The 121,896-nt window shown below is 38.8% G+C and overlaps 6 protein-coding genes across 9 annotated transcripts; 2 read left to right on the top strand and 4 right to left on the bottom strand.

Moving 5' to 3' along the window:
- Nucleotides 1-566: 566 nt before the first annotated feature.
- NCAPG (non-SMC condensin I complex subunit G) lies at nucleotides 567-25,472 on the bottom strand. Its single transcript, XM_066185517.1, has 21 exons — nucleotides 25,334-25,472; nucleotides 24,524-24,733; nucleotides 23,434-23,662; nucleotides 22,018-22,163; nucleotides 21,017-21,101; nucleotides 17,666-17,858; nucleotides 16,013-16,162; nucleotides 13,725-13,865; nucleotides 12,603-12,726; nucleotides 11,904-11,993; nucleotides 11,589-11,768; nucleotides 11,001-11,111; nucleotides 10,337-10,456; nucleotides 8,595-8,831; nucleotides 8,087-8,268; nucleotides 5,244-5,418; nucleotides 4,656-4,817; nucleotides 3,630-3,801; nucleotides 2,478-2,564; nucleotides 1,973-2,048; nucleotides 567-1,153 (listed from the first exon to the last, which is right to left on the bottom strand). The coding sequence occupies exons 1-21, from the start codon at nucleotides 25,442-25,444 to the stop codon at nucleotides 1,027-1,029; spliced, it is 3,108 nt and encodes a 1,035-aa protein (XP_066041614.1). The 5' UTR covers nucleotides 25,445-25,472; the 3' UTR covers nucleotides 567-1,026.
- A 7,372-nt stretch (nucleotides 25,473-32,844) lies between these two features.
- On the top strand, nucleotides 32,845-70,037 carry FAM184B (family with sequence similarity 184 member B). 3 transcript variants are annotated; one of them, XM_066185511.1, is made up of 12 exons: nucleotides 32,845-32,998; nucleotides 46,601-47,359; nucleotides 53,908-54,018; nucleotides 58,375-58,587; nucleotides 59,804-59,957; nucleotides 61,090-61,202; nucleotides 61,621-61,805; nucleotides 64,980-65,126; nucleotides 66,550-66,667; nucleotides 66,852-66,956; nucleotides 67,622-67,821; nucleotides 69,317-70,037. In XM_066185511.1, the coding sequence occupies exons 1-12, from the start codon at nucleotides 32,864-32,866 to the stop codon at nucleotides 69,405-69,407; spliced, it is 2,331 nt and encodes a 776-aa protein (XP_066041608.1). In that variant the 5' UTR covers nucleotides 32,845-32,863; the 3' UTR covers nucleotides 69,408-70,037. The 3 variants fall into 3 exon arrangements, with proteins under 3 accessions (XP_066041608.1, XP_066041610.1, XP_066041609.1); XM_066185513.1 differs by lacking the exon at nucleotides 64,980-65,126; XM_066185512.1 differs by lacking the exon at nucleotides 67,622-67,821.
- A 1,286-nt stretch (nucleotides 70,038-71,323) lies between these two features.
- On the bottom strand, nucleotides 71,324-73,551 carry MED28 (mediator complex subunit 28). Its single transcript, XM_066185516.1, has 4 exons — nucleotides 73,376-73,551; nucleotides 73,224-73,290; nucleotides 72,274-72,386; nucleotides 71,324-71,828 (listed from the first exon to the last, which is right to left on the bottom strand). The coding sequence occupies exons 1-4, from the start codon at nucleotides 73,544-73,546 to the stop codon at nucleotides 71,631-71,633; spliced, it is 549 nt and encodes a 182-aa protein (XP_066041613.1). The 5' UTR covers nucleotides 73,547-73,551; the 3' UTR covers nucleotides 71,324-71,630.
- A 573-nt stretch (nucleotides 73,552-74,124) lies between these two features.
- LAP3 (leucine aminopeptidase 3) lies at nucleotides 74,125-89,149 on the bottom strand. 2 transcript variants are annotated; one of them, XM_066185515.1, is made up of 13 exons: nucleotides 89,003-89,149; nucleotides 88,423-88,538; nucleotides 88,031-88,085; nucleotides 86,176-86,281; nucleotides 84,940-85,099; nucleotides 82,160-82,321; nucleotides 81,010-81,168; nucleotides 80,136-80,260; nucleotides 78,706-78,794; nucleotides 77,477-77,579; nucleotides 75,974-76,053; nucleotides 75,222-75,334; nucleotides 74,125-75,115 (listed from the first exon to the last, which is right to left on the bottom strand). In XM_066185515.1, exons 1-13 carry the CDS (start codon nucleotides 89,123-89,125, stop codon nucleotides 74,917-74,919), a joined length of 1,590 nt encoding a protein of 529 aa, XP_066041612.1. In that variant the 5' UTR covers nucleotides 89,126-89,149; the 3' UTR covers nucleotides 74,125-74,916. The 2 variants fall into 2 exon arrangements, with proteins under 2 accessions (XP_066041612.1, XP_066041611.1); XM_066185514.1 differs by lacking the exons at nucleotides 88,423-88,538; nucleotides 89,003-89,149 and adding an exon at nucleotides 87,146-87,244 and having other exon boundaries at nucleotides 74,127-75,115.
- A 4,685-nt stretch (nucleotides 89,150-93,834) lies between these two features.
- Nucleotides 93,835-100,671, bottom strand: CLRN2 (clarin 2). The gene is made up of 3 exons (XM_066185510.1): nucleotides 99,759-100,671; nucleotides 95,777-95,956; nucleotides 93,835-95,367 (listed from the first exon to the last, which is right to left on the bottom strand). The coding sequence occupies exons 1-3, from the start codon at nucleotides 100,009-100,011 to the stop codon at nucleotides 95,102-95,104; spliced, it is 699 nt and encodes a 232-aa protein (XP_066041607.1). The 5' UTR covers nucleotides 100,012-100,671; the 3' UTR covers nucleotides 93,835-95,101.
- A 283-nt stretch (nucleotides 100,672-100,954) lies between these two features.
- On the top strand, nucleotides 100,955-110,303 carry QDPR (quinoid dihydropteridine reductase). The gene is made up of 7 exons (XM_066185509.1): nucleotides 100,955-101,098; nucleotides 101,217-101,309; nucleotides 102,893-102,989; nucleotides 103,773-103,913; nucleotides 106,284-106,392; nucleotides 107,741-107,824; nucleotides 109,435-110,303. The coding sequence occupies exons 1-7, from the start codon at nucleotides 101,015-101,017 to the stop codon at nucleotides 109,541-109,543; spliced, it is 717 nt and encodes a 238-aa protein (XP_066041606.1). The 5' UTR covers nucleotides 100,955-101,014; the 3' UTR covers nucleotides 109,544-110,303.
- The last annotated feature ends 11,593 nt before the right edge of the window (nucleotides 110,304-121,896 follow it).

Genomic DNA, 121,896 nt, shown 5'->3' with positions numbered 1-121,896 from the left:
AATTACCCAAGTTCATTTATAGCACATTTACCAATCTAAAATGCAAATTCCTTAGAAAAGTGCATTCGGCATCCATAGTTGAGAAGTGCATGTGGAGGAATGGGAATGAGTTTGTTCAGCTGCCCTGAAATGCCCCCACTGTGACACAGACACGACTGCCCTGCTGTTTCTGACTGGAGGGAACCTGCTTAGCCACCAGCGACTCCTGTGTGATCACATCTTCGTCTGCTGTCCTCTGAAACTCCTCACCAATCCTACGTGTTTGGAACTTCAGAGCTACAAAGAAATACCTATGGGATACTTTAAAAAGACACAACACGGACCTTAGAGGACTTCAGTTCTTGCCCCTTCTGTACTTAACTACTCCTTTCCTTACCAGATCTTATTTTGTACCACAAATATTTTTATGCTGTTCTAAAAGCACATAACTGATTCTATATAACAAGGTCAGCATCAGTTTACTTCCAGTATGGTTTGTAAAATCAGATACTCAGTTTTACCACTTTGACATGCCTGCAGGAAGCAGAACTGCCAGTTAAGAGCAACTCCATTTGACATGAACAGGAACAGTAAACACACACATCTGCTGACCAGGTTTTACTGTTACAAAACCTTTTAACAATGAAGAAAGCGGGTGCCATAAAAGTAGGTACATTCAAAATTGCTGCCATCCCAAGCAACCATTCTCTGCTCCTGTTAAATAGCAAAACAGCTTTAACTATGGAATACTTATTACCGACAGCAATTTTTATTTGCAGGTAAGATGCATTCTAACCTATATAAGTAAAAGAAAAAAATCCAAGTTTTGTTCCGGTAAAGTTTTAATCCATTTTTATTACATGAAGGAGGGACTTTGTATCAGGAAATACACAAAATACAAGCATCTATTAAAAAAACTAATATAGAAATGCAGGATTATAAGTTATTCATTTAAAAGGAGTAAAAATGACCAGCAAGAAAAAAATTCTTATTTTCAAGTCTGATGTTAACTACCGGTGTTGACAAAGGCACGTCCTCCTTTTGTCTTCACTCATCTGTTTCCTCACTCAACAGTCTTGAAAGATTCATTCGGGTTTTCTCCAATGCCAAAGTTTTTGCTCTTCTTTGAGGCCTTGAACTCGATACTGGGGCTGGTTCTGGAATTCCATCACAACTGAAACGTAGATTATTTAACAATTAGGTAAAAAAGACTAAGAAAACTGAAGGAGCTTTTATAGGAACAAACTTGAAACATGGTCTTATAAAGCAAAAACACTTCTTAACAATTATAAACTTTTTGGTTATTTGAGAATATACTGGTGTTTTCCAAGTGATAGATATAGCAGTATCCGTAAAGATAACCAACTGATAAGCAGTTGCAAAATAAGCAAAATTCCCCCAAAATTAGATGGAAATCAAAGCATACACACTAAACAGGCAAATGCCAGAGACTGACCCTGGTCACAATAAAGTCTACAATAAATGGATTACTTGCTTAAGAAAGAGTTGAGCACAGCTGAATACTACAACTATAATGTTGTTTTAATGCTTATATCCTGCAAGATCATAAGGGATGAAATCCATTGTCTATATTCACTTCTTAGTCACTTCTAGATGCTTGTAAACTACGTGTTGGACAACAAGCAACAAAATTGTGAAGGGGGAAAAAAGAATTTAAGTTTAAAAAATTGATACTTCCTCAGAACAGATTAAAAAAGGCAGAAAAAACTAATTGAAAGAAGAGCAATAATATTAACCGAAAATCTGACTTTTTCCAGCTAGAATATACTCAACACATAAAAGGTATGTTTATATATTACAGGCTCCTTGGCAGAACCTGTCGCTGTTTCAAAAGCACCAAAATTTCAAAGAATTTTTTTTTCCTTAAATATTTATCAGTGTTTTAGGAACAAAGGATATCAAAGCATACAGGTTTGGGAAAGGAAAACATTTGAATTAAATTTCCTTAAATGGTGGGGAGACAAGGATTTACCTTTCAAGACCATGTTTTACACTTGCGCCAGTTTTTCTTCTGCTCACAGACCTCACTTCTGCTGCTTTCCGTTGTCCTAAGTATAAACAAAAATCTTTTTTCGTATCTTGATACCACTTATTTTCTTAAACTAGTTTTGTATCTTTCTTCAATGTTTGATATTGCATTGAAACATAGAAATATGCAGTCAGCATTGATAGAATGTGGTCATAAAGAGCCAACAACAAAAACCCCACAGTTTTCGACTTCTCCCAGAAACATGTGTGTGTTACTCTCAGTAACTGTGGCTGGGTTATCTGCAATCCTCAGTCCTGTCTTCCTTTTTAAAATCTATGTTATTGGGAGAGGCTAACAGCACAAAAATTTCCACAGAACAAACTACTTCAATCTTTTAACAAATACAATTGTAAAAACTACATCAGAGTGTGAATGGCTTTCCCATCTATACGTTCACAAAAAGTTAGTATGAAATTATTAAAAATAACTAATATTGTAGCCACTGTACCTTTGGCAGTTTTGCTTCTTGTAGATCTTAATTTTGCAGTTTCTTTAAATTCACTAACTGGAGTATTAAAAGCATCTTTATTATTTTCTGTTAAACAGAATAACACATGCAGAAGTCGTAAATTAAAAGCTGATTATCTTAAATACCAGGATTTTAAATTTTGGCTGTTACATTAAAAAGCCACACAATTGAACCTGACTTTTTCTTTAAACCAGAAACTAGCTAATAAGGCTAACAGGAAGTTTAAAATGTCACTCCACTGGAGCTGTAACTCCACCCCAGCAAAGGTCAATCATACAGAAACTATTCCTGACAACTGTTTAGCCCCTTCCACTCTGTTGGAAGCGGAGCAAGCAGGACAGAAGATCAGTTTGTCTGAACAGGGAACTCCTTCTGGAGCTCAAGAGGAAAAAGGAACTGCAAGACCTCTGTCAAGGTCAGGCTTTGCAGGAAGACAGAGCTGTGGTTCATACATGTGGGGAGAAGGAACAAAAGGCCAAAGTTCAATTACAGTTGAACCTGGTCAGTGTTTTTTGAGATGGAAAAGAAGGGCTTTTGAAAGTACAGTGAAAGCAAAAAAAAGATCCAAACAAAACACTGGACTAACACTTGCTGAAGATGGTCAGTCACCTGACTAACAGGACTAGAGAAAAAGCAGAGCCATTCAGTGCTTTATTTGCTTGATTCTTTAACATTACTGATGGACCTCAGGCTGCCCAGTCCCCTGAATCAGATGACCACGAGCATGGGAACAGTGACTTTCCATTTGAGGACAGTGATATTGTAAGGGACTAACAGCTGAATGTCTGTGAGCTGAGCATGAGCCAGCAGTGGCACCCTGGCTTGTACCAGAGACTTCATGGCCAGCAGGAGCAGGGCCGTGACCATTGCCCTGTGCTCAGCATTGATGAGGTGACACCTCAGATCCCATGGTCACTTTTGGGCCCCTCACTGCAGGAGAGACATTGAGGGGCTGGGGTGCATCTGGAGAAGGGCAATGAAGCTGGGGAAGGTTGCAGAGCACAAGTGATATGGGGAGTAGCTGAAGAAGCTAGGGTTGTCTCCCAAGTCCTACTACTTCTTATTTCCATAACATCTAATCAATCCATTGAACTGTAAACTTGCTACTGTACTACAGCCCTCCTGAATTACCTTCTTCATTGTGAATGGTATTTTCAGACAATGTGATGTCACTTTCCTGTGGCCTTTCAGACACAACTGTTTCCTCAGTTCTTCCAGAGCGGTTTTTACCCACATTAGGATCCTTGCTCAATTTCATTTGGATCCTCTCAATAGCTCTTTGACATGGTTTATCTTCCACTTTCTGGAGAACAGACATTTAATGTTAAATGTCACTGAGATTTACAACTATTTCTTTATCTATTATATTGGCCTACTAATGGGATTTGTTGAAATTACTGCACAAAGAATACAGTGTGTGAGATGAAAGTGACCAGCCAAGCTGAAAGGAGAATCACTTTCAATACTAGGCACTAAAATCCCAAATTTTTTTTCCTAGTTTTTTTAAAGAAAACCTCAAAAAAATTAAAGCAACTGGATTCAGAGTACAGCCACCTCTGGATGATATGCCCATAGTGGATTCAGCATTCTCATCAACATTTCTATATGAAATTCTATATGAACATTTCTATATGAACACATCGTGTTCATGTGCCACACTTCCAAATTTCAATTTTTCTCCACATTAATAAAAGCACCAGAGTAAAACTCTTGTAATCCCTTCCCACTTCATCTTAAATCAAGCATCCTTTTCATGTTGCCTAATGATCTCCCCATTATACCGTAAGTTTAGGTGTAAAATTTCAGCTGTTAATAATTAACTAAAGATAAGCTGCAAAATTGCAAGACTTAATGCTGAATTTTATTTTAACTTAAAAAAAAAAAAAAAAACTACATCACAGTTACCAAAAGAACTTACTGTACTGCAGTGTATCAAGTTGGGCACACTGTCTCAAGCTGGTTAGCCTGTCTATGGTTTATGCAGTGATAACAGCTCAGAATATTGTAAATTATTCAAAAATTCATTTTCAAAACTGATTAGAAGAGAAATTCCAGTCATATTGTCATAGTAAACAAAAGGCCCTTCATTTTTAAGCATGTCAGAATATTAGACTAGTAATGATTTAAAAAGTAAGAACCATGCTATTTATGTACTACCTCTTGAATCTCACTGAGCAACACCAGAAGATTCTCTGTAGAAGAACTACTGAGTTCCAGTGAATTTAAAGCTTTTGCATAAACACGGACATCTGGTGCAGTTGGGTCCGCCAGGATTTCATTGCAAATTTTCATGGCTAAAGTATCATGCACTGTTAACTCCTGCAAAGGAAAGAAATTAGCTATCAGTAATATTGCTGGAAACTGTTTACAAGAGACAGCAGTGAGAACAATCTGATTTAAACAGCTGGCTAATTTTACACAGCAAACATTTTCCTAAAATGCACTATTTTCAGTACATTCACCAACTGATTTTTATAAATATCTTCCACAATATAAACATTAAGTGATGTGAAAGTTTCTACTAGCATTTTTTAATTGTAAGAGGGAGGGGAAATTCGGGAGGGGAGGAAAAGGGGGAGGAAAGTGGCAAGCTAAAAGACTTCACTGCCTGAACAGGCGCTCATTTAATCCAAGTGCTGACACTGGGAATCCCAGAGAGGCCCAGACAGGCAGCAGGAAGCAAAGGGGGAGTAGTTCTTAATCTGAGAAAAGCACTATTATCCTACAGTTTAACACACATTGTACCTGATAGTCCTGAGACTTCTTGGACTGACTTTTCAGTCCACTTGGTCTGGTGAGGTCCACTAACAGTTCAGAAACATTACTGATATCTATTTCAGCCAAGGGTGATGTTGCAGGAGCATTTAACAGTGTTTGCAGAGTTGGAAGATAAGCTTCTTCAAAGCACTCCTGGTTGGACCTGTTTCAGTAAAGTCAAATATTAGCAGCATAATATGACAAAATTAAGTTTTCCCTTCCACGATTAAAGTTCACTGACCTGGTACATCAATCAAAGCAAAGTGGAAGCGGCCAACTTGGCTGCAACAGCCAGCAAGATCAAAATATCAAAACTCTTTCCTAATACCATTTGAAATTTTGGCACATGGTATTTCAAGCAAGTTGTAAGTAACACTTCCTTCCTCTGAAGAATTTGAATATTCATCCTTACTACTGAAAAGCCAACTGATATATACAGACATGTTCTATTTTGAAGGACAAAAGGAAACATTTCCATAAATATATTTCTCTAACTCATTTTCATAGATTAATCTTGTTTTCTGCTCATTTCTCCTTTCTGTTAGCATTTTTCTTTGGGGGTACTTCTCATTGCATAAGAAAGCAAGGAAAGCTGGCAAAAAAAGTATGCAGTGGTTAACAGGATTTTTGGAAGAAATACTTGTGATTTTTTTTCTCGGAAGAGTTCATAACACCTGCCAAGCAAGCCTAAAAATCATGTTTCACTTGGTTCTGCAGCAAGTTGTCTAAAAGTGTGCTTCCACAAGACTTGTCAAAACAATTTAACAAGTAAGATGTCAAAAAGTACAAGGTACAGTTGAAGTGAAGCCTTTACTCTTGCTGACATTTCTATTAACTTCCTATTTGAATCCAAATACCTACAGGAAAAAACTAAGAAAGCAAGTAATTTTTAAAAATGCAGATTATTTGCTGCTGAATTATGGAGCCAAACCAGCTGACGAAAAAGACTTTTGAGCACTACAATTGGCTATAAAAGAACCAAAGCAAGAACTCGCTTTCAGCAGCTTTAAGGCTTTATATTGGCTCAACCATTACTGAAGTATCATTCAAATTATTCTCTGTTAAAAAAAAAAACCACCTCTAATAACACACAGGCACAAGGCAGAAGCTTCTCTTATGCTGCCTGAGAGTTTAATAGCCTAGAGAAGACATTCCATGAATAAGACCTGTTCACTGATTACAGGACCTCGTCCCTATTCTAGCATCTCACACCACCCTTCTGACATGACAGACAATTTAAAAAGTCAGGATCAACTTTTTTTCCTCAGAGTTCAAATATTTCATTTCAAAAAGTAAGCCTCTTGGTTATGTCTGTGACCAGATGGAAAGATTAACCAGAGCAGCACCCAGAAAACAAATGGAATTTTAAAATTCAGTGAGAGATCAGTATCAAATCTAGGCATGAGCCAAATCTCATTTATTACCCAAATTCTCCTTTACTGAATGGCAACTTTGCAGCCAAGTTCTGAATTACACACAGTGTTTGATAATCCACTTCTAATAATACAGTATCCATCACTGAAGAAAGTAAATTACAAAATACCATTTCTGATCCAGGATGCAGATATTGTTTTCAGACAGAAAATAAATGAGATTTCCTAACTAAACAGAGATTCTCAATCAATGAGCCAGACAACATAGGATTTTTTTCTCCACAAATTTTTCTGATTTTTGCTTAACACATACACCATGTTATCTTTTTCAAGAAAAAGAACATCTATGAGATGCCACAAGAAATTGTCTGATTTGCAAATGACTTGGAAATACATGGGACTACTCAGGTAGGCAATCACTCGAACTCATAAGAAAGAGAATGAAATTCACAGCATCAGATGATGACATTCACAAGTAAAAGATTATCAATATTAAAAGCTTAAATTCATTACTCATTATCAGAGATACTGGAAACATATGAAATCAATTTTTATGTTACTTCCCTAAGAATTTAAGTAGGAAAAACTCCATTCTGAAAGAAACTGGGTAATTTTCTTTGGCTTTTTTCTGACAACAGCAAAAAACCATTGCTTAGGGGTTTTTTGCCTCTTCAAGACAATTCCCCCTTTCTACTACTCCTCTTAATGTGGCAACGTATAGGCCACAAAAATTTAATTCAATCTGGTTTGAAAAACAGAAAAGGTAACATAATACACTTATATTAAAACTTAACTATAAAAAAAGCATATAAATACTTAGCTTGCTCTAACTCGATAAAACCACTAGCAGCTGCTGAAAAGCTTTCAGCACCAGGTAAGAGGAGATGAGAATTGCTATTTAAGCTCCTACTCCCTTACAGAAGTTCTCTACCTCTTTTGTCCACCACCAAAATAAACAGGAGATCTGAATATGCTGTGAATTTAAATTGGAGTATTTCTTGGTTCAAGAACAAAACAAAAACAAATCCCAAACCACAACCCAGCATCCTGCTGCTTTGATAACTGCTGGGCACTGATTATCTTCTTTTGATGCATTCCTGCTAGGTACTTTTTACTGACACTTCAAAGCCTACCTGTAGTGCTCAACAGCATAAATAAGTAAAGCACATCTTTTAAAATTAATTTTATTCAATATCTTTAAGAACAGTTTCAATTGTAGGCTTTGGAAAAAAAAAAAAATGGAAAGCCACAGGGGTAACAGGGAATTAATGGAAATTCTTCAGAATGGTCACAGGTTGAGATTACATATTTTCAAAAGCAATAGGCATAGGAGGATGAATTAGATGTCTAAATCTAATTTGCATTTGTGCAATTTCCACTGGTACAAGACCAAAAAATGGTTTCTAAGGCTGCTAGATCAATGCATACTGTCACATAAGGAATCACAAAGAGCATTACCTATGTCGATAAGCAAATAAAGGGAAGAAAACTCCCAGGCAGTGTCGGAGCCGAGTGTCCTCCTCAGTGACGGGATTGTACCACAGCAGAACAAGACGAGAGAGGAGCTTGGCACTGATCAGCCTTCCAGAGAACATCAGCTTGGCAATGCCTTCTGCAGCTTTTGTCCTAAGCTCTGAATACTGAAGAAAAATCTCATCATATACACAATACACCAACCACAATGCTTTTCACTAATACTTTACTGTAATAGGATATAGGCTACCTTACCAATCACTTCTCTACATTCACATATTTCCACCTGCACAGAATGCAAAGCACCTCGAGAGAAACATCAGCCTGTACCAGTGACAAACCTGGAGTCGTTTTCTAGGACAGGTATTTTAATGTTAGACCATTAATTTCCATCCACATCACCTAATATTCCCAGGCAACCTGATGGGATGATGAGCCATTTACAAAAATAATTTTAGAACAAAACTAAGGCAAATGCCATAATATTCCTTACCTCACTGTCTAAGAAACCAGAAAGAAGCTTCAGAAGGCTGTGAACTGTGGCAGTCTCCTCTTCCTCCTCCATTGTTTCACTTTTGTCATCATCGTTTTCATTTCTAATGTCTGCACTTTCACTTTGAGAGTCATTGCCTCTTCTGGTTTTAAAAGGCTCAATTCCAAACAGTGTTAGTTGATCAAAGATTGCATTTAAAGCACTGAGCTTTATCTTTATGTTATCTATTTGTAGAACCTAGGTGTAATAAGGAAAATAAATATGTCATCTTCTTGGTAGATCACCAATCTTGAAATTAAGCATAGTAAGATTTTTCCTTTAATAAGATTGATTATTTTGGGATACGTTTAATAATACTTGAACCAATTTTCAAACTTTAGGAAGGTGTGATACAAATTTAAACCTGAATTTATAATACCATCTGGGAAATAATTTATCAGGTCATCTACGCAATTTGCACTACATAAAATCAAATTAATTTCACTCATGGAGTGAGCATCCTTGTGTGAAATTAATTTTATTGTTCAACCCGTAAACAGACACTGGACAAACAAAGTCTCTTTGCCTGTAATAGCTCCAGAGTGTTAGGTATTACAGAAATATAACTAAATAAAAGTACAACTTAATTAAAATCAACAGGATGTAAAAAGACAACAGGGACCAAGGGAGTAATAACCGTCAAAGTTACATAGGTCACTATATGTATTATAGTTCAAATTACATGCAAGTAAAACCATGCATCATGGCTTAGCCCAGAGATTCTACATCTGTTCAGCCCGACACCCTGCTTCTGACAGCAGCCTACATACAGATTGTGGGGTTTAGTACCTGCAGAAACATTACTTAACTCAAAAATTCGAGTTACTGAAGTAACTGAAATCCTCTCCAAACTTTTTTTTTTTAATGTGACATACTCAAAGGCAAAATAAAAACAACAGTAAATGTTACTTTTTTAGGAACCCAAAGTTCTCCTACTATGACTGGCAACTCTGCTATCTCGTCTGAGCCAAGCACATCAGCTCAACTCCTGCTGTCATTTCTCCAGTGTCTGCCTGAAGACACTCTTATAAAGCACAATGGCCACCCACACTACCCTCAAAGCCAGGGTCAAAAGCCAAGGTTAACAAGTGTCATATCTGGTATAATTAGCTTGGTATCAGAACATTCACCACAAGGATGGGAATTATGGAGCATCCAGCGTGCTCCATATCCATAGATGTTTGGCCATGTTATTGATTGTTAGTTTGAATATTGCTTTATCCTCTAGCCAACAACTTTTCCTTAATCCTTAATACAAACATATTAATTATTCCAACTTTAAATCAGACACCCAATATCACAGGCAAGTATGCAACAGAAATGTGAAAACCATCAGACACATTTTTAATTTGGTTTCCCAAGGAAGGCTTAGAGAATCCACCAGCTTCTCTTTTCTGTATTAAGTAACAAATACATGACAGATTTGGAAGAGAAAGTGAGACCTTAAAGATTAGGAATTCCTAGAAAATTTTAAGACAACAGGTGACCTTACAAAGGAAAAACATGCTACTACCAAGATAAACTGAATCTTATTAGATATGAGAAAAACCTACTTGAAACCACACCCTCCAGATCTTCAGAAAATCAGGAATTACTGGTTCTCAAAGAACATTACTATGTATGATAGCTTGTTATAGATACAAGACTAGATTTATTTACTAAGTCATAAAGAACATAATTTCATTTCTCATCAGATATTTTACCTGTAACAGCAATGGAAGCTGTTGTTGGGCAAATTCTTTGTTCTGAAGGGTACAGCAACCCAAACATAGAACTGCCATATTTCTCACAGCTGGGTGGACATTAGTTATACCTGGAAGTATCTGAAAACAGTGATATTAAACTTTATAGACAAAATACATAAATTGAAAATAGAACTCACTACTTGAAGATGCTTACCCTGAAATGAAAAATAATTTATTGTGATACAGGATTGGAAAATGGCAACTACCAAATACTCTGTTTATCTAGGTATGAACAGAAGCAGATTGAATATGTTGTTTGAAATTAGCAACATAATAATGGCAAAAGCCACATGAATGTTTTGTTTTGTGTTTGTTTTTAATAAATATTTGTTTTCAAACAAAACAGAGCTGATCACTCTGGGAAATGAAAAAACCAACACACAACAACAAGCCTACACATTTCTTCATGAAAGAAGTTAACATTCTTGCAGAGAAACAATACCCAGTTCCAAGTTGCAAAATACAGATGCCACTTTGATGTACTTGAGATAGTTTTGAGAAGGCAATTATAAAAATCCACACAAAAGAAAAAACAGACTAGATACAATATGAACAATGCAATGGCATCATTAATATTTTTGCATTTACTAAGGAGTTCAACTTATTTTGTATCCCTACATACCAGAGATTGAATGATTTCATGAATGGTTGGACTGATTCCTTTAGAAAGTGACATGATCTTCAGAACCTCATGGCACATGATCAGACACTTCAACAAGGTTTCAGGATCATTCTTCAAGTTGGTCAGGGAAAAGAGAAAAACATTATCAATATAAAAAGTGGCTATGATAAGAAGAATGGGGCCATTAATAATAATTAGTCCCTACTCAAATAAACATTCCTTGTCCACCACAAATTTGTTGTGCAAGTCTATAAGCTATGGTCAAAATAAATTCCTTTTTATGTTTTCAGTTGGTTCAGAGTAAGAAGAGTAAGAACAAGGCCCTTTTAGAATTCTTTAGTTATTTAAAGACAAAAGAAGAGTTCAACTGCAATTCGTTTTTTCTAGAGCATACCATCAGCTTCTATACAATTTGGTTTTTTGCTAGAGCATACTATCAGCTTCTATACTTGCACAAGAATACTAGTACTATACGTTTGGTTTCAATTTTAAAAATATATTTGAGACAAATCAGAGCTATGCTTTTTTTAAACAAAGAATAAATTGTAAAACATAACCAGCACTTAAGAATACAAGAAGGGAAGAGACCTTTTCCACACGTATTTCTTTAATTTCAGCTTGCTCTGCTGCTTTTATCAGATCATTTTTTGTGTGTTCCAATTCAGTTATTTTCTCTTTTAATACTGATGCTTTATTAAAATCCTGAAGAGTAATGCATTCTTCCAAAGCTTGTTTAGCTTCAAAAAGTTTCACTTTTATTTCAGCCACCTGAAATACAAAGTAAAAAGAAAATTAACATAACTTCCGTGGTATTAGCCACTAACCAATATTAACCTACCATATAAAACTCTGGATGGTTAAGCTTAAATTTTTTTTTTTTCTTATTAACTAAAATCTGCTCACCTTAAGCTCCCGTTTCCTTATTTCAGCAGCATCAAGAGGCTGGTCAACTGCAACAGTTGGCTCACGAACTTCAGATATAATTTCTGCAATCTATTGTTACAAACAGTACATTAGTGCCATCAACTGCAGTACAGATATATACTAAGCATTTAACTTTTCCAAATTTAAAATATTATCCTTCTGAAAAAGTATTTCATAGCTGTGCAGCTTCTCTTAGCAGCTCGTTCCCTGTAAATAACCCTCAATTTGACAACACATAGTATGACCATGAGCACATTTCAGTCCCATTTCTCCCATTCAGCTGGGTAAGCAAGGAACAAGACCTTTAGCACCTATCTGAGCTAACAGGAGGGAAGAGAAATATAGAACCTGGAAATCGACATCATCCTCACTTTGAATGTTTTCACCAAAACACTTTACAATAAACAAGATAAAGTATTCTGAACAGGTTACTGAAGTGTAACACTTTCCTAGTTTGAGGACTGCATTTACACCACCAGTCACATCTCTAAACACAAAGATCTCTAGAAAACCACAGAATCAGCTATGCTAGAAACCAAAATAATAACAAACAAAATCCCTCTCAAAAAAACCCAAAGGGGAAGGAGACAATATTTAAATACTGATATTTCTTTTACAATGCTTCATAAAGGCAAGGGGAAGACAGAGACTAAAAAACAAGCTTTTACAATTACTTACAATTTGAATCCTTCTGTCCTCATCCTTAACAATACTGAGCAATCTTTCAACAAGCAGAGGTATAAGTGCTGCTGAAGTTGAAGGTAAAATGAGAATCTTTTGTAAAATAACTAGCAGATGCTTTCTGGATTAGAGAAAAAAACAAACAAACAATGTTTGCTTATTTAAGAAAACGGAAGACATAAGAGTCACTATCCTACCAACTTGGAGATAGTGTGAAAACTTTGTAACACAGTATGAGAGAAACTTTTCTCCACAGCAACATTAACTGCCTAATGTATCTTCTTACTTACGCAATGTTTGTCTTCTACAGATTTTAATTGTTTTCTCTTGATTAGAAAACGCTGAATTTTTAAATCAGATGTCCCTACTGTCCAAAGAAAAGTCACAGCAGCAGAAAACAGTCAGTATCAATACTGCAGAATGCTTTCATGGAAATTATCTGACTGAAAACTAAAAAAAAAAATTAAAAAATTACAACTTAAACCCTCCTGCCAGTCTGGCACACATTTACACATTCCAGGGAGAGTTTGAAATTACTGCTGTGTTTATACTATCGTAACTGCAAGTTTTCACAAAATGCCTGAGATGGTAGGATTTTCCTAATTCTTAAGTTCTTCTTACTTCACACCAAAAGGCTATTCAAATTATAAGAATGATTCAGTTAAAACAGTCCAATTTAGCCTGGCATCTAAGATATTTGTAGCCTTTTAGGCCTTAGCAAACTATAGCTTAAAAACACAAGAAACAAACAGGCTACTTGCTACAAGCCATCTGTTGTGAGGCAATCAGTTTTTCTCCCTTTATTTTTTACATACTATGCTCCAAATAAGCAGTTTTGTAATTTCATAATCTCAATAATACTTCATGAAAACAACTGAATTTGTTTCCCCTAACAATGTTGAATCTGCATTAGAACTTACTTTTCCATAAAATTAAGCAGACAATATTTGGCACAATTTTGGGACCAATTCCATGAAGGAGACTGTGTTCTATTCCAGCTAACATTAGAACTGTATTTTTGTCTCTTTGATCAGGCTCTTTTCCAAGCAGAGGTTCTATGCCTGTCCTCAGGCATGAGTCTCTTAAGCTTAGTAACACAAATTTGATATTTAAGTTTACCTTCCTCCCTCTTCCATGGTATCCATGCAGCCCATGATTAGAATCAGTTGCTGGCCTATAAATTCTTTTGTCATCAGTTTTTCAAAACAATTGAAGTCTTCTTTTTGTTCTTCACTAAGAATTGGCATATTTTGAAGATAACTGAATCCAAACAGAACAGATATAATTAGATTCATACTCACTGTTGGACAGTAATAAATAAGTAAATAAATAAATACACTCCTAACAAATCCAAATATCCACTCCTGCCCCACCCCCAATAAAAAATCCCACCACTTTTTTGTCCTGTATAAACAAGGGGTTATGTTAGGTACAAACCTTAAAAATAATGATTGTGTTCTTTTCATAGATTATTTTTCAGGAAGTTATTTATACCAAATAATGTACAGTTTCAAAATAATGCACTTGATTTAAAAAGGTCTCTTTTGTGAATATAATACAATAAGAAACGTAAAATGTGAAATAATGCTACATGTGATTTCAGTTCTGTAAAAATGCATAAAGGTAACATCTTAGGAATAAATGCATAAATGTACCATTTTTCTTACTATTTTCTGCATGTTTACGTACAACGTATTTTTTACAAGTTCAGAATTGTTATATTGCCTACAAGTCAACATACAAGAAAATCATGCAAGTGTAATGGTGACTTCTTAATCTGATTCAATCTGTCATCACAGAATAATAACCTGTTATCAGATACATTCAGCCATACAGCATGGAAAGTGTAATCAGTTCCTTCCATATCTTAATTTTTCTAGACTCAATTGGGTTTTTATCAAATTTTTTTCTATCAGTCAAAGTTATGATTGTTCAGAAAATCTGGAGTGAAACATCACATACAAAATTCAATACCACAATGTAATTCAAATATTGATATAAGCTGTGAAAAAGATGCTTTTTTTCTACCCCAGCTTCGTAGATACTTTTCAGTAACAGCTTGTTATTTTTGCCAAATTTTTACAACTTCTTCTAATCTAGGACAAAATAAAATGTTGCATGTAACTACTATTTAAGAACATCTGAAAATGCAGCTCACAATCCTGCTTTTTTCTGAAGTACCAGTGATTTGTATGTTCTTGCTCCTCCTAACCAACACTCTCACAGTGCATTGCACAATTGCACACCAGAGGACTGAGAACTGCAATTCTTACCAGAAGCAACAGCTCAACAATGAAGAGTTTAACAGCTGATATCACAAAGAATTACTAGCAAACCTGATTAATTTTAGCCTCACCCTCAAGAGCAACATAACTGAAAGCACTCTGAGTAAGATTGGATGCAAAGAGAACAAATGTTCTTTTGAAAAACAGATTTTTTGGAAAAGAAATGTTTCATGAATTGTTAAATGAATAATGAATGAATAAATGTATACCCACCAGACCAGATATACATTTTAAAACTAAGGATGCACAGATGCTCCATTTATTACATGTTTATGAAACATGTTAAAACATTCCACACTGAAAAGTAGCAATGACTTCTGCAATTACTACCAGTACACTACACTCAGCAAAGTGAGAAAAGGATATGCATATTTTTAATTGGAAACATCCACCAATACAATGCATTTTTCAGCAGATCTGATTTATTATCATTCCAGGAAGATTCACTCTGTTTTACAGGTATAACACCTCTGTTAAGATTTCCCAGAATTATCCATGCTAAGAAGCAAATTCTGTTCAAAATTTATGTTAAGACTAAAGAATCCCATGAAGACAAAAAAAAAAAAAAAAACAACAAAAAACAAACAAACAAACAAACAAAAACCAAACAAAAAAAACCAAACCACCACCACCCCAATAACCAAAACACACAAACAAACACCTCACCAATAAATAAATAAATAAATAAATAAGTTAACATTCTTTGCTTGGGTGAAAACATTGCCTTAACATTCATTTCCACCCTTCCTGTGCCCTCCAGTTAAATAACTCTGCTGTAACTGTAACTGGCTCATTTTGCAGCTCTGTGACTGCCTTCAAACAGAAATTTTTAGGAAGCAGGCAAAAGAGAAGGGAAGTTTCAATTCAAAAGTGCTTCTCTTACAGACAGCAGCAAAATTTTACTTTATTTTCACAGAGGACAACGATGGAAGAAGTGTTGGTTCCTGCAAGCTGTAAAAAATCTCTCAAAAATCTTTTCAAAAAAAGTCAATAAAAGCTAAAATCACTGTTCAAGCACAATTTTGGGTTTGGAGGATACCTGAACGCTTAAATGAAAGAAATATTTTTAATTTAAGAAAAAAATTCTACTTTAGTGGTATGAGATTTTTAAATGCAATGTACCTCAATAAATAATCTGCATATACAGCTGGTTCTGGCAACACCTGTTCTAGCACAACTTCACCTTCTTCACCTTTTGATTTCAGATATTCACAAAGACATCTCCAATATAACACATTCTCAGGTGTTAAATCCTCCACTGGAATCAGCTTTCTAAACAAAAATAAACAATGCAATATGAAGAGACAAATAAAAGAGTCTAAAATAATAAATACACGGAAGTATTAGAAAATAAGAAATAAATATTAGTTGCTAAAATGCAAATAAAACCCTGTCAAAGGTATTCCCCACAGAAGTAGTTACAGATTGAGCAAAATAACTTCCTTTCTCAAGGACACAGAGCTCCACAAGCCATTCTCAGTATTTTAACTCAAGGCCGTTCACATCAATTTGCAGAAACATCCTGCCCAACCCTTCAGAGCTTCTAGAGCAACCACCCAGGTACTTTATGAAACATTGCTATCACTGCACCAGTCTGGAAAACTGAACACTATTAATCCACAGAAATGCAAAACTGCATGAAACATTTTTCAGCTTCTATGAATTGTTCCTTCCATTCTTAATACAAGATCTTGCCACAGCAGTGGAGTAGCAATCACAGTATGTCAAATACAAAATCTACTACAACTTCTTCTCAGCAGCTCTGTAGGCTCATCATCCATCTGCCATGATAGATGATCATCCATCATGAGACCTCTTCCCCCAGTCCTTTTTAGATTCATAGTCTTTTTCATGCCAACCATGGCAATTAATCTTTGTTTTCAGAAGCAGAGCATTTAGTTGTTCATTGATTCTACCTCAAAACAGAAAAGACAGTATCACTGTAGTGATACCTTTTACTCCCTTGAATCCCATTTTACTTGTAAATTATCAACAATTTTGGTTTTGCTTTATATTGCTCACATACAAACCAAACAAAAACCCAGCCAAAACCACCTGAGAAAACATATAGATGAAAACTGACCATGTGACAGCTTCTCATTAAACTGACAAATCTTTACTGAAATGGAAAATTAACAAACAGGAATCCCAGACTTCAAAAATCTAGCCATTTATCAGTCTGATACTCCATTCATTCAAGCGGTACTCAGAAACTTCACACAAAAAACAACCCTAAGTGTTTTCCATAAATTGAATTAATGTAAGCTTCATTATAAACTGATAATTTGACTTATGTTTCAAAATGTCATTAGTCTAACAGATCTGCAACTTAGAAAATCCACAGACAGCCCAGTGTTTCAGAATGGAAGCTTCATTTTGCTCAGGATCAAAGTCAGACCAATCAGAATGGAATGATCTTGAACTGTGGTAGGAGTCTAATCTCAGATGATAAAATTAAATGACAAATTGGCACTGATTTAAAAGTAATAGCAAAATCTTCCTCTGTGTTATGGGAGGAAATGCACAATATCAGATCAAGTGCCTTGCATTCTGGTTAGCAGCATGACAGATGTTTTGAAATCAGCAGATGCTACATGCATTTCACTCCAAAGCTACAGATGTGGGCCTGGCTGGCTTGAAAAAGCATCAATATAGTGAAACAACTTTCGTACAGCCTCTGGAAATGTGCCAGTATCTTAAGAGGTTAAAAGGAATTTACTTCTATATTCTCATACAAAATACTCATCCTTTGGAAATGAAGAATGCTCTGCATACCTGCTATCAAGGTTTTTACAGTTCTGAACAATGTCATGAAGTGGAGATAATGAAAATATAGCATTTAGTACTGGGATGGCCACTTCTGGGCAGTTCTCTACATCCAGTCTATGAAGCAATTCTAAAACATCCCCTTCAGTGAATTGTAACCAGGCTTGAAGTAGCTTCTTCTTCATTACCTCCTTAACAGCATCTAATAATACAGGAATTCAAACAGTTTAAAACGAAGTTTGAAAAACACCAAATTTTAAACATACTTCCATAAATCATTTTTCCTTAGAAGTCTTTTTGCAAAGAAAGTTACACAGTTAAAATTAAGATTGCTTTAAATAAAGAAAAACCCAGTTGAGCAAGAACTACCCTAGGGCACACCCTTTCTTTGAGGCAATGTAGTTTTTCCCCTTGCAGGAAATTAAAAAAAAAATTTGTCAAAAAAAAAAATTACATCTAAAGACAGCAGCCTAACCCAAAAAACCTACAAACCACAAACTCCTGTAGAACAAAGAAATATTCAAAATCAGAATCACAGAACAGGTAAGACTGGGTGGAACCACAGTAGGCCATCTGGTCCAGCTTCCTCACACAAGCAGGGCCATCCCACAGCACATGGCACAGGATAGCATCCAGACACTTCTTGAATATCTCCAGTGAGGGAGACTCCACAACCTCTCTGGGAAAGTGTTCCAGTGTTTGGTCAGCTGCACTGTACAGAAATTCTTCCTCATATTCAGGCAGAACATTCTGTGCATCAGTCTCTGCCCACTGCCTCTTTTCCTATTGCCTGGCAGCACTGAGCAGAGCCTGGCTCCATCCTCCTGGCACCTTCCCTTCAGACACTGACAGGCATTGATGAGCTCCCCTCCCAGTTTTCTCTTCTCCAGGCTGAATAGGCCCAGCTCCCTCAGCCTGTCTTTGTAACAGATGCTCCAGTCCCAAATATTCTGGGTAAGCATTGTTATGTACTTGCTCTGTTCCAGGAATCAGCCACTTTCAGAGGCAGGACACTACATGTGAACTGACATACAGAATTCTCATGCTTTTTCAATTATGTGAATGATTATGAAGTTCACATATGATACTTTAACTCCCTACTCACCACTGCCCCAAGAAACAATTCCTGGATCAACAGAATACCATTTAATCAATGAAAAAAAGTATTTATGGGAACATCCAGAATGTATACATCCTTAATGCATTCACCCAGACTAAAGCAGGGAAGTTGAAAGGCTAGGAGTCTGCTGGAGGTAAAAACATAATTACTAGGGAGCAAAACAATTATGTTCTTAGACTTTTCCAGAAAATAACATCCAGTATAAGGGAAACAAAGTCTACACACACAGACAATGTTCGTCTTTCCTCTTATATGTAACTCATGATACTAAAAACATAGTTAAGAGTTCAAAAAGAACTGTAAAAAGGCCTTGAAAAAAACTAAATTACAGTCCTAAGAATAAAAACATCTCCAAGAAGGTGAAAAGCATAAACCAGTAGAATATAGTAGAATGAGAGCTGAGCTCACCCTGAAAAGCAGAACTAAGAAGAATGTGGATTATGTATTCTAGACTTTATCTAAGCCCTTGTTCTGAAGCCAATATGGAAAAGCATTCAAAATTTCAATGTAGATACCTTGAATAAGGAGGTTCCTTGCTTGTTAGCTCAGGAGTTACCCAGCTAAGCAAATTATATATATATATATATTCGGGGTTACAAGATTTGCAATATAGAATAGCCAATTTGGAATACAAACCTATCTTACCTGGCAAAGAACATATGATATCAGTCAAACTACATACCCTGGCAGATGTAAACTGTAACAACTGGGCTGTAAAATCATCCTAAGGAAGAGACAGACACTAATAAAGTATCTGTCCTGGATCACAAAAGAATGCACTTCTTTATGTTGAACGCATCAATGTCACTGAAAAACAGGCCACATAGAAAGGCTGTATTCTAAGGGAATACAAAAAAAATACTTGTTCCTGACAAGGGAAGGATCACATGAAAAATTAGGGAAAGTGGTTTCCTCCCCAACTTGGAAAGATTACTAAGAGAAATGCATTTACCCTAAGTATCTCACTATTATGTCTCAATAATCCTCAAGCATTACTGGGGGACAGTGGCAGCCAGCAGACAAGCAGCAATTTGTTAGATAAAACAGCAAACTAGTGTAGCAGTACAAAACAGTAATTGAGAACACAAGTTTTTCAGTGCTGGACTTCAGAAACAGAATATGACAAACTTCTGTAGGCTGCTACAGACCAATTCAGGATAGTGGGGCAAAGTGACTAAAACTTCTTATACAGAAGGAGGTCATCTTTTTAAGTGTAGTTCTATACAGCATAAAAAAGGACTTAGCTGATTGTCTCCTTTCCTGTCAAGAACACAATACGATGCCCAGCTAGCCAAAAAGAATAGTAGATCAGTAACACATGCATGCATAACACCTTAAAGAGCTCTAGTTCAAAATGAACACAGAAATTTATTCTTGTTTTCTAAGTGAATATCCACATTGATCATAATTCTCACAATTCCCAAGCAGCACATCACTCAGTAAGGGAAATTCTCAGAGTAAAATTCAGCTTATTGCAGGCTTTTCAAACAAAGTAGGGAGATTACACATCAGCACTCAGTAAAACTGGTAGCTTCTATTATGAAATTCATGCATGTTATTGCTGCTCTGGGGGGCTCTACATAGGCAGGCCAGAATTGCCTTGCTCAGATGCAGGTCATGTTTCCATCTTTGGGCAACACCACCACATACAGTTATGGGTACATTCTGAATGGCTCTTCCTATAGAGTGATGCAGTACAAAAGACTAAAAAGAATAAAGCTGCCCCGTGGTGAACTGCATAAGGGTCAAAGATTCATCAAATCAAATTCAAGCTAAACAAAAAAAAAACCATCTGAGAAGATTTCTCTCTGAAAGCACATAGGAAATATTTTCAAAGTGATATTAAAGTCCACATTTAAATTCTTAAATGCTTTTATTAGTTACAAACATATCTGTAATGAAACATTTCCAAATACACCAAATTAATTACATTTTTCTGCTTTCATGTTTAATTACATTCTTTTTTATAAATTTTAATAGCATTTGGTCCTATTTTAAAGCTAATTGGCTTTCAGATTTTTTGGAAGTGCAATTCTTTTGTGGTTTGCTCACTATAAGGGGCCTGGAAAAACAAAGCAGCAAGCAGATTTCATGTGTCTAAACACTCCCTGGTACCTATTACTCCCTCTGAGCTCCTTATTATTGCCATCACAGCTTTTGCATACATCAGCCCAACATATCAGAAAGTATTCCCTCTTAAACATTAGTATTAAGATGTTAAGAAACCTATGAGCTCTTACCAGATCTGTCATTAAGTCCTTGTTGCAGCAATTTAACTCTCTGTGCTATTGTCAGAGCTCTCATGTGAACTTTTTCTGCCAAAACCTTAAAAATAATCAAGACATTAAAATACATTTCCACATATGATAACAAACGAACCCATTACCTACCTATGGTTTTAAACTATGAGTTTTAGCTATACACAGAAATCCTAAATCAATAGAAACTGTAATACCAACAGCAATGTACCAACACATTAACAAGCAGATAGATCCTCATCATAGAAGAAAATGTGAAGTAAAATAAACAATAAAGTTAACACATGGCATAGAAGCTCATCAGCTCTGCCTGTATGCAGCACCTGGACATGAAAACTATCCTCTCTTTTTAAAGTGTCCAGGGTAATGAATATCTGCAATAAATTACAGAAGTTAGTACTTTTCTTAAAAAGCCTACTAATACAGAGATTCCATTGAAAAAAACCAATCTAACCTAAGATTTAAAAAGCAGAAGACTGTTCTGTGTGAAAAAATTGAACACTTTGTTTCAAGATCTCATCTAAGATGTCTGCACAAGAAACAGACGTGTTAAATACTCACCTCTGCATGTAAACACGGTTAATGGTTGATACTTCTCAAAACTGCAATACCAAAACCATGCAAGTTTTTACTACTGTTGTGGTCCTAACATCTACTATGTAATAACAGAGAAGTAAATTTACTTCAATAACATCACAAAATGCAGAAATAAAAAACAACAGACTGCATGCATAATCTATACCGTTACTACCTGATCTTCAACAGACAAATTCTACCACACAAGTGATTTCTATCAAGCAAGTTCTCCAGTCAAGTTCACCAGTTTTAACTAGAAAACTTGTATTAAACCACTCTCTCTCCAAATTTTGGTCAATGAAAATAAATTATTTAACTGTTCTTAATGTTACGTGAAATACAATATAAGATTTAAAGCCGTTTTCCTATGTCAGCCTTCTAAACAAATGGCAAGTGGTCCAATTTACCTCATATGCCAGTTTCCTGACAGGCTCCTTCACATCCATAGTGCGGCCCACAATTATTGCCAAAGTCCTCTCTGAGGGAGCGATACATGACAGCACAGCACGTCTCACGTCTGAGTTGGAATCATTTTCAAGCAAAGTGCTGTAAACTGAAAATAAAATAGTCATAATAAAGCTTTCATACAAGTTGGAAACATAGGAAAACAGAAAATACTTTAAAAAACATTCAGCAGCTGCTACCAAAACCCATCTCTTGCCCCTGCAGAGCTGATAATTTAGGAAACAGTTCAGGGTCACAACGCCAAGATTTTATGGTAACTACATGCTGAGATATGATGTCCAAAGAAATAATGTTCACAATCATAAGCAAGATCTTTAGTTAATAACTCCAAAGATTGCTACTCTAGATCCCACCTATAAATAACCACTTTGTCATTTACTAATGGAAAAAAACCCCATTTCCAAATATTGGCTCTTTAAGACCTCTATTCACTATCTGTACCTCCTCTACATTATCTTTGAAGTGGAGCCTCAAATCTTCCTACAAATGCAAAACTGCAATCTCCATTAAGCCTACCAAAACTCTTACAGTAAATCCCTCACACTTTTTTATTATATTCTTGAACCTCATTCAAAATTCAAAGTAACTATAAAATTAGTTTAATTAGAGTATACATGAATTTATCTTGTTCTGTGAAAAAATGACCTACTATGAATTTTATGTGCTCCTAAATAAGTAACCTATAAGCAATACTCAGAAAATATAATTTCAAAGAAGCTACCTCAAGAATAGAAAACCCCAACTAATTCTTCCCAAAAGGCAATATGTAAAGATTCATCAGGGCACAATTTACACACTAGCTGTGCTGGTACAAACCAACACTTTGTCTACCTCGAGGCAAAGGAGGTAGAAGCTTAGTCAAGAGTCATACAATACACAAAGAAACCCACAAACATTACCAAGATACCTCTGTTGCAGAGATACTGATCTCTTCTAGAAAAGTGATCACAATTTGAGACAACAATAGTTTTTCTCTATCATCTCTACTCTTCTAAGAGTTTTGTACTAATTCAATTAATAGTATCAAAGGGTCCTTAGAGGGCAAGAACTGAACAAACACGTATGATACCTCCACTAGTTTACAACACATTTTCACAAGGCCACTGCCACATTCAGTGCACAGAGCAGCCTGAGCCCAGCATGATTGTCTAGCAGTTCTGTCTTTTTCCCTTGAACAAATAACACTTGCATCTCCTCTAGCAGAGAGCTCCACAGTTTATGAATTATTACAAGAATACTCTCTAACATCCATTTACTCAATGCTAAAAAAAACCCAAAACCCCAAGCTTTAAAATGCTTTAATGTAATGTAAATTAAGCAATGTTCTTAGCCAAATGAGAAAGACCAATACCACTTACTATTAACAACAGGGCAGTTTTCATCCTTAGGATCTTGAAGTCTTGACAGGGCCAAGACAGCTTGAATTCTCACACTCGGAAATTTATCTTTAAGTCTGATCAGCATAGCTTCATTTATTTTATCAAATAAATCATCATCAATCTCAGCATTCTCTGGCATATTTCCTAAAATCTTATTAACAAGCTGACAGCTTCGAAACCGAACGGCATGGCTGCTGGCATCGTGAGACTTAGGGAATGAAAAAAAGGTATTTTTATCATCACACTTCTCTCATTGCCAGCATGAGGCTATTAATATGCACATCTAAGGGGTTAATATTCTACAGAATAAATGAAATATGCACTTCTATGTTTCAAAAGCTTTTCCAATTTAATTTTTAAGATTAAAAAGCCACAGAACCGAAAAGCAATCACAGCCCGTTGCCTGGATCAGAGACTCTAGAAAATGGGCAGTGCCTACACAAAGGAAGCAGCATGCTGACTACTGCCTGCAGTGCATCAGCCAACTTACTGCTCTGCCTCCAGAAAACATTAGAAGAAAAAAAAGACATTAGCAATTATCATTAGGTATCTTAGGCCTGACCCATAATCTTTCCACGGCAAATCAATAGCTTAGGAAAATGTAATTCCATTTGTGTGTTCAGGTTATTGGAACTGTTTATCTTTCTATGTAACACTTGGAGTAAGCAGAAAGGAATAATACATATGCCAACCACAGTTGTATAGAAGATCTTTTAATATTTTTGTCATCAAAGGAAGAGTATAAATTAATTTCCACCACACTTCCACGCTTATAAATATACCTACGGCAAAGCCTACAGTGACATATCTGACAGCCATATAGGAGAACTTTCACTTTTTCTCAAAGGCCCAAATTTTGAAATCCAGCTGTCGGATTATTGTGTGGGATGTAGTGGATCTTTCTGTGTTGGGGGAATGTGGATGGTGTCACTTGTCAAGCACTACCACTGTTTTGCTTTCACTTTTAAGTTCTAATTTGTAAGTACTGTCAAGAACCAGCAAGTTTTGCCCTCTGCAAAAAGTTTCCATTTTCTATGTTAGACATTTAAGAATAAATGTTAAACTGTACCTCGAGCAGAAATTTAAACACATAATTCAGAAGTAAATTGTCTTCTTCTCCCTCCTCACTACCATCTTCTTTCTCAATCTGATAGAATGAAGTAACAAATCTAGCCGCAAAATTGATCACTTGTTCCACTGCTGGTTCCCGTCTGTAGATTATCATAGCGTACTTGAGGAAGTGAATGAATTTTTCATTAAAGCCTTCTTTATCATCCAACTGGGAAAAAAAAAAAATTCAAACCTAAGATAACAAAAGATAACTATCCGGTTCATCTTCCAAAGCTGTACCACTGAAAAATAAAGTCGGCTTTAAATTGACAGCTTCCAATTGAATTTAAATTTTTAAAGGGCTAGAGCCAGCAGTCGGGGCACACCCGCTGTGTGCCCTCCTCAGGGAGTATTTTGCTACAACTCCACAGCAGGCACATTACGACCGCGGGGTCCCACCCGGCTGACAGATTTCAGGAGGACAATCAAACACCCTGTCCATTATATCCTGTGTCACACCGACATCTCGGGTATGTATGTGTCTAACACCTTCCCGCGGCATCACCGACGCCTCCGGGCAGCGCTCCCAGCCGTTCTCGCAGGAGACAACTGCGCAGACTAGTTCAGCGGCATGGGTTTGCGGCATTAGAGTGGGGTTTTTGGGGAGGGCTGGGGGTTCTTTTTGTTTAAGTCGCGGGCTCTCCTTAGGCACACTGGTGTTCGTTTTAGAGAAACGCTGCGGAGGCGGCCCCTGCCCCCGGGAGACCAGCGCAGCAGCCGCTGGGGCCCTAAGCTCCCCCCGCGCCTGGCTGCCCGAGAGCAGCCGTACCTGAGCATAAGTGCTCTTCAGAGCCACCACGAGCTTCGCGTGGTTCTGGTGAGGTTTCTGGGCCAGCTGAAAGGCTTCCTGGACCTGCAACAGCTTCTTCTTGGCTCCCATGGCCGAGGAGCGGCTGCGGGACCGACCCCTCACCGCCCGGCGCGCGCGCCAGCAACGGCCACAGCGCCCGCGCGCGCAGCTTCAAACTGAGCGCGGGAGCCGCTCCCGATCTCGCGAGAAACCCGGGCGGGCGCGCGCTCGTGCCCGCGCGCTGGAGGCGGGGCCGGGGCCGGGCCGGGGCGGGCGATGGCGGGTGGCCAATGGCGGCCGTTGGCCGAGAACGCGCGCGGAGCGTCGCCATTTTTACACAATCATAGAATGAATCGGGGTGGGGAAGAGTTCTGGCACGTTCCAATCCAAGCTGTGACTGAATACCGCCATGTCCACCAGACCATGGCATTCCGTGCCACTTCCAGTCATTTCTTGAACGCTTTCAGGGATGGTGACTTCCCCATCTCTCTAGACAGTCCACTTACCCTTTCTGTGAAGACTCACTCTGTCTAATCATCCTTTCTGTGAAGAAATTCTTCCTAATGTCCAACCTTACGGTGGCGCATTTTAAGACTATCTTCCCTGGTCCTACACCTGGTTGCCTGTGAGCAGATGCCGACTCCCGTCTGGCTATAGCCTCCTTTCAGGTCCCCCTGAACCTCCTCCAGGCTTTACGACCCCAACTCCCTCAGCGGCTCCTCATGGGATTTGTGCTCCAAACCCTTCATGGCGAGCTGGGAGGGAAAGGGATGGGCTGGGGCCGTGCGGGGCTGCGATTGCCCTGCGCCTGTTCCACGGCGGGAGCGGCTGCTCCTCGGTCCATGCCCGCTGTCCGCCCTGCTGCGGCTGAGGGGAGGCGGCGCGGGCGAGGGCTTCCAGAATTGTGTGGCCAGAATAGTTAAATGCGCCTGACAAACCCGCTCTCCCCAAGTCCTCTCCGGACATGAGCACCAGGGTAAGTAAGTACAGACGGGTTTCGTGAACCGAAGGAAGTGCGGCAGCAACCTGAGAAAGCTCAGCCGCTGTCTAAATAATAAAAGCTCGTTGAAACTCCTGCTCGTCTGTATCCGCTGCGAGGGGGCTGACAAGGCGGACAGTGCGGATGCAATGCCCATTTGTGCTCCTTCCAGACTGAATCCCTCATTAGTGGACATTTCCGCCAACTTTTCAAGAGTTTGTTGTGAACCTAATGCTTTCCCAGAACTCCTTTTACTTGAGAAAAGTAATAAACCCCATTATCTCAGTATCTCATTTAAACAGGAAAGATAACAAAGCTGAAGCCCCAGGGCTGCGTTACTGTTACGGAACGTACGGTGAACATTTCATGACACGGTTAACGAGAAACAAGGGCGGGGATGAACTGAGGGAAAACATTCTGAGCATTTATCAATTACAGAGTTATAAACAGCTTTCAAAGATGTGAACACAAGCCGTAGATAGAAGGAACTCAAGGTCTTTGATGTCCATATGTGTTTGGCCTTTAAGAAAAAAAAGAGTCTGATGGACCTCAAGGGATGACAGCTATTTAGCAAGGACAGGTGACAGAGCATCCAATGACAACAGGTCAAATAGGCAGGACCTACCTTGAAGAAGGGTAATTTTGTCTAAGAAAAAAAAAGAAAAACACTAGAGGTCAGTCTTGTTCTAGATCTGAATCTTCCTAGTGTTTTATTTAAGAAGCAGATTTTAATCAACCAAATAATTGGAATTATTTTCTCCTTACGGTGGTGTCAAGGATTATGGTGTATAGATATGAGCTGTATTTGAAGAATGGAGGGCAGCAGCTGGAGACAAAGTATTTTCTTCTATAGATAAAAATAAATTCGAAAATAATTTAAATATGTGGCAGAGGGCTTTTTCCCCCTGACATATTATACTACCATGCATTTGTGTATATTTAAAAAAGATAACTCTATTTTAAAGGTGAGTTTTATATTTTTTATTAACTTCTAAAATGTATGGATCAGGCCTAATCACCTTCTGCTCTGAGAGAGTAGGAAATTGATTCTATATGCAAAATACCATAATCAACTAAAAATCCTCAAGGAGTTGAACTTTTTTGAAGGTTAAATTTTGTGGGGAAATACAATGTGTAACAATCTTTCTACTTAATGTATTTTTACTGGACAATTGCCTTTGTATAGATTTTTTTTTCTGCAATAGAACTGTGGACAAGAAGATGCAAACAGGAAGATGAGCAGATAATCCTTTGCGATTCTTGTGGCATTAAAAACAAAGGACATTTATTTTAAGTGAAATCATAACGCAAACTGACTGCTTTTTGATTCACATGTTTAGCATCCCAGTTGTGCCTAACTGCATCTCAGGTCTGCAGAAGACGACCTTCCCTGGAGAATACCTTATAGTCCCTTACCATGGATTTCATCTGGGATGTGAGATTTATTTCTTCCAGACTGCTTTAAATATTTCTGCTAGGCTTTGTGTTTACAGGTAGAAATAGAAAATTCTCAGTATGACTGTATTTCATGTGTAGGTAAATAACATGCTGAAGGAGGACTGCAAATGCCGGCCATGTTTCTGTGATACCAGATACCTTGTTCAACTGACAGAATTGTTGCTATCATAGTTTTTACAGCTTATTTTTCAGGGCCTTGACTGCACTAATCAGTTTTAATGAGCCCTGACCTGCCTCATCTGAGGTCTGCTGCCACAGCTTTTGCCTGTGGGCCCAGGAATCCATTCCAGCTCTGCCCTGCCTGTTCAGTTCCTTGCTGAGCTCAATCTTGGAGCTCAGTGAGGACCAGCTGCTTCCTGAGGGATGGACATAATGACTGACTGGGAGAGCAAGGATGTAATGAAGGCCCAGAGGTTATAGCCAGTGGGATTTCACTGTTCTATCTGGAAAAGCATGATGAAACTCTGAACCTTGGATGATGCTCTGGGCCCTGAAGGGTAATGCACTCTATTAATTTCAGCTTTTTTTCTTGTCCTGTGAAGTAGTGACCTTATCTGCCATGATCTACTTCTGACTCGCTGTTCTAGATCCTTTCTCTTTCCTTTGTTGGTCCTGTTATGTGAGCAAATACAGTGCCACAGGCTAAGGCAAACTTACTGCATGCCAGTTACTTTGTGGTAATATTAGATGTAGGTCATTGGATAAAAAAATGGAAGTAGCAAAAAATGGAAGTTGATGCTATCCTGTTAGGTGTTCAAGGACTTTTATATCTGATGTGACTGGTTGGTTCCAATTTCCATCTTCAATACATGAACATAGAAATGTTTCATCCATAATCAAGCCATCATTATGCAATAGAGTCTGAGCTTATGTTCACCACATTCCTCCAAAACTTGTATATATGTAAGTCAGCTATAAAATTGTATATACATATTTGAACAGCTACTGTTTTCAGTCAATGAGGAAATCATTAGCCCTTCCGCTGTTTTTGGAATCCTGTCTGTTTTACGAGGTGGGAAGAAATTAAAAATAGAAAGTAGTTATATATAATATTTTTATATGTAATTATGTATAATATGGGTAATTGCCCAAGATGTGTCAGTGGCAACACTTTATATTTGTCACTTTTCTTGCACTCAATCCCAAAGCAAGTTTTATTAGAAATGGAATAGTGAATTAGGTGAGCAGCATAACTTTTATGAGTCTTCTAACTGTTATTTTTATTATTTCCCCTTTTTTTTTTCCCTTGTCAAAAAAAGAGAAAATGGTTCCCAGATTCTCTGTTCTGGGGCCAAAAAGCTACTTTAGGACCAAAGTGAATGTAAGTGGAGATCAAAAATGAGGGTAGTCATTTAGGAATTAAAATAGAATCTCACTTAGGGGTGTATCTTCCTTTATTGACACACTAACTTGAGAAGTTTTAAGTCAGTTTTAGTAGTACAGCTTTTTCATTTGAAACAGAATCACAGGAAAGTTTGGGTTGGCAGGGACCTTGAAGATCATCTAATTCCTACTGCCACCCCAGTGCCACCACGGGCAGGGATGCCACCCACAAGTTCAGGCTGCCCAGGGCCCCATGCCATCAGTTCTGACATAACGTGACATTTAATGACTAACTGTTGTTCTACCATTTTCAAAGGCAAACTTTGTCAGACTGCAAAACAGCAGTAGAATGTAATCCAGGGAACCAGTTTAACATTGCTGTTGTATATTAAAAAAAAATTTTAAAAACCCAACAAAACCTCACTGAGCACTGGTTTTTAGACAAAGAGTGAAAGAATTAGGCAGTATTAATTGTGTTTTAGGAAAACTGTTTGCAGTATGTTAAAAAAAGGTGCAAATTTATGTCTTAAACATTTGCAATGGGAATATATTTTTTATGTCTTGGAATTTGAGGGTATGGCTCTTTTAATAGTAACTAGTAGCTAGTAAGGAGAATGCAGAAGTTATATAGTCTGCATGTTCAACAAGCAGGAGGTATCAAAAATGGAAGGCTTATAGTCTTTTGCTCATGTTTTGTTTGTTTGTTTTGGGGTTTTTGTTTGGTTTTGGTTTTGGGGTTTTTGTTTTTTGTTTTGTTTTGTTTTTTACTGTAAAGGAAATTAGTTAATATCTGAACAGCAAAGCTACAAACCTGTGTACAGTTAATCAAAGGCTTATAAAAACTGTAGTAACATGACCACCTTCTCTCACAATTTACCAAAAACTAATGCAGCAATAATAATTCAAGTAGAAGTGTATGCATTTTCTGGTTAGATTTTTGCTTTTTATTTTAAACTTTTGCCATCTACTGCTCCAAGTTCAGACACATTCTGTAATCTACTTGTGTTCCACATGATTCTCACAAAACCTGTATTTCTATAGTACACATTTAGATTATGCTTTGTGACATCCTTGTTTTGACATATTTATAGGTGATTCCTAGATCAGTTACAAGAAAAAAAATAAAAAAGCTAAATGCTCATTGAAACATTCTGGCATTATCTGCTGAAATTCTGTTATTGAAACTAAGTTGGGTTTTTTTGAGTAATGAAACTAATGAACTTGAGTAATCTGCAAATTTATGTTCTGTTGTTGCATTTTCTGGTGCATGAGATCTGATTGAAACTTTTCCAGGGTTTGAAGAATTGCCTGAAAAGTCTTGTCTGGACTGACAACACTTCACCAGTGAAAAATTATGTTCTGCTAAAACATCATCTTGTACCAAAGTCTCAAGTTCTTTCCCTCTAATGCCCCAAAATTCATAAGCAGCCTTCTTGAAGATATCTCAGTAGTTTATTCCTCTTCCAATGTATCTGAAGATCTGTGCTTCTCTGCTCTGCTATGCCCATAAAGGTGTCTCAAGTCTCTATCCACCCCTGCATCCAGATCCAGTATTTAATAGAACAACCATAAATGTTACTGTCCACCTGTGTGATAACACAGATTACTTCTTGTAAGTACTTGTAAAAGCTTTTGCAATTTTCTTTTATTTGTTTTCTATTTTCATTTAGTTTGTTCTGTTTTTTTTCTGAGGGAACAATGTGTTTGGACTTTGCTCCAGCCCTTGTTCTTCTCTTGATTGTCCTAGCAAGCTTGTCAATTTAATCAAAATCTTACATATAATTAAATTCCTAGGCTTTTTCTCAAATTGATGACCAGATAGAGAAGGTATTATAAAATATTAACTGATGTAAACTTATGTGTGAGTACGTGTCTTAGCAGATATCAGACAATTAGCAGTGGCATATCCCTATGCCCTAGTTACAGAAAAAGTTCCAGCAGCATCCTGGACACTACTGCCAGTGAATAAAGAAACTGTACTTTGTCCTTCTTTTGTGCGGGGATCTGTTTCTTGCCTTTTCTTATTAATATTCTTTCTGGGCTAAACATCATTTCCCTGCTTAGCATCTCTCAGCAACTGTGATAATTTTCATTTATACATTGCATTTCTCATTGCATTCTTCATTTCCTCTCATTCCTGGAGTGAAGATTCTTTCTGCCTCTGGAGATTTAGTCTCTCCTTCTCTCCTGGCAATCACAGGTTTGGTTTCTCTGTCCCAAGGTCTTATCTTCTTACATCTTTAAAGTGTTCCTTTTCCCCAGTGCCTTGTAGGTATTCTTCTGCTCTGGTCTTGCCCATTTAGTAGTGTTATTCTTAACAGTTCTTCGTCTCTCTTTGCCCTCACCAAGATTTTTCTGTTTTCCTTCTGCCTTACCATTAACTGACTCCAGATAATCCTTCTCCTCCTCGATTCTGATAGTCCTCGGAAGCTCTTTTTTTAAACCCACCACTAGCAAAGTGGAAGCTTCTCACCCAAGAAGGATGGCAAGTACTGCCAGGAGATCAGACTGGAAAGCTGCCCGCCTTTCCAGGTAGGGGCAGCAGGGAAGAAGCAGCCGCATGACCCCTCTGGCTGGCTGCGAGTCAGCGGGGCCTGAGGTGGAGCCCTCGGCAGTTCCATGGGGTCTCTTGTGCTGGCTGCAGCGACACATCAAAGGGGTGTTGGGCAGTTCTTGGCTTCCCTTATCTGTTCTTTCTCCCTCTTCCTCTTTTCTACCTCTCTTACTTCACCCTACTTGGTCTTCTCCTACTTCTCTTACTTCTCTCCTAGACTTGTTTAAACGTGTTCACCAACAGTTTTCTTCTTGCATAATGCTTCACTGAAGCGTTCTCTTAAAAAATCCCTATTAGCCATTAAGCTATCTTAATAGCTTGCCTTTTTTGTGTGTGTGTATTTTTCTGCCTTTTCTGTCCCTTATTTTACATGTCCAAGCCTGATCTCTTTGAAACAGTGCGCTCATTAAAAAAAGAAAAAACAACAACAACAACAACAACAACAACAACAACAACCACAAAAAACCCCCAAAAAACAAACCTCTAATACTGTCAGTTTTCTTCAGGCACCTTTCCAGTGTATTTAGTGTAACTGAAGGGAACAGAGTCTCCTTGGATAAAGCAGGCACACTGGATCCTGGACACAGCTCCTTGACTCAGCTGTGCTCTTGGGCCCCTTGGCTCCCGTTCTGCTTTCAACACAGCAGAAAAAACTGAACAAAGGTTTTCTTCATCATAAATGGGCCCATCCTGGTTTAGAGAGGATTGCCAAAATAACAGAGCTTATGAAAGGTGCCAACCCTCTCATCTCAGATGACCTCTGTAGTCTTTTGACACTTAGGAAGGCAGCATGATTTAATCTTCAGGCAATCTCCACTACAACCGATCCCCGGCAATGCCTGTGCTATCGCCTCTAGGCTGGCTCAGCGTCTCCAGCGGGGAATTTGTAGCACCCAGCCGCTGGCGTCTTCTCCTGGCGGAAGCTCAACCATTTGAAGAGAAGGGGAGGGAAAAAAAATCCCAATCAGGACGTTTGCACATGCTATTCTCTGCTTGCTCGCCGGGGTGTTTTGCTGAAGGACTGGGACATCTGCAGAGAAGGGGGAGCGGCGGCGGCTGGAGCGTGCCCTGTTCGGGGCTGAAGTTCCTCCAGCGCCGGGGGCTGTGAGTGCGCGCAGCCGGGGGGGCGAGCAGCGGGGCCGGGATCGCGCTACCCCGAGCGTACGCAGACAGACGTGATTAAAATTCAAGCCTGATGGCCTCTGGCATAAACAACATTCATCAGCCCGGGAGTTGCAATGGATCTAAAGCCGCTCGCAGCAGCTCGGCAGAGGAATGCAATCGGGAAATGCACATGAAAATGTGCAAGAAGATTGCCCAGCTCACTAAGGTAAGTCTCGCTGTTGCAGTCTTTCCAAGGAGGTGAGGCTGCCCTGGCCGGGGGTGTCAGGGAATTCTCCTCTGATGCGCCTGTCTGAGAGGAGGGAAGGGAAACGGGTCCTCTCTTTTTAGGCTGTTGCCGAGAACATCGGTGTGCACAAACTTCCCTCCATACAGTTCCCCCGCGGGGGCTGCAGCACATCCTTAGGGGTTGCTTTTATGGCAGGCGATGGACGCCTTGCACGGAACTGCTCTAATTACCGTGCGACCATAACGAGAAGAGCTCCAGCTCCACGGAGACGCGGCGTTTGTTTGCGAGGCATTGACAGTATCCTCTTTTCTTCTAGAATTACGAAGACTGCATGTAATTTGCGTTTTATAGTTCTCAAGTAATACTGTTACAAAGCTGCAACCAGCGCGTGGTACTACAGTACACTAGTACTCTGACTCGCAGCTAATTGTTCCTGATGTGGATAAGAAGAGCTACTTTAAATACCGTTTCTAAAAGGAGTTGGAAAAGAGACAGGACTAAATTACGTGGTGTATTGTACTTAAAACTTTTAGTCAAAACCGAACTACTCGTTATTTTCCACGCCATACTAAGAAATAAGAGATAATATGTAGGAAATGGCAGTTATCTATAAACCTTTCTTATGCTGCATCTTTGTCAGTGAGAAAAACCTGTTTATTATCCTTGTTTACTAGTCCAGCTTTCACATGTTCTGTAACCTCACTGCAATTGATAGAGACTTATTAGCAATGAAAAAACATTAAAAAACAGGTCAAAGAATAAGAAGTCATTTAGCTGTTCAAGTTAGAATGGCTTACTAGTTACAATGCCAACATTCTCATGTCATGATAACTGTGCGTGATAATGTACATCACGTGCATCAATATATAAACAAGAGCTATCTCTAATTACATATACTTCCTATACTATACCAATACTTACTTTACAGGTTCTTTGATTAAATGTTTGTTTAATAGTATTGGTGCACAATAAGATCCTTACTTTTTGCCCATCCGTTGCATAGTTTTATTGCAGTAGTTTTTTCAGATATTTTTTGCTGTGTGGGTTGATTTCTTTAGTTTTGGTAGAATTTCCCCTCTAGATGCTTTTCAGTTATCTGAAATAAGGATGATTTATACCTGAAGCTCAAAAAAGTACTTCTGAAAAGCAACTAATTCTGTTTTGGAATATAGCTTTTAAGAAGCAATTTTCTCTGCAATAACACCACACTTAAAGCGAATTCATGGCACAACTAGAATTTAAATCACATACTTTCCCTTCTGAATTCTGTGGGGACTAATGCAGTACCAACAGCAAGCATGTAAGAAGCAAAATCTGATACCAGATCAGCTGAAAAATGGCTATATGGGAAATTCGTTATAATAATTTTTGGCATAAGAATTTTGAGAGCTCCCTTTTAAAGCACGGTTTCCTTTGTTTTATTACAGTCAGAATGATTATAATAAAATCCCTCCTAAGTTTAAATGGCCCATAGTACTTTCCTTTTTGTTTCTAACCCTGTATGCAGTGCTGCTGTGTGTTGTTGCACAGCTGCAACTTCCTGTCTCAGTGACTTCAGGCTTTCATTGATAAGGAGATAATGATCTCATTATTCATCCACTCGGTGTTGTGCCAGGTGAGATGAAGACTAAATATGTCAATCAGGTATAAGATACAGATCTTGACTACCATTCTCTTTGTTACATAGTCATTTGGGGCCTCCTCCTACTCTCAAAGGCAAAGAAGTGTGTAAAGGTATCAACAGAAACTGGATGAGGTGATGAATTTCTATCCTTGCATGTAGCGTTGATTATGTCTTACGGTGGTGGTTAGAGGAATACAGGGCTCCAGGGAATCCCAGCGTGTAATTTGGACAGAGAGTCTGAGAGCTGCTCCCATTCTACTGCTATTTCTGTTTTTGAAAAGGTAAAATCTAGAAAGTTTTCATACCTTTGGTCATGCATTTTTTCTGTTCTGCACATTTTTGGCTGTAGCTGCGAAAAATACAAACCTTTAGCAATGTTTTGTTTGTTTTGGGCCACAGACTACTAGTTTTTTGTAACTCACTTCTCCTGAAATGGGTGTATTTGTGTTGTATTCGATTGTAGCAGAATGCATGACTTTGTAGTAGTTATTAAGTAATACCAATAATGGGTTCATCTGACTCTCTATTGGGAATCTGGGAGCCTTGTTGTAAGAAGCACATTTTAAATCGCAGTATTACTGGTCAAGTAGATTGTTACTAAAAAAAAAAGAATCAAGTAGTCTGACAAGAGTTTTCTGTACATATGTTGGATACTGTGAGTTGTAACAGAGGAAGAGAGTGCTGATGCAAGGGAAAGTTAATTGCTGGTAAAACGCACTTACAAACCCTTTTTTCCCTTTAGGGGAGAGAAATGTCAAAGGGAGGCAAGTGTGTTCCTCCTCCAGAAGCAGCAGCATAGGCAGATGTTCCTTAATGACTCTGTGTGGAGCAGTTCAAAATGTTACACATTCTGACTGCCTATCACCAGCAGTCACTTGGAGGTTTAGCCCCTCAGCTCAGTCAGCAAGGTAGAAAATATGACCATTACTTAATAAGCTTCAGTGGGAAATCAGCCAGAAAAGCAAAACCCTCTTTCCTCCATTGTTTAAGGGAGGTATGGCTGACTTCTGCAAAAAATATATATACTCATATTTAGTTCTGTTAGCTTCACTCTTGTGGGTGGAAATTTACTGAAGAATTAGCAAGTGACCTGGCACATGTGTGAAGGCACAGACTTTTTACACCACTTCAGTGCCTTGTAGCAGTGCTGTATATTAGATCTTTTAACCTTTCCTGCTTTATTTGCCATAAAGCTATCAGCCATTTATTGGTTTTAGACATGAAATATGATCAAATTTTAATGGTTTATTCTGGAAGCACCTAACAGCTGGGTAACTCTAACAGAGCACTCCTGTGGTCTACTCATATTCCTGTTGAAAAATGTTGCTTTTTTCACATAGTTTAATTTTATTGACCTTGTTTGCTGTGATGTGTTAACAGTACTCAGTAACCAATGCTTACAGTGGTTCAGTTGTTGTGCAGTTAGTTATTATGCTACCAGAGCTCTCCTTTGTGCTTGAAGCTTTTTGATCTCAGCTCTCTAGAGATGTATTCAATATTCTCCAAAAATGAAGCAAAATAGAATAGAATAAAAGCTAGGATCATGCTTTCAGAGCTGCAGTATTTTTTTCTTTGGGCAAAGAATATTAAAAAAAAAAAATTATTTCCATGTAGGCAAACAGAGAGAATCTATTTATAAAATAGCTTAAATTACGTGCTAAGAAGACCAACAAAATCAGCCATCCATATCCCCAAGTACTTTCTGATGTGTTTTTCATGGTTTTTGTGTACAATTTGCTACCAGGATTTCAAAACTAGCATTATTTTTGCTTATGAGCTGACAAGAATGTGCAGGCTGAGATTTCTTAACTTGTCATTACTATTTTTTTCTTTACAGAAAGTTCCTCCCTCAAAAGGAAGTCCTGGATTATGAAATGTATGTGCAATGTCAAAAATTGTGTTGATTAGCTAGTCAAAAGCAGTATTCAAGCCATACTTCTATTAGGAAAAAGTCTAGTATCTTATTTGGATAGCTAGGAATTATAATTTAAATTAATTCAAGGGATAAGAATGACATGTATGTATGGAATAACTTCCTTACTATACAAATTTGGCAATTTATTATACTAATTCTTTGGCAATAATTATATCAAGTTTGCAGAAAATCTGATGGTCTTAGTAACTGACAAGACTATAATGGAGAGTATGTAATAAATTCAAGTCTCTTTATCAATGAATCCTAGTTAATGTTTTGCAAATTATTAATATGCAAAATACAGGCAATAAAATATCTAATGATCCCTTAATTGCACAAAAGAAAATTGCAAGCTTATAGCTTTTTCATGTTCTGTCTTTTTTTATGGTAATATTTAAAAGTACCTTTTTCAGTGACACAATAATAGTACTCCTAATATTTCCTTTAACCAGTATGTACATGCCAGTGTTTTACAATTGTGAAAATTGTACCCGAATTAGAAGTCAGTGCCAAGTCAGTTGAAGACATTCTCATGTAAATATTTCAAGCTATGTATTTTAGGCTTTTGGACACTCCAGCATTGAATATTGTACATAAAATACTTTTTTTTCCCGTAAGGTATCATGTTCCTCTCCCCCAGCAGTCACGTCCTCCTTAGTTAAAATATTTTCTGTGTTTTATTAAAACAGCTGTAACACTGAGGTAGAACTCCCTCTGTTGCCACCTCTACAGTCGTATCTTAAACAATTAAGTGTCTCACTGTTTTTCTTGCCTGTACACAACCAGACTGTCTTTAGTGTGGTTCTGAAAACTACTTAACCTGTGTTTTTGAGTAGGAACAGATAGGTATGTGTGTTTGGGGTTTTTTGGGGGTTTTTTTGGCTTGTGCTTAAAGCTGGCAGGAAGTCTGTGAATGTAGTTAGTGCAGTACCAAGTCTGAGTTAATTTATCTAACCCCCCCAGTGGGACACAATAACTCAAACTTCGCTGTGCTGGTTCAAACTTGGCATTTTACTTAATGTATATTCATTTGTCTTCCAAAGCTGGGAGGTAGCTGAACACACACAACTCTATTACTGAGGAAATATTACCTTTATTTTGTAAAGAAATTACAAACTGACTGTCTGCTTTCAAATAGGAATTTTTTTGGTTTTTTTTTCTTAATTTAATGACTTGGGTGAAATTCTTCTGAAGGAAGATTATGTGTTTTTAATGTGGTTGTCATTCAGAACTTTGTCTGACTTGGATTTTAGGCACTTTAACAGTTTTAACTTAGAACAGGTTACTACCAGAGAAATCTGTTTTAATTCTCTTTGGAAGTTACAGCATCTGGCTGTGACTATGCATTGACTGGTTGTAACTACATAACCCTCTTAGAGGGTTATAGAAGAGCTACTTTTAAGTAAATATGAGCCTGCAGTTGATTATTTTACTTTTTTCATTCAGCAAGAGAGAACTGCTAGAATTTGATAACAAGGCTGTTTGGAGCTATAGCTAGTACTTTTACGTGTTTTACAATGTTGAAATGTTTTAACTAAAATACTGATATGCCTTAGTATTTCATAAAAATAATGAATTTTCTGTGGAATGCAGGACATTGCTGTGCAACTCGGTGCATTGCCACTACACCCTTTGCAGACTGCTTCCATTTTTTTTCTGATGATAAATGGTGGTTAAACTTTCTTGGTTTTGTGATCATTGATGCAATCCCAGAAGGTGTCCAGCATATATATTTAATATCTTCCTGAAATGGGAATGTGAGTAGTGGCTGTACTCAATCTAGCTCCATTTTACTGTTACAAATGTTTGTGTAAAAAATGTCCTGGGTACATAAGTAATTGTGTAGTATTATGGTGTATATTATTGTGTAGCCCTTAAGCTTCATAACACTATGTTGACTTGGGGTCCAATGACACTGCTTTGAAAATAAGGAGAGAAACTGAAAGAAAAATATCTTTTAAAAAACTCTGTGCTGTGGTCTGTCTGGGACAGTGGCCTGATTCTGGTGGTTCCCAGAGAGTTACAGGAGTATGACATGCATCTGGTGTTCTTCTCCAAAGTTTTGGTGCCTTCATTGATCTGTGAGATTTTCCAGAGATTGGCAGAGTACCTTAATACTTCCTTGCCCCAACTGGAGTTTTTTTCAACACATTTTGCAATCACTTCTTGAATCCCTGTGATCTTTTAGTTGAATTTGCTTACAGCAGCAAGAACTTAAAGTTTGGTGCCTGTTGTAGCAGAAACTGGTATTATAAGCTCATAGATACCTGAGGGTTCTGATGGGTTTTTTTCTTAATTAGCAAAATATCTAGAATGGATAAAGAAATCTTTTAAATTTAAAAAAAATCCTCTCTGAGAATGCAAACTACAAGAGGGTAAGAATCTGATCCAATCTGTATAATACTTTAGTTTGGATTAGGAAGAAACAGGACTCATTTTATCTGTGCTTCTCACAGATTTATATCAAGGGCAAAACTTGCAATAAATATTGTGTTTTAAATAAATTATAATACCTGTCTCTACAAAACCATGTATTTGTTTGGGAAAAATCTCTTCCACCTCAAGCTGTAATTAAATCAACAGCTCTACAATTTATATTTGCAAGACTTCAAAATTCTACTATATTTAAAATAAATGCTTGGAAAGGTGGGAATCAAGTGAGAGCTTACTTGGCAAGTCTCTTTGGGTACTGTATTTATTGTAAAATTGGACAATGTTGCTTTATTGTAATCTGCAAATCAGAAGGTATTTTGGTAGCATGAAATTTTAGGTAAATATCTAGAATCATTAAAAAAAACCCAACCAAACAAAACTTTTGAAAGGACTGAACATATGTCTGCAATTTAGACTCTTTAAAGTTCCTTAAAAGTCTGGGATGTAATGAAATGTTTCACAAAATAGTGTGTTATTGTGGCAAATGAATTCTGTCACCACTGTATTTAGATCTGGTTGATGAAATGCATTAGGTCACATTTTGGAAGCATAATTGAGATCAAACTTGTATGAGTTTTAGATAGGCTTATATCCTAGGACAGGTATGTATTGATATGTAACAATAACCAGAGCTAAATTATCAGTGAATTTCAAGCAAATAAGGTCTTTTTTCTTCTCCTTCTATTGGCACAGAGTTGGTGACTTTGCTTATGTACTAAAAATTCACCTGGTCTACAGTGACAATAATGGACAGAGGACATACATTTGTCAGACAAATCCTCTACTTCTTGCACATTATGCATCTGACAGAGCTTCCTAAGATAAAGCTGAACTCGTCCAAGACTGTAGTAGCCTAAGATTTATGGGGATATTTGAGATCTTAAGGAGTTAAGTATTTCACCAAGACAGGAATTGCAAAATATGAAGAGAAAGAACTCTGAAATCAAACAAATTGACCTTTCTGCCGATTTGCCTGTATATGTGTGTGTGTTAATTGACATTGATTTTTCAGTGTCTAAGCATAATCTCTCATTTAGTTCTGTGGTTTTTAATAGACAGACATTTGACCTAATTCAGCTTTTACTGAAAAATAATGTCATCCTCTGACAACATCTGAATACAGCTTAACCTGTTAAATACACTCAAGATGAATTTGAATCACCTCAGGGATAACAAAGTAGTAGAATGTATTTCATGTAAATGTCACGCTGACTGATTTTATTTATTCTAGCTCCTAATTGCACACAGAATCTAAAAAAAGGGTGTGTTCCCTATTTAAGTTTTGAAAAATTATTTCAAATCTATGTGGGAAAGAGTTTTGAAATATAAGATACAACATGAGCCAGGAACTGTAAGAAAGATTTACAGCATCATAATGTAGGGAGGCAGGTACTACAAAGATCTAGGCTAGATCTTGCATTGTTTCACATAGTAAGTAATGACCTGGCGGTAAAAAGAAAAAACATTAGAATTAATAGATAATGCTAATTCAAAGGGAGACATAAACATCTAAACATAATGGAAGGAAATAAGGAATATAGATGGAAGACAAACTGCATCCAGTTACTGAACACCCGATGCCTGTTTTTGGTTTGTAAGTTGGTGGTAAAACAGCATGAAGTTGGTGTATAGAAATGGAGTCAGTATGAAGTGAGATGTCAGTGCAAGATGGAGAGAAACCCTAGAGAGCAGACAAATTATCAGTTTCAGCCTCTGAGAATGGAAACTTTTTTCCCTTTGCATAGGACTTTCTCAGTTCTGTAGAAAAGGGAGAGGCTGGAAATGAGGTATGCAGAAATGATATAAACCCATGAAGCAGTCAGTTTCACTTGTGTCACCTGATTTAGACACCTGTATTGGGAAGGGAAATACTGTCCTTTGGAGTCACCTGTCTTTCTGCTTTGGCTCACCTGGATTAGATGTGTGGTGATGCAATGGACAAATGTTGGGTGAGATGAATCCCATCTCATGTGCAGGAAACATCTTCCTGAGAATGTAATGCGTAGGGTTTCTCTAGACATTTCCTTGCAGTAATTTGCCAGTGGCCATCTCAGACCTCCTTATGTGGTAGCTGTGTTTCAGAACAATCAGTTTCTCTCAGAATTTCCATGTCAGATCTGAAGAAGTTTTTAATGTTTCCTTAACTGTTCAGGAAGACCTACTTGCCATGCTGGGGAGGCACTGCTTACAATCAGTCATAGCAGATGGATTTGTGACCAGTGTAAAAAAAAAGGGATTAAAGTTGAGTAGATTTTATTGAACAGTTCCAGAAGAAATTTCGGTAATAAACTGCCTGGTGTTCTCCCAGAGCAGAGGAGTCTCTTTCTAGAATTAACTTCTGTAATTCTGCAATATATTTTTGCTTTTCTGAAATTGTTGGGATGTAGTATTGGTGTCCAATATGTTGTTCATATACAGATAGCACAAAAAGTGGTTAGACATAGACAAATTCAGTAATTCTGGAGATGTTTTTGGGGTTCATACAATGCAGATTAGACTTGTGACGCTTACTGCAGTCAAGGCACTTCCTGGACTCCCAATTAACTTTGTGGTTCTACAGCATATTTTTTCTTTGCTGAAATTATTGGTGCCTTTTTTAAGCCTGCTCTGCCTGTGGAAATATTCTTGCAATATAGCTTTACCTTCCTAATTCTTAAATTGCCTGGCATTTATTCTTGTAACTTATCAGAAACTGTAAAATACAAATGAGGGACAGCTGGATGTCTCTTTAGTAAAATTTAGGCCAGAGCTCATTTTATGTTAGAGGACACTTGAGAGATTGGGTGCAATATATAAACCACTAAACTACCATTTTCTGTGTTCAGTATTACACTACACCAACTAGAAAAATAAAAAGGTAAAAAATGGGACCAAATAAATGTACCTGTGTTATTTTCTTGTATTAAATTTAAACTAAAGTGGGAGGATGGGGAATAAAGAGAGTGGCAGAAAGAGTCAAAAAATGTGCCAGAATATATTAGAAACCTGTAGAGATTGAAGATTTGCTTATGCTTTTAGATTTAGATTTGCTTATGCTTTCTTGATACATTTTAGTATTTCATTGTATTTTTGTACTGACTGCAATACATGGTAGCACAGGAAAAGGGGTGATACATTCAAATTTGACGAATCTAAGATCAACTTGCCCTCTTCCACTCTGAATCTCTAGATGAGGGAAGCCTGAGGCATCCAGGAGGGTAAGACATTGCACTCTGAGCTTCTCCCCAAGAGGCATCAGATCATCTAAATACAGGTGGATTTCGTACAGAGCCATTGACTACCTCTGTGCCTCACCACCTCAGTGTTCCAGGGTCTGAAGGGCTTTATTATCATGGATGAAAAGATAGTGATTCACTCTGAAATAAAAGAGAATCTTCTGCAGCAAAATCCTTTTTTATTATCATAATTAGGATTCATTCTGGTGTAGGATACAAGCTGTGCACCTCTTCGGAAACACTTTGGGATGTTTGGAGTGGCAATTTTTTTAAAGCCTCTCTCCTACTACACAAAACTACATATGTGTTTGCATTATGAACATTGCTGCAAATATTTGGATGCATGAAATTATTCCTGTGCTTTGAGGGAAGCACAGAGAATGCAAGGAGAGAGCTGAGACACAGTTCTTTAGGTCCCAGGTCATACCTCAGAGCAGTATCTTTTATCACCTATGTATGAAATCAGCATAGGTGTAAAATTGGATCAGCATCATAGGTAATCATGGTCTAGGCCTGTACCTTAATTAAAAGACATTATTCTTCAGTGTTAGAATGTCAGAGACTGATTAGAGTATTAATTAATAAATTGTGGGAAGTGGGTTTATTTTCTAGAAAGCCTGTAGAGTTGGTGACAAAGGAGGCTTAGGGATAGAGGAGCCATTTGTTTAAATAACTGAAGTTATTTTTGATAACTTTTGATATTTTTGCTTTTAAAGGGAGTGTTTAAGGCTGGCAGGTTTATCAGTACCTCGCTCTGCTCTGTTCTACTTGGCAAGTAGACAAGATGAATTGAAAGAAACAAGTTTACCTGCTCCTGAAGACAAGATGATGTTGCTGCAAATGAAAAGGAGATGATGCATTCAGTCACCTTGCATCAGTGACCCTCTAGCAAACTTCTTCCTTAGTAACAGAAGTTTGTCTCCTTCCCTGCTTTCTGTAGAGTGCTGCTGGGAGTACTGTGCAGTGTTTGGCACCTTCATCCAGGGCCTTTTCTCATTCCTGTTTTCTTTTTTTTTTTCCCTTTTTTTCCCTTTTAACCCTTTTTTGCCAGGAAGGTTTTGTGTCTATTAGCTTGGGCCTGAAGGAGGAACGTTTATGATCCTCTGCTTTTCTTTGGTTCATCTTAGCGTCCTCACTCCTCACCTTCCGTACCAAATTGTCTTCTTATTCAGCTAGAAAAGCAATCTGCTAGAACCACTTTTTTCATTATGATAGTCAGATTCCTCTAAAATTAGTATTTAAGACTACTGTTGGTAGAGAGTAATTTTTGGTTTGAATGCTTTAACTCTGTCTTCACTGTCAAGGTGCAGTTGAATGTTTTCTTCTTTTTTGTTTGTTTGTTATGTTTGTTATTTTATATCACCATAAGGAAGATGGGAAAGGAAATGCTATTTAGATTTAGATCATTTGGAGGATAAAATAGGAAAAGTAAGATGTATTCACATTCACTGCACTGTTAATATTCAAGTGTATATGTGTACTAATGTTTTTACCGACCTCCCATACAACACTCAGTTGTATACTATAAATTCAGTACAGTGTTCCGCAGTCCATTTGGTTTTGGAGAACTGTAAGGAGGCAAGACCCATTGGTATTATGGGAGTGACTCCAAGAGCAATGATGTGCTCTTTGCATTTGAAAGCTATTCTGTCTGTACTGTCAAATGATCAGTTTTAGAGCTACTTTTTAAAAGCTGTTTATCAACACAGCTTTTAAGGGATTTATACCACATTAGTGTACATTCACCATATACAGGTCTGAAATAATTTTTCAATATTTTTTCCTTTCAGCACATAAAGCATGGGATTCATCTCATATAACTCCAGTCTTCAAAATGAGATATCTGGAATAGGAATATAGGAGCTATATTCAGTAGGGAGTGAAAGGCACGTGTGAAGGGCTTAAATTTCATAAAGTAGAGAGCAGCAGCCATCTCAAAATTAAATCTTTTAAGAAGGTTAAGTTATGGAGGAGTCAGTTTCAGCACTCAAGCTTGAAGATTAAATTTAAGGGCATACAAATCAAAATGCTTCATTGTGGTTCTAGCCAGTATTGAACAGAAGTGTAGGATTAATAGAGGGGGCAGGGAGGCCAGATTCTTCCATTGTTTTAGATAACTCACCTAAGGTGCTGGTGGTGATCTAATGCTTAGTGGAATTTGGGAAACCTGTATGATTAAGTCAAATTTTAGAGGAATCCTGAACACAGCATAGCACGAGACAGGCCATGGTTATTTAGTTGATTAATTTGTCATTGAGTGAAAGTCTGAGTCACAAAGGCTAGGTGTTCATTCCTGTTTTACTGGTGGAATGAAATACAGAAAAATTATCATCAGTATCTGACTAGGTTAACTGAAGAGTTACCTAAGCTAATTACTGATCATTCATTACTGGTCAGTGTGGAAAATGTGGACAAGAATAATCTTCTTGGAGTTTTTATGTCTGTCTCTGGGACAGATAATAACTGTTCATAGAATGATTTTAGTTAGATGAAGAAATCTGCTCAGGATACTGTAACTCTTTACATCTCAAAGGAAAATGGTTAAAAATAACAGAGAAGAAATCATGGCTTGTAATCTAAGGCCCCAAAATATACCTATCTAAATGCAGACAGTAATTTCTTTTCTGATATTTTTCTGAAATATGATGCTGTTACTCTATTTTGTCAAATGTTTATCGAGAAATATATTCAGAACATGTTTTGCATTTGTGACTTTTTAAGGCTTTTGTACCTAATTCATGACTGCCAGGAAAGAAGTTGACTATACACAAGATGTATTTGTGTATTTGCTTTCATTTATGGTTGGCTGAAATTCAATATGTTATTAATATACAGATAGAACAAAAAGTGGTTTGACATAGATAAGCAAATACAGTAATTCTGAAGACATCTTCCGGACTTACATAACACACTGCAGGCTTGTGACACTTATTCTGGTCAAGACACTTACTGGACTCTCAATTGAGACTTGCCCTGATAAAGGCTTGAAGACTATAGGACTACAGCTCTAGCATAATGAAAGAATTAATTGTGACATTGTTTCTGTATTTATTTATTTATCGACTGACTTAAGGCTATGATTTTCTCAAACACTGTATAAGAATCTTTTGATTAACTTCTGTGAGCTCAGGCCAGACTGCAAATATGTGTCAGAACTTGTGTACAAATTCCAAACCTAGTGTTTTAGAGCAGTAATTTATCCCTAAAAGCCCTACCCAAACAAGCAAGTCAAAAACCTTCATACATAATGTGTTGCTCTCCTTGAGTTGGGTAACTATGTCCAGCAGAAACCGAATTAGCCCCAGTATGTCCTAGTGGAGGTCTGAAAAGACAAGCATGTGTCTTTTCAAGGCAGTTATTTTGTTGTGCAGTTTTATGTAGCTGTAAATTTAACATGGGCATTTGCTCTTTGTTTCAGGCGACTGTGGGCTTCTATTAGCATTTTCTTTTTGAAGCAATAGTAGGGTGCTTGTACAACAGCTTCTGTGAGAGATATTTGGTGTATGTTATGGTAACAGATGAAGCCTGCTTAGGGTCATAATGTCTTACAATCATGAGAATTACTATTCTGCATTTTGTAAAAGAAAATAAAACATTAAGGGGCTTAAATCAGTTGTTTGGAAAAATTACTTATTGTCATCAGAGACTTGCTTGAATCTGCTAAAAGGTGGTTTGAGATTTATAGCTGTTACTGAAATTATGGGGAAAAACCCCTGAAACACATTGCCTGAACACTTCTCAAAATCAAGTCAAAAGATGCTTGCAGCTGGGTAATAGCTACCCTGAAATGCTGACCAAACTGACCTGTCAGGAATGTGATTCCAAGAGTGCATCTTCCATGGTGTTTTAACTGGAGTCAGGAGTGCAGAATTTAATCCACTTTTCATACTTTCATTTACATCAAGAAGTGATTTTGGTCCACATGAACTGGATGTCAAGACCTCAGGTTTCACTGTTGAGATTTGCCACTACTGGTCCCCAGCACTTTGTCATGCTAAAGGCAATAAAGGATTTCAAATAAGGAGTCAGTTAGCTAGAGAAGGGACCCAACTTCCTTCTTTGCATTAGAGATCAAACTAGTGAAATGAAGTGACGACTTACCTAGAATAAAAAAGAAATTTCTGAGAAAAAGAGGAAAAAAATCTCTGTCACAGTATTGTCTTCCTTTTTATGGGGTTTTGCAGTTTACAATTGTCCCCTCTGTTCCAAGTTTCCTGAAAAAAAAAAACAAAAAACCAAAGAAAACCAGGCAAACAAAACAAAGAGCCACCACCAAAATAATAATTTGTAGCAGTAATTCTCTTTTAGTGTTTAACACCTTGATAAATACAGTAACTGGATTAATGGCTACTGTCCACAAGATACTTTACTTTTTGATTTTTCTTGTTCGATAGGTGATATATGCCCTGAACACTAAGAATGATGAACATGAGGACAGTATACAGGCTCTGAGAGAGGCTCATGAAGAGGAAATTCAGAATATTCTTGCTGAGACAAGAGAAACAATTCTCCAGTGTAAAAGCAAAGTTGAGGAGGAACAGTTACTGAGAAAGCATATTCAGGCCCTTGAAATTGCAGTAGCACAACACAAGAGATTGAAGGAAGAAGCCTTGGCAGAGTTAATACTGTGTAAAAAGCAAGCAGAAGAGAAGGAGTCAAGGACTGAAGTGAAACAAGCACTGACGGGCCTTTCTACAGACACAGTAGATATCAATGAAGGCTTTGAAAACAAACTTCTACATTTAAATCAGGAGTTTGATGGACTGCTAGATGAGTGCAAAGCATTTAGAGGAGAAAATCTAGATAAAAAAGTAAATTTAGATGAAAAATATAGTGTGGAAAGACACACTGTAGTAAATGAGATGGAAAACTTGAAGTGTGAGAACCAGAAAATAACTGAAGAATATACTCAGAAAACAAGAAAACTGCAAGCACCTTGTGAGACAGAAAAAGAGACTTTGAAAAAAGCCATGCAGCAGTCTGTGATAGAAACAAACTGCCAGCAAACAGAAACAGAGCAAAAGAAGAGCTCAGAGACTGAGGAAGGTTTTTTGCTGCAGCAGGTAAAGAGGCTGGAAGCAGACCTAGAGGAAAAAAGCCAGAAGATAAATGAGAGGAAGAAGCATTCCCAGAAGCTGAAGGAGCAAATACAGGTAGGGTATGAGACTGTAATCCCTATCTCTGCCTGAGAAAGTGAAAATTATCAATTCTTTAAAATTTGGGAGAGGAGGGTCTTCTAAATATCATGTTGATTCAAATGCTTTTTAAGTAGTAAAGCAGTTTTAGAGGCTTAGAATGGAAATAGGAGGGAAATAATGCTGACAGCTTTAAAGAAAGAGTTAAGATGATTAGTAACTCATTAAGAGAACATTTGGTACACTAGATTTTGTATTCCTTGAGGGGGGAGTGAGGTAAAATATGTCTGTTGGCTGAACAGAATTTATTACCTTTCCTGCCCAGAAATGCAACGAGAGCAGCAAGCAGGCACTGCTGCTACCAATGAGTGTTTGCATAGTACATTCTCCTTTCTCCTTGTGATTGCCAAAAGCTCAGTGCATGGATAATGAAGAGGGTTAGATAAGAGACCTGAGCTGGCAGTTTAGGAATCAAGTTCTCTGTGTGACTCTTGCAGCAGTGGCTTGTACAAGTGCCATTTAATGAAGCGTCCTTTACACTTGTGAAGTTTTAGGTGCTGAGCCATGAGAATTTCGCCATTGGTTCTCACCTTGCACTTTGCCTGTCCACCCTCACTGCTGTGTGTCTTACACACTTGCAGCACAGCTCTGCAGACCCTTCCTGGTTGCATCATGTGTCAGATGCAGTTTCAGGGGTTGGCATGTCATGGGAAATCTGCTGAACAACTGCTTTTGTTACATTAGGTCAGAGTGCAGGAGAGATGCTGATGCACAGTCCTGAGATCGAAGCACCCAGCCGTGCTCTGTGCTCAACAGTTCAACTCCCTTCTGATAGTTTTGGTGCTTTACATCACATAATAAACTCACCTACCAGACATGTCCCCAGCCCTATGACAGTTATCTTGCTTATTAGGTAAGAAAACACCTTGAAGGTCTCGACTTGGAATATTACAGAATAACAAAAATTGTTGCCTAATGGGAAAGAAGGTTTTCTTCCTTTGGAGGAATTCTGCAGGGAGCAAGGTCAGCCCACTCAGCTGTGTTCTTCCAAGGCAGCTCTTAACTGTTTTCACCATCTGCCCTCACATCTTGCTTGCCACTATCGTTTTGCTGATGATGCAGAGTTCTGAGCTACTTCTTTGAGGATGTTCTTAGAGGGAGTTCAGCCTACAATACAGTCACTACCTCTTTGTTTTACAAGATCAGAGGATGAATTGAACACACCTTCCTCAATATTATTCAGATTTCATTGTCTCAATGTGTAGATCTGTAGTAGAACAACCTCTATCTTTTACAGAAAAGTGGAGAGGATACAATGAATGGAAGAGATGCAGATTAGCCCTTTTTAAAAATTTTGAGTCAGTTTGTATCTTGGCTCTGTAGAAGTTGGAAGCATTAGAGGGGAAGAGAGAAAGGAAGATTATGATTTTTTTGTGGGTACTTTAGGTAACATTCAGAGAAAACGAAGAATAAACACATGAAAATTTATGCGCGTGGTTTACTCTTCTGATTTATTGTATAAGAAATGCAGTAATTTAATAATAAATAATGTGAAATATGATAGGAAGTAGAAGTAAGAGGGTGGTGTCATTAGCAACTTATTTTCTAAATTCAGTATCAGCTGGATAAAACTGAAATATTTTCTGAAGGACGTATGCTCAACTCGTACACGTACATTTCAAATCCTCTAAGTCTGTGGAATGAGGCTGATTTACATACCACTGGAGCATATTGCTTTTAATCTTTGAAGAGATACCCTCAGACTAGGATAAATCTGGAAGGAGGGAAAGAGTTAGACATGATGTTGTTTTCTGTTTCTTTACAGTTTGAACAAAAAAAAAGTTTCTCCTTTCTAAATTAACAATTTCTTATGCCACCATTAAATACATTTTTTGAGACTTCTGTGGACAATAGCAGGGAAATGGAAACATCTTTTTAATCAGAAATACCTTTGAGCATTAGTATACTAGCAGAAAAAGCTATTATAAAGCTTGAAAGGTGAAAGGACTGTTGTTTCAACAAGATGAATTTTCCTGTTTTCTCCTTCGTGGATGCCAAGAGGTTTGAGACCTTTAGATGAAAGGCATTACATTAGAAGACATTTATTATTATTACTGTAGAAGGGAGAATACAAAGTTTGACAAATCATTAAGTCTGATCTGTTCAGTCTAGTTTTGGAAGACTTCTGGCATATATGCCAGACATAACAGTAACAAGCTTACCTTGAAGTTTTGAGCTACAGAGTGTGCCAAATACAAGTTAGTTTCAACCCTGAGGTTTTACCTGACATTCATACAGGAAAAACGGCATTTTTATCTGAGTAAGTATTACAGTATTATACTAGACATCTGAAACTGCAGCTAGAACCTCCAGAAACAGAACATTAAATACAGTTCAATTTTTTTCCACTAGTAATGAAAAGACAACTCCCAGCAAAGTCTATAGAGCCCAATTTTTTCTGAGTTTAGGCATCTGTGTAATAGATTATATTACAAACTGTTGTATTTCAGCAACTGAAGAAACCCTAATTAATAGTCATTAACTCTTGGCATAAGTTGTCATGAAATTATTAGAAGTATAACCTGTTTCAAGTTTAGGATAATCTTAGACAGCTTTTAAATAGTAACTATCGATGGGTATTCACTTTAAAATTATGCCAACTACATGTGAGGGAAGGGCTCCATATCACAAATACTCTGGCAGCAGAAACAATTTACAGATATGGAAGAGCAAAAAATGCATTTAAACCAGTTCTGTAGGTGATTTTTGTCATGGAACACCAAGAGAGAAAATGACCATTTATTTCTTATTACAAGAAATTACATATGTAATAAACGTGAAAGTAATGTCATGCATATTTTAGGATTTGGAAGTGTAGCTTAAGCGAACACAGCAAGAAATTCTGGGATCAAAATGTATAGTGAAAAAAGAGGAAGAAGATCTAAGTGTAGTCAAAGAGAAATTCGCATCCAGAAAAGGAAATCCTGCATAAAGCAGGTAAGATGCTCATTAATGTCATTCTAAAGTCCTTCCCATGTTAGTTGTCACTGATACTGGAAATTCTGCAAGTTATTTATGCTACTTGAAATGTAAATTTTGGTACCACAGAAGATATGGGAACTGCATTGAATTCCCAAAGCAAAGCTGTTAATAAAGTAGATGAACTGAAACATCAAATAACGCAGCTGCAGCGAATGACTTGTACCAAAGAGAGTCAGAAAAAGAGCAACTTTGAAGATGTGCAAGAGCTTTAACAGGTGATTTGCTCTTAAATATTCAAAGACATGGCATACCGAAAGTACTGAAATCAGCATAGGTTTTTTTTATAAAACTGATGGCTTTATTGTACAGGAGCCAATCCTCTAAGATTCCCAGATCTCTGAGGTATTCAGTGGAACATTGACTTGTGTTCATAACCTGAAGTATATGAGTTTCTGCAAAGACAGCAAAGGAGCTACAGACATCCTTGGGCTAGACCAGGGTATAGTGTTCAACTGCTTCTGTAACCAAATCCTTACAGAGAACAATGTATAAGGCAGACTTTCTCTGCTGAGGTCAAGTTGGAATGCTGATTTATTTATTTTAAAATATAGAAAATAGTTATTCTGAAAAGCTGTGCAGAAATGATAGCAGGAATAAACTCAGTAAAATGAGGAATGTGTGTATCCTGAGAGTACCCTCAGTTCAATATTTCCTCTTAAGCAACTGTTCAGCCCTGAATCTTTTCTACACTTTTTAGTTCTCTTAAACTATTGTTGAGCTACCATTCAGGAAGATTAGACTTGGCATTAAAGTCAGCAAATCATCTTCTGTACTTTTTCACAGGACTAAGGTTGTCCTTGAGGCAGCCTGTGTGGTTGGAAGTGAGTTACACATCCAAGCTCAAACCAGAACAAGCAAAAAAACCTCAAATCATTCCTAGACTGCAGAAGAGGCTTGCTATCCTCAATCAGTACAGTTCTACATTTTTAACTAAAATAAAGCCAATATTTTTCAATGAAGTATTACCAGCTAAACAGCATTTTCACTACAAAATGGACTGCTGTGACCCCAGAGTTCTACCCTGGGGTTTTGGGTTTTTTTGGGTTTTTTAGATTTTTTTTTACAATATGTCCTAGTGTGTTTTATAGACTATGGAAACTGTAACTGTTTACAAGGAGGGTATAAATAAAAGAGAATGTTCTTTGTAAAATCAAGCATCAGTCCTATAAGGAAAAGATTTGTCTGAAAGAATAGCTGTTAAAAGGAGTGGCAGATAATGTAATGAAGGATACAAAGGAAATTAGGCCAGTCTAAAACTATCTGGAAAAAAAAAACAGCAGAAGGTAGGAATATTCTTCTGTTGATAGATGCTTTAATTCATCTGGTTTTAATCTTATTGGTCACAGCAACCTCATTTGAATTATGCTCACTGTAGGCACTTTAAATTAACATAAAATGCCAGGATTTTCTTCCTACAGAAAAAAAAAAAAACCCACAAAAAAACCAAACAAAAAACCCCCAAACCAAACCAAAAAAAAAAAAAAAAAAAAAGGTCTGACTGATGTATTTCTGGGAAAAGCTCCAAAGACAGGAAGGTGAATTTATCCTTGATGTGATAAATGGCCTTATAAGCAATACTTATCCTTGCATGCTTTGTATGTGGCAGTTGGAGTGTTTTATGTAAGATCCTTCTTGAAGAATATATTGTGGGTGTTATTCCAGTTTCTGAGTTAAATTTTCATGGATCGCTGCTGGGAAATACTCAGATAAATTGATTTAATCAGAATTTTCTATTGTTTAGGCAGAGGATCTAATTCTGCAGAGTGCTGATAAATTAATTCAGATTGCATGTGTTACCAATGAAATTGCAACTGTTTACAAATACATGCATACATACATACATATATATGTCCTTATTTAACTCCAGTCAGAAAGAAGGCTTATCTTCTTGTGGATCCAAACATCTTACCTGAGCAATACTTTTTTTTTCCGTGTGTTTTAAGTGGTTAAGCTGTTATTTTTGTTGTTGATATGCATTAGCAGCAATTGGCTTAAGAGATTCTTCAAAGAATTTCACTTTCATCAGAGCTGCTGTCTGTGACTGAATCCTTTGGCTTTAGGAAATTTGCAATCTCTAATGTTCCTGTGCAGTAGGAACCTAAATGTGAGCTGAATTCTGTTCAAAGGGAGGATAACCTTGAAACACATGTTTAGTTTTAAGCATATGCTTTAGTGACTAGTGGAGCTCACAAGTCAGAGCATGTCTAAGTGATTTGCCAAACTTGAGCGTGGGCTAAGGGGGAAGTTAGTTTCTGACTCCTGATGGACTTCGGTGTTCATGAAAGATACTCTGGACAGAAAAAGAAGATTAATTTCAGCAGTTTGTAGAATGGGACGATCAGACTACTGGTCAAGTGGTTTCTAGACCCTTCTTGGTGCTATGAATGAACTTCTACCTATTTTCTGCAATTAACACTGCTATAACTTTTTGAGCTTAGTGTTTGCTTGAGAATAATCAAACACTTGCTGACAAGTTGTGAAGTCATAAAAAAGCAAGCAGATGCTGTCCCTAAATGTTGAGTTTCATAGTACCTGCCCAATCTTAGAGACTAGGAATTGTGTTTAGGGCTTGCCAAAAGAATTAATTTCCATGCAACTGCTGGAGTTAATACATTTATACAATCTTATTTTTCAAAATTGAACCCAGGTGAGGGCCATAGTTACGCTAGTGTAACCTTATGAAAATGACTTTGCCTTTTATATAGTGTATTCTACTTATTATTAGTTTGTACAGGTATTCTTAAAATTATGCCAGGCTGAAGCTCTTCATGTGAGTCAGACTGAATTTAAGTATCAAACATGTCATACTTTAGAATAAAAGGCATAGTAGTAGACATTTTTTATAGGCAATAAATATTATTGCTTATAATAATATCTTCTTAGAGATTCATATTAATTTAATCAGAAAAATATTGAGTTAGTAAAACAAAATTACAATTTTTTTTCATTATTGATACTGTTTACATCCTCTCATTCAACTAAGGTCTGTAGCAGCCTGTTAAAGAAGTGTAATATCTATTTTTCCAGATGGAAAAATTAAGATACACAGAAAAAAAGTCAGTTGACAGAGTTGAAGTGGGAATGTTGCACCTGATCTTCATGTTTTAATCAAAAAGACAGTTATATGTGCTCCTTTTTTATGTTTGAACCTTAACACCACTAAAGGCAAAACAGTCTGACTTCATGCTCTACAGTTTTACACCTTAGGGAAGCTTTGAGTAGCAGATTAGGATAATGTGAACTGTATTGTTTCACACTAATATTAGAAAGAACCAAACCAAAATGTTTATACATTTTAAATTAAATAACATGAGTGACATTAAATGACAGTAGCATGTACTATTGTGTACACTGCTGTATTATCTAGGTAATTGTAAAAGAAATGTGTTCTTTTTCATGGTGCTTGTTTTGTCCCAGGTATTGCAGGCTCTTGTCTTTCCTTTCCTTCTTGGTTTTTTTTGTTTGTTTGTTTGTTTTTGTTTTGGTTTGGTTTGGTTTGGTTATTTATTTTTTTTTAATATTAGGAGCTCCAGACACAGCTAGATGAATTTAAAAGAAAATCCGAGTGTGAACTAAAGCAACTAGAGAAAGAGAAAGAAGTTCTAACTGGGAAACTTCAAAACTCTTCACTTGAGGTAAACTGTGCATAAATAAAATGCAGTAATAAAATGTCTTTTCATTTTTCATCCCATCTGAGAGATTCTGGATTAGATTTTAATACTGTTTGTTGTGTCTACCACTCAATAAAATGTGCAAGGACTCTAGGTAGAAAAAACAGAAATAACTGCTTCTAAATATCTATGGAGATTTTGACAAGCCTGTTTATTTCATACACTACTCTTCAGAGTTGTGCTGAGGTGAGAAGTTTGGCTATATCAGGGTTGCAGAGCGACTCTGATTATTTGTTTGTTTACAGGACAAAGTGAGATTAGAATCTTCCTTACAGCTCCTGTTAACTTTCTGATTTTTTCTAATGCATAGAGATGTATCTTCACTGATTCTAACCAGTTTTCACTTCCCTCAAGTTCAGTGGGAGTTTGCATGGCAACAACTTTGCAAAAGCTGAAGACCTAGATCTTCTTCAGCTGATGTTTGTAGACTCTCAGTGGCCATTATAAATTCTCGTTGAATGTTTAAAGGCAGAGAAAGGACAGATAGGCTTATCAGGAAGCTGAGCAAAACGTTGTCCTCTCTTTACTGCCTCCACTTTCCCACATGCTATTACTACCTCTTGGTGTGCATGTTCCAGCAACCAGGGCATGTGTTGCGCTCATTTACAATAAACAATGCCTGGTTTTTCTCCCATCTGTGCTATACTGGCTGTACTAGTTATGAGTGCAGCATGGGTTTTTCTTCTTCATTTCTCCTTTAAAACATACTTATACATTCTGTTATCAAGCAGTGACATACTGACATTCTATCTATTTCCCAGTCTTAAAAATACAGAATTTAAGTGTAGTTTAATGTTCTGAAATTTCTGGCTATTTTTAAGTTTCATGACACATTCCTGCATACCACTGTTTCCTACAGATTCTTCTCGGAGAGAATTTCGGGTCAATCCAGCCTATGTTGGCCTATTGAGAGTGAAAGGTTTATGACGTGAAGGTTTATTCCTCAGGTTTTGCAGATGCAAAAAATAAGGTCATGGGTCATAAGATTACTTTTCTTGAAATCACATGTTCAGGACAGTAAAATATGAAACAAACTTCTGTTTCTTAACTGCTCATCCATTCGCATCACAAGATCATGGTAAATTAGCAAAGTGTGGTGGAAAATTATAGCCACTATAAACACAAACATAAATAATATCAAGTAGTACATAGCATGCCATATGTTATGTTCACAGCACCATAGTAAATATGCACAGATACACTAAGAAACATTTTATTGTATCTTAGAATCTGACTGCTCTCAAAGAGAAGGAAATGCTCCATTTGAAGAGAAATTTTGCATTTTTCTTGATGACTCCAAAAGTTACTTTCTGAAGTAATTACTTGGCGGTATTGCCAGGGTAGTGAAATCCTTTCAACTTGTAACAGTTTCCTGCTATAGGTACATGAATATTCACAGCCAAGAAAGCACCATTTACTCTATAATGTTATGTTTCACTGAGGGCATGTTTCCCATCTGGGAACCTTTGGGATGGCTCAGCCCAGAGCTTCCGCCTCAAAGGTTAGGTAATGTGCTGTTACTAATCCAGTTCTAACCTGGATACAATTTCAGATCTAAAAATAGCTTCCTTGGCTGCCTAAAACCCGTTTTTGGTTGGACTGTCATAGCTGGAACACTATGCAGAGTAGACGGAAGCATGATAATTTCATCTCTCTGGGGTTGCACTTCAAAGTGGCCGTATTTCTGTATTAATAAGATTTTTATGGATAAAGAAATGAGAAATCAGACTGTTTGGTCATTTGGAAGGAAGGATGTGAGATCCTGTGTGTGTTGAATGCTAATTCATTAGGTCCCTCCAGTTCTTTGGTTTTGAACTACAGGATCTCTTCAGTATGTGTTAATGGATCTTGGTGCCACAACATAAGAAAAATACGAAGCTATCAGAAAGTTTGCAAAGGATAGCTACAGAGATGGTGGAGGGTCTTGAGGAGAAGCTGTATGAGGAGCAGCTGATGCCACTTGGTCTGTTCAGCCTGGAGGAGACTGAGGGGAGACCTCATTGCAGTCCAGAACCTCCTCATGAGGGGAAGTGGAGGGGCAGACACCGATTTCTTCTCTCTGGGGACCAGTGACAAGACCCAGGGGAATGGCCTGAAGCTGTGTCAGGGGAGGTTGAGGTTGGATATTAGAGACAGGTTTTTCTCCTAGAGGGTGGTTGGGCACTGAAACAGGTTCTCCATGGAAGTGGTCACTGCATCAAACCTGACAGAATTCAAGGACTCTTTAGCCATTGCTCTCAGGCATATGGTGTGGCCCCTGGGCATGGTGCTGTGTAGGGCCAGGAGTTGTACTTCTATGATCCTTGTGGGGCCCTTCCAACTCAGAATATTCTATGATTGTGTTCGACTCTGGAATTAGAAGATACATAAAATAGAAGTGCAAACATCAGCTTGTCATGATACATCTTTGAACAATGCTAGCACAGCAATGCCCAGAATTTTTATGGATCTTGAAGATTCCACCAAATAGCAGCCAGAGAACACAGTCAGGAATTCCTCTGGTCAGGAATTACAAGTTTAAGAATATTGTTTACTGTGAACTTAATTGAAGTAACTCTGAAATAAGCCAAAAAAAACCCAGTAAAAAAAAATTTCTTTATTTTCTTTTTACTTCTTATGCCATTTTACTGTTTATGTTATGTTAGGTAATATTTGCATCTCTGAGATCACTATATGCATTTCTAGTGGACAAAAGTGAATTAGTAATGGAAATTAAGTACAGTTTTTTCAAGAACTTTTGTTTTGCAGCAGGAGGACATTATAAAACACAAAATCCCAGTGTTGCTGCTTTGTTAATAGTGAAAACATCCAAATAGATTCTGGGCTGGTTTGAGCTGGCTCAAATGCTGCTTTACCGGCTTAAGCAAATTGAGGGTCTGGCTATCTCTTTAGAACTCAGGAGGCGCAAAAAAATACTTGGGCACTGCATTCCAGAGAAGGATTTTCACTGGTGGATTTGAAAGCTTTTTTAATTATAAGACAGGAGGAGGAAACCTGATAGGATGGAAATGTTTGTTTCTTAACCTCTAATATGTTAGAAGTACCAGGATTCATGAGAAAGAATGTGTTTGTATGCCTGTTACATTTCTGTAGGGCTTTTCCCCTTAATCAGTGAAAAATAATGGGTTTAAAACTACTTTTCCATCTGATTTCTTACTACATTGTGTTCCCAGCTTAGCCTATTTCTAGCTAGTATGATCTTTTGTTTCATGTTAAAGTGCTTTGGGCCAATAATTGTGAAGAGTTGGGGAAGTTTATAAAGTTGTGACCACAGATGAAGTTTATATAGGCCTCTTTTCATCTTTCCTGTCTAGATGACCAATTTGCTTAAGAAGTATTCCAAGTAACATTTTTCCTGTTTCAAATTTTTCTGTTATAAAATATACAGCCTATTCTTCTGGCACATATTTTTCAGCCTCTTTATTTTCAGGAAGCCCATAAAAAATGCATACTTAAGTGTAGTGATGCTAATGCGTATTGTGTCAGCTGATAGGAGGGACTGTACAGCAGTAAGTCTTTCACATCAAAGGTTAGTTTTATAAGGAACTGCAGTACCTAAAAACTTCAGTGTTTCTTTGTATAGGAAAACATTGGCTTGAGTTCAATAGGTGCAAAAGACAAAGTAGATTCTTCACCTGTAGCCAGAAACCAAAGTGCCCCTTTGATAAAATCTTACAATTTACCACATATTTCTTTAAAAAGTAATTTAAAAAAATTCGTCATCTCTTGAAACAAAAGTATGGTTGGCAGGTGGTTCTGGCATCTGCCTATTCTTGGAGTGTATCCAGGCCACAGACAGATCCCATTACACAGACATATTGGGGACAATTAATGTTTTTCATTACGGATAGTATTTGGCAAATATTCTTCGCTAGCTTGATCAGAAAATGTTTTTGTGTATTTTATTGGATGACACAAGAGAAGAAGCCAAGAAACAACTGGATGAATAGTGATCTTAAACTCAGTTTGAGGCAGATGAAGCTAGGTGCTCTTTCAAATTAAATATATCAGTTTTGTTGGATAGCTTCAGCAGAGCCTTAGGCCTGCCTTCTGGTTTGTGTCATATTATTGTGCAAATTGAACTATGGATCGCACGTATGAGATGGAGACGATTTGAAATTTTTAAAAAGCCCTTGATGAGCAACAGACAGTATATGCAAAAAGGTTGTCATTCTTCCCTGAAAAAAGCACACAAAACAAGCATCTTGCTATTTTTTCATAGAGCAACACAAGCTCATAAAATGTACTCAACTTTACGTAATCTCTCTCCATTGTGAATGCAGCCATTAATCTTATCCTGCTGACTTACTTTTCTGGAAGGTGGCTCAGCTGAAGCAAATATTAGAACAACAAGCAAATAATTTCAAGGAGTCACTGAAGAAACATAATCTACAGTCCAACAAAGAAAAAGAGAAGCTTTTGCAGGATCTTCAAAACACCATTAAAGAAAACCAAAACGTTAAACTGCAGTTGGAGGCATCACATCAAAAAGTCTTAAAAATGTTGGAGAAAAGCAAGAATCAGGAACTCAAGGTCAGTTCACTAATGTAAAAAGAAAAAAATATTTATGGGGTAAACCATCTAAGTGAGAGCCAATTATCAAAACTCAGTTACCTCCAATTAGTTTAATGATAGGTTGCTGTTGCTGCACATAATGAATTATTCTGTGATTTTGAAACCTCATCATCAGGCTGGGAGGTGTGGTTTGGTTGGGGGTTTGTGGGATTTTTGTTTTGTTTTTGTATAATTTTAACTTAGACCACAGCATGAATATAAATACCCTACAGTTAGGCTGCAGTGGATACATGCTCCTTTATCTGTGCACCTGCTTCAGAAATACAAGGAAATTCCTGAGTGTATTTATAACAGGACTCAGTTTTAATATTTTTCATCTGTTACTAATTTAAATACTTAGGAAGAAGTATAATAGACACATATAGTGATGTGTATTGCCTTATATACTTTCAAGAAATCAATTCAGTAAGTGGATAACCAAAGCTTTTAAAGGTTCAAGTGAATTGGTTTCAGTGACAAAATGTTAATGCAATATACTGAAGTTCTAGAGACTGTTGCTCTCCAAGAAAAAATCAGCTTGAACAATGTACATGTGGTTGTGACATGGAGTTCAGTTGTCCCTGTTGGCTCCCACAGCTTAGAGAACTTTATGAAACATAGGTAATAAAACCACCCTAAGTAGAATTTAGTATCTTGCTTATAAATTCCAAATAAAATTCCAGCTTTGACAAAACCAAGCTGAAGGCAGTGAGTTGCTAAGAGTGAAACTGAGGACAGGAGTTTGCTTTCAGAGCCACTACAGAGCAACTGCTCCATCATTACAGTGTACCAGCAGGACTTCTAGTGACACTGGAAGCATGACCCAACAATGACACAAGGAAAGATAGGCACCTTTGTCTGACACACTGTGATAAGTAATGACAAACAGGTCAAATCTGGGGGGCTTTGTATGTTGAATAATAAAACTTTCTAACGTCAAATTGTGCAAAGATATCAGTGTTATTATTTCATCATGCGCAACAAATGTAAGAGGCAATACACTGATCATTTAACTTGTACCTATTTTCAACTTCAGCTCATTTTTATGCTTGCATCGATAAAATATCTTGTAAAGTGGTGATGAAAATTAAAGTTCTACAGTGAAAAACCAGATTTATCCCAGTATTACAAGTAAAACAACAAGCTGAAGAATAGGCTCCAACTACTTTGTTTTCGGGGGGACTTTTGCTTACAGGAGGCAGAAGAACGTTTGAAAAAGGAATTTAATGAGACTATCAAGATCCAACATCAGTCTCATAGACTGGAAATACAAACCTTGGAAGAGAAAGCAAAGAAAGAATTACATTATGAACTTGAGCAGATACAGAAGCAGCAAACCCTGTTGCTAGGTATAGTGTCTCATGTCATGCACAGTTCATACTGCTTGATTATATATATATGCTGAGAACCACTGACTTTCATCCCATTCATTTTCTTTCCCATCTTCTGGGAACTCAGGTCTTTGTTAATCTCCTTTTTCATACCCTGCAATTCCAACAATACAGACTTAATACTCTTCATTAACCAAGCCCTCAGTTGTCAGGAGCAAAATGTTGCTGAGAGAGTAGTCTGGTGTGCAACATTCAAGTAAGTAATATTGGATATATTAGATTGGAAAATTATAGTTATTTTATATTACTTAATTTTTTTCTATGTTGAGATAAATTATTATGTGTGCTTCAAGTCTGTTCTATTGAGGTCAGCAGTGGAGATCAGTTGCTTCCCATATACTGTTTAGTCAGTTTAAAAGGTACCCTTAAGTGTTTAGAACTAAACAGAACACTGCACTAGAAGATGTGTAATATCTCCAGGTTTAATCTCAGGTTATTAAAGCTCATCTATAATTTTTTTTTAAATAAAGAATAATTTGAAAGCATTTTACATACAAACTAATTTTATTCTTGGGGTTTTTTACACCAGTAATTAAAATTTGCTGGAAAGTTTTCTTGCTCTTTTATTACACGTTCAACAGATAGATTCTCTACTTCAAGAAAAATTTTAGGGAGAGAAATAAAAACTTTTTTCTTCTTGTACTTGAAAAACCTGTACCTAATATACACAAAAGTTGCAGTGTATGACAGATGAACTTACATAAGCATTATACTTCTCTAACACAACAACCAGAGCTTTCCTCAGTCTGCCCTATAGCCCTCTATAAAACCCCAGTGGAATTAACAGGGAAGCTGAGGAGTGCTCCACTAAAGTTCAAGATTAGAAGAAACATTTGTGATGATGTGGTCTGCAATACAACTGCCACAGAATTACCTCTGACTCTGATGTTGACTCATTGCTTTTGTAGCTCCATATCATCTTACTATTGTTCCGCTGTTCTCTCTCTCATAATAGATATTATGTTTAATGGGGAAGGAGTTGAGGAGCAAAGCAAAATGTAACGTATTAATGTTTTCATCTACATTCCCTGTATCTGCCTTTCCCATAGCTGGCCTCTGACTGCCTAAATGATTGTCTGTCTGTTACTAGGATCTCTAAGGATGGAACTCTCTGAGCAACAGACATCATGCACGAACCTAAAGAAACAAATAGAAGAACTACAAATGGAGCTGAGGAGTGTGAGGACACTGAAGAAGCAGCAGGCAAGGGACCAGTTTGTACTTCATTGCCATGTTGTGTTTAGCAAAAGCAATAGTACCAAATTTCTCTATCCAGTGATAATAAAATTATCGTCTCTTCCAGAAATGGAATGGGTTTTCGGCCTTTATGTCTCACTTTAAATGTTTATAATTTTTTCCCTATGGGCAGGCTTTTTTCTTTCCAATTAAAGATCAGAATTTACAAAAGAAGTAAATGAATGAATGTTACAATAAAATAAATTCTGTGGAGAATATAGAATATATTCAGGAAATTTTGATCACTGATTTTGTCTTGCACATATATAGCATGGCACAAATAATTTAAAAATCATATCACAAAAATTCAATGCACACAGTTCCAGGAAGATGTTAACATTTAAAATAAGAGGCTGTGAATAACTAAATTTGGCCTTTTTCTTAGGAAGGAAGTAGCCAAAGCCAGATCAGATCTCTTCATGATGAACTGGAAAAATGTCAGAGTGAAATTTCTGAACTCAAGAAAGAGAATTTACTTTTGAAGGACACAATGGAGCTACTCAGTGCTGAGTTGGAGTCACAGAAGCAAGAAGCTACGCAGCTTCGGGATAGAGATAAACAGCATAGAAGGTTTGCTTTCAATTCATACTTGACAGTGCTATCTAGAGATTCAATAATAATTCCAGTGTGAGTGGTATTCTATGTGAGATGCATGGCAGAATCTTTCCTCTCTAAAGTACTAATTTTAGAAGCCAGGAATTTTGCAAAGGCAGTAGTTCATTTCACATTTTCCTCTAGCCATAATAGATGGATTTGAACTAATTGTTCATTATATGTCACAGAAAAGTATGTCTAGTGTATCCCCACAGGAGTGACCTGAGAAAATGTGCATAATGTCAGCCTTTCAAAGGCACTGGAAGACATAAATCCCAAACTCACCAAAGAGCTATTAAAAGAAAAAAATACAGAAGTCTCTGAGAATAAATACCAGGTTTTTATACGTAGTCTCTGTAGCTGAAACCAATGGGACTGTCAATTCCAAAGGGGACACTTGAGAATGCGATATATACCCTGAAAGAGTTTGCTTTGGCTGTAGCAGCCAGCTTTGCACAGGGGAAGTAAGGGCAGTGCCACTGGATACTGACAGTGCCCCTGGTCTGATGTTGAGCCTCGTGCTGCGAGAGGCTGTCAGGGCACAGGAGGGGCAAGGTGACTGACGTGAGTCTTGGCCATCTTGCAGAAGGTAAACTGTGTCGTAGTGTAGCCACAGGCTCAGCACACGTGGTGCAAATCGATCTTCCCATTTCTGCACCGAAAAGGTGCAGAATCCCAGGATCAATTAGGATGGAAAAGACCTCCGAGATCATTGAGACCAACCTGTGACTAAATACCACCATGTCAATTAGACCATGGCATTGGGTGCCATGTCCAGTCTTTCCTTAAACACATCTGGGCCACCCATTCCAATGTCTAACCACCCTTCCTTTAAAGAAATTCTTCCTGATATCCAACCTAAACCTCCCCTGGCGCAACTTACAAAGGAGAAAAGACTGGGTTCACTGCCCAGTGCATTTGTATGGCTGCTGAATCCTTTGAAATTTCTGGATGAACATACTTAACACATTCTCTTTGCAGAGAGACTGAGGAATCTGGTGTATGGGTACCTTTCAATTCATTTTTGCAATGGTGTAGAATGTATGCCCCTAACTACACAAGCTGTATATATAAAAGGATTTCTGAAGAGTGTGCCCTTAAAGGAATCTTTAAAATTATGGCCCATATAGTCCAGAGAAAAGCACTCAATGGATAGAATATCTCTCTGCAGACTGTCAGAGTGGCCAGAGTAATTCCATTCCTGTCTACCAGTCAGTAGATCTTTAAGGAATGAGTAACTTTTTTTTTTTTTTTTTTTTTTTTTTTTTTTTTTTTTTTTTTTTTTTTTTTTGCCATTGCACTCTTTGGAGAGTTACTTCAAAGTGAATTTCATTTCAAGCTTTTGAAGCAAGATCAACAGAGAGAATTGCAAACCAGAGAGTTTCATTAATGCCCTCAAGCTACCTTGAAGGAATTTTGAGCCTCTGTTCATGAAGAGAAGAATTATTCACATGTCAGCGATGAGGTCTAAAAGGCCTCAAATGCTAAGGCTGCTGGGCTGGAGGATTTTCTTTACAGGGAATAAATGGTGTAGCTCTACTACAGTAAGCATTTGGGAAGGCAGCATTAATGGAAATTATGTAATGAGAAACCCTGCAAATAACCAGAGGTAGGACCAAAGCACTGGGGTGGATGGAGGCACCTGATGCAGGCTGTTCTGGAATTAACCCATGGAAGACCTGAAACTTGGAGCTCTCATTTTGCTTTTGCAGGACTAATAATTCGTGTAGGGGAATGGTTAAATTGGTGCATATAAGTAACTGCTATTTTTAACAATAGTGACCCTATCCTATGCCAGTTTTTTTCTCATTTGAAAGCTGATAGTGGCTTGTTATTTGCATGTGACAAATTTTTATAACAAATTACTTAAAATTACTAGTCCTGCTCTTGCCAAGTAAATGAAACCAGTAATCTGCTTGAAGTAATAATTCCTCTTTCCATTCTCTTGAATTGTGTGAATTCCAGCTCCAGTACAGAAAGCTTTTACAAGTTTTAGGATGAGAGCAGGCAAAGGTATTTTTATGGGAAGAGAGAACAAGTCCCAAAATGGCTATTCTGAGGGAGAATATTCTACTCCTGAATATTTATTTCAGGGATTCTTCTCTGTTTTTTACCCTTCTGCTGCTTATTTTATGCTAAGTGCCAAATCAGCCACCTCCATGGCTGTGCTGTAAGTTCAAAAGAAAGAAACCTTTCATGGACCTTTTGGTCTTTCCTGAAGCCTTTCAGAAGCAAGTGAAACAGGCTTAGGAATGCATTAAAAAGAAAATGTGGAAAAACAAAAGGTAAACTGAACGTCTTTTGTGAAAATTACAATTGTTAATATGCTGAGATGAGCATGTCTATTTAAATCAGTAAACCACAGAACATGGGCTCTCTATTGAGTTAATTAAGAAGTTTCTCAAAGGTTTAATAAAGCAATAGCAAAAAATAAAACTATGATTCTTCAATAAATGTCTGTTGCTTTTGGGATTGATATTAGAATGCAATGTTGTGGCTAGGCTTGAGAAAATGTAAGGCATTTTTCAGTTTTCAGTTTATGGTATTAATATATATTTTCTGATATATCTCAATATTATTTCTTAATATATTTTTTCTGATATCAGTATCTTGCAAAATATATGGTCTGAAAAAGATAAATGTTGTAGTTAAAAGCATTAGTACAACATTTCTTCACTTTTTGAGTTTTAGGATGATGATAGGCAGTATTAAATGTATTTTTCTGGTGACATGATGTGGTGAAATCTATCATGAGAGCCATGTTAAAATCCCAGATATTTCAACATAATTTTTCTTAATACAAATAAGTTCCTGTAATACTTCATTATCATGTTTTAGTATTAAGATTGATGTACAAGCTAACCCTAGAAAGAATATCAATAGCACCATTATATGGAATAGACTTTCCATTTTCTGAAGGGTGAAAGTCAAGTACTTTGCAAAAGAATTTTTCTCTTCATCAGTGTTAAAATGTTTTTTCTCAGATTGCAACCAAAATGTCAAAGTCAAATCAATAAGCAGAAGCCAGATCTTTGCCCAGTTAACTACCTTTGCAGTCAATAAAACACCTAAAAACTGCATGCTTTGATTAATAACCATAAACTAATATTAAAACATGAGAATTCAGACATATTTTGATACCAATGAAAGGCTACTGGTAGAAGACCTCAGTATCAAGCATAAAAAAGAACTGGACATGCTGAAAGGAGATCACCAGAAGGAAATTGAAAACATAGTATCTGATTTCAACAGCACTCAGGCACATCTCCAAGCAAAGATTTTCTCCTTAGAAACTGTGTAAGTAATTTAACAATAAACTCTGGCTCATGCTGGCAATGAGTTCTGTTTGTATTTATTATTCTTAGTATGTACGGGTTTTTTTACTAACCATAAGTAAAATAAGGATCAAACTAGAACTGAATAGGTGTTGTCTTTGCAAACCAAAAAGACCCAGATACATTATAATAAACTCTGGACATTGTTTAATCTAAAGCACTATACATGAAGTTTTACAATGCTAAATTAAAACTTGCATGTAGGATCTAGAAATTTTATGAAATGTAAAATCATCTTTGTCACAGATGATACCAGAGGCCTTGATCCATGATCTTGTACTTAACTTTGTTCAGCAGAGCAGCATTGTTAAGTGAAAGCTTCTTAACCTCATTCTCATTTCCTTAAAAATTTCCAAGGAAAGTTATGCTCATGTAAATAAACACAGTTTGCAGCCCCCTATGGAGTTAAGAAGTTCTGCAGTGCTTCAGACTGTACAGAAGAGACCCCTCAGAAATACTCCTTTTTAAATATATCCCTCCTTTTCTCTTGTCACAACTGTGCAGCAGAAGTCCAGAAGAGAGACCTGGCATGTAAGCAGGCCTCTAACCCCTAAACCTTACAGATGTAAAGATTTATCTTTTATTTTAACTCTGAGATAACTCTAAGATGATGAGAGTGCAGGTGGTCCTCTCAAAAATGTTTACCTACGCATTAAAAAAACAAAAAACAGAACAGAAAATGGTGGTTTGTATTCTGTAATAAATTTCTCAGTATGCATCCTGGTTATGGCAGGTGAACTTCATAGCATTCAGTTTCTCACGCAGTAGAATTCATGAACCTGGCTGATGAAATGATGACTTGTGTTCTCGTGGGTCAATCAAATGTATGTTTCCACACCACACCTAAGAACATGTAATAAGCATTTGAATCTTTTCCCCTGATTAAGGAATTTAAAAAGCTGGACTCAGACCAGAGGTTTTGACTTAGCAGGGTTACTAAAACAGCACGTATATTCAAGCCTGTCTTCATGAAAGTTAAAGGAATTGGGTAATTCTGAGCATTCCAAAGTTACTGGGTCAGAAAAGAGAAGAAGAAATAGCTGAATATAGATATGTATAGATACTGTGACACTGATATTTTTCTTTAGGAAACTGGACTAGCAACATGATGTGCAAGCTTCTTACTATTTTACAGAAGGGGCTAGAATTTACACTGGACAGGTGCTGTGGATTAACCCTGGCAATTTATTTTGGAACTCCAGAAGATTCTATACTTCTACATAAATTGTGTACAGATGCCCATTTTTTAAAAATCCTCTTTTATTGTAAAGGCCTGGCTATGTCCCTGTATTTTAGGCTTGGAATATATGGAAGAGTACATCCGAGGTGTCGCTTGAACCTAATATAAGGAAATTTTTTTCTGGTCTGCATTTTCTTTGGTACAGACTTAAAGAATTAGAAGAAAAGTCAAGAAAGTGGGAGTCCAGGCCTGAAGATACACACCTTATAAACTGTCTGCAAGACAAATTAAGTGAGAGAGAAGAGATTATCAAGCAGCTGGTGGTAAGACTGCTTTTTATATGGACATACGTATTTTGGAATCTATTGCAAAGTCCTGTTCAGTGTTTCACACATTGCTTCAGACTGGTTGTTTCTTTCTGTTCTGGAATACTTTGACAAATGTATCTTTTCGTACCAGCATCCAACAAATACGTGTTTCCATACATGTAATTTTGTTTCCCTTCAGGAAGGAAGAAAATGTCAGCATTCACTTTCAGCCAACACTGAATCTTACAGGAATCGATCGTTTTCTTTCAACCCTAATACAGCATGTCTGACTCCCTCCATGAAGGTAAGATGAGCAATGCAATTAAAATCACAAACTGTGATAGTTTTTATTAGTATTTGAATCATACAGGCAATCAGGACAATAAAAGTGCTATCAATTTTTTATGATAATGTTATTCAGTAGAATTCTTTCCAGTGCCAACCTACAGTCAGTTGTTGAGCCTAGGAGATACTCAGTAGAAGTATATACGCAACATAGGTAACAGGTTTAGGCCAATATAAAACACTAGAACTCTGACATCAGTCTTCCACTGGGATAAGCATGGCCATTGCTTGCAGATTTGGGAGTTGCTAATTGAGCTATTGCATGCATCAAGGAAAATTATGAATCTCTTTGAGTTTCTTGGTATCTGCCCTTTGTCATTCCAGCCTCTTTGCATGATACTGTCTACAAATAACCATACAAAGAAGGGAGGTCAGGTTGGTGGAAAGCACCTTGATGTGTCTAAAATGTCAGGGTCAAATACAAAAGTTGTTTTAATTGGATGACAAAATCCAGGGAATTACAGCATACCTTGAGAATTTAATTTAAATGCCTATAGAAAAAAATAGAAATTTTCCTAATTGGGTGCTCCTCAGAAGATACTTGGAAATGAGGTATTGTTGAGCTTTTATATTATAAATTGTAAAAAATGTATGTAATGAAGTTTTCTGTTACAATGAAAGCAGAAGAAAACGGTTGAGGTGCCCAGTCGTGTTGTCAGTGTTCCGAATTTAGCTTCCTACGCAAAGAGCTTTTTGAGCTGTGACTCAAGATCAAAAAGAAGTGCTCCTCAAATAACAAAATCTACAAGCTTAGACCGGAGTCCTGGCTGCCTCAGGGTGAGCTCTCCATCAACACAGACCTCAGACAGCAGTGCTGCCACAAGGTATTTGTCCATTTTGTATGATGATAAATGAATTCATATTTAGAATCTTGTAGGCAATTCAAACATATTAGACATGTGGAAATACACAACGGTGTAAGGTTCCTGCTGTGCAGTGAACTCTGTGTGCTTGGTTTTCTGCACACAGATCCAGAACTTTACTGCAAAAGTGGGCTATAATCCCTGCCCAGCAGACCTTATGCATGCAACCCCTCCTGGTAGGAAAAAAAAACCCCAACCTGAAACCACACCAACCAATCAAAACACACACAGACACACACACAAATAAAAATAATAATTTTAAAAAAGGAGCTGCAAGTATTTAAGAATGTATTTAATTATGAACATGGCATCTTTCAGTGGTTCTGGTAAGGATGTCTCTGCCTTCTTATTTTATTGCCTCAACTTGCACTTGGTAGATGTAGATGGCACGTTTTTATTTTAGGAGATATTTGAATGAACCTCGGCCGATCATTTGGCAAAGGTTAGAGACTTGAAAACTGATTAGCAGATACTTAATGTCTTTGCTTTTTTTCCTCTCTGAGGAGCTTCAGTTCTTCAAATTTATGAGTTTTATAAATGATATTCAGTGTTTTGTAACATGAACTCTCTCTTCAAGAAATAGTCAAAAATGTATGTAGCTAATATACAGTTAAAAATTCTCCAAACCTTACCACTGTATTTCAGGACAAAATCCAGTCTTCTCGCCTATCTCCTGGTGGAGATTTAGTTATCCTGTAAATTGTGTGCAAGAGAGTTCTTTCCTTGGGGGCAGATGGTGCTGACTGCTGACAAAACCAACCTGGGACACAGGCTTAGATCCTGTTTGGCAATTCTCACTTCTTGAAGATACAAACATGCTGTGTCATGCCAGATGACTTCCAAGGCAAATGGAATTTCTGTTTTAAAGGGAAACAAATGTATAGAGAGACTGAGGGTCATTGGGCTGCTACTCACTTATTTCTTTTAAATCAGTCAATCATAAATCAAGTTCTATTTGCTATCATATGTTTAAAAAATCCTGAATGATGGAAAATCAGGGACTATGTAGTAGGATTGATTATGAATGCCAGGTAGCGTTCAGATAAACCTTTCAATTTCAAATAGAACTTTTACCAAACATTTTTAATGCATAAATTGTATTTTGCATTTTTAAGAGTGAATTGCAGCTGCCATTCTCTGGTTTTTCAAGACTTCATATCCTTGAAGGATCCTTTTGTTTCATCTTTTTGGGCTGTCAAGAACTATGTTCAAATCTTTCTCCATAGTTGTTAAGCTCTGCTTTGTGCTTTTCTTCATGTTACAACCAGTACTGCTAGTCCAGTTACCCGGCTGGTACAGATCCCACTAAAACTGTAGCTGGCACCTTCTGGCCTCATCCATTCATGTGAGCACAGAACCATTCATGGGATGATGAGTTTTTCTGGGAAAAGTATTACATATTGATAAGATTGCAAGTAAATAGGTCGGTGATGCTAATGCTTATTTGTTTGCACAGGACACATGGCAATGAACCACCACAAACCAAAGATGACCAAAAACAAGACCCTCAGCATCAAGAATGGTTTACTAAGTTTTTTTCATTTTAAAGCAAACTATTTCCATACTTCTCAGAATTACTGTAAAAGTAATTCCTGTTTTCTTTGTAGGAATGATAATCCAATAGATGATTTAAGGGAAGAAAAAAAAAATAATTTCTAAGTAAAGTTAGGAAATACCTGTACTCTCTTACATCTATGGAGTTACAGGCATGAATTTCAGGAAAATGCGTTTTTTAACATCTTCTGTAAAAAATGAAGAAAAAGTTTGGATACAGTTATGTGAAAAGACTTTTTAATCAAGAGACTGTACCACTCCACAGTTTCATTAAATATGGAATTTGGACTCTGATACATTCTGTCAATTTGGCACCAGCTGAAAAAAGGTCTTCCTTCTGTATATTTATATGCTTCCTTCATCAGCGGTTTAAAGTAAGTTCTGCATATAATAATGTAATTTTAAAAGCTTTTTGTTAAATGAATTTTAAGCTGTACAGCATGTGGTACACCTTCAAAAATAGCATGCTTATAGCAGGCTGGTTTAGAAATAATTTCTGGTTTGCTTCATAAACTGTTTTGTATAGTCAGCATTGCTATGTAATATTCCCATTGAATTTCAATATATGTATCAGCCTGATAAATTAGGATGATGTGTAAGTATGAGCATTAAAGCTTGTGAATTATCCAATTTCTATGTTTTTCAAAAGAGTTCTATGTTATGCTGAAGTCAGACTTGTACCCTGAGTTCCAGAGTGAGGGTAACTGCACCCTGGTACCTTTTAACTCCATAGTAGTTTTATGCCTACATAAAAGCAAAGTGGGGGAATGACTCATTTATCAGCTCATCCTAATACACTGCTGGCAGGAAAGAACCCATGAAGAATTCTTGGGCAATTAACCCAGTAAGTGTGAAAGGCAGGGAAATGCACAACCAGCAGCCTTCTGTTTAAGACAGGATAGTTCCTCTTCAATTGCTTTGAATCCACATTTAGTTTCAACCATCAGGGCCCAGCTACCTAAAAAAAATTTACATGTGCAAGGAGGTGTATCTCCAATCTAATCTCTTCTTACATTCAACAGCCAGCAAGAGCTACACCAACAAATACAAACATTTCATACAAAGCAGCCACTGCATCTCACTGGTGGTGCAAAGGTGGAAGGAAGGGCAGAACACTTCTACATGCCAATACTCTTCATCCCTGTTATCTAGTATTTTTTTCCAAAGAGGAACTGCTTGGTTGGAAAAGCGACTTTGGCAGTAGATTTGGCAAAAAGGCACTTTTCATACTTGTAACCAAGAAAGAGATTAAATAGTGTACAGTAACACTGATGGGTACCTTGGCATCTGTGAGGATAGAAATGTACAGTGCTGTTTTCATTACTTTTCATCTACGCTGCCCTAAGAACACTGGAAATTTCAATACACAATTACCAGTTCTTATTTCCAGGCTTAAAACAATTAATTACTCCACTCTGTCCCCAAAAATACATGTGTAGAAAAATGATTTTATGGATTAATTAAATTTGTTGCTTAGTAATACACAGACAGGACTCTTTTGCCATTTCTACTTCCAAAATCTATTTTGGCTATATTTAACTTACTAAGTAGAGCACTGCAATAGGTAATTCTATATACTGGACAGTGGTGATGATCCTACCTCCACAATGAGTGGTCTGTATTTTGGAGATAGGTATTTTGGAACACCTCTTCACTAGCCCAAGAGTCAGAACATCAGTAACATGAGGCCTGCATTACAAATCCCACCCTTTTGTGTGCATTTTTCCATTTCAATCGATCCTATAAGAATCAAGACACCTTCCATGAGGTGAGCCAGGCCGGTGGAGAATGACACTTCACTTCAAAAAAAAATTGATCTGACCTACATACAGACAATTCTAAGGGTGTTTCTGCAGTGGTACTCAAAGATAATAACTGGATCACAAAACATTTAAATATTCCAGTAAAATCAAACACTGATCTTTGCAGGTATTTTAATTGTACCAAAAACACAGAGGAGAAAGCAAGGGCCACCCACTCTAGAAGGAACCGGATACATTCTGGGAGACTCACTTTACCAGAAAACACCCTGAACAGCAACTCTGAATACTTTCCATTGAAACATAAAACCAATCCATATTTCTGTAATAAAAGAAAAGAAGGTAATTTATTTGGCTTAACTGTTTTAACTGTATTTGTAGTACGTATTACATCATACAAAAAGCATACAAAGAACACAGTTGCTTTTAAAATACTCAGCTGTGTAAAACTGAAGATTATGTTTGCTTCATTGGAGCAGGAATATTGGCAGACGCTTGTTCTAGGTAAGCTAATGGACCTTGAGGCATTTCTGCAGGCTTTTTGTGCTGCACACTAATGTCTTCCAGAACCTGTTGCCAGTGTCGCAGTTTACTCAAATGCTTCTGAATTAATGCTTCTTTTCTCTGCAATTCATTTCTTAATTCTGAAACATCCTACCGATGAAAAAATTGTGTATTAGTAAATAGTATTCAAAAAGACAACCACCTCACATAAAGAGCATCTAATTTTTTAGACCTTGAGCTTTCAAGCTGATCTTACAGTAGAAAAATGGAATAATGGAAAAGTGTCTAATGATACAGAGGGAAAGCACTGTGAATGCACTACTGCTGCTGATCTATGCCACATAAATTCTGAGAGCACCACTCCCAGCAAAATCTGACTGATTAGTTTGTCTCTTCCAATGAATTATCAGTTGTGTTCCGATACTCCACACAGCAGCAGGTATCCAGCTTCTCCAGGTTCATGCTGAGAGTTACAATAACAGTCAAGTTCTATCACCTTAAGGCACAGCTTCATGTTGAGAAACCCAAAATTATGAACCCACTGATTAAGGTACATACCTTATCTGATCTAGCACAAGACAGGTAAATTACATACCTCTTTAATTACTTGTTCTGGTTTCTGGACTGACAGCTGCAGTCTTTTTTGTAGAAAAAAGCATTCAGTTTGTCTTGCGACATCGAGAAACTTTTGGATGCACTGATCAACACCTAAACATATAACAACAAGATTGAAAGAACAGCTTTCAAAAATACAAGATTTCAGGCCGGTAATGGTAGTGGTCTATTAAAAACACTTCTCACAGTACTTTCTAGAACGAAAATCTTCAGAATATTTAAAATAAGGTATTTATAAACCAGTAAGTCCCTGTACGAGACACTGCTTTGCAAACTTTCAAGTTATTTTAGAAGTGCAGGACAACACTTCCCCCCAGGTTTTTATTTCTAACAAGGAGTAATAAAATAATTCATGGAACTTGGTTGCATGCCTAAGCAACAAGCTCAGTACAGAGTTCTAAAATACGCATTAATTGAGGAGAATATTCTGCCCTCATATACTACACACTACTGTTTTGGTAATAAACGCTGTTCCGTGTCAGCACATGAATATGACCAAATACCCAGAAAAGTTTTGAAAAGTATTTATGCCGATTTTAAAACGCCATTTGAGTGAAGTTTCAGAAAATTTTCAGGGACAACTGCCCTTCTAAGGAGTAGTCAAGGGCCACTTTTCAAACTCCTGTTCGTACCATTATTTATTCCACCTCCACAGAGGTGCGTCACTCAAGCCCTAAAGCACCGCTACTGAGCTGCCTGGCCTGGCCTTTCCAGTTTCTTTTTACTGCTCCATACAACTTCCGAATGCACCGCATCACCTCCCTGGTGTTTGACACGCATTTCACTGCACGGCCAGATCAGCCCAACCCCAGGAGCCAACGGGCCCTTCCCACCAGAGCCGGGCATTCCCGGGCGGGCTTCTTTGCTGCCACTGCTCCCAGCAGCCTTCCGCCGGGAAGGGGCGACGACCTGTCCCTGCCCCGGGCTCACCGGTGCGGATCTCCTCCTGGTCCGTGCCGTTCACGTAGTCCTGGCTCACCAGCGAGGCGAAGCAGGCCTGCGGAGAGGGAAGCACCGCGCTGAGCGGCTGCGGGGGCCCGGCGTAGGCAAGGCAGTGCCCGCCCGTGGCTGCCCCCCCTCACCTCGAAGGACGCTTCCAGCTCGTCCACCAGCGTGTTGTTGGGGTTGCGCGGCCCCGCGGGCGGCGCGATGAGGCCGGGCGGGCCGGGCGGCCCCGGCGGCGGCGGCCCCGGCCCCTGGGAGCCGAACATCCCGCCCAGCGCGCCCGCCATGGCGGAGCGCCGGCCGCGCATGCGCTGCAATGGGGCGGGGCCGGAGCCTCGGGCATGCGCTTTGTGAGGGGTAGTGCCGGGCCATTGCTGCTCGTTGTGTCGCTGCGCCCCGCTGAAAAGCGTCGGCACCTAAGAGATACTTCAGTGCATTGAGGGGATCCCTTCTTAAGACTTCTCCAGACTAAACACACCCAGCTCATGCAGTCTCCCCTCATGTTCCAGTCCCTCCGTCCTCATTGCCCTCTGCTGGACCCTCTCCAGTAGCGCCGTGTCTTGCAGTGACGAGCCCAAGACCGGAGAGAGCACTCCAGAAGTGGCCTCACTCAGGCACAGGAGGTGGGGAGGCTCACGTGCCTCAAGCTGCTGGCCACGCTCTTCCCACTCCACCCCAGGATACCACTGGCGCTGCTGGAACAAGGCAAGCAGAGACAGCAAAGCCATCCTTCCCAGAGGGACCCTCCTCCTCCAGCCTTTGCCCAGCCTTGTGTCTCACAGGTGCGAGCCTGGGTAAGCACTGTTTCAGCATCACTTGTTCTGACAACAGCATTTAATAAAAAAAACCCCAAACCCACCCTAAACCAAAATAAACCCTCACCCTATGGGCTTGGACCCCCCAAACTGTCAAGAAAACATCACCCCACATTTTAAGCCTCGGGATCTTTGAACATATTGTGGGAATAATGTCCCTGCTTGGAGTGTGGCCACCTCACACCAGGAAAGAGGGGAACTATAAGGATGACAAAACCCATGTGAGATGAGGACAGGTCCCCCTAAAAACACACAAACACTAACTTGCACTCTTAGCTTTCTATAAAGAAGTTAGAATATACAGTCTTCTTGACATGTTTATAACTTACTACATAATTCTGTGCTGAAGCCATGGTAATGCTAATCACACAACATCATTTCTGCCTCAGTACATACCAAAAGCAGTTTAGTTTTTCTAAGGAAAAAATGCCAGAATGGTGTTTTTATGAACAACTTGGCAGAGTGATCGCTACACCACCTACAGTTCACCCAAACCTGAGGTACATCTATCAGATTGTTTATTCTCTCAATCAAAACTCACATCCAAATAATGTATTTAAAATTTACAAATTTACAACAAATTATGTCTGCTTTACATATAAAATAGGCGTCTCAATTTCCATTATCATGTTCCAGTATTAAATATTTCAATCGTTAAAGTAATTTTTATTTTAAGCTGCATAATATGGTATGGGATAACAAATCTCGAAGTTGAGATATTCTTACCCAAGTAATAATTTATAAAATGCATTTTTAATTAATTGCCATAGTGAAAATATGCTTGGGACATTCATTTATGAATGATACCTTTTGAGATGTTTTTGTTTCTTAAGGCAGAGTGGATGATTTTAGAACAAGTGTTTTTATTTGGCATTGTGCCTGTCTTGACTTAATCGAGCCGCAAATTCTACAAGCGTCCTCGTGGGCCGCCCTGCCATGCCCTTCCGGAGATACGGCACCTCATCTTTATTGGACATCACCCCAGCTATATCCAAATGAGCCCAGTGAGGGGCAGTCACAAACTCCTTCAGGAATGCAGCAGCTGTGCATGCTCCTCCAGCCCTGTGGGAAACAAAGATGTATTGTTTCCAAAGCAATTCCAACAGCAAATATATTAAACAAAGAGGTTGAAAGAAAGGGGCACATGGAAGGTATTGGTTCATCTTACCTGCTGTACTTTCCAATGTTACTCACATCTGCAAGAGGACAGTCTGTGACTTGTTTTGTGTAATGCTCAAAAAGAGGCATCCTCCAAACTCTGTCCCCTGTCAAAATGCTGGCCTAAAAAAAAAATAATATTTTGAGCATTTTTTTTTAACTGCACTTGTAAGTCCTGTTTTCATGCATGCTTCTTTTTGTTTAGGTTTATCAGTCTAAAAATCTTCAGCCCAAGATATAAGGTTTTTGGATATACAGTGTTCTCAAAACAAAGCAGGCAATCCTGCTTTGTAGGTACTTTAGTCTTAGCCAAAAGGCAACATCAGAAGACCACATTTTTTATCTGTTTTTCCTTTTCCCTGACAACAGAAATCCTTCCCCTCAGAGGCTTCCTTGAGCCAATGCACTTCAGCCACTCACAAGGTCTCTCTGAGTTTCTGCCTCCATGTTGTTAAGCAAGATCAATTATCTTTTTAACATGAACTAATTACTGCCAGTAGTCCAGAGTTTATGCATAGGCAGTGAGTTATCAGAACATACAGATCCTTGAGATGTGTATGATACTACATCTCACTGAAGAGCTAGTAATTAAGTCAACATTATTTTCAAGTCAATATAGTACTGACGTCATTCCTGTAAAATTTCAAAATGTAATAACATCTTTTCAGATTTGCATAAAGACTTTCAGTAATGTACTAACTTTTCAACAAGACGTATCACTGAATTATTACTATTATGATTTAACAGAAATATGAGGTCTACCTCATAGAGGTGAGTCCAAAGCCAAGATGAATTTGTGAACACTCCAGTCGCAGCAGATCCCAATGCAACATCCATGGCACCTAAAGAAACACACCTTCAAGTTTATATAACAAAGGCAAAGGTGGACCTGAGCTATTCCCCATATCCTGACTCCTCACAGAACTTTCCATTTTTAATTCACATTATCAGTAACAGAAATTTATCAGACTGCAAAACCTGAAGACTTTAATACACTGACAGTTTTGAAACTCTGAACACTTTAAAAACATTTATATATTCTAATAAACACAAGAAATCATAAAAATTTGATCCTGTTTCCCATGAATCTATATTTTCTGATTTCAGATGTTCAAGATAATGTATTTAACAATAATCGTATCTTCAAAAAAAGCCCCCTGGTTATTAACAATAATCCTTATCAAAATATTAAACCATGGGATATTTATCTATTTGATGCCCCAGAACTGCTTCTCTCATACCAACACTCAATCCTTACGAAGATGGAAAAAAAGAAAAGCAGTTTAGCAAAACATGTCAAAGAAATTTCTATGGGAGCCCTCCTTCCTGCTTCCAAGGATCCCAGGCTGGAATACTTTTGTACAAGCCAACAATCTTAAAATCAGTTTCCTTTCTGTCTGTTGAAATTTTCCACAGCATCTGAACTGGTAAAACTGATGGAACATAATTTAAAGCATAAGCAGAGAATCTACATAAGCATAATTATTTTGCTTAGCATATTCATTAAGCAACACAGCGAAGTCCTGTCTGAATTACTCTTCTGTGTTTGCTTTTATTTCAGCTACAGTCACCTCACCCAGGACAGCTTGTTAGTGAGTTCATGAGCTGCATACACAATTGCTAGTTTTAAATTTAAATTTACAACTTCATTATTACACAACCACAGACATGAAACCATTAAAACATGTTTCATAATGCCTAAAAGTGTGCAAACTACACAAAAAATAGGAGGTACTTCAGTCAAACGAATTCTTGGGAAATGATGACGACTCTGCTGTTGTCATGGAGGCCCGAGCTAGCTCAGAGTGGGAGAATGGCCCCGGCTAGGTCAGAGCTCAGGCACTCAGCACACTGCTCAGGAACCTGTCTGGGCTCGAGTGGTCCGTGCCAGATGGGCTGGGCAGGACTCTTCCATGCACATGTCACTTACTACCTGTGCAGCACACAGCCCTGGGAGCTGAGAGGGCTCAGCTCAGAGATGGAAGAAGCACAGGGAAACACTGTGCACAAACATTGAAGTCAGCATGGGTTTTCCTGCTCTTGGTGCCAGCTGGGCGGAGCCAGCCCAACTTCATCTCCAGTGCTGAGCATGTACCCTGCATGTCCCCTCCCCACTCCAGAGACATACAAGCTGTGCTTGCTGTTATCCTGGAACATGTAAAATCATCTCAGTTGCCTTTGAATGGGTTTACATATGCAGCACGACTAATCTACAGCCCAACACAAAACTGGCTTTAAAATGAGCATGGAAGGGACACTGCTTACCTGTTAATGTTGCAGCATTCACAATAGCCCTGGCATTAAAATTGTGGGCATAACAGAGAGCATCAGCTAACAGCAGTCTTCCTTCTGCATCTGTGTTATCTACCTTCAAAGGCAAAATCAGTAAAAAACCAGATAAAGTACCGTAAACGTCTCTTTCACGGATGTATTTTTCACATATTATCTTAAATAGCTGTTGGATAGAGGCCGTAGAAACTTCAGGTAAGGAAAATTTACTCAAACTACGCTGATAAAAAGAAAGAAGAAATATAGTATTGATATACAGTTACATTTAAAAAGTGAAACTGTAACTGTAGCTGAGGTAAGTCATCTTTCAGCACTACAACCGCCTCTGCATGCTGGGTCTCTGTACTGCTGGCTCCTCAGAAGAGCCTGGAGAGGTGTCTCAGGGGAGCACACAGGCTGCACCATGTGCTTGGAGCTACCAGCACTTCCTTGCAGATTTCTTCTTGGTGGGGGAATACATGCCCAGTCTTTTTCCCTCAAAGCAGAGGGTGGTTGGCTGAAGTCAGTTTTCAGAGATGAATGTCAAAGAAATGGAAGGTTCAGCAAGTCAAAAGTGGCAGAATCACAGAAATTCAGACAAAAAGAAAGCCATCTACTTCTGCATTCGATCAATGACCTACAGCACGATGACTTCCAGCACAATTTAATCTATTAGATGAGTATGGAACCATTTATAATAAATATGAAATGTATCTTGGGTACTGATTTGGCAAGCTCCTTTGAACCAACAGCCCCTATGACTCAGAATTCTGATTGTATTAAGCATTTTGGCAGTGTAAAGACCTTGGTTACATCAGCAGGAAACTGATGTCTTATTCTCATGTCTTACTCCAGAGAGCAAGGAATTGTCCTGAAGGGTTTGCTAGAAGCAATTAACGTTATTTCTTTGGACTTAGAGCCTGTATTTATGAGCATTTTAACAATCTCTTGCGCCAAACAAGCTTTTCTAGCATACTCAATAAATGACCTTACTTTGCAGCTTTTCCTAGCAATTTATAAAAAATGTCCCATCTCTTCAATCTGTATTTGAAAAACTCCTATGATAGCAATTACTAGTTAGTAATGTGCTTCTTACAATTTTGAAAACAGCACATTTGCACTGCTTATCTTCAAGGGTTTTTTTCAAATGTACTCTGGCTGCAGTCAACTTGGTTGATTAAACCACTTCACTAGAAGTACTCAAAATCTAAGTTTCACATGCATACCTGTATTGTTTTTCCATTCTTGGCTCTAACTACATCCCCAGGCTTGTTTGCCTTACCACTGGGCATATTTTCACAGAGCGGTGCCAAACCTCAGAGACAAAAAGAAAAATGAATTATTAGTTTTCTTCTCAGAAAAACTGTAGAAAAAACCCACTCTGATAAACTCCAAACACATCCTTAAGGAAACAGTACAAGTGTAATTTTGAAACTAAGCTCAAAATTGAAATTTTCCCAGTTAATGAAAGACACATGGTCCAGTTTTCAGTCAGGGAAACTCCTCTGCTTGATGCACCACCAGGCTCTCTCACCTACACTACGTTATCACTAGGGTGTTCTTCTGCATTTTTCCTAGACAAGTGATATGAGAGGAGCAATAAATATTATATCTCCCATATGTAATTATTCACAAGTAAAGGAACTTCATTCTTTCTGATAAAAAACTTGTCAAACACTCCGAGTCATTCCAGCTCTGCTCATCGTATAATGTCTAAAGTGGTCCAAGGATTTGTCACATAACTCCAGCCATACCAAGAACAACTAGGAATGTGCAAAAAACAGGCTCAATGTCAAAACTGCAACTATGACTGGGATCATGGAATGAAAGGCATTTCACTCCTAGGGAAAACCTGCACTTGCACAAGGTCCACTAGTGGAACACCACTTTTCCGTGGTGTGGTGTACAGACTGCCAGCCTTCCCCATGGCACACTCCGGTGAAGAACGCCGCGAGGATGTGTGTGGGCATCGCTGCCCTCTCCTGGTTGAAGCACAGAAGTGACTAAAGTACCAGTTTGAACTCTAAGTCCAGCTTCCCAGCTTCTCTAACTAGAATTTATCCTAGACCACGTTCCATGTCACTGCCAACTGGGCTTGCCACAGTGTCTGAATCAGCTCATTTAATTTTACCTCTGCAGAAAAAATAAACTTAAAAAAAAATAAATCATTGCACATACATAACAGTATCAGCAGACTGGTTTGGTTTTAGTTTTCTGCTGAGATATTCACTTAAGGAAACTGGAGCTGATCCCTCTTCCTGTTCAGTTGTGGCACACAGTCATGGAGGTAGCTCGGCCCTCCCGACTCCTTTTCATTCTAACATCTTATACAGAGATGCACATTCCTTCTTGTAATGAAGGATCAGGACTTTTCAAAGACTCATTGAAAGTATCTTTACTGACAAACATTTCCTGCTTAAGATGTAAAAATCGTACCTTGAAAGTCTTGATTAGGTGTTCCATTCAAGTAAAGAATAGTAATTTTTTGGTATGCAAATAAAAATGGAAGACAGGTTGAGCAAGGGAATGAGAGAAGCAGGTGTACAAGAGTCCATGATGTTTGTACATGGCTTTTACCATTGCTAATACTAGAAAAATACTCTCACAAAACCTTGTAGAACTAAGATTTTTTGATTCTCCACACAAAAGCACTTACCAATTATGTTCAAAGGTAGATGTAGAGCTGCTGCTGTCACAATGGCTGAACAGACAGTTGCTGCCCCTCCCATATCTGCTCTCATCGCATCCATACCCGATGACGGCTTCAGTGAAATGCCACCACTAGAATAAACAGCTCAAGGTCAGAGACACTGATGAACTGATGATGTTCTGTCCATCAGTATGTGTTAACACCAAATATCAGTACATGCTAGACCTCGTGCTCCAAATACTTCTGCAACCCTAGTAAGTGTACTGAAAGCAAGGTATCTGGATTTTCATTTCAGATAAAATTTTACTTCCTCATAATTAGGAGACCACAAAAATCCAGGTAAAGTGCAGTGGAGTGACTCATTGGTCTTCATAATAGCAGTGCACAAAACAAACAAAAAAGCACACTTGGTAAAAATCAGCATTTGGATGGGGAACTGACTGAAATTCTTCAGTAGTATGTGACACGGAAAGTAGTTATAAGGAACTGCTGCAAAGAATGAACTGTTTTCTATTTCCTTAAGGATCATCTAGATGTCCAGTGACATACTGCAATTCTAAACATGCAAATTCTACATCCACAGGTTTGTTCGGGCCAAGAAAAAAAAAAAAAAAAGAGCACCTTCTTTATTCTCTTTCCCTCTGAATTTCCTTCTTCCCCTTACAAGATGATGGCATATTAATTCCCATTAATTACTCTGGACAATAGATGTTGTTGCATTGCCAGAAAAGGCAGCACAAGCTACTGTGTAATGCAAGTTCAGCAGAATGGTATTGAAGATGTGCTGAGCAAAGAAAAAGCATCTCCCTGTTGAACAGGAATAGCAGGAAAGCATTTTCTCCCCCTAGTAATTAAAATATTGGTATACAAGCATACATACCTGTCAAATGTAACTCCTTTTCCTACAAATACCAACGGGGAGTCATCTGTTTTGGCACCCCCCAAATAGTGAATCTCCAGAAAGATGGGAGGTTCAGCTGAACCCTTAGCTACACTCAAGAATGCTCCCATCCCTTGCGTTGTTATCCAAGACTCTGGTCTGGAATAGAAACACGTATTAGTTTTGGTTTTTATTTTTTTCAACCGGACACTTTGACCAAGGTGATTTTTTTTAAGACATCATGATTCTTGAAGGGTTGTACACACACCATTTCATTTTAGTTAGTTATTTTGGAAACCGTAGTTTAAATCCAACCACTACTACCTATTTTGGTGAAGCAGAAAAATACTTCCCCAAAGTTGCTCTTTGATATTTGTTTTGCCTTGTTTAAAAAAGCCCAACAAAACAACAGCTTGTCTACAGTTTCTGCATCAGAAACACTGATCTTCCACTTGCCTATGAGGGTGTAGATGCTAAAGGTATGTGAAGTAACAATATTGAAGCAGGTTACATTTAGCTTTCTGCTAGCAAGTTCTCCCCCAGTCTTTTGTTTGTCAACAAAACAGCCTCCAACACTTGCACAACCAGTAAGCCCATTTCCACTACAGAGCAGAAAGTAGGAATTCAGGGGCAAGAAGCACCAACTGTGCAAATTCACTTACAAGGGCTTTTATGGCTCCATCTCACATTTTTAAAAAGTATTAAAAAAATCCCAACAGGAATACTAATAAATAGAAGATGTTTTATTACCATATCCACACACAAAAAAAGCAAAGGTATGTAAAAAACCCACTTGGGAAGAAAACAAAAGGTACTTAATATTAGCCCTCTATTCACTAAGGCTTCTTTTTACGGCACGTGTGTTAATTAAGCAGTAATTGACTGCATGACTAATTGATAGTAATGATTTTACTGCATCTCTGTATCTTGCTTCCTCTGCAAACTAGCAGCTCACTTAATCCTTGACAACAGCCTGCAGTCTGGGCACCCCTCATACCTTTCCCCCAAACACTTCCTCTGCTTTTGTCATTTGAAGTAGCAAAGGGAAAACGAGATTTGAACAACTTACAGATTTGAGTAACCTGGAAGGTATCTTATCTTACTGTTATGGTCCTCAACCCTATAGAGAAATCATTTCCATGGAATTTACCTTATGTGAACCTTCACATTGCTGAAACTTCTGAGCTTCTGTTCAATATGTTCAGCAAATTTGATTGGAGTTATATAATTAGCTGGAGCCTCCATAAGGTACCGAGCGAGGTTCTGCCCCTCAGCATGGATAACACCTTTTTGCCAGGCTTCACTTTCAGCACTAAACAACAACACACAATGATCAGGATTATAGACATTTGAAAAAGTAAGATGTTGTCAGCAATCACATATTCTCTTTCTTAAAATGCAGTACCATTAATTTGGAGCAATTAAGAATATTACAGTTATCCTACTACAAGGACTCGTGTCTAGTAACTCATCTCTCGTTCTAGTCAGTGCCTAATACTTCAGAGAAAGCTAGGAGAATCCAAGAGTAGACAGATGTAAAATTATCTATCCAATTCATTAGGTCTTATCCTAATCCTTACTAATCAAAGATTGGCTTAAATCCTTAAACACAAGGTTTAATATCCCTTTTGAAGTTTGTAATCAACTTTTAACAGCCCTGTAAGTTTTTATTTACCATATAAAGTCTCAAATTCTGTTTTTCCCTTTACTGAAATATGATTATGTGGTAGAAGTGGAATTTGGATCTCATTTTCCAGTGCACTCAGAGCACTTCACTAACAAATGACAGAGCAAACATTCACAGAGCTGCCTGTGTAGGAGTAGGGAAGTCTCTCTGGTTACTTTGCCAAACAACCAGTACAAAACCTTTCATTTTACTGAGATAACTTGCTTTATAAGTTATCACAAAGCAAGGCATTGAACTGGATTTTGACTCTAAAAAGAGCAGGACAATGATAGAGAAATGCAGGAGGAATGTAGAAATATTGCCTGGATATGGAAGGATGTAATAAAGAAACCAAATGTCAGCTGACCCTGAAACTGACAAGAAGTGGGACCTAGAGAACTTCAACGGGTACACCACGAGCAAAAGGCAGGGCAGGAATAACACTGTTCACTTGCTAAATGGTGCAGGCAACCTCAACTGAACACTGAGAAGACTGAAGTGCTCAATGCTGGCTTTGCATCAGCCTTAATAATTATAAAGATCTGCTTCCAGATTCCCCAGTTCTTTGTGCTCAGCAACAGAGTCTGAAGAAGAAGGGCACCCCTCATGACAGGAAGAAAGACTTGGGACTTAGCTTAAGGATGATGGACATACACAAGTCCTTGGTAGTAGGCAGCACAATTCTGAGGGAATTGGCTGGCACCATTGCAAGCCTAGGCTCTTTCAGTTTGAAAGGTGTAACTGAATGCAATCCCTGATGACTGAAAAGGATAAACACGCATCTTTAAAAATGCCAAGGAGGATACAGGGAACTATAAGCCAGTTATCCTAAACTAATTCCTTAGAAGCTTGCAGAGTAATTTCAAAGTAATTTTGAAAGCCATTTCTAGGTATATGAATTACAAGATGGTCACTGGGAACCAACATTTTAGATTTGGGGTAAAGTCCTGACCAACTTAACTGAATTCTGTGATGAGAGGGTCTGTCACAGAGGACCACAGTGGATGTAATTGATCTTAAAGGTCTTTTCCAGCCTAAACAATTCTGTGATTTTTCTTGACTTTAGATAGGTTTTCACATAGAATCCTTGCAGAAAAATTGAGAAAACACAAACTGAAGCAGGAGTATGTCTGAACACAGACACATCTCAGAGCTGCAGACTAAGACAGTAACAGACAACAATCTCAAGATTCAACAAGGAAAAATGCAATAGGACACAAAGAAAAAAAATCCCTATGAGTGTAGTTAAGCACTAGAACATATGGTCTAGTGAGGTTGTGTGATTGTCAGCTCAGGAGAAAACAAAGGCCTGATCAACCTGACCAAGCTTTAATATTGTATGCAATGTCCAGGTTATCCCTAATCCAAGTTGGAGTTGGACTGAATGACCTCCAGAAGTCTTTTCCAACCTAAATTACTATATAAAAAAATTACTTCCATAACTGGTCATATGACCATCTATGTTTTCAGGAAATGTTTATTTAATACAAATGTAATCAAATTCAAACACAAATTTCTAAACTATCTGCTGTGCTACAAAATAGGAAGAGTGTTTATTTTATATATAACTTATCAAGACATGCTTAATCAAGAGGCTTCCACTTTATTTCACTAACTTCTTTGTCCCTGTTTGAAGTATGTACAGGAAATACCTCTTCCCTGCGTGACAGAATATCCTACACAAAACATCCAAAGCCCTCTCCGACAATTGTTCTGAAACCAAAAGCTTTGGTTCTACTTTCTGCTCTCAGTAAGTGATGTCTATTTAGAGACCAGAAGAAGCCAGGCTTCTCTTCTTGCTTTATACTCTGTGAATGAAAATATAACAAATGAACTATGTAAAATATATCCATGGTGCATTGGTCTGGCAGTTAGCAATTCTCCAAAGGATTTATCCATTTATGGAGTTTGAAATACCTCTCCTCCACTATTCTGGCACAATACCAACAGAAGTCCTAGTATATCACAACTTCTCTTCAGGTAGCTTTTACTTTTATTTTTATCCTGGTCCTTCTTTTCTGTGAAGCAGCATTTATTTACCCTTAACCACTGAATATGGCATCAAAACACATGGAACAAACACTATAAATATACTTGAGATGTAAAATACTTCAGGAAATTCAAATGAGTAGGAGTTCAGAAGAGTACTGTTGCTAGCCCTATTCCTTCAGTTTTGTTATTCTCATGCACAAGCATGCCGTGCACAGTTTTATAAATAAGCAAACAAACAGATGAATAAATAGTAAGCTTTCCTTTGCCATCACCTTCCATGAAGCTGAGGAGTAACTACAGGCTTCTTTTTTTGCTTCAGCTCATTATATTCATGCAATCCAAGGACAGCACCTTCTGCAGCTGCTTGTGCATCTCCACAGGGGTCTACTTCCACACAAGGGATCTCCAGCTCCTGGATCTGCCTACAGCCAACTGAAAAATACCGAGAAGAAGACCAACCATTACACAGAACAGCGAAACAGGTGTCCAAGGTGATCAGTGGGACATTGCAAGGAAAAAATAATTTTACCTCAAGATATCTGAGTTTATAAATAAGTCAGTCAAAGAGATCATGCAGTAGAAGAATTAAAAATGCTAACGATCATATACTGGCAAATTTTTACTAAAAATATCAATTGATGAATTATAATTATTAAAATGCTTTGCAAGAATAAAAAAGGAAAGATCACAGTTGTTCTGACTCCTTAAAGCTCATTCTATAGCAAAGCAAGGCTCTATTATTCTGGAGTGCTATAAATTATGACTATCTACAGGTATCAGAAATTTGTCATAATTTAGCTTTTTGCCAAGAATATGACTGTTCTATTCTTCCAGATTTGTTTATATACCCTTTTATAAACAATGCATTCCATAAATTCTATCTTGTTCTTTTGTACTTTTTGTTAAAAAGTAATTTAACAATATTTTATGTCAGGTACAAAGTGAACATTATTAACAATGTCAATGGCAGCTCCAGGCTAGCACTTTGGACATACATAGAGCTATACAGACTATAAATCACAGCCTAGAAAGTCTTCAGTGAGAACTCTTAATTCTTATTTACACACTTAGATGCAGCAGTCATCCTTGATTAAGATAAGCCTTGATTAAGATAAAATATCTCAATTATGAAGTAAGTGGCAGAAGTAAATATACCTGCATACTTAAGTACAGAGTGACCATAAAGTGAATCGGTGATGCTCCCCGGCTTCAAAATACTAATTAGACAAGCACCTTATCAATATCACACTGTTTAGGAAAGTTATTTGATATAAATAACTGCAGTTACCTGTCTTCAGATTTGATTTACATTCTTGATAACTCCTTGCTCACTATGGAAAAATTTATATGATTATCAGTGCCAAGTAAATGCATTTAACAAACCATGCAGTCAATTGCGCATTTCAAAACGAAGGCATACCTAGACCTGGTCTTCAAAAATGGAACATGCTGCAGAACTGCAATTGCTTTACAGACAAAATGCTTAAAATATTTTAAAAATAGTTAACCTGCAACAGCTGTACGAATATTTTCTTTGCCTTCATTCCAGTTTTCTTGTTCATTTATTCCAGCATTCTTCTTACCCAAGCCAACGACCACCACACTTGGAAAGTCCTAGATGAAGCCAACACACAAATGGATTCACTTTCCTCATTGTTACACCCACACCAGAGTTGCTAAAAAGACTTTACTTTCCAAATCAAACCAAGCATAGCATTTAAATACATGCAGTACTTTTTCTATATCAGGCACTTTTCATAAAGAGTGCCTGCATGGTGCTGCTGTCCCATGCTCCCAACCATTTGCCACAGGCATGCAGTCAGTTATTCAGTTGTCCAGTTAATAATCATGTGCACTGCACATAGCAGACAAGGCTTTGTGCTCAACACATGAAAATGTGATACTCCCAAGGGCAAGCCTAAGAGTCTTTGGAAAGCAGATCCAGCTATCAAGGTGTAAGAAAGGTTAGAACTTATCTGGAGAATTGTAACCTTTTTTGGCACAGTACTATGTTCAAGAAAAAAAAATCACTTCAAAAGCTCAATGTGTTAGCTCATCTCAGGAGCTCTGCTGGCAGGATTAGCCAGGTAGCAAACCAACGCTGCACAAAGGTATACCTCTCCAGAACTCAGGAAAACAATGCAGCACGGCACACTACATGCTTGCCTTATAAGCCGCATGCAAGTTGAAGGAAAAAAAGAAGCAATGAAGATCAAAGTAGCCTTTTAAGAGTGAAGTAAAGTTTGTATAAAACTCTATGCGAACATAGATAATGTTCCTATAGCTCTTAAGACCAAATTAAGTTAGTCTTAAGCTTTCCCTTCCATCTCTGTCAGCCTCTAACAATGAGCTTTCATACTGCTACACTGTAGTAAAGTCTTTAGTCCACAAAATGCAGAAACTTGTATTAGCCTTCCAGAAAATCAGTAATATCAGTTAACATTCTCCTATCTTCTTTTGCAGAGATTTGCTACTCACTTCAGAGCCCATCCTTTATGCAGAACTGGGATAATGGGACCTCCAGTGCACTCAACTTCATGATATTTCTGAGAGCCTTTATACCAAGTCCGGTGTCACCTGCATGGGGTGTCCGCACAGGAATTTATACATGGTAGGCAATTCTCACTACAAATGGATTTATTTCAGATTATTTAAATAGCCTTAATGTAAGATTAAGTTACTTTGACAGGAATACCTAGGATCACATCACATGCCTGCCTAGGCCTTAGCTAGGACTCCAAGAAAGCACAAATCATTCCATATTGGTCAGCTTAACATATGTGCATTAGATCTATCCCGGCTTCTCAAACAGCACCAAAAGCCTGACTTTGAGCAGCTGAATCCTCATCTCATACCCGATCTCAGTCCTGATCTCATTGTGATCTATCATGTCTGTGCAGACAGAAGTCCTGCTTGAAGAACAGTCCCATACCTTGTTTTCAGAGGTTTCAAGCACCTGAAGCCTATGAAGGGACTACCTTGTGTTAGAACGGTCAGGTGTGTAAGCTCTTTGCACCTATCAGTAACTCCTCACACACTCGCCCCTCCTGGACACGGGAGGCATGGAAATCACATCCAAAACTGCCATGCTTTAGCTCATTCAGGAAGCAGCTATTCAGAGTACAGCACTTTTGGAGCAGACTTGTTCACATCCTCTCCATTTGCACCACAGTGGAGGGAGTACACGGCTGTGCAAAAGGCTGTGCAAACATGGGGAGTGCAGAACAGGAGTTGAAATGGTCAAGAAGAGGGAAGAAGAGCAGGCCATTTATACAAGCACAGCAGTGAACACAGCATAAAATCAGACATAAGGACAAACTTCACACATCCACCAAGTAGCGTACAAAAACACAGAGTTCATACCTGATGCAAACCATGAAATACACGTGTTTTGCCTTTCTTCAAAGGTGGCCCACATCTAGGACACAAAAAGACTCTTTCAATACAGAAGGCCTTACTTGTGATACATGTAGTTACAGCACTACATTTACTCCATGACCACACAGTGTGCCACACATGCACTGGGATGCTTGGCTCTGTACTGATTCAGAGCAGAGGATGGGTCACATGACATTTTTGCATGTTCAAATTTTTGCTCAGTGGTTGGTTTTATCATGGGAGTTCCCCTCCAAACTGTCGAAGCAAATACCAGCCAGACAGTGATATGGACACAGACAGTAATAAGGAAAAAAAAATCATCCCTATTGGTATTTGTAGGTACTTTAGTCCATTTCAGAAGCTTATCACACACTTACAGGGACAGAAGTGCTCTCAGCTTTCCAGACACAAGCTTATCAAAAGCATCTCCTGCAGTAGTGAACTGGGCAGCACCACCATCCTTTTCACTAGAGTAGACTCCCAGAACAAGACCCTAGAAAAGGACACGCGTTAATGTAAACAACACGAAATTTAGAGAACCATCAGAGAGGCAGCGAGCACACTGGTCAAACTACTGCTACATCTGTATGTATTTATCTCAGTTTTTGAATTTATCTAACGTGATGCACAGAGTAACTCTTCAGGAAACCAGGATCAACTACTGCAACTACATTAAAACGTGAAAAAGAAATCAGATACAGCACCACTGAACTTACAACAATTCTGTCGATCACATAAAGACAAAAACTCTTTCAATCGGTAATTTTTAAACACAAAAAAGCTTCTCCCCGTCAGTGCAGACCTCCAGTCTTGGACACCCAAGAGGAGCAGAGAGAGCCGCAGCAGCACTCCTGACTCGGCTCCGGAGGGCACACGGGGAGCTCAGCCGAGAGCCGCGGGGCCGAGCGGCGGAAGGGACAAGGCAACCCCCGCCCCGGCTCCCCCGCCGCCGCTCACCTTGCCGGCCGCGCCGCGGCTGTAGCCCCGCGGCGAGGGGCCCTGCGCCGAGCAGCTGCAGGCTCGGGGCACGTCCCGGGCGAAGCGGCGCGCAGCCACGCTCCGCACGCAGGGCAGCAGCATGGCACCGGGCGCGGGCGGCAGCAGGGGAAGGCGGCCGGGAAAGGAGCGGCGCGGCCGGGCCCGGCGCGCACGGCGCCTCATCAGCCGGCGCCGCGAGGGGCGGTGCCCGCGGCCGCGGCGGGGCGGGGCGGGCCGGCGGGGAGGCGCGGCGCTCCCCCAGCGGGGTCCCGGGGTCGGCAGCTGGGATCTCCTGCGGGTGGACGGGGGTTCGAGCGAGGGCGCGGCTCGGCTTCCCGGTGGATTTTTGTCCTCTCTGGCATGCTCTATATAGATGATCGTACTTCTCTCGGGGGTTTGTCACAGACTTAAGCACCCCTAGGCTGCACACTGCATACTTATTTTGCATAGTGAAGATTAAAATGTAAATCATTTAGGAAAAATAAAACTTTACTGCAAACGCACGTTATTTTCTACGAGAAAGCACTAACAATTTCAGGCTGAGATTACAATAAGAAATCAAACTGTGGTAAATGAAAAAAAAAAACCACAGTGAGAATGTCAGTGGTTATATTCTGTCAGGAAAATTCACAACAGAATGTGGGGTCATCGCTGTAATATCAGAAGTAGATTTACACTCAGCAAAAGTACTGCATGGAAAAGAACTGGTTGGAGTTTGCAGACAGTTACTGTACTGTCAGTCTGAAGAGCATTGAACATTCACTGGACTTTAATTTCAGGTGATACAGACAGTTTTTGTTTCTTTCCCTATCCCTGAAGCGTGAAGCATAGATTTTAAGTAATTCATTTTATACATGAGAATAAGACACCTTATGAGACAATATGTATAACAGTGTTTGCTTTTCCATACATCTTTAAGTGGAGTTACACTGTTAGACCAGCAGAACATGATGTAGAAGGAGTTGGGCCTGTTCTCTAGGAGTCCATTGCACTTCCCACCTCACAGCTTTTTCCATTAAGTGGTAGAGAAACAAATAAATGTTTTATTAAAGACAGCAGCACTCAGAAACAATGACTGAGGCAAATTGCATCCAATTTGATTTATCTTGTAAAAATACATTTTTTAACATTAAACCATAATATTATTTAAAGAATCAAAGTGGTAATTAATTTTAGCTTCATTTATTTTGGCAAGGCTCTTGTATACAATTAACAGTTTTTTAGTTGTTTCAACTCCATAGCTCCACAGCTTCTCTACATTCATGTTGCTTCTATATATTATTCTGCACGTACAAATTGAGTGGGTTTTTTAGGATATATGAAGTTGTCTTTAATTTTATGGAAAGATAGGATTGAACCCATAATGTCTTCAAAGTTCTGGGCAGATATTACTCATAAATGTTCTCATCTGGGATTTCTGATCTTCCAAAGTAAGAAGTGCCCCGAGAGAAGTATTCATTACCACATGTTGAGCATGCATATGATCAGATACACTATGTCATACAAAATAAAAATCTTTAAATAAAGTAGACCACATATATCAGGTTGCACATTTTTGAAATTAGTTTATGAGGTACAAGGGAAAGCTGAAAAGGTCTAAGTGATAAACTTAAATTTGGTTAACCCCAGGGTAGGCTTTCTAATTGTACATTTCAAATATGTATGACTGCATTTAACCTTTTTTTTCTCCAGACAGAATTTCCCAGGGCATATATTCCATCCATTGACTTATCAGTGTATCTTAGCAGCGCTTAAACAGAGACATCCCAGGAAATGCCATCCCTGGGAAGCTGCTCCAGTTCAGGATCATTATTTGCTTTTTCATCCCCTTCTCCCATTCCCTTCCCGCAATCCCTGCTGCTGTCACAGAATCCTGAGATGCTGTGGGTTGGGAGATTGTTCCAAGCCGCACCCAGCACCACTGCTCCCAGTTTGGGGTCTGGTGTGGTCCTGCCTGCTGCTGGGGGATACTGGCATGCTTCCTGCTGGGAATGGATCAGGGAATCTGAAAAGGTTTGAAAGGGACCCTAAAGCCCATCTAGACCCTGAGGTTTGAGGTCTGCAGGAGGGATCCCAAATTGTGGGGTCTGCAGGAGAACCATTGCAACAGCAAAAGAAGCTGAGAACCATTCCCTGCAACAGGGAAATGAGACAGTTTGTGGAAGATAGAGAACATCATGCAAACCAACAAAGCTGAAGAAGGAACAAGGAAAGTAATCAAAGCAGCAAATACAGAAGAAACTAGAGACAGAGCAATTCTATTACTCAGTACAATGTGTTTATTTGATAGTCTAGTAAAACATGTATTGTATTTAAGCATTTGTATAACTGTTAGTCCTAAGAGAAATGTGAAAATATGTTATAAAGCCAATTTACCTATGTTTTTCCAGAAATGCTTAACTTTATAATTAAAAAAGAAAAGGGGAATTGTGGGAAGAGATAGAGATAGTGCTACAGGCAATTTTGCCTCCCATGTATTGCAGCTGTGTTAATCACCAAAGAGTGGGAACAGCCTTGCCCTCACAGCTATGGGTGTGATAAAAGAGTTAGTTAGTGGTAGAGAGTTAGTTGGAGTCTGCTGGCTGGGCTGTGAGGAGGAAGGGACAGGAGGCTGTGCAAGGGACAGAAAGGTAAGATGTTATACAGGGGACAGACAGGGTTAGGTAGCTATGCTAGGGATAGGAAGGAGTGAGCTGGAACTGCAGAAGGAAGAGAGGAAAAAGAGAAAGAGCCAGAGCTGCGTGGAGCTGCCCATGGGAGGCTATGTAGAAAAGGTATGAAAGAGTTCCAGATAACATGGTACTGATGGTTGAAACCTGCTGAAGTTTTACTGAAGCACTCTGAATGTCATGGCCGTCTCTACAATGACACTTGGTGACACCAAACATGATTTGCAATTGGGCTGCAGAGTGAGGTGCAGCAGAGGTGGAGCCCAGCAAAGCTGAGAGCATCAGGTGAAGCTGCCAGTCCAGACTTGATTTTGACACTTGCAGTACAGGTGAACTGCTGGGAACATAATGATGGGGACTCAAGTATCAGGAGAAGAAAAGATTATTCAGCTAAATAATGCAGTAACTAGTGTTAAACAGAATATAATTGAGAAAGTTACCAGCTATGAAGGAGAAGTAAGGGATTTTCAATGCTTGTAAGCTGTACAGTTAATGAAAAGTTTGGAGACTGTGACAGTCTAAAGAACTACTATGTGAATATCTCTCTGAAAGCTCTGCCCTTGTACAAAGTTAAAAAAAAAAAAAAAAGATTTGTAGAGGAAAAAGGGAAGAATAAATCCAGGAATAAATGAATTTGAGTTTTGCCAGCTGCTGGAATTTCTCCTTAATGATCATGGCCCTTGGATGAGGCCACCGAGGCTCTGCAGATGCCACTATGTGGTATCCAAGTTCTGTGCTGTTATCCCTGGTTGTGGCAAGGAATTGCTGCTTCTTCTCTGCCTCTCTGGAAGTTAATGAGCATTAAATGAGGCTGGCCTCATGTTGATAATGAGCTCTGCCTGTAGAGGACTCACTCCAGTCCCCAAGGTTTGCTCATGTCACATCCCCAAAATCAGGAGTTTGGACAGGAAAGTGTTTTCCGAGACCTCCTCTGGAGCTGCAGGCAGGGGTGGATGAGGTGGAACATTCTCTGTCTGGGCTGTGCTGGATGAAAACTTTGGAAGGACAGGCTGAAGCCTGGTGGGTTGATTTCCAGTGCCAGAAGGCTTCTTAGCATTTCTCTGGAAGTGAAGCTTCTTCAGGAATCAGTCAGGAATCCTTTGTCAGCTGCTGCCCCTTTTTGCCCCCAGGGACATCCCAGGGTTAGACAACCTTTGCAGCTGAAAGTTTAATTTAACCTTACATCAGTTTCATTAAGTTTAGTTCATGCATGGCGATACTTCTGTTCAGTCTGAACTGCAAATGCTACAGGTCACAACAGGTCACAACACAGTCATTGGGTGATAATGTTATTTGGTCACTCAACTTGTGCAGCTACAGTATCCCCCTGTGATGCTTCATCGGTCTGCTGTAAGAAATCTTCTCTTGAACCTTTACCACAGAAGTATGCTCCATGGCTGAATTGATTCAAACCAAGAAATTATAATGCTAATCAGCCCAGTTATCCCCTTTGAACTTCATGTATACAGTGCATTCTACAGGTTCTTTCAGAGATACTGTGACCTACCTAGGAAACCACTCCAACAAATCTTTAATCTTCTCCTACATAAATAGTCCCATGATTCTTATTCAATAAAATTTTTGGAAGGGGTAGAAATTTGGGGGCTGTCAAGCAGTTCATTATCAGTGTGAAAATGTGTTGCAATACATGCATAGTAATACTACTGAAAAGTATTTTCAAGGCAATCACTCAATATGGAGGATGTAAGAATCTGTTTCCTTTTCACCTCCTAAAGAGAATTATATATAGTAAAAGCTAAGTTACATGCCACAATCTAATTCTTTCTCTACAGCAACTACATCTAAATTATACATGTTCACAGAACAATTACAAATGTCAAGTATTACATTTTCTACTTGTGTAATTATGCTGTACTTCAAGTTGTTTTTATCTCAAAGCCACTCAGAATTTTCTGGGAGGGTAAGGTGGTAGTGCCACAGAGGGCTCTGTGGGCAGTTTTCAGGGCAGTACTGTGTTATTACCATCTAAGATACCATCGTAGAGAAGGTTTGTTTGCTGCCTATCCAGGTACTGGCTATTGCATCACCTTTCTGCAGTTGTGGCCCAGGGTACAAGTCTGAGTGAAAGCATCAGTAAATTTAGAAGAACAGTGGAGTAAGAGGGTGGTATAAAGACTGCTTTATTGAGTCTCCTTTATGCTACAATTGTAACAGTTCTCTAGACTCCTCATAATTTTCCATCTATCTCTTAAATTTTTAAAAATAATTTTAGTGCTCCTGAAAAAAAAAGGTGGCTCATGGTGTCTTCAAAAAGACAGCTTAGTAGGGCCTATTGCAGAGGTACCCTCACAAATTTCTGCTTCACTCATAATCCTGCTAACCTTTGTAGAGCCAAACCCAGAGATGGTAGAGGCCACTCTATGCATTATTAATGGTATATGCCATATTCTTTTCTCAAAAATATTCACTCCTTGCGACCCATGAACTGGGTCAATGTCAAAATTGAATCCATGTCAAAATTATGGGATTTCCTAAGAAAGTAACTTTTCCATCCATTTAGCCAGTTCTATTAATTTCCATACTGTTTCATCATACATCACTTTTACTTGATTTCAGATAGACTTAACAATTAACATAGTTATGAAGAAAATGAATCTGTCAGGTTCCAGGTTATCTAAAAGCACTACTACCTTTAATGTGTTTACTTCTAGAAGCTGCAATGAAACATTCATCTAACAGCTAATAATTTTTTTCATAGATTAACAGTATCCCATATACTTTACATTTATCACTTCTTTGTCTTGTGGTATTGGATAACTTTTGTTTTAGAAACATTTCATGCACACACTTAGCCTTTGCTGCCCCCCTTAACTTTAGCCTCACAGATAATGTTTTATTTTTCAATACTGTCTAACATCATCAAACATATATGTCCCTCTCAATACGCTCTAGCTAATTCTGCAAAAGTAAATGCCAAATATACATTCTTTCTGTTTTGAAATAAAGTTATAGTTTCAAAGATTTGTGATAAACATGTTGTCTTTTTAAATAAAGAAGACATTTGGTTTGATGAAATATTTTACCTTAGTTTTCTAAAATACCCCAAAGTACAAATTTTCTAAAAACTGAGAAACAGCGTATATTCACTGCACATATCAATTTGTTTTGAGAATAATGATATTTATAGGGTTTGGGGTTTTTTTTTTATTTTTTCACAGACATGTTAGATGCTGGTATTGTAGAATGACATCTTTACTCAGGCTTGTATGTAAATCATCTATCCAAAACAAAGGCTGAAGAGCCAAGAAGCTGTTCCTGTCACAACAGTAGAATGACATCTTTACTCAGGTTTATATGTAAATCATCTATTCAAAACAAAGGCTGAAGAGCCAAGAAGCTGTTCCTGTCACAACAGTTCACTTGAGCAAAATAGTTTTGTGTAGATTTGTTAGTACATGATATCTTCTGCTGTAACATTCACTTCTTCTGTTTTAGTCTTAATTTTAGGGAAATGAATCTCACTAATGGCTATTAGCAGCAAATTCACAGCATGTGCTGTGGCACTTGCCACACAAATCCAAAAACAGTCTTCAAAGCATTCTTCTAAGATAACGAACCGAAAGACATTTTCCCGAAAATTGGCAATTCTTTCTGTGAGGTGATGAAGTTTCACAGCAGCCATGAAGCTGGTGACTGCAAGTACCACAAATCCACCTGCAACAAAATGAAATAGGTATTCACCGTTATCAAATCAAAACAAGACAGATATTTTGATTGTGCTTCAAAAGACTTATTGAATACAACAGTGAGCACTATACAGAGGAGGGATAGACAAAGGCATGGCTTAAACACCTTCAAAATGCTTAGGCTTTATTGTAGGGCAAACATACTTTTATCCTTGACAGAAAGCCTAAAGGCTGGCATTCATAGCTCCTGTTAAATGTGACTAGACACAATAAGCCAAGATGCCACCTGGAAGTTCTGTTTTAAAAATGTGAATTCACTGCCTACTTCATTGCATTCACAAGTATTTAAGTCAAAGAGGTTTTAGTAAGGCAGAAGAAGGAACTTGTATAATTTTCTATGAATGTGGCTAGAGAAAAACACTGGAAAATTACTTTACCTGCAAGGAAGTTCCAAAGGCATGCTCCTGCTGGACCGTAAATAGCCCGATAAGGAACTTTTATTGCGTTAAGAATGCAGAATCCAAAACTGACCAGAGAAAAGAAAATGGCCACACAGAGGAATATTATGATCATCACATGCAGACCTGTATTCAACTTTTTCACCATGTGTGGGAAAACTGTCAAGAAAAAATAAATTGTCTATTCAGTGTATAGGTTTTCTAGATGATGGTAAACATCATACTGTGCTGGTGCTTCAAATTAAACTTATATTTAAGGAAGACGATTTTTTAATGGAGATGTGAAATTCAGCTGGTTGCACACGTCTCAGTTTCTGATGCTTTATTTTTCTGTGCGTCAGACAAACCAGGGATATTCTGCTACAGGAATAATCCTCTACACAAGATCTGTGAATAAGGATTCAGGCTTAAGTCCTGTTTATTTATCTAGTGGTATTAATGTCTTTATCTCTGCTGTGGTATTGTCTACGACATACTTTCCTGTCTCTTTTTCACCACTGTTCTGTACCAAACTCCTGGTTTTGAGCTTCTCATTCCTGTCTCATGCTTTTAATCTCATCCATTTGAAGTCTGATAGTCTCCATTTTCTTGTTAAGCCCCTTGCTGCCTAAAATAGTATCATTTTTTTTCTGTGTTTATTTTCACTTGTTCTTTTATTTCTAATCCTCTCTTTACTGCTGGCTCCAGCGAGGTCTGCTCTGATTTCACATGTCCTAATCCCACAGGTTTGCCCTTTAAGATTCCCTTCTTGGTTTCTCATCTAGTGTTTATGGCCCCTTTATGTTTTTCTGGGAATCTGGCAGTATTTAAGCTACAGATGTAGGAAGCTTGTAAAGTATTGCAGTCAGGTGGGCTTTAGGTGAAGCACTCCCATGTTTTGCTATAGGCACAAGCTCTCCCTCAGCAGCCTGTTGCTGTTCTCCGGAGAACAGTTTTTTTCTTGGCTCTGATTTCATAGACACAGTTCCTTTGTTGGAGGGTCAGATTGGCCAGCAGCAGGAAATGTACACCTGAGTGTTTAGTTTATCCTGCAGCCCTCTAGTAACAGAATCAGAAGAAATGTGAGTAGGGAATTGTAGGTGACATGTTGACTGATAGGAAAGAGAGGCTGCTTGAGAGGAACCCTAAAGTACAAGGTGATCAAGAGGAGACCTTCAACTAGCATAGCACTGCTCACTAATACATGTTTTGAAGAACTCACTTCCTAATTTCTAAAAAGTTACTACAAAGAAGATATACTATGTTATAAACAAATAAATGACTTCCTAGCTGCTCTGCATAAGTGACAAAAAACCCCAAAGTCTAAACAAGCCACCTGAAAATTAGGCAGCAATAGTTGGCAGATGTCACCATGAACTTCAGGCATATAATTTGATCATGACATGACAGAATTACAGTAGATTCTGTAGAAAAAAAATCATACTATACAAATCCCATACAAAAATGATGTGATTCAACAGATCTACCGTTTTGGTAGCTCATTCTGGGGTTGTAGTTGGGCCTGGTGCACAGAAGAGCTGCAGAAGACTATGACAACAAGAAATGAGGGGAGTAAAGGAGAATCAGAAGTATATATGAGAAATGGGAATCCAAAAACTAGGTTGCATTGGAAAATAACTGGCAGTGTAACAACAAAGCAGATGGAATTAAGTCTCCTTACAAATCATCAGAGATTTTAGGGTAGATGTAAGGATTGTTTGGTCTCTTTTCTGAGTCTTGCAGCCAAGTCCCAATGACCTACCCAGTGAGTCCTGGTACACAGAAATAAGAATCCATGAGAAGGATATTGCCATGGGGACTCCTGACACAATCCAGCAGTGTTTGCTATGCACAAGAAAAATGCGTAGCTTCCCCAGGTTGTTCTTAGGGCTTGACTCAATTGTCAAAACAGAAGTATCTTATGCCAACTGAGGTGCCTTAGGACCATCATAACAACCCCGTGGATCTAATGTACATGCTGCACTATAGCATAGTGCAGACTGTAGATGGGACACTTCCAGGAGCTGCAGCTGGAGGCCAGATGATACATCTTGAGGAATACAAAAGAGCAGTGGACACCTATTATGGCAACTGAATCATGCTGTCACTGTCCCAGCTAAAAGAGAGTGTGCCAGCAATAAGTCTACTCTAGTGAATGTTAACGTAGTGAAAGGGGATGTACCAATAGCAGTAAATTATTGAAATCTGGAATTCTGGACTATCAAAGGTACTGCAATACTACACCATATGATGTATTAGCTTTGTCTTGATCTATGGTGCCAGTGAAGTCCATTTATATTATCACATTTCCCAGGAAAAGTCTCACAGTTCTTGCTAAGTTCAGAATGCTTGGAGATTAAGAGGGACATTGAAACAAAAAAACAAGTCAAGTCAAACCCAGAATCACCAGTCCTGCTCACCACTGTGCCAAAGTAATAGCTTTGTGTACCGTTGTTTGAAAGAAGTATTGTGAAAATATCAAACTCCAGAGAGTTATTAAAATACTTAAAAGGGAAAATCTCTGGAACACTTGTTGACTGAAATGTGTATTTATGCCTACTGCACTTAATGTTTTACAGTTCTAACAGAGAATTATTTCTAGCTTCAGCAAGAGCTCTGTTTGTCTAAGGAGTGCCGGCTCACATCCTCCAATTGCATATTGATGTACTCCAGAGTGACTTTGGAACATAATGCCTTCCTCTCAGGTTGCACAGTAAAGAATCAGAAAGCTCATTAAATAGTCCAGAAAGTTGTACAGAGTTTTAAAGGAGATTGGCTATTTTTTTCTCATTCTCTCTGCCAGGATAGAGTGAAAGAACTGGGACTGGATGAGCATGACTACTATGTCCATGTCATGAAGTTGGAGTTTCAATCAGAGCATGACAAATAATTTGGTTTCTGTAAAAGTGACCAGTCCAAAGTCATCCAGTTTAACAACTGGTCATGCTGATCTAAGTTGAGGTTTCTCTGGTTCTTTTCTCCATTCCCTCTGAAGTCCCACAGACACACCTGCCTTCAGGTTTTTATAGAAGTGCTTATGCAGTTGTGTGGTCAGACACAATTGTATAGGAAAACAAGTATTTATTTTTGTAGGTTAAATTTTTGGCCAGTTTAACTTCTGAACTATCTCACCTCAACTACCAGAGCCATTGCAAAGGATGGGACAGGACAGCATTGCTGTGGGGCAGGGAGAGAGTGAGACTGCAACAGCTTCAACTCGTATTGGTTTAAATTTCAGTAAATCTGCACACTGAACGAAAAATCTTCAATGCAAATTACCATTTTCACTACAGAACAGGATGAGTGAAATTTGAAAATCATCCAGTGTACAGCTCAGTGCTGTCAAGACCCCAAGAAAATCTTTTATGTTAAAAGGAATACATTTAGAAGAGTTTCTACATTTGTTAAGAGTTCAGCAAGTTTTTGTCTTCCTGCTTAATAGAAAAGAAGGTAAGAATTTCTTCAACATGTTAATAACGTTAGTGATATGTGCTATGGTAGACATTTGCATTAGGACAGCCAGAGAAATACAGAAATGTGTCCAGCTAAATAAATCCCTGCTTCTTAAAGGGAAAAAACCTCAGAAGAGTTCAACAGAGAAGGCAAGGAGAAGTTCAGAAGTTCAACAGAGAAGGCAGAGAGATGGCAGAGCAAAACCTGGCATAGGAAAAAGTCAGTCACCAGGAAAGTATGATTTACAGGGTCATGTCCAAATGACTTTCACCCCTTTGCAAAGCTGAAAGGAAACTCTGCATCTAGCCCTAGGGATTTTTTTCCCCCCAACTTGATTCCAGGATTATTGAATATAACTGTAGGAAAAAGCATTCCTGAAATGATAGAAATTTTATATTCACACTCAAAACGTCAGACCATGAAGGCTGCATATTTATTTAACAATAATAATTGTTCTGTAAACAAAAATAATAAAGTGCTGAATTGGAACTAGACATTAGACTAAATATTCAACCAAAATTGTACTTACTTGTGAATTTGGAACGCCGCCCGCCCAAGCCACATTGGCGTATTTTGCCTCCCTGAAAGAGTCCGTAGTAAATTTCTCCAATGAACTTGACCAGCTCTGGATCTGTGGCATTGACCAAATCAGCCCCTGTTTTGCAAAGGATCTTTCCAGTCATCCACTTTGGGGTCCCCATTGCAACAACAATCAAGATGAAAGACGCAAAACTTATTAGAGAAGCCAAAGCAAATAATGTCTTTTTAAAGCAGCCAGGCATCCTAGTGCTTTCAAGGGATCATCTCGAAGCCCTCTCTGCAGCAGTCAGACATATTTCCCATTTTTCATCATGCTCCAAAACCCACAGCCAAATACCAGCCATTTCAAAATACTTCTCTTTGTATTTTGAAGGTCCAATTAATCTGTATGGTTAAAAATCAAGGCAAAAAATACATTTTGCTGCAACAACATCCTGAAACTGTTGCAAGTAACGGCTTCATTACATTGTAGTGCAGTGATGCTTCTTTCTGCAGCAAGTAATCCTATCTCTGTGGCCTGTCTAATATTTCCTCAGGAGTTTAATTGTCCTGCTCAAATAACATCAAGTTTTTAACTGCAACCTCATGTGAAGAAAATTTGGAGAAGAATCCAGTTTCTCATATTGTTTTAAAAGGCGGGTAAATATCTGTGTGCAAGGGACAAAGCATTAAAGGAGCATAATTTGGCTGAAGGATTCTGCTGTCGTCTCAGCTGTGCTGAGCTTCCCGGCGCTTGCTCCCACCCAGCTTCTAAATGTCACTGCAGGCAGAGTTATCTGAGGGACAGAAATGATGGCTCTGGAGTCTTCTCGATTCCAGCGGGGCACACGAAGCCCCTCGCAGCCGGGCTGGCCCAGCCCGCCGTGCTCTAACCCGGGGCCCTCATGAGGGGTAACTCAAGCGACAGGTGCGATCCAGGAGCGCTAAAGAAAACCGGCTGTAATTGCCTGCACTTCTACGGTTACTGCTACCCGAGCCCTGGGGGGACCTTCAGAACCACTAATTAATTAATTAACTGGCAGCAGCAGGAGCCCTGGGGACTAATAACACGGCCCCTTGCCGTGGCTCGGCTGCGACACTAGGACTTCTCCTCCCTGGCCTCCCCCCGCTCCGCACGGCCCGGCGGGCGGCCCGGCCCGGCCCGGCCCGGCCCCTCGCACCACCCACGGCCGGGCGGCGCCGCCCCTCGCCCGCGCTGACGGGCGGCCTGGGCGCGCCGGGGATTGCGGCGCCGGAGCGGCGGCCATGGCGGCGGGCAGGGTGCTGGTGTACGGGGGCAGAGGGGCGCTGGGCTCCCAGTGCGTGCGGTACTTCAAGTCCAAGAACTGGGTAAGCGCCGGGCCGGGAGGTGGCGAGGCGGGGAGCCCCGCGGGGAGAGGCCGTGCCCCGCCGGGCCGGGCGCTCCGGGGCTCCGGCCGCTAACGCGCAGTTCCTCTCGCCGCGGCAGTGGGTGGCCAGCATCGACCTGGCGGAGAACGCGGACGCCAGCGCCAGCGTGGTGGTGAGAGCGACCGACTCCTTCCCCGAGCAGGCCGAGCAGGTGGGTCGGCGGCGGGCGCGGGGCGGCCAGCCTCCCCCGGATGTGTGCGTCCCTTCGGCCGAGCGATGCACGGAGCTTTCCCCGGCTGTGTGCGTCCCTTCGGCCGAGCGATGCACGGAGCTTCCCCCGGCTGTGTGCATCCCTTCGGCCGAGCGATGCACGGAGCTTCCCCCGGCTGTGTGCATCCCTTCGGCCGAGCGATGCACGGAGCTTCCCCCGGATGTGTGCGTCCCTTCGGCCGAGCGATGCACGGAGCTTCCCCCGGCTGTGTGCATCCCTTCGGCCGAGCGATGCACGGAGCTTCCCCGCGGGTTTGTGCGTCTCTTTCGCTGCCGCCCGCGGGGAGCAGGGCGGCTGCAGGGTTGGCTCCGGCTCCGTGCAGGAAGCAGGAGTGCGGTCGGTGGCGGTCGTGCGGCTGTACTATGAACCTCAAGGTCCTTCAGCTTCTGCTCGTCGCTTCTTTTAAGTTTGTTATAATTGCGTTTAACTGAATACGCAGAAAGAGCTTGATCCGGGATATTGGAGGCTCAGCACATAAAGTAGTTTTGCTTTGTTTTTGTCTTGGCTTTTAGAAGTCACAGACTGAACCAGGTGAGTTGTAATGAAGATGGGTAAGGACATCTTAAAATGCAACACTTCTTTCAAATACCCTAACTTATAAATGTATTGTGGGTAAGTAGATGGCATGCTCAAAGCATATGAACCTAAGCCCCAGGGGCTCCCTAGGGGAATCCACTGGTTTCCACAAAGGTGAATGTGGGAGAATCTAAGCCAGCCTAAAAAAATATTTTGCTTTATTCTCAATAGCTAGGATTCATCTTTTACATTTTAAGTTTCAAACCAATTTTTGTCACTGATATACTGAATATTTAACCAGTATGGGTTTTTTATGTTTACCCAACTCCTAAGGCTTTGGAAGAGTAACATGGAATGTTTACAATACAATTTTCAATATGATTTTGCAGAATTTATTGGTTCTTCTTCACTTGTTGAGAGATGGATTGCTTGCTATTTACTTTGACAGAGACAATTCGTTGCCAGCTGCAAGGTGTTATATTTGAAGAGAACAAATAATAGATTTCTAAAAGTGTACAAGCTCAAATTTAGTGGCAAGACTCAAACTGATGTTTGTCATCTAGACAGAAGCTATAAGGAGGCTAATCTTCAGTTGTTTTTCTTGCACTGTTATCAAAAGTGACACCAGTAGTCCTAGTCAGACCTGGAGCTTCATTTCCCATCTTAAACAACACCATACTCAAAAGAGAACCTGTCAAAAGCAAGTCAATAATAATTTTTGGTAACAGTAGAGGTAAGGGTCAGGTGTTTCAGCCCTGATGATCATTTATTTCCAGTGACGGCACACACACTATGGCTTTCATTTGTCTCACTTTCATCTATAGTTATTTTTTAACACAGTTGTTTTGAGTTCGTGAATCATAAATATTAATTTTCTATAGCTGCCTAAGTTGCTGTGTCCTTTGTTACTCAAATACATAAACTGGAGCTTTAAGACATTTGTGGTGTTTACCTCTTTACCTTATCAGTCCAGTGTTTTCAGTATGTTCTTGTTCTGTGTGTTGAAGGTGACAGCAGAAGTTGGAAAACTTCTTGGTGAAGAAAAGGTGGATGCCATCTTGTGTGTAGCAGGAGGATGGGCTGGAGGCAGCGCCAAAGCCAAGTGTAAGCCTTTGATACACACATGCTGGTGAAAACATGACTGATATCTGAGAGAAGTCCTTAAAAACCTGTCTTCCTGAGTCCAGAAGAGGACAAAAGCATAGAAGTACAAAACAGCTTAGTCACAGTGCTTCTTAGTGCTTCTCTGAAGTTTTGCTTTCTGTTAAATTTGCACAGCAGGTAATTTCTTCAGTAATGTTTGTTGATGCACTAATTGTTATCAAAAAGTGTCGATGTGCTTTCTGAAGGAGCTCAGCATTGTTATCTATGAGCTGAGTTTTGCTGAGATTACCTGAGTCAGGCAGGTTACAAAAGACACGTTGATGTTGTTTCCTAAGTTATTGCTTTATGCATAAAACCTCGGTTGCTTCCTGCAGTTCTGAGCTGTTACTGTGCAGTACGATATTGGAAGGCACTGCCTAATCATGCTAAGAAAATAATGCTACAGAAAAAACCCTTCAGATTAAAAAAGGCTTTTAAATATGTAATATTCATGATGAAATTTATACTTTTCCCACTACTGCAGAAGTACAAGAAGAAAAATAGCCATGTTTTCTATCTGGAGTAAATTTGGTAAATGTGTCCCGTTCTTCCCCCTTCTGGTTTGGATGTTACAGGCTCAAAGAGAAAGGAGATACAAAAGACATAAATGAATATTTTACAGTGGAGAGGTAGAAAATGGTAGAAAGCATGTTTTCACAGTGCTGTTGCACTCTGCGCAACAGTGAGGAAATCAGAGTTAAAAGTCTTCCTTTGGCTAATTTCACTAATTCTCTTCCTAATCAGCTTTATACAAAAACTGTGATCTGATGTGGAAGCAGAGTGTTTGGACATCGACTATTTCCAGCCACCTTGCCACAAAACATCTGAAAGAAGGTGGCCTCTTGACTCTGACAGGAGCTCAAGCTGCATTATCTGGAACCCCAGGTAAAATGCTGTGCATGCCAGCTGCTGGGACACCAGCAGTTAGAGATGGTTGTTTATCCGAGCACATTCTTGTTTGTGAAGAAATAGCTTCACACCCCGGGTTATTGATAGCTAGCACAAACGGGACCCTGCTGCTCAAAGGTGTAAGGAAGGTGTGGTTTTACAGGTAGCAGTATTGAATCTCTTGAAGCTGTAGGGCAAGCATATAGAATCAGTATGTAAATAGTATTTGACATGCATTGGTGAAATGTACTTGGCTGGTATATGATACAGAAAAAAAGTTTGAAAGATAATGAAGACTAGATGCACATAGCTATGTAAGTACAATGCTTAGACAAAGTTAAATTTCCTGTTTGTGTTCTGAAAGACAGAGTCCTTAATTGATCAGTCTTTGTTGGTGATGACTCAGCTGATTCTGATAACCATGCTTGTCCTGTTCATGTTCTGATTCCAGTCTTTGCTTCAGACATAGATAAGCTTGTTGACTGTTGGCTTTGTCCTCAGCTGTCTATTTAATAGGAACTTTATTGGATTTTTAATCTTGCTCCTCAACCATGTTGGTTTGCATGGAGGAAGAAATCTGGGAGCAATTTAAAATTAAGAAAAAAAAAAAAGGCACTGACATACAAGCCCACAGGCAGCAGGAGGAAAGTTTGAGACAAATACTCCTATTTCCCAAGCTTTTATTAGTGTCATTTCAACAATATTTTAAAGACACAGATACTAAGATTTTAAAACATATACAGTCTATGAATATTCTTGAAAGCTTTGCCTAAAACTGTTGGGACAAAAATATTCTATATATTTTCTAGGTAATAGATTAAACCTTTGTGTTTATAGCAGCATCTGTTACAGTCAGAGATAAAAGGTTTATTTTTGAGAAGAAGCAGATGAATAAGTTACAGTGAACTGGTGACTGACTATACACAAATAAAAAAAAGTGAATTCTGGCAAACTCTGGTGGTTTTTGTTTGGGTGGTCTTGGGAGGAAGGGACCAAAACACAGGAATCAAAGTGACGAGCCTTCCATCCCTTTAGTTTTGAACTAGCTGGTTTCAGCTAGTCCATGTTTTTCTGAAAGTCACAGCAGTGCTTTGGGCAAACACATGCAACTTATTAACATCAGGAAGAATTGGGAAAGAGTTGTTACTCAACTTTTGTAAATATGCCTTATTAGCCTTGTTACAACCAGCTGTCCTGGAAGAAATAATCTTTTTCTTGTTTGCTGTTCATGAGATTTTTCTTTTCCTATGAGAAGAATCTTGCCTCACATAATACAAACTGAAGAGCACTGAAAATTACATGAACAGTGACAGTGTGTGATGTCTGAGAAATGTATCAGCCATGAAAAGGTTTCTAAGAAGATTTAGAATGTTTGGTTTAGGCAAGACCAGAGAGGAATATGATACACATGTGAATATTTTTATCATAACAATAAAATAAGTTAGCTAGTGCTGTTCGTGATTCCTCCTAATAAAAATGGATGTTATATAGTATGACTAATTACACTGTAGAAGTGTTTCTATTATATTCAAAATGCTTTTTAGGAACATTGGAAAGGGGCTGAATAGCTGTATTGATGGGTAGGAAGGAAGACATTCAGTTGTAGTAGACAAAATATATTGGTGTTTTCTTAGGTTCTTTGTCTGTGTCTGAATGTCTTGATAGATACGTGCCTTGAGACATCTAAGACCTCTAGCACCCTGATTGTCCAGATCTTGTTCCTGAGCAGTGTGCCCTATGCTCTGGTTCCTGCTGCTCTTACGCTGTTAAATGCTGGCTGCCTAGAAAGCAACAGTTTCTAGGAAGAAGCTTGCTTTCCCTGCACGTTATTTATTAATTTTCTACCAGGAGAGTTGGGGTTTTTTGTAGCTTTCTCCACAGGGCCTGTCAGATGCTGACCAAGTGAATTACAGATTTGAGAGGGAAGTGTACTGTATCTGTTGGGGTCCAAACTCACAGATACCTTAGTTACATGATGAAAATTAATAGAGTACCTTATTAAGGTCTATGTGCATCTTACTCTGTTGAATTTTTAAACTTAGCCCGGTAGGTCTCATCCTTTGGGGGTGCATTTGGATACATTGACTAAACATGCTTGACTTGGTAAGCTGCGTATTCCAGTAGTGCTGAGTTAACTGAGTTCTGTGACAGTTTCTGGATGTCTACTGAAGCCTTTTTATTAATATTATAATTTTAATGTGTACGCTTTACAGTACTTTTAATGTGTATGCTTTAGAAGTCTGACTCTTTTCTGGCTGTGGTAAGTGGTCTTAATGTTCATCAAACAGTCTTTAGTTTCTGTCATGTTACTGCTGATATTGATGGCTGTTCTGATTGTGCTCTAATTTGCCTGTTTTTATTTTCTAGGGATGATTGCCTATGGCATGGCCAAAGGAGCAGTGCATCAGCTTTGTCAGAGTTTGGCTGGTGCCAGCAGTGGGCTGCCATCTGGTTCTGCTGCAGTTGCCATTTTGCCGTAAGTGGTTGCTTAGTTCCCTGTGTTGTTTTATTTAATTACTGCTGTAACCTTGAGCCACACAGATGTGTTTGCAGTGTCCTGTTGACAGCACACAAACAGCCTCTCAGACCTACTCGCAGAGAAAGGATGCATCTTGACTGGATGAACAAAGTGTTATGCAAGTCACCTTAAAAATGATTACGTTCTTTTCTTCACCTTTGCAAAACAGTAGTGAATATTAGGATTAAAATTTGATTTAGTTTTAATCAGTTTAACTGTAGCCATGCATTGACATATGATTTCTTTATTTCAATATAGACAGAACTGTAAAAATGAGATTAACTGTTCAGCAAAGTTCTCGACTTAGCTCTGTGATAGTAGTAAGGCAAAGGATTACTTGACAGGTTTTCACTTGATCAAAGATGCTTCTTCATAAGGTGCTGCATACCTATTCTTGATTGGTAAAATTAGGTTACTTTGAGGACCCGTAAATCAAAAATTTTAGCTTGCTTTCATTTTCGTCAGGAAAGCTAGTAGAAAGTGGATGGCCTGGTTGGTCTTCACTATGTTTAATTTTTTTTTTTAATCAATTCTGTTGCAAAAATTAGAAGTATTTTTCTTGAGAGATCCATATCTAGTTCAGGACCCAAAATGGAAGACTAAAGAGTTCTGTACAGAGATTTGGTACACTATCTGAATTCTCGACTTTTGATTTCCTCACACACTCTTAACACACTTCTTCAGGTCAGACAGGAATGGCATTTGATGTGTTTGGATAATTGACATCACCTTCTAGAGAGCTTTATATGCAGGCAGATGCCGAGTTCATGGGCTTCTTGTGCATGCTGCTCTTGTGTAGTTCTCATGCAACTCTGTTTTTAAGTGAATTTTTGGGAGGGTAAAATACCTTAGATTGTCAACAGCATTTTAGTGAGGGAGTTCTGGAAAGTTAACCCTTTCATGTCATCATATGTAGTGTAAGTATGTATTGTCAAAGTCAGAACTTCCTGTGTTCTCTAAGTGTGGATGTAATCCATGTGTGCTGTGTAGTACATGTGAACAAGCTTATTGCTCCATTCCCCATCTGCATGAGAGAGCTGGGAAGGGAACTGCAAGCTGAGTAATGTCTCCAATTGGCAGTTCCTCAGCTAGCCAGGAAGCTGGGGGGTTCTTAGTTGGAGCCTTGGATATACATTGAAACTAATGACTGTATTCTGTTAATACATGGAGGGGTGCAAGGGAAATTCATACCACATGGTGTAAAAGTCAAGCACGTATTACAGCAGTGAATTGAAGCAGGTGGTGCTTATCAGAAACATGAACGTATCTTATAAATAAAAGGCTTTCTTATCTTTTTTAATCACAGAGTTACCTTAGATACACCAGCAAACAGAAAATCAATGCCTGATGCAGATTTCAGCTCCTGGACACCCTTAGAATTCATTGCAGAGTGAGTACCTGTGGGATAACTAAACAGTTCCTCACTGTCCCTCTTGCTGCTGCATCTCAGTGCCTGTTCTTTTTAAATAGCTGTCTTGGATTTGTGTGGATTTTTTTCTTCCATCATCTTATTGTGTATCTTTCTAAATCACATTGGGTCTAATTACACAGGCTTCCTGACTGGAGAAAATTAGCCTAACTTCATCAACTTCAGCTTCTCTACATGAGTTATTCCAGCAAGGAAGATAGCCTTAAGGAGCTGGAAGCTGGAGAATTTGCTAAAGCCTGTAGACAAATTAAATTGCAGACAGCAGGTGCAGGAGACACCTGGCTTAAAGATAAACTGCAAATAAGCATGTCACCTTGGGTGGGCTTCTTTTTCTTCTAAACACATTTTACTGCCCATTTTATGGCATGTTAGTTCAGTTCTCTCAGCTGGTAACATTTCTGCTCTGGTTCAGAAAAATTTAGTAAAGAACTATTTTTTTACTATCCACAAAAACTTGTCCTGAATGATACTACAAAATGCTGAAACTTCAGCTGTAGCTTAAGCAATGGCAGGCTGAGATTATCTGCCTTACTGTTCTCATTCCTCAGGGTTAGAGAAGGTACAGCGTGAGTATTGCCTTCTAACCATGTGATGGGGACTAGCAGAGTTTCTGTTGAGGTCAACTCACATTTTAAGTCTCTTAGAACTTACAGTGGAATTGAATTTACCTATTGCTAATGGTTCATAGAGTAGTTTAGTTCTGACATCAGATTTCCTTTTTTTTGTAATTTTTTTAAGGTGAATTCCAGAGATGGAAGTGATTTTATTTGCATCTGTTTAGTTTAAGCCTCTGCAGTTGTCTGATGAGGCTCTTTACAGCAGGCCCCATCAGTTGAATTTAGCTGGCCTGAAAATGTTCAGAAAAACATCATTAATTTATTGTGCTTCGCGGACAGCTTAGCTAGATGTTGCAGTGTTGCAAATTAATTTCTTAAGTTCAACTTCAGAGTAATTTATCCTTATAGGAGAAGTCAGTTTATTGGTTTGTTTTGTTTCTAATTCCCTAAAGTTTAACCCCAGTGCTCTGAAAACTGAAAATCTCACTCTGCAACATCAGCATTTGTTGGCAACATCTGCATTTTGGGAAGGATGCAGGAAATCCTTTCCCACATGGCACTTGAATTTTGTGCCCTGGAAGCTCTTGTTGGATAGTGGGATGTTCCAACATGGCAGTTGCTATGTCTGCACTATTGGAAGGGCTGAAGGGTCTGTAAAATATACTTCTTTTATATATATGCTGTAAAAGCAACTAAAGTAGCTCCTCCTTCCCCTTTTCTGAATTTTTTTTAACTGGGGAAAAATCTAGCCACATTTTAAACTCCTGCCCTTTTCCTTTGAGATATTTTGGAAATCCTGTGTGCTCTAAAGCCCGTTGGATTTCTCTGGGCCCTCTGTCCAGTTCTGAGGGTCTGAATTCAGTGATCACATCACACAGAAATCACTAGACAGAGCATCAAGAAAAGAAGGAAAGCAGTAGGCTTGTATTTTATTTTTCCAGTCAATATACCTGATGGTAGTTGTAATTTTTTTTGTTCTCCCTCACCCTGTTTTATCCATTTATTTTAAAACAGGACCTTTTATGACTGGATAACAGGAAAGGATCGACCAAGCTCTGGCAGTCTAATCCAAGTGATAACTACAGGTGGGAAGACTGAACTAGTTTCAGCAGCACATCTTTGATGTCAGTCACTTAAAGTGATGAAACTTCAGCAAAGGAGAAGCTGTGGAACTCTGTCCACCTGTATAATTTGAATGTTTTTCTGTATCCAATGTTTGTAGTTATTCCATTAATGGAACCAGATTTCAAGTAATATTTCTGTGCTGTCAGTTGTGAGCTATCAGCATTTGTTTACCAAATAATACCAACTTGTCTGTAAATGAAAGTTGCAGGCTTTAAAGTCTGTAGATGTCCTAATTCTGTGCATTATATGGCAACTTACCTGTTTTCTGTGAAATGAAAATTGTGCTCAACTACGTCATGTGATTGCATACATAATGGTTGGATTTTTTTCTCTGTCAGTAAGTGTTTCTGGCAACTTACTGTATATCTTTCAGTATTCTGTCTTTTTCTGTCTGAGAATATAACCCCACCTCTGCATATTGTGTTGGCTGTAGCCACAGGGAGCACTGCAGTCACATATCATGTCCTAGTAGTGTAACACTTTTCTTGTGAATGTTCCAGTTGATTGAATGAATCTGAGTAGAGATTACTCACTTGAGAAGGAATTCCTGATTTGCCTTATAGTTCATAAGCTGCTCTCAGGCCTACAGTTGTAGGATAAAGCAGTCATTCTGTTAAATGAATAGTATGTCTTTCTCTTAGTCATGATGGTTCTTGACTTTTTCATAAAGCAAAGTGCCATAAAGTAGTAGAAGAAAGCACACATGCACTTGAAAATGTAACTTTTTGTGCTAAATAAAATACATATTGTTTTATGTACTGGGCTGTCTCCATTACTGTAATCCCAATATCTTTAACTTTTTAATTGGTTTAATTGAACATATAGTTCAGTTGGGGTAAAGCACTTAATTTTTTTACTTACTTAATTTTGATCACGGTGCATAAAATACATTTTTGTGTGTGCCAAAGATCTACTAGCCATGGATAGAGGCAGGCCTGCAGTTGAGGCAAATGTTTTCTTAAATCCACCCATGTTACATGGAAATACAGTTCAGGTAAAGAGTGCAAGCATTACCTGTTCTGAGCATAGACTTACACAGAAATAGTACTGTTGGGTCTTGGGGCACATCTTGAAAGTAATTAAATATGCAAGTTGTATGTGTGTTGTCCCTCTGCACTTTTCTGGTTTTTATTAACTTCAGGGTTATGTTGGGGAAGAATTTACTGCCATGAGTCAGAAAACTTTTCCCTCTTCCCACTGGAAAAGCTCACCATGTGTGTGCCCATGTTAATTTTAACATAGAATCATTGCCTCTTTTGCTATGACTGTCTCTTTGCTTGTTTTGTTTTGCTGGATGCAAAGGTAGAGGGGAATTTTTCTGTCCTGTCATACCAGTCCAAGACTGTCAGTTTGTAATTCTGATTTTGATTTTAAGTGAAAAGCTTGCAGTGATGCTGCTGCACCAGCAGTTTCTCCAGGCTCAGAGTACAGCAAAAACTGCAAGGGACTGGTAAGGAATGAAACCCTAGGGTGCTACTCAATTATTCTGCAAGGGGAGTAGCTATCATACTACAAATTAACAAGATTTGAAGTCTTCCCTTTACCAAACTAGCTGAAATAGTGAATACTGTTAAAGCATAATTGTGAATGTGAGACTTCTGGATTAACTCTCATCATCCTGTATCTCTCCAAGCTTTATTTCAGTTACTTGGTGTCAGGGTCTGCAAGTGTATGCGGGGAACCTGATGATTTGTTTTAAGGGTCTCAAGGCGCAAAAGACACAGTGGGGGGCAACTCAGTTTGCTCAATCAAAAATGTACCTTTATTTAGTGCCAACAAATGCGATAGAGGGAATTTGAAGGGAAATAAATGATAGCGAGAAAAGAGGAAGAGGGGGTGGGTTATAGCTACCAACAGAGAGATGAAATCCTCGTGGTCCAGCCAATAGATCTGTCTTCTTCCGTGGGCAGTTCTCAAAGTCTGTGGTTAACTCAGGGGTCCTTATAGTCCTCGCCGAAGCGACAGGCAGTTGGCCAAACAGGTGGGGGAAAAATCATTACAGTGTGTTCATTTAGAGAACTCAGAGCAGGTTGGTCATCAGCAGGTACAGTGTCAACCAGTACAAGTCAGCAGGCACAGTCACTTCACCGTGACTTGCCCATTGTTTCTGCTCAGGTTCTGATGTTCTGATACGCGTGCTGTGTTTTTCCATCAAACACACCTGCAGGCAGCACTTGGCCAACATCCCACCTCAGCCAGGCCAGAACTCCTGTGTTGAGATTTTCAAGTCCCTTTTAGGGGTTTCAGTCTCTGTCCTTGACGATGGCTGCGAGGCAGATGAGGGATCTTCGGACCGTCTCTTACACTTGGCCAGGAGAAAAAGCCACCCTGACACTGCGAACATCTGGGTAGCCTGGTTCCTTCAGCTGGCCCAGAGGTCTGGTGGTGCTGCAATGAGAAGCAGAGATGTGTCTTTTTGTGTGTGTGTGTGTGTGTTTCATATGGATGAACTCCCTGCAGTGCCCACACACTACTAATGGAGACTAGTCTTGTGAAGATTTTCACAGAATTATGGGATGGTTTGGACTGGAAGGGACCTCTGAAGATCATCTAGTCCACGCCCCCCCCCTCCCCCCATCAGGCAGGCATGTCTTTCTGCTTATTACAGAAATAAGTCCTTGATGAATTTCCACTTTAGTGTTGATGAGAACTTCTGAATTGCTCATATTTTGCATTTATATGGCATGATTACCAGCACTGTAATACTGCAGAAGTTAGAAGCTTATCCTTCTTCAATTTAAGGAATGCAATATTTATTAATTTCTTATATATATTTTAAGCAGCTGAATTTATCGTATTTCTTACTTGGGACTGTACAGATGTTGTCACACTAAAAAAATCCCTAAAAAAAGTTAAATTTTCATGAGAAAATCAGTTCTCTACCAATTATCTAATAAAATTTGCCACAAAATATTTAGAATCATGCCCTGCTTCCAAGGAAAACAGAGAAGTTTTCAAATACAATAATAGTGGAGTCATTCAGCACGTCCAGTTCTACTGTAACTCAAAATTGCACTTAGAAATCTTTTGTTGAAATATGCTAAACAAGTGTGGATTTTTTTTTTCTTTAATAATGGAATGAAAATCACTACCACAACAAGAAGTAACATTTATTATTTTTCTTCTTCCTTCTATTGGCTCACTGGAAGAAAACAGATGGGGACTGTAATAGCATGTGGAGATGGTTCAGACTAACCCTTGCAGTGTTGAACAAGGTGAGAAGTAGGCAGACATCTGAAAGGCATTGCAGAAGTCAATAGCAAATGTCACTTGAGATTTAGTTCTCTGTTATTCTTGCAGTTCCTGAAACACCATGTTCTGAAGGATTTGCTCTATAAATACGGCTGGTCTCAACACGGTCTGTGAGGGCTCTCAGGGTTTGATCACAGACTCCCACTGCTGAGCAAGACTCATCTTCAGCAGTGCCAGTAGAGGGCAGAGACTTCCACTGGATTGGGGAGATTTCTCTACTGCCAAGGAATATCTTTTTATCAGCGAGGATTTTAACTGTGCCACAGCCTCTGCTGAGAGGCTCATCCTCATTTTTTGTTTTAGTGCCCACAGCCTGACCTTTCTGGCCCTTCCTGTGCCAAGCACAGGCAGCCTACCCCACAGACCAGTTCCAGAGACCATTCCATCAGCCTCAAGCAGAACAAACCCAAAAAACGCAATAAAACCCAACAAACACCACAGACACACACACAAAAAAACCCAACAACAACAAAAAAAGAAACCAAGGCTGTGAAGGGAGTCCCACAGTAGGGTGTGCCATTGCTGTTATCAGCAAGTGGAATGACAATCAATATTCTGCAACACAGCTTTGAGAGCTTGGACACAGTATGAATAGAAACAGGTTATTTAACCGCTGTACTGCACATAAGGGTAAAAGAATTTCCGAACCCAAGCAAAAAAGCCAGTAACTGTTCAGACTGGGCTGGTGTTAACAAAGAGCTGGAATTTGGACACATAAAAATTAATTACTATGGGGTTTAACTCCTTTGCCTGTGAAATGAAGAAATGGGTAACTACTTTTTTAAAAAAAACTATTTAGGAGGAACAAAAAGTAGCAAGACACACAATTGTGATTTCTATAGTTTAGTATTCATTATCCAGTGCCTTCTGTACATTTGAAATACATCACTGATCTTAGTATTTTCCTTGTATGAACTTCCTCTTTAGCACTTTCTAAGTGCATATTAGGATGTTCTTACAAATGGAGAGCATAGTAAAACCTTAGGATTGAAGCCCCTGGTTTCTGCTCCTGCTTTGGCAACTGGTCTGGTGGAAGACTTTGAATACATCTCTGCACCTGTGCCTCATATCCCAAATATATATGAGGCTATTTTTATAGTGCCTTGATATCTATTGATGCATCAGAAGATATGAATAAAACACAGATCTCATCATAGAAGCTCAAAATACCTCTTTTGTTCATTGGACTTAATGTAAAATTGTGACCACAAGCAACAGTCGTATCACTTTGTTACCACCAGTCATATTTGCTGATTTGCAAAAGAATTGCTGTGTCAAAGACTGCCTCAGCCTGGTAGTTTGGGCATCACTTACCTGTGTATCTGGTTGTATGTAGTGATGTTTTTTTTTCAGTACAGCAGGCATTAGTTTTTCATGGCTATCACAGCTGAAATTTAAAAATGCCTTGTTGATTTTAATTTTGAACAAACCACTTACTCTTTCTATCAATGTATCCTTACATCTCAGTGAGACAGGGCTGAGGTAATAAAAGAAATGGGCCTCATAGTAAATTCTGGATCGGTATGAGTTAGTGTGATGGTTAGTTTTTTTATTTAAGACCATACACAAGTATCACCTGGAAGAAAAGGGTCTCTTGGGGCCCTAGGGAGATTTTTTTTCCCGTTGTTGAGATTCTTCTCATATGCTCAGATGTCCAGATTTCTTCCCCCCTCCATGAGAACAATGACCAGACTCCTAAACTGCGAGCTTCTAGTTTTCAGAACCTGTGAATCATATCCTGGGCAGCAGGGCATAGCCTTGCATGCCCTAAGTGCTTCATGCATACATGTACTAATCAAAAAAATCAGTACATAATCCAGCAGGGGTTAATTACCTACTTTATCCACATTACCTGATAAATAGCTTTAACATGACTAAATTTTGTGAATAACATTTTCATTTCCCTTATGGCCCCCCAAAATTTCCTGTTTGCAAATTCAGGCCTCTCTTCTGCCCAAGTGTTACCCTGCAAGCCTCTGTGCCATCTGTATCGTTAGCATATAGGGAAGCCATGCTATTAGCAATATGAGGCCACACAAATGTGTAAAAACATGTATCCTCCCCCTTCCTCAGTCTCAGCTTCCCTTGTTTTTTGCCTGTGGACTACAGTCTCTCAGACCAAATTTCCTCGGAGAGGTGTCAGGCAGTGTAGGAGGTTGAGGTGCTGTGCTTCTAATGGTTTTCTCCTCCACTTTGCCTCATGGTTTTCCTGCAGCTCTGTCCCCTGGTGCCCCTGCTCTTGCCACCTTGCCAGGGGGTGGGTTGAAGGCTCATCTGACGTGATTGCAGCTATGCACCATGTTCATGCCGCAGAGGGGGTTTGTCTGCACTCTGCTGGTAGAGAAGAAGGGCGTAAGTCATGCTTAGCATATAAATGTCTTGAGTGCTGTAGAAAAAGACATGGACTTCATGTGCAGGATAAATGGAGTGGGGAGGACAGGTTATTAATGATGTAGGAACTGTTTAGCTGGCACGCAGTCATGTATGCACTTAAGCATTTTTTCTTGGCAGTTATTAGGAAGGACCAAGTGATGTTTGCCCGTGTAATCAGAAGATGGTATGAAATGCTGTTTGAAGGGCAAGGACAATTTCCCAGCTCTGAGCTGCTTGCTGGGCACTGGGTACAGCAGGCACCTGGGCAGCACTGCAGCATGCCCAGGCATGTGGCTTCTGCAGCCCCCTGGTCGCCAGGGCTAAACAAATAGGTGGATCCAAAGTAACAGCGGTGGAAAACAGAAGAGAGCAACTGTTGAATTTTCAGACAACGTAATAGTTAATTTTCTCATGAGGAACTGATACCTTTTGAAATACTGTTTAAAATTGGGACAAAACAGGAATTGTCACTCTTGAAGTGTCCACTGGTCATTTCCAATGGGGACTGAGTTTTCAAATTAACATTTTCTCCTTAACTCCTGAGCTTTTACTTAGTAACTTGACAAAACCACTGGATTTCAGATAAGGGAATACACCTCCCATTTGTCTAACTTCCCATTTCACAATTGTTAAAGGGTTAAAGTCAATACTTTCTGTTCAGGAAAAGAAATCAGGTGCATCTGCTGTTGCATACATCTGTTACAACAAAATTACTTGGGCAAATACCTTCAGTATTAAAATTTCCTAAAAACTGTAGCAAATTTGAGTTACATTCCATCATTATAATGCATTAATTTCACCTTAACTATAGTCAACAGGGAGCAGACGAAGACAGAGCAACTCCTTTGTGTATGGCTGCATTATGTGGATTTCATGCAGAGACTCTGACTGCAGCTGAACATGTCATAATTAAGGAAATTCCTAATATTAGGGTTTTTTTGCTGTAATACTTTTTCACTAAGGGTGGCATTTACAGGGTAATTTTGAAGTTCAGCAGGAAAAAAGAAGGATTGATCTCAAGTAGTTTTGTTCCACTCACTCATTGTTAAACTTATTATTCTTTGTTCTATTCGGTTTTTTTTGAGATCCCAGTCAAAAACACTTTTTGTGAGGCATGATTTCAGCCACTGTGATTATAGGTTTCTTTGGATTGCCGAGCAAAGTGGAAGTGTTAACAAGAGAGGGTCTCTGATGTGGGTGAAGTTAAGATAGAGCTTTAGAGCGCAGTCTGTTCTGATGGAGAACGAGTGGGAACAGTACGGGAGGATGATAGTGATACTGAAGACTGTGATAAAATGGATGAGTGAAACAAGAACAAACATGGACATGGGAAGGAAGGTGTTACTCTTCAAATTGAAGGTAGGAATACAAGCCCGGTACACCAGTATATGGCAAGAAGTGGAGCTGTGCAATGCTCGTTTTCATGTTGAATACCAAAGCAAACCTAAGGTTGTACTAGCACTAGTTCACAGGGTTTTGTGTGAAGATATCAACATCATACTGAAGGACCAATGTTCTAGCTAAAGAAGGAAGTCATGGATATATGTCCAAGAGGGGAAAAAAACACTTGTGAGAGGTGAATTTGAGTTAAGAATTAGCTAAAACAAGCATGAATTTTAGCAAAGTATTTTCTTCTGTTTCTTGATTCTTTCTATGTTCAGGGAACCAAGACTCCACGTGTTCTTTATGCAGTGATTAAAAATATCAGCTAACTTGATCCATGTCCAGTACAGTCAAAATTATCAGCCAAGTGATAGAAAAAAATGCACCTGTTCCACCAGAAAAGATGAAATTTTAACTCCTGATTTTTATTTCCTGAACAAACAAGGTTATCTTGTATTTCATACTTCAGGAAAAAAAAACCCCTTTGCAAGACTGTTAGGTGGATAAGGAAGGGTTGTATGGTCACATCCAGAGGGAAAAGAGAGGGCTTTGGAGTTACCTAATTGTGCCCTTCTGGCAACTAAAGAGAGTCTGCAAGAAAGGTGCGGAGAGACTGTTTACAAGGGCATATAAGGATAGGGCAAGGGGGAATGGTTTCAGACTTTCAGAGTAGGTTTTGGTATTAAAGGGAAATTCTTTAGGATGAGGGTGCTGAAGCACTGAAACAGGTCACCCAGAGGAGCTGTGGTTGCCCCATCCTTGGAATATTCAAGGCCAGATTGGATGAACCTCTGATCTACTTGGTCTAGTGGAGGGTGTCCCCACCCATGGCAGGGGGATTAGAACTTTGTGGTTTTAAAAGTCCCTTCTAATCCAGGACATTCTATGCTTCTCCTTGTGGTAATGCTGACCTCCCACTGTCTGTTTTTCAGAACAGCCTGGCATTTTGATGGAAGTCTTCTCTATTCATACAAAATTAATATTAAAAGACTATCAAGTATTTGTTGGTGGCATCAGTTGTGATCTGGATTAACATATGTAATGTGGTTTCACTGAACCTAGGGAAACAAATAGGTTTGCAGTCTAAATGCTTCTGCTTGTACCAGGAGATGGAACACTTGGAACCACACTGCAGAAATTAAAAATGTGGTTCTTTTCACTCAGCACCTTCTGTTACTCCAAGAAGTTTCAATTACTAAGTCTCTCTTACAATAATTTACAGAGAAGATAATGCCCAAGTTTGGGACATTTTATTTTAAGGAGTGTAAGAGATGAAGTTCAGTCTTCTTTCAGTACGTTCCATTTTTCGGAAGACATTCAGATAACTTGTCATAACCAGTGTGAAATATCACATACGGTAAGACTGAATGTAGCTATCAATGCTTCAGTGCTTGCATTGGTCATGAAGCTGGTATTTAGAGTTCTCACTGCCCTGAGAACTGAATGTTCCCCATTGCTTCTAACTTAATAACCTGAGGTTATAAAATGTTCCACGGAAAGCACAGTGAAAATGAAACTACAAAATGTCCAGTTCGTTGCTACTCATAATCGATCTTACCCTGTCAAGAGCCCCATCTATGGAGCTGTTTGGAGCCAGTATTCAAAGGCCAGCTTGTCCTCCATTCACCGAAAAATGAATGTTGGTAAATCAAATATTTCACTCATAAATTTTTGGCTAATTGGATTTTTTTTGTCAAATGAACTGGTGTAAGACAGAAAAAGTTGATCTTACAAATTTCTAGCAGTGTTGTAGTCCCATCTGTGATTCTTCTTAGCCACTGGCACTAATTTTAGGCATGCCAAAGTCAAACATCTTCAAAAACATGTATTTCCACCTATACAAAGTCATGAAGTCCCTATAGGCCCTGAATATGGTTTAGGGTGACATCCATTGTCACCCAATCAAGCCAGATGTTTCCAGCTGGAATACAGACTAGTTTGAAATTAACCCAGATATAGCAAAAGTGCAAGCATCATAGATCAAGGTTCAGCCTGAGATATTTACTCTACTTAAAAACAGTTTTTTTAAAAAAAGGGTAACAAAGCACCTGTAATCTTATCTGAAATGCCTCTCAGAGGCTCAGAGTGTTCAGAAAGGAACAGAAAATATCCTTATTCTGTTATTTATTTTGGTCACAGTTGGAAATTAGTGTCTCAGGTTAGCATGCTTGTTTCTGATACAACTTCATCTCTTCCTTGCTCTTCTAGTGCTTGATTCTAAAATTCTTTCCTGAAGTGGCTTATACTGCTCAGAGTTGGAAACAAAATGCCAAGACAGGTGGACTTTGGCTGTGGTGTAATACACTAGTTCTTAAAATTTTTTGCATTTTTATCTCACTACTAAACAGACAGGATCAACCTAGAAATTGGAATAAGGTTACAGTCATTAGATCTATGAGGTGTTGCATCAGTTTTTTGCATCAGTGGGATTAGAAAGAGGTAAAATACTGTCCCATCTACTGGGTGGAGCTTGTTAAATTCATAAGTATTTTGTGATATGACTGCATGCGACTTGAGGGGCAAGCCTTGCTGAGGAGGTTTCTTTATTCCAATGTTTTTTTATGAAAAACCTTCACAAAACTCTGCTCTTTACAAGTCTCTTTTGCACCTCTGGAAACCAGGAATAAGGCTGTTTAAAGATGATGAGATGAGTGCTGGCAGTAGAGATAGCAACAATCTGCCTTTCTCGAGAATTAAACAACAAGATATATTCATTTGATGGCAGATGTCAAGTCGTGGAAATTACAGATTAAAAATAATTTATGTAGGAAACAGATTTTACATCTCTCGACTTCTATTTTGAAAGAGTGTCACATTAAAGCACCGTCATATAAATGCATCATGGGAGCAAAGAATATGAGAAAGGCTATGCACTAACAGTGACCTACATCCTGGGGCATACCAAAGCCTCAGCAACATCAGACAACATCTTCAGAGTGGCCATTTAACTGTCAGCCACATGATTTGTAGCTGACTGCAGCAAGAACTAAAAATGTAGCGTGTTAGACACACATTACAGAGGAAGAATAAAAGCAAAATAAATTGGCATCACTGAAGTTTTTTTTTTTCAGATTTTAACTTGAAAGTGGATAATTCCCACTCACACTACCAATTTAATTGCAAACTGTTTATATAGGAAGGGCTTGCTTTTTTTTTTCCACTTCCTCTGAAGGAAAAAATAAGTGCAGATATGAAAAGCACAGGTTTAAAATAAGTACTGCATAAAGGGGAGCACAATATCTTCATTGCCTGTAGACTGAAGTCAAACAGACAGAAACTCTGAGCCAAGGCAGGAGACACACCTATGAACCAGTTCTGGCCCTGAGAAGCTGAAATTATTTTGTAATTAGTCTTTTCAGTCTTTAAACTACTTGATGTTCTTCTTGCTGATTCTGCTCAGCCACTATAAACCCTATGATCAGTGGCTTTCAGGTGTCTCTTCAATGCTGTCCCTGTTGTGTCTTCCTTCCTGTGATTTCATTCTTGCCTTGTGAAGTGCTGGGCAAAGTTGCACAGGGAGGGGGAACCATCAGCTTGGAGATGTGTTTCTGCCTCTGTCTGCTGAGGAGAGGGAAACAGAAATTCTGATGTGATGAAGCATCATGTCTGATGTGCAATCAGTACCGTTTTTCTGTTTTTAAAGGAAACCTACTTTGTGTCCAGGAGTGGGGGGAAGTAGCCATTGGAGTGCGGGCAAACACTTCAGAGTTGGGAGCACAGACTGCTGGTATGTTGAAGATATCCATGGGGGAACTCGTAGACCACTGAGACTTGCAGACTGACCTAAGAAATTTCTGTATTATTCTTACTGCTGCAGTGTGTTGTTGCTGGTCATGCAGCATATGATTCTAACACTGTGTCTGCTCTGCCCCTGGAGTTAGCAGCTGTACTGTACTTGGGTAGCATGTCTTGTCCTCAACAAGGACACTGGATTTTCTAAGGTCAGGAGACAAGATTCAGAGAAAGAGAGAGAGAAAATAAAAAAGAAAAAAAAGAAAAAAAAAGAAAAAAAAAGAGAACTTAAGTCGTTAGAAAAATCCATTATTTACCAGATGTTCTTGCATTTCTCCATGAAATATTTCTGCTGTTGCAGATGTTTTGAATGATGGCTTACAGTCATGAAGAGAACTGTTTCACTTCTATCATAGCTGAATTGTATCTAAGTTCTCTGCCTCTGGTCCTTAAAGCCAGGCACTGCTCTGTTATTTTGTTGGTAATTTTTTTAATGATTCCTCCTATTATTAATACCCTGAGAGAAAGGCAGTGACGTTTTCTCGCCCCTGCTAAGCACAGCCTTGTCAGACAAAGGTAAATGTAAACTATCCTGTGAGCCTTATAATGCCCTCTGAGCCTGCATTTTTTGGGATGGAGGTGGAGCTTACTGGATGGTAGTTTTCCAGGTCCTCCTTTTCATTTTTGAAGATGGGAGTAACATTGGCATTTCTCCAGTCATCAGGCACCTCTCCCATTCTCCATGACTTTTCAAAAATGATGGAGAGTGTCTTAACAACATGTGCCAGCTACATCAGCAGCTGTGGGTGCATCCCATCAGAGCCCATGGATTTATAGGTGTTAAATCTATCTAGCTGTTGTCAAATCCAACTGTCTTTGGCTAAAGGGAAGTCTTCCTTTCTCTAGCATTCCTCTCTTACCAGGACAGGGACTCCTGAGGGCCAGCCTCAGCAGTAAAGACTGAGGCACAGAAGGCATTCAATAATTGCACATTCTCTGTGTCTTCCATCACCAGGACCCATCTGATTCTGGAGCAGCCCTATATTTTCCCTAATCTTCCTTTTGCTACTGATGTACTGGTAGAAGCCCTTCCTGCTATCCCCTGTCGATCTGAATTCCTCAGGTAGGTCTTGTCCTTCCTCATTGGATCCCTGTATACAGGATTTCTATAGTTCTCCCATGTGGCCTGTCCCTTTTTCCACATCCCACAAATTTCTTTCTTCTGTTTGAGATTTGCTAGAAGCTCTCTGCTCATCCATGCAGATCTCCTGCTCACTTTGCTTGGTTTCTTGCTTGCTGGAATACATTGGAAGTGATACTTCAATACTGACCAGTTGTCTTGGCCTCCCCTTACCTTCTAGAGCCATAACCCACAGGATTACTCTAGGGGTGCTTGTTATTTGTTTATTACTTACTTGTTACTGGTGACTAAAATGACCTTTCAATACAATAGTTTGGGTTGGAAGGAACCTTAAAGACTATCTAGTTCCAATCCCCCAGCCATGGCCGGAAACTACCACACAGCATAAGGAAACTATGGATTTAATCTGCTAATTATCAGATGTCATTCTATAGGCATTTATTTATCAATTAAAACCACCCAAGAAATGA

Source organism: Chamaea fasciata, unplaced genomic scaffold (assembly GCF_029207755.1).
Source record: "Chamaea fasciata isolate MVZ Bird 193981 ecotype frontalis unplaced genomic scaffold, bChaFas1.0.hap1 SCAF_6, whole genome shotgun sequence".
NCBI classification, from domain to species: domain Eukaryota; kingdom Metazoa; phylum Chordata; class Aves; order Passeriformes; family Sylviidae; genus Chamaea; species Chamaea fasciata.
This window is presented reverse-complemented; position numbering and strand designations above follow the sequence as displayed.

Excerpts from the sequence above, each read along its gene's own strand:
- NCAPG (XM_066185517.1), bottom strand. The coding sequence starts at position 25,444 with ATGGGAGCCAAGAAGAAGCTGTTGCAGGTCCAGGAAGCCTTTCAGCTG. Across the intron at positions 8,832-10,336 it reads AGCTTCCATTGCTGTTACAG|GTTCTACAAATAGATAACAT; the intron begins GTAAAATATCTG and ends TATTACACCTAG. Across the intron at positions 5,419-8,086 it reads TTATTTGCTTATCGACATAG|GTCCAACCAGGAGTGCTTTG; the intron begins GTAATGCTCTTT and ends TTACTGAAACAG.
- FAM184B (XM_066185511.1), top strand. The coding sequence starts at position 32,864 with ATGGCCTCTGGCATAAACAACATTCATCAGCCCGGGAGTTGCAATGGA. Across the intron at positions 32,999-46,600 it reads AGATTGCCCAGCTCACTAAG|GTGATATATGCCCTGAACAC; the intron begins GTAAGTCTCGCT and ends CTTGTTCGATAG. Across the intron at positions 61,203-61,620 it reads GGACACTGAAGAAGCAGCAG|GAAGGAAGTAGCCAAAGCCA; the intron begins GCAAGGGACCAG and ends CCTTTTTCTTAG.
- MED28 (XM_066185516.1), bottom strand. The coding sequence starts at position 73,546 with ATGCGCGGCCGGCGCTCCGCCATGGCGGGCGCGCTGGGCGGGATGTTC. Across the intron at positions 73,291-73,375 it reads AGCTGGAAGCGTCCTTCGAG|GCCTGCTTCGCCTCGCTGGT; the intron begins GTGAGGGGGGGC and ends CCCTCTCCGCAG. Across the intron at positions 71,829-72,273 it reads CAGAACAAGTAATTAAAGAG|GATGTTTCAGAATTAAGAAA; the intron begins GTATGTAATTTA and ends TTTCATCGGTAG.
- LAP3 (XM_066185515.1), bottom strand. The coding sequence starts at position 89,125 with ATGCTGCTGCCCTGCGTGCGGAGCGTGGCTGCGCGCCGCTTCGCCCGG. Across the intron at positions 82,322-84,939 it reads ACTCCTCAGCTTCATGGAAG|TGCTGAAAGTGAAGCCTGGC; the intron begins GTGATGGCAAAG and ends GTTGTTGTTTAG. Across the intron at positions 76,054-77,476 it reads GAATGCTGCAACATTAACAG|GTGCCATGGATGTTGCATTG; the intron begins GTAAGCAGTGTC and ends GTGTTTCTTTAG.
- CLRN2 (XM_066185510.1), bottom strand. The coding sequence starts at position 100,011 with ATGCCTGGCTGCTTTAAAAAGACATTATTTGCTTTGGCTTCTCTAATA. Across the intron at positions 95,957-99,758 it reads GCGGCGTTCCAAATTCACAA|TTTTCCCACACATGGTGAAA; the intron begins GTAAGTACAATT and ends TTTTCTTGACAG. Across the intron at positions 95,368-95,776 it reads CCTTTGGAACTTCCTTGCAG|GTGGATTTGTGGTACTTGCA; the intron begins GTAAAGTAATTT and ends ATTTTGTTGCAG.
- QDPR (XM_066185509.1), top strand. The coding sequence starts at position 101,015 with ATGGCGGCGGGCAGGGTGCTGGTGTACGGGGGCAGAGGGGCGCTGGGC. Across the intron at positions 101,099-101,216 it reads ACTTCAAGTCCAAGAACTGG|TGGGTGGCCAGCATCGACCT; the intron begins GTAAGCGCCGGG and ends TCGCCGCGGCAG. Across the intron at positions 101,310-102,892 it reads TCCCCGAGCAGGCCGAGCAG|GTGACAGCAGAAGTTGGAAA; the intron begins GTGGGTCGGCGG and ends TGTGTGTTGAAG.